This window comes from Heptranchias perlo, chromosome 10, assembly GCF_035084215.1.
Source record: "Heptranchias perlo isolate sHepPer1 chromosome 10, sHepPer1.hap1, whole genome shotgun sequence".
NCBI lineage: Eukaryota > Metazoa > Chordata > Chondrichthyes > Hexanchiformes > Hexanchidae > Heptranchias > Heptranchias perlo.
In genome coordinates, this window is record NC_090334.1 from 8,173,524 (window position 1) to 8,295,419 (window position 121,896).

At 43.1% G+C, this 121,896-nt stretch overlaps 1 protein-coding gene and 1 pseudogene across 1 annotated transcript; one reads left to right on the forward strand and one right to left on the reverse strand.

Annotated features, from left to right (window-relative positions):
* Window positions 1-24,127: 24,127 nt before the first annotated feature.
* knl1 (kinetochore scaffold 1) lies at window positions 24,128-121,211 on the reverse strand. The gene is made up of 24 exons (XM_067991190.1): window positions 121,175-121,211; window positions 119,379-119,438; window positions 117,398-117,465; window positions 105,821-105,870; window positions 105,522-105,564; window positions 103,019-103,056; window positions 86,496-86,548; window positions 81,470-86,119; window positions 80,247-80,388; window positions 76,000-76,058; window positions 74,602-74,700; window positions 73,008-73,123; window positions 69,829-69,919; window positions 69,330-69,446; window positions 59,441-59,528; window positions 55,412-55,507; window positions 51,112-51,151; window positions 49,088-49,168; window positions 40,134-40,234; window positions 34,528-34,596; window positions 32,668-32,777; window positions 31,175-31,293; window positions 30,450-30,572; window positions 24,128-24,980 (listed from the first exon to the last, which is right to left on the reverse strand). Exons 3-24 carry the CDS (start codon window positions 117,463-117,465, stop codon window positions 24,842-24,844), a joined length of 6,492 nt encoding a protein of 2,163 aa, XP_067847291.1. The 5' UTR covers window positions 119,379-119,438; window positions 121,175-121,211; the 3' UTR covers window positions 24,128-24,841.
* LOC137326308 (forkhead box protein K2-like) lies at window positions 61,023-67,434 on the forward strand (annotated as a pseudogene).
* Window positions 121,212-121,896: the final 685 nt, after the last annotated feature.

Here is a 121,896-nt window from a genome sequence, read left to right on the forward strand (position 1 = left end):
ATTTTGGCTAGCTGCAGTCCTCTAAGCCGACCATTTTGTCCTTGGACATGACCTTGGTCAGGCCTCAGTTAGAATACTGCGTCCAGTTTTGGTCTCCTCACACGGTGGGCTTTGTAAAGGCTACAGATGAGGGCCACAAGATTAATTCCCAGTTTAAAACACCTTTGTTACTCAGATAGGCTCAACGAGCTCCATACTTTAGAGGAGTGTAGACTTAGGGGCGATTTGATCGAGTTTACAAAATACTGAAGGGAGCAATTGTGTTTATGTAGACCAATTATTTTAACTGAATAGGTTCGGGAGGAGTAACGCTTACAAGAGCAGAACTAGGTTGGATATTAAGCGGCTCTTCTTCTCCCAGGGAATAGTGGATTTCTGGAACAGGCTGCCGGCTCGTGCGGTGGACGCCGATTTGCTGTATTCCTCCAAGCGAGAGCTGGACCTGTTTCTGGCTGGGACAGGGATCACCTTGTACAAGGGGTAGGTACACTGTAACATAAATCAGGGCCAATGCGATCTCCTAGGCTGGTTTCGATCACTTCAAGTGGGTCGGAGAGGAATTTCCCAGTTTTTTCCCTCCTAATTGGCCTGGGTTATTTTTTTTTGCCTTTCCCAGGAGATTACATGGCTTTGTTTGGGTGGGGAGTGTATGAATTGTGATGCATAAGGCATCACAGCTGTCTGGGACAGGCCATGTGGAACAGTAAGTCTTTTCCTGTGTTTCATTTTTATATGTTTGTATGTATTTGCAGCTCGAGCAATGGTTTCAGTGATTCCCCGGCCAAGTGTATTGCAGGCCATATTCTCTGGGCAAGCTTTCAAGCTGTCCAATCAAGCACATATTCTATTAAGTTTGTCTTGGTTACCACAGAGCGGAACAGACTGCAATCTCTATTACGTAGGTTGGAGGTTTTACTGACAACTAAATTCCCAGTTGTAAACTGGAAAAGAACATGATCATAAACCGAACATAATTTAAAGCATAACTTTTTTTATTCATGTGTCGCTAGCAAGGGCAGCATTTATTGCCCACCACTAGTTGCCCTTGAGAAGATGGTGGTAGGCCTTTATTTGAACTGCTGGTAGCAGTTTGATATAGCTGAGTGGCTTGTCCCTCCAGAGAGCCGTTAAGAGTCAACTACATTGGAATCACATATAGACCAGACCGGATAAGGACGGCAGGTTTCCTTCCCTGAAGGACATTAGTGAACCAGTTGGGTTTTTACACCAATCTGACAGCTTCATGGTCACTTTTACTGGTACCAGCTTTTTATTTCCAGATTTTTAAATTCAAATTCTCAAACTGCCATGGGGGGGATTTGAACTCACATTCTCTGGATTATTAGTCCAGTAATATAATCACTACCGTACCCAATAAGACCAAAGATCAAAATAAGAGTCCATCACTGTGCATGCTAACACATCATGGCCCATGGTGCTTGGAAGAAAAGACTGTTCCTGTCATTCTATTCAACAATGGGGGTAATTTTAACCCCCCAGGATGGGTGGGGGAGGGTCAAAAATAAAAAAAATGGGAAACCCGCTCCCAACCTACCCACTCCCAGTTTTAATGGTGTCGGGTCAGGAGTCGGGCGACCAATCCGCTCTTAAGAGGGGGGTCGGTCAGTAAAATATTTTTAAGGAGGCTGCGTGCGTCCGTTTTAACTCAAGTTTTATTTTTAACACCTGCAGACAGGGGTTTCCAGACCTTGGGATCTCAGCAGATGAAAGGAAGCAAGAAGGGCCGTATCTCGAGGTCAGTGCCTTTATTGCACTGCGTGTAGGCCAGGAGGAGCAGGAGTGTTTCCCCCCACCCCGGCCCACCAAACTTTCCTTTTAAACACCCCGCGATGGGACCCCCGCCATCAGCCGACCCCACCTCGATGTCCGACTCCTCCACTCCCCCTCGATCATCTGACTCCCCCCATCACCCCCTCGATCGTCCGACTCCCCCCATCACCCCCTCGATCGTCCGACTCCCCCCATCACCCCCTCGATCGTCCGACTCCCCCCATCACCCCCTCGATCGTCCGACTCCCCCCATCGCCCCCTCGATCGTCCAAATCCCCCCATCGCCCCCTCGATCGTCCGACTCCCCCCATCGCCCCCTCGATCGTCCAAATCCCCCCATCGCCCCCTCGATCGTCCAACTACACCCATCGCCCCCTTGATTGTCCAAATCCCCCCATCGCCCCCTTGATCGTCTGACTCCCCCCATCGCCCCCTCGATCGTCCAAATCCCCCCATCGCCCCCTCGATCGTCCGACTCCCCCCATCGCCCCCTCGATCATCCAACTACACCCATCGCCCCCTTGATTGTCCAAATCCCCCCATCGCCCCCTTGATCGTCTGACTCCCCCTATCGCCCCCTCGATCGTCTGACTCCCCCTATCGCCCCCTCGATCGTCCGACTCCCCCCATCGCCCCCTCAATCGTCTGACACCTCCCATCGACCCCTCAATCATCAGACACCTCCCATCGCCCCCTCAATCGTCTGACACCCCCCATCGCCCCCTCGATCGTCTGACACCCCCCATCGCCCCCTCGATCGTCTGACTCCCCCTATCGCCCCCTCGATCGTCCGACTCCTCCCATCACCCCCTCGATCGTCTGACTCCCCCCATCACCCCCTCAATCGTCTGACACCTCCCATCGCCCCCTCGATCGTCTGACACCCCCCATCACCCTCTCGATCGTCTGACTCCCCCCATCACCCCCTCGATCGTCTGACTCCCCCCATCACCCCCTCGATCGTCCGACTCCCCCCATCACCCCCTCGATCGTCCGACTCCCCCCATCGCCCCCTCGATCATCCGACTCCCCCCATCGCCCCCTCGATCGTCCGACTCCCCCCATCGCCCCCTCGATCATCCGACTCCCCCCATCGCCCCCTCGATCGTCTGACTCCCCCCATCGCCCCCTCGATCGTCGGACTCCCCCCATCGCCCCCTCGATCATCCGACTCCCCCTATCGCCCCCTCGATCGTCCGACTCCCCCCATCACCCCCTCGATTGTCTGACTCCCCCCATCGCCCCCACAATCGCCCCACTCCCACGCCCCCCCACCGATGTCCGACTCCCCCCCACCCCTCCCGCAAAGTCCGACCCCCCTTCCCCACCCCCAGCAATGTCTGACCCGACGATCCAAACCCTGAAGACCCCGATCTCTCCCCTGCTGCTTTCCCGGCCGACAGGAGGCCGGACCGTCAACCTGTCAGGCAGTCGGGCGAGAAATCTGTTGGAAAAATTTACAACAGGACCTACTGTAAAAATTGTCAGGACCTGTGGGAAACCTTTACTTCCGGGTTCATCCAGCAAATCCTTCCCCCCGCTCTCCTCCCGCCTTGGGTTAATATCCAGCTCAACGTCTGTCACCAAATTCATTGGTTAACTTCAGTAGTATCTGTAGCACACATTCCCAGGGATACTGGAGAACGTGAAGGAAAGCAAAAAAAATCCACTCTCTTAAGAACAAGCTAAGAGATAAATTTAATATTTGATTTATACTTGAAACTGAAAGATACACGCAAACTCTACATATAGGACTGGAGTATTTTATTGCTGTGGCAGTCATGTGACCTTAAGTTGCAGAAACTTGAGTTACCAATGCCTGCGTATTGCATTGATTTATTTCCCTTCTTCATAGTGAGGAAAGATGAGTAGTTAAAAATGGAGAGGCAATAAAATAAATCACATCGCTGCAAATGGATTCATGTTGTGAAATTCAGCACAAAGCTCTTGTGATGCCAATGATTAAAATGTACTTCTTGCCAAAACGAGGAATAAACAGTCCTACAGCACAATGGATGCTGATTGGTTTGAAGGGTTCAAAAAAGGAAATGGATGGAGTCGTGATTATGTGCAAGGTCTGGCTGAAGGACATGGCCAATTGGAATGGTCTCAAGCAGGAAGTTGTGACCCCGGGCTGGCATCCTATCTACCAGTCAAAAGGCCCATCTGGGTTCATGCCAAACAGATCATATCTGGTGTTGTAGAGCACCACATCCCATCCAAGCAACTAAACTTTGACATTGGCTGAAGTCCATGCATTAATTTAGGATATGCTGCAACATTAGCCAAAGAAGTAGAAATGCTTTGGTAGCTGAGGAAGACCAGGCATCTGTTCAAGGTCAGTTTCAAACTACATGATACATAGACAGACTCTAGTATTGGTGGAAGGGAGCCAAATCTGTTAACAATCCCTTGAGATGGACAGAGGCAGCGTTGTTGAACACTGCATTCACTGAAAATTCATCAGAAATCTAAATTCATCAGAAATTAACAAAAACTCTATTGAAAGGCAGCAACTCAATTAAGAAAGATAAACAGTTCCTTCAAAATGTTGATTCCAGCTGGTCCCGATGATAGTCATCAAAATCATATCTGAGGAACTAGCTGCTGTTCCTCTAGTTCATCTACTTCATTTATCCTGTCAACACATGTTTTCTGAGTGTTAATGGCAAACATCAAGCCTATCCAAAAGACAGGATTAAAATCAGACTCCGATCATTACTGTTCTCCCACTAACAATCATTTCAAAGCCCCTGGAAACCATGGGGAGTGCAATGGTGCTGTACCAATGGATCTGCTACTTTAAATTTTTTCCTCTCTCTATCTCACTCTGCTTCTTTGCCTTTTTGTGTTTGCTTCCTAATTGTATCTCCTTTCTCTGACTTTGACTCCTTTCTCTCTTTTTCTGTCTCTGACTCACCCTTTCTATGTCCTCTCTCTATCTTGTTTTCTCTCTGTTATCTATTTCTCTCTTTGTTTCTCTCTCCAGCTCTTTTTTCTCTCTGTCCCCTCACTCTCAAGCTGATCATTTTGTACACAAGCCATCCCTTTGATAAAATTAACAAAAATAACTTTAAGTCCTTTGTCTCATTCCAGTCATTCTCCACTCTCTCTTTATTGCTTCCATGACAAGCACTTCCAATGAAGGGAGACCCTTCCTGGCATAACTTCTCTATAGTAGAAGCTTTTATTTCTAAAAATGCTCTGTTCAAGCCCTGGCACAGAAAACAGGTTCAGCTGTGTGGCTCCTATCAATTTGTTCACTCGGGTGAAGAGAGGCTAATAGGACAAATTACGCCAGAGAATGCTTTCTCTGTCAGCTTGGCACCCTGGCTAGCACTCTATCGCCTCTGAGTCAGGAGGTTGTGGATTCAAGCTTACACCAAGACTTGAGCGTGGTGTGTCAACTGACACTTCAGTGGAGTAATGAGAGAGTGCTGTACTGTCGGGGGTGCCGCATTGTTGAAAGTGCCATCATTCAGAAATGTTCGCATAGAGATTAAATATCTCGGAGAGCAGGGAGTTCTCCAGGTATCCTGGCCAACATTCTTCCCTCAACCAATACCACCAAAAACAGATTAACTAGTCATTTGTCTCATTTGCTATTTGTGGGACTTTGCTGTGTTGACAAAAAAGGAGATCTTCTTGTGGAGACAGAGGGTATGGCTGAGGTACGAAATGAATACTTCACATCAGTCTTCACTGGAGAAGAGGATGCTGCCAATGTAGCAGTAAAGGAGGAGGTAGTAGTGATATTGGATAGGATAAAAATAGATAAAGAGGAGGTACTTAGAAGGTCCGCAGTACTCAAAGTAGAAAAGTCACCCGGTCCAGATGGGATGAATCTTAGGTTACTGACGGAAATTGAGGAGGCTTTGGTCACAATCTTCCAATCCTCCTTAGATATGGGGGTGGTGCCGGAGGACTGGAGGATTGCAATTGTTACACCCCTGTTCAAAAAAGGGGAGAGGGATAAACCCGGCAATTACAGGCCAGTCAGGCTAATGTCAGTGGTGGGAAACTTTTAGAGACAAAAATCTGGGACAAAATTAATTGGCACTTAGAAAAGTCTGGGCTAATTAATGAAAGTCAGCACGGTTTTGTTAAAGGAAAATCGTGTTTGACTAACTTGATTGAGTTCTTTGATGAAATAATAGTGAGGATTAATGAAGGTGGTGCAGTTGATGTTATGTATATGGACTTTCAAAAGGCATTTGATAAAGTGCCACATAATAGACTTGTTAGCAAAATTGAAGCCCATGGGATTAAAGGGACAGTGGCAGCGTGAATATGAAATTAGCTAAAGGACAGAAAGCAGAGAGTCGTGGTGAATGATTGTTTTTCAGACTGGAGGGAAGTATACAGTGGTGTTCCCCAGGGGTCAGTATTAGGGCCATTGCTCTTTTTGATATATATTAATGACCTGGACTTGGGTATAGAGGGTATAATTTCAAAGTTTGCAGATGACACAAAATTCGGAAATGTAGTAAACAATGAGTAGGATAGTAACAGACTTCAGGAGGATTTAGACAGACTGGTGAAATGGACAAACACATGGCTGATGAAATTTAAAACAGAGAAGTGTGAAGTGATACATTTTGGTAGGAAGAATGATGAGAGGCAATATAAATTAAATGGTACAATTTTAAAGGGGGTGCAGGAACAGAGAGACCTGGGAGTGTATGTACACAAATCTTTGAAGGTGGCAGGACAAGTTGTGAAATCCGTTAAAAAAGCAAATGAGATCCTGGGCTTTATTAATAGAGGCATAGAGTACAAAAGCAAGGAAGTTATGCTAAACCATAATGAAACACTGATTAGGCCTCAGCTGGAGTATCGTGGCCAATTCTGGACACCACAATTTAGGAAGGATGTCAAGGCCTTGGAGAGGATGCAGAAGAGATTTACTAGAATGTACCAGGGATGAGGGACTTCAGTTATGTGGAGAGACTGGAGAAGCTGGAGTTGTTCGCCTTAGAACAGAGACGATTAAGGGGAGATTTAATGGAGGAGTTTAAAAGATTAAAGGGTGATTTGATCAAGTTTTCACGATATTAAGGGGAACTGACAGGTAGATAGAGAGAAACTATTTCTGCTGATTGGGGAGTCTAGGACTAGGTGATACAGCCTAAAAATTAGAGCCAGGACTTTCAGGAGTGAAGTTAGGAAACACTTCTGCACACAAAGGGTGGTAGGAGTTTGGAACTCTCTTCTGCCAATGGCAGTCGATGCTAGCTCAATTGTTAATTTTAAATCTGAGGTTGATAGATTTTTGTTAATGGATATGGAGTTAGGTCACAGATCAGCCATGATCTCATTAAATGGCAGAACAGGTTCCAGGGGCTAAATGGCCCACTCCTGTTCCTAGATGTTCAAAATCACAAACAGTTTTTACAGAGTAAATTAAAAGAAACTGTTTCCAGTTGCAGAAGGGTCGGTAACCAGAGGACACAGAAATCAGGTGATCAGCAAAACAAAGGCGACATGAGGAAACAGTTTTTTTATGAAGCAGCAGATTCAATAATAACTTTCAAAAGGGAATTCGATAAATACTTGAAGGGAAAAATTTACAGGGGAATGGGACAAATTGGATAGCTCTTCCAAAGAGCCGGCACTGGCATGATGGGCCAAATGGCCTCCTCCTGTGCTGTACCTACTATGATACAATGATACTATATGATACTATGATATTTTATGTCAATATTTGAATAGAATGGCTTGGCTCCTGCCACATACACCAGGCACAAACAAACTGACTAAAATCTACAACAAATGTGTAAAATTAAAATGTGATTTCTTTGAGGAAGCTGGCTTTTAACCCTTTATGTACCATGACAGAAAAGTGGGCTGACTCTTGGACAAAAATACTTGTCTGTTGGGTTTGTCCTCATAACAGTGACAGCACTTCAAAGGCAATTGAATGGCTCTGAGGCGCTCTGGAACATCCTGAGGATGTGTTAAGGCGCTATATGAATGAAATTAGTTCTTTTTCCCTTTGCTTTCTGAGGAAGAAGAAACATGCTGTTACCAGATGGCGATCACGCTTACTTTTTATTTGCACAGCCTTAAACAATATATTACAAAGTAAACGAGTGAGAGTCACTCGAGCTGTCAGGGAACCCGAGTGAGGAGCAACAGAGTTACCTTGATTTAAAGAGGGAGTTTCAATGGGTTTTGAACAGCGGCTTGGTGGTAAATATGAGCCCAAATTCTCACTGGGGGTGGGGGGTCTCAGTCAGCGGCACCACTTTCTGCACAGCAAGACCCCAAACTCTCACTCACGTTCCTGCTGCTGCTCTCGTCCCCTGTTTAAATCTGCCAGCCTGGATCACCCGAAAGATAGAGAAGTAAGCTGAGGCCCTGGGAAAAAATTGGAAGCAGGTGCTGAGTATTACAAGAGGCAGAGAAGGTTGGTTGGTGTATTTGGAGCTCAGGAGCAATGAGGCAAGTTCAAAGGAGCATTGGTATTGAGGTTGGAAGCTAGTGGGGAGAAGGATCACTGTTCAGGAGCAAGCTCAGAAAATGGTTGCACTTATCCAAATGGTGAATGGGGGATGGAGAGACAAATGGGTGCACATGGAGCAACTGCTCAGTGGAGCCAGGGGTTTGGGGGTACCAATTTTCAAACAATACAGTTCGCTCTGTGGGGAGTGGGGTGTTGTGACGTTCCCCTGAACTTCGACCCTGAGTTTGGGTCTTGTGAGGAGTGCATCTTTAATACATGGGCAGCTTCACCTAATGCAGGAAAGCTGGTGCCTTTTGAGTTGTCTGCAATAGTGAAGTGAAGGATAAAGAAATATGATGATGAGGAAGTGATTCTAGTGACTGTACTCCAGTCCTGATTCTCAGACCTATATAGAGTGACAGGGCTTCTACTCGATGGCCTGGCTCTTATAACAGGCTGACTCACAGTGGGTAGAAGCTCTAGAGACTATCACGTTTCCCTTGAATTTCACCTTGAAAGCTCCCAGCACCGAGTGGGAAGAGTTTATCCACTGGTGTCATTCGGCACTACGTTCAATTTTCTGGTGTGGGAGGTATGAGCGAAGCTCTTGGAGATGTTGCTAACATGGGGAACAAGGGCAATGCAGTTGATAGTTACGTGCATTTTCAGAAATCATTTGACAAAGCGATCAGTAGCTAAGGTAAGGGGTCATATAATGGGCTTTAAGTGTTTTTTTATTATTCATTCATGGGATGTGGGCGTCGCTGGCGAGGCCAACATTTATTGTCCATCCCTAATTGCCCTTCAGAAGATGGTGGTGAGCCGCCTTCTTGAACCGCTGCAGTCCGTGTGGTGAAGGTTCTCCCACAGTGCTGTTAGGAAGGGAGTTCCAGGATTTTGACCCAGCGATGATGAAGGAACGGCGATATATTTCCAAGTCGGGATGGTTTGTGACTTGGAGGGGAACGTGCAGGTGGTGTTGTTCCCATGTGCCTGCTGCCCTTGTCCTTCTAGGTGGTAGAGGTCGCGGGTTTGGGAGGTGCTGTCGAAGAAGCCTTGGTGAGTTGCTGCAGTGCATCCTGTGGATGGTACACACTGCAGCCACGATGCGCCGGTGGTGAAGGGAGTGAATGTTTAGGGTGGTGGATGGGGTGCTAATCAAGTGGGCTGCTTTGTCCTGGATGGTGTTGAGCTTCTTGAGTGTTGTTGGAGCTGCACTCATCCAGGCAAGTGGAGAGTATTCCATCACACTCCTGACTTGTGCCTTGTAGATGGTGGAAAGGCTTTGGAAAGGCAGGAGGTGAGTCATTCGCCGCAGAATACCCAGCCTCTGACCTGCTCTTGCAGCCACAGTATTTATGTGGCTGGTCCAGTTAAGTTTCTGGTCAATGATGACCCCAAGGATGTTGATGGTGGGGGATTCAGCAATGGTAATACTGTTGAATGTCAAGGGGAGGTGGTTAGATTCTCTCTTGTTGGAGATGGTCATTGCCTGGCACTTGTCTGGCGCGAATGTTACTTGCCGCTTATCAGCCCAACCTGGATGTTGTCCAGGTCTTGCTGCATGCGGGCACGGACTGCTTCATTATCTGAGGGGTTGCGAATGGAACTGAACACTGTGCAATCATCAGCGAACATCTCCATTTCTGACCTTATGATGGAGGGAAGGTCATTGATGAAGCAGCTGAAGATTGTTGGGCCTAGGACACTGCCTTGAGGAACTCCTGCAGCAATGTCCTGGGGCTGAGATGATTGGCCTCCAACAACCACTACCATCTTTCTTTGTGCTAAGTATGACTCCAGCCACTGGAGAGTTTTCCCCCTGATTCCCATTGACTTCAATTTTACTAGGGCTCCTTGGTGCCACACTCGCTCAAATGCTGCCTTGATGTCAAGGGCAGTCACTCTCACCTCACCTCTGGAATTCAGCTCTTTTATCCATGTTTGGACCAAGGCTGTAATGAGGTCTGGAGCCGAGTGGTCCTGGCGGAACCCAAACTGAGCATTGGTGAGCAGGTTATTGGTGAGTAAGTGCTGCTTGATAACACTGTCGATGACACCTTCCATCACTTTACTGATGATTGAGAGTAGACTGATGGGGTGGTAATTGGCCGGATTGGATTTGTCCTGCTTTTTGTGGACAGGACATACCTGAGCAATTTTCCACATTGTCGGGTAGATGCCAGTGTTGTAGCTGTACTGGAACAGTTTGGCTAGAGGCACGGCTAGTTCTTGATCACTAGTCTTCAGCACTACAGCCGGTATGTTGTCAGGGCCCATAGCCTTTGCTGTATCCAGTGCACTCATTTGTTTCTTGATATCACGTGGAGTGAATCGAATTGGCTGAAGATTAGCTTCTGTGATGGTGGGGATATCGGGAGGAGGCTGAGATGGATCATCCACTCGGCACTTCCGGCTGAAGATGGTTGCAAATGCTTTGGCCTTGTCTTTTGCACTCACGTGCTGGACTCCGCCATCATTGAGGATGGGGATGTTTGCAGAGCCTCCTCCTCCCATTAGTTGTTTCATTGTCCACAGCCATTCACGACTGGATGTGGCAGGACTGCAGAGCTTTTATCTGATCCATTGGTTGTGGAATCAGCTTAGCTCTGTCTCTAGCATGTTGCTTCCACTGTTTAGCATGCATGTAGTCCTGTGTTGTAGCTTCACCAGGTTGGCACCTCATTTTTAGGTACGCCTGGTGCTGCTCCTGGCATGCTCTTCTACACTCCTCATTGAACCAGGGTTGATCCCCTGGCTTGTTGGTAATGGTAGAGTGAGGAATATGCTGGGCCATGAGGTTACAGATTGTGCTGGAATACAATTCTGCTGCTGCTGATGGCCCACAGCACCTCATGGATGCCCAGTTTTGAGCTGCTGGATCTGTTCTGAATCTATCCCATTTAGCGCACTGGTAGTTGCCCTCAGTGTGAAGATGTCTCCACCAGAACTGTGCGGTGGTCACTCCTACCAATACTGTCATGGATAGATGCATTTGCGACAGTTAGATTGGTGAGGACGAGGTCAAGTAGGTTTTTCCCTCGTGTTGGTTCGCTCACCACCTTTCCGCAGGCCCGGTCTGGCAGCTATGTCCTTCAGGACTTGGCCAGCTCGGTCAGTAGTGGTGCTACCGAGCCACTCTTGGTGATGGACATTGAAGTCCCCCACCCAGAGTACATTTTGTGCCCTTGCTACCCTCAGTGCTTCCTCCAAGTGGTGTTCAACATGGAGGAGGACTGATTCATCAGCTGAGGGAGGACTGTAGGTGGTAATCAGCAGGAGGTTTTCTTGCCCATGTTTGACCTGATGCCATGAGATTTCATGGGGTCCAGAGTCAATGTTGAGGACTCCCAGGGCCGCTCCCTCCTGACTGTATATCACTGTACCGCCACCTCTGGTGGGTCTGTCCTGCCGGTGGGTCAGGACAGACCCAGGTATGGTGATGGAAGAGTCTGGGATGTTGGCTGAAAGGTATGATTCTGTGAGTATGGCTATGTCAGGCTGTTGCTTGTCTAGTCTGTGGGACAGTCCCCAGATGTTAGTGAGGAGGACTTTGCAGGGTCGACTGGACTTGGTTTGCCTTTGTCATATCAGATACCTAGTGGTCTGATGCCGGGTGGTCCGTCCGGTTTTATTCTTATTATGACTTTTTGTAGCGAGATTGTACCATTGAGTGGCTTGCTCGGCCATTTCAGAGGGCGATTAAGAATCAATCACATTTCTGTGGGTCTGGACCAGACCGGGTAAGGACGGCAGGTTTCCTTCCCTAAAGGGCATTAGTGAACCAGATGGGTTTTCACGACATGGTCTGATACTAACTTTTTTTATTCCAGATTTTATTTAATTAATTGAATTTAAATTCCCCAGTTGCCGCGGCGGGATTTGAACTCATGACTCAGGATTATTAGGCCAGGCCTCTGGATTATTAGTCCAGTAACATAACCACTGTGCTACCGCACCCAAGTGTAGCACTGGATAGATCGGACTTTCTGTGCTGTCATTTGAAAGCATTGCAAGTACGAGAGGTTTTTTTGACCAGTATGTTCAGGAGCCAACCATGGAACAGACTATCCTAGATTGGGTAATGTGCAATGAGAAGGGGTTAATTAATAATCTTGTTGTGCGGGGTCCTTGAGGGAAGAGTGACCACAACATGATAGAATTCTTCATTAAGATTAAAACTAGGGTCCTAAATCTAAACAAAGGAAACTACGAAGGTATGAGGAGTGAGTTGGCTATGATAGATTGGGAAGCTTCATTAAAAGGCATGACGGTGGATAGGCAATGGCTAACATTTAAGGAACGAATGCACGAATTGCAACAATTATACATTCCTTTCTGGTGCTAACAAAAGAAATTAAGGATAGTATTAGATCCAAAGAGGAGTCATATAAAGTTGCCAGAAAAAGTAGCAAGCCTGAGGATTGGGATCAGTTTGGAATTCAGCAAAAAAGGACCAAGAGATTGATTAAGAGGGGAAAAATAGAGCATGAGAGTAATCTTACAAGGAACATTAAAGTGGACTGTAAAAGCTTCTATAAGTAAGTAAAAAGAAAAAGATTAGTGAAGACAAATGTAGGTCCCTTACAGTCAGAAACAGGAGAATTTATAATGGGGAACAAGGAAATGGCAGAGCAATTAAACAAATACTTTGGTTTTGTCTTCACGGAAGAGGACACAAATAACTTCCCAGAAATGCTAGGGAACCAAGAGACTAGTGAGAAGGAAGAATTAAAGTAAATTAGTATTAGTAAAAAAATAGTGCTGGAGAAATTAATGGGACTGAAAGCCAATAAATCCCCAGGGCCTGATAATCTGCATCCCAGAGTACTAAAAGAGGTAGCCATGGAAATAGTGGATGCATTAGTTGTCATCTTCCGAAATTCTATAGATTATGGAACAGTTCCTGCAGATTGGAGGGTGGCAAATGTAACCCCACGATTTAAAAAAGGAGGGAGAGAGAAAGCAAGGAACTACAGATCGGTTCGCCTAACATCAGTAGTAGGGAAAATGCTAGAGTCTATTATAAAGGATGTGATAACAGGACACTTAGAAAATATCAACGGGATTAGACAAAGTCAACATGGATTTATGAAAGGGAAATCATGTTTGACAAACCTACTGGAGTTTTTTGAGGATGTAACCGGTAGAATAGATAAGGGAGAACCAGTGGATGTGGTTTATTTGGATTTTCAGAAGGCCTTTGATAAAGTCCCACACAAGAGATTAGTTTGCAAAATTAAAGCACATGGGATTGGTGGTAATATACTGGCATGGATTTAAAATTAGTTAACAGACAGGAAACAGAGTAGGAATAAATGGGTCTTTTTCGGGGTGGCAGGCAGTGACTGGTGGGGTACCGCAGGGATCAGTGCTTGGGCCCCAGCTATTCACAATATATATCAATGATTTGGATGAGGGAACCAAATATAATATTTCCAAGTTTGCTGATGACACAAAACTCGGTGGGATCATGAGTTGTGAGGAGGATGCAAAGAGGCTTCATGGCGATTTAGACAAGTTGAGTGAGTGGGCAAATACATGGCAGATGCAGTAAAACATGGATAAATGTGAAGTTATCCACTTTGGAAGGAAAAACAGAAAGGCAGAGTATTATTTAAATGGTGATAGATTGGGAAATGTTGATGTACAAAGGGACCTGGGTGTCCGTGTACACCAGTCACTGAAAGCAAACATGAAGGTGCAGCAAGCAATTAGGAAGGCAAATGGTATGTTGGCCTTCATTGCAAGAAGATTTGAGTACAGGAGCAAGGATGTCTTACTGCAGTTATACAGGGCCTTGGTGAGACCACACCTGGAGTATTGTGTGCAGTTTTGGTCTCCTTACTTAAGAAAAGATATACTTGCTGTAGAGGGAGTGCAGCGAAGGTTCACCAGACTGATTCCTGGGATGACAGGACTGTCATATGAGGAGAGACTGGGTCGACTCAGCCTGTATTCACTCGAGTTTAGAAGAATGAGAGGGGATCTCATTGAAACATAAAATTCTGACAGGGCTAGACAGACTGGATGCAGGGAGGATGTTTCCCCTGGCTGGGGGGTCCAGAATGAGGGGTCACACTCTCAGGATTTGGGATAGGTCATTTAGGACTGAGATGAGGAGAAATTTCTTCACTCAGAGGATGGTGAACCTGTGGAATTCTCTACCACAGAAGACTGTGGAGGCCAAGTCACTTAATATATTTAAGAATGAGTTAGATAGATTTCTGGACACAAAAGGCATCAAGGGGTATGGGGAGAGACCGGAATATGGTATTGAGATAGAAGATCTGCCATGATCATATTGAATGGAGGAGCAGGCTTGAAGGGCCGAATGGCCTACTCCTGCTCCTATTTTCTATGTTTCTAAATAGGAGGGGTCAAAGGCTGCAGACAGGTCGAGAATGATGAGGAGGGATAGTTTACCACCGTCACAGTCACATAGGATGTCATTTATGACTTTGGTAGGGCCGTTTTCTCAGTACTGTGGCGGGGACTGTTTGGAGGGGTTCAAACATGAATTTGTGGGAAAGATGGGCACGGATTTGGGAGGCGACAGCACGTTCAAGGACTTTAGAGAGGAAAGGGATGCTGGAGATGGGGCGGTAGTGTGCAAGGACAGAGGGGTCAAGGGTGTGCTTTTTGAGGAGGGGTGTGATGGCGGCAGATTTGAAAGAGAGGGGACAGTACCGAAGGAGAGGGAACCGTTCACAATATCAGCTAACACGGGGGCCAGGAAGGGAAGTTGGGTGGTCAGTAGTTTAGTGGGAGGAGTAGGAGGTGGGTCTCATGGTCAAGATGAGCTTGGAGACGGTATGATGGGAGAAAGGAGAGAAACTAGAGAAAGATGCAAGTTCAGGGCTAGGGCAGGGGGGTAACTAAGGGGAAGTTTGGCTTGGTGGGCTAGGGGAAGGGAGAGAAGTGGCAGGGGCAGCTGAACAGATGGTCTCAATCTTAGTGACAAAGTCGTCCATGAGCACCTCGCATTTGTTGTTGGAGGTGAGGGTGTTGGAGACTGAGGAGAGGGGTTTAAGAAGACAGTTTGTAGTGAAGAGAAGCCGGGGTTATCTTTGCATTCCAGAATGATCCTGGAATAGTGACCAGTTTTGGCAGAGGAGAGCAGGACCCGATAGTGATTTATGTGGTCCACCCCAGCCAGATCTGGCGATGAATGGTTAAACAAGTTGTCCACCATAAACGTTCTAGTCTGTGCCCCTTGGACTTAAGGAGATGGGGGCCGTACTATGGGGACCGACCAGGGTGATAATGGGGACAAGGACATTAAAGGTGGAGGTGAGGGTGTGATTGAGCAGGTCGGTAGCTGCAGAAATGTCATGATGACTGGAGGGCCAAAGGCTAGACAGTTGGGAATTTGAAAGTGCCCTTGTAAGTGACTTGGGGGAAGAGTTTTTTCCAGGGGCGAACACAGAAGGAAGTGGGATTGGGAGGGGGACGTGGGTGGAGAGGGATACAAGGAAGTGATCAGAGATGGGCCTTATCAGTGATTGACACGATAGGAGTAGAGAGGCCACAGGAGATGGCAAGGTCGAGGGGGTAGCCGTGAATATGGGTAGGGGAGTTTATATAGAGGGAGAGATTAAGGGAGGATAGGAGGGCAGTGAACTCAGGAGAGAGAGAGTATGATGAGTTGAGATGGAGGTTGAAATCACTGAGGATGAGAAACTGCTCAGTGCAGAGGCTGAGGGAGGAAAGCAGTGAAGATATTACGGTGAGAAACTTGGCGTGGTACTTTGGTGGGTGGTAGAGAACGAGGATTTTAAAGGAGGTGAGAGGGGTGGAACAAGGTGAGATGCTCAAAGGAGAAGTTGCCAGAGGAGTAGGGGAACAGACCAAGGTGTGATTTGGTGATAAGGGCCACATCACCACGGCGGCGGTGCAAGTGGTGGAAGATATAACCAGGCGGGGAGGCTTCATTAAGAGAGAAGGTGTCATCACCCGTCAGCCAGGTTTCCATCAAAGCCATGATGTTGATGCAATCATCCACAATAAGCTCATAGATGACAAGGGTCTTGTTCACAAGTGAACGGACATTCTGGGGGGAGATGCGGAGAGGGGCGGTGATAGCTGATCTGGCAGAATCCACAGGTTCAGCGCTGGGAGCGGTGAGTAGGACGGGAAGGAGATTGGCAAGGTTAGCCCCCAGCGGGTGTGCTGGGCGGGAACGTCGATGCGGAGTAGGATGGGGCGGTTGGGGTTGTTGCTCGTAAGGAGGCAGCGACGAGTGCCTCGGTGGGCCCTTTGGAGGATGTCAAGAGAGGCACAGAGGGAAGCTGTAGGTTTATCTAAGAGGGAGTCAAGCCTGGGACGGCGACAGGAGAGTAGGAAGGTTGAGGAGTGCTGAAGGGTTGGGGTAGGGATTGGATGGGGGTGGGTGCAGAGTACCCGAGAGAGGAAAAATGAAAGGAGGCATGACGACAGGAGAGAAGGGCTGAGGAGGGGTAAAGAGAAAAGAAAAAAGGGGAAATAGAAGTTCGGGTCCGGAGCAGCAGCCAAAACACGCATGTGAATGGACACAGGGAAACTCAAGTTGCAAAGGTCTAGTTACATAGCAAGATTATGATAAAGAGGAGACAATAGGATGGAGTCCAAAGTTGAAATCAGAGGTCCCTTGATGGGATAAGATTGACATAGATAGGGTGGAATCTGCTTGGAGCATTGAATGAACTGATGTCCAGGTTCGAAGGTGCGGAGGGCAAGTGTATCCAGAAACTATTTGAACGAAATCCTCGATTGCATCCTCATTATAATTTCTCCTTTCTCTGCCTTTCAGGGACCCACATTTACTTTTGCTAATTTCTTCCTTTTTACATGCTTGTAGAAGCTTTTTATATATCTTGCTAGTTTGCTCTCATATTCAATTTTCTCCCTCTTTATCAATTTCTTGGTCACCCTTTCTGATTTCTAAAACCCTCCCAATCCTCAGGCTTACTAATCTTTTTGGCAACTTTGTAAGCCTCCTTTTAATCTAATATTATCCTTAACTTCTCTAGTTAGCCACAGTTGGATCACTTTTCCCGTGGAGTTTTTATTCCCCAAGGGCATGTATATTTGTTGAGAGTTATGAATTATTTCTTTAAATATTCATCATTGCTTATCTACTGTCATATATTTTAATCTAATTTCCCAATCTACCTTAGCCAACTTGCCCCTCATACATATGTAATTGGGCTTAGTTAAATTTAAGACCCTAGTTTCAGACTTAACTACATCACTCTCAAACTCAATATGAAATTCATCATATTCTCACTCTACCCCAGAGGATCCTTTACTATAAGATTACACAATACTAGATCTAAAATAGCCTGTTCCCTAGTTGGTTCCTTGACATATTGCTCTAGAAAACTGTCTTGAATGCATTCCATGAACTCGTCCTCCAAATTACATTTGCCAAAGAGATACGTGAAGATTAAAGACCCCATGATTATTGCATTACCCTTATTACATGCTCCTCTAATTTCCTGATTTATAATCTATCCAACGCAATAAACTACTGTTAGGGGGCCTATAAACTACTCTCTCGTGTTTTCTGCCCCTTTATTATTTCTCAGCTCCACCCATACTGATTCTATATCCTGATTTTTCTGAGCTAAGATCCTTTCTCATTACTGCCTTTTATCTCATCCTTTACTATCAGGACTACTCCCCCAACCTCCTTTTCCATTTCGCCTATCTTTCTTTTTTTCTAAAAGTCAAGTACCCTGGAATATTTGGTTCCCAACCTTGGTTGCCCTGGAAACACATCACAGAAATGGCTACTAGATCAAATGTATTTATCTCTATTTGTGCATTAATTCATCTATCTTGTTTCGAATACTTCATGCATTCAGATATAGCACCTTTAACTTTAACTTTCACTATTTTTCCCTGATGTGACCTTGGTCACTAATGCCCGATTACCTTTGTTAAACTCTCTGCCCCTTTCTGACACACTCTGCTTGTTTTTACCCAAATCGCCACTCTGCTCTGCAGCCTTGACTTTTCTCTTTAGACTTAGCCTTCTGTTCCAGCTTCAGCTTTAGTCCTGCCTTCCATCTCTGCCTTGGCCTTGGGCTTCGTCTCCCTCACCTTTGCCATCGACAGCACCACAGCCTCCGTGGTCATAGAATCATAGAATCATAGAAGTTTACAACATGGAAACAGGCCCTTCGGCCCAACGTGTCCATGTCGCCCAGTTTATACCACTAAGCTAGTCCCAATTGCCTGCACTTGGCCCATATCCCTCTATACCCATCTTACCCATGTAACTGTCCAAATGCTTTTTAAAAGACAAAATTGTACCCGCCTCTACTACTGCCTCTGGCAGCTCGTTCCAGACACTCACCACCCTTTGAGTGAAAAAATTGCCCCTCTGGACCCTTTTGTATCTCTCCCCTCTCACCTTAAATCTATGCCCCCTCGTTATAGACTCCCCTACCTTTGGGAAAAGATTTTGACTATCTACCTTATCTATGCCCCTCATTATTTTATAGACTTCTATAAGATCACCCCTAAACCTCCTACTCTCCAGGGAAAAAAGTCTCAGTCTATCCAACCTCTCCCTATAAGTCAAACCATCAAGTCCCGGTAGCATCCTAGTAAATCTTTTCTGCACTCTTTCTAGTTTAATAATATCCTTTCTATAATAGGGTGACCAGAACTGTCCACAGTATTCCAAGTGTGGCCTTACTAATGTCTTGTACAACTTCAACAAGACATCCCAACTCCTGTATTCAATGTTCTGACCAAAGAAACCAAGCATGCTGAATGCCTTCTTCACCACCCTATCCACCTGTGACTCCACTTTCAAGGAGCTATGAACCTGTATTCCTAGATCTCTTTGTTCTATAACTCTCCCCAACGCCCTACCATTAACGGAGTAGGTCCTGGCCCGATTCGATCTACCAAAATGCATCACCTCACATTTATCTAAATTAAACTCCATCTGCCATTCATCGGCCCACTGGCCCAATTTATCAAGATCCCGTTGCAATCCTAGATAACCTTCTTCACTGTCCACAATGCCACCAATCTTGGTGTCATCTGCAAACTTACTAACCATGCCTCCTAAATTCTCATCCAAATCATTAATATAAATAACAAATAACTGAGCCCGGACGTGGTCACCACACGGATTTAAATTCTCCCTCCCAGTCGGACCGTCGGTTCAAAAACAAGTGCGCATGCAGTCGTCAGAACATTTGTTTGCAAAACAGTATTTGAATTGGTTCACACACTCCTTTATCCCTGCCCCCACGCGATCTTGCAACAAGTGCAGAACCCCAGCTGGGGATCCAGTTACTTGCTGCTGTGCTAGAGAGCGAGGAATGGTGAAAGGGAGAGGGAGGAACTGGAGAAATAGTGAGAACAGGAGAGAGAGAGGAACTGGAGAAACAGTGAGAACAGGAGAGAGGGAGGAACTGGAGAAACAGTGAGAACAGGAGAGAGGGAGGAACTGGAGAAACAGTGAGAACAGGAGAGAGGGAGGAACTGGAGAAACAGTGAGAACAGGAGAGAGGGAGGAACTGGAGAAACAGTGAGAACAGGAGAGTGAGGAATGGTAGAAACAGTGAGAACAGGAGAGAGGGAGGAACTGGAGAAACAGTGAGAACAGGAGAGAGAGAGGAACTGGAGAAACAGTGAGAACAGGAGAGAGAGAGGAACTGGAGAAACAGTGAGAACAGGAGAGAGGGAGGAACTGGAGAAACAGTGAGAACAGGAGAGAGAGAGGAACTGGAGAAACAGTGAGAACAGGAGGGAGAGAGGAACTGGAGAAACAGTGAGAACAGGAGAGAGGGAGGAACTGGAGAAACAGTGAGAACAGGAGAGAGGGAGGAACTGGAGAAACAGTGAGAACAGGAGAGAGGGAGGAACTGGAGAAACAGTGAGAACAGGAGAGAGAGAGGAACTGGAGAAACAGTGAGAACAGGAGGGAGAGAGGAACTGGAGAAACAGTGAGAACAGGAGAGAGGGAGGAACTGGAGAAACAGTGAGAACAGGAGAGAGGGAGGAACTGGAGAAACAGTGAGAACAGGAGAGAGAGAGGAACTGGAGAAACAGTGAGAACAGGAGAGAGAGAGGAACTGGAGAAACAGTGAGAACAGGAGTGGGGGGGAGGGAATGGTAGAAACAGTGAGAACAGGAGAGAGGGAGGAACTGGAGAAACAGCGAGAACAGGAGAGAGAGAGGAACTGGAGAAACAGCGAGAACAGGAGAGAGAGGGGAACTGGAGAAACAGTGAGAACAGGAGAGAGGGAGGAACTGGAGAAACAGTGAGAACAGGAGAGAGAGAGGAACTGGAGAAACAGTGAGAACAGGAGAGAGGGAGGAACTGGAGAAACAGCGAGAACAGGAGAGAGAGAGGAACTGGAGAAACAGTGAGAACAGGAGAGAGGGAGGAACTGGAGAAACAGCGAGAACAGGAGAGAGGGAGGAACTGGAGAAACAGCGAGAACAGGAGAGAGGGAGGAACTGGAGAAACAGTGAGAACAGGAGAGAGAGAGGAACTGGAGAAACAGCGAGAACAGGAGAGAGGGAGGAACTGGAGAAACAGCGAGAACAGGAGAGAGAGAGGAACTGGAGAAACAGCGAGAACAGGAGAGAGAGAGGAACTGGAGAAACAGCGAGAACAGGAGAGAGAGAGGAACTGGAGAAACAGCGAGAACAGGAGAGAGAGAGGAACTGGAGAAACAGCGAGAACAGGAGAGAGAGAGGAACTGGAGAAACAGCGAGAACAGGAGAGAGAGAGGAACTGGACAAACAGTGAGAACAGGAGAGAGAGAGGAACTGGAGAAACAGTGAGAACAGGAGGGGGAGGAACTGGAGAAACAGTGAGAACAGGAGAGAGAGAGAGGAACTGGAGAAACAGTGAGAACAGGAGAGAGGGAGGAACTGGAGAAACAGTGAGAACATGAGTGGGGGGAATGGTAGAAACAATGAGAACAGGAGGGGGAGGAACAGCAGAAACAGTGAGAACAGGAGAGAGAGAGGAACAGAGAGGAAGAAACAGAGAAAACAGGAGAGGAAGGAACAGGAGAACCAATGAGAACAGGAGAGTGATGAAGAGCACAAATGGTGAGAACAGGAGAGGAAGGAACAGGAAAAATAGCGAAAACAGGAGGGGGAGGAATAGGAAAAACAGTGAGAACTGGAGGGGGAGGAAAAACAGTGAGAACAGGAAGGGAGGAACTGGAGGAACAGCAAGAACAGAAGGGGGAGGAATAGGAAAAACAGCGAGAACAGGAGGGGGAGGAACAGCGAGAACAGGAGGGAGAGGAACAGGAGCAACAGTGAGACTAGGAGGGAGGAACGGGTGAGGCGAACGTGATAACCGCTGCAGTATGGGAACTGCCGCTCAAACTTTGAATCACTGAAACTGAGCAGAACTCCAATACTTTTTAACTTGCTGAATTACAATGACACTTCTGATATATTTGGGAAAGTGCTGAGGGGGGTTGTGGTGGGGGTGCAGGGAAGCAGCGAGATTCATTGTTACATCTAGACTAGGAACAAGTCAATTCCACCAAAGAGATTTGTGGGTCAGCTGGAGTTAGGAGGTACACCTGCAAATACTGAAGATGAATCAACTGTATGCAGAAGAAAAAAGCAAAATTCTGTAGCTGCTGGAAACCTGAAACAAACACGGACAAGGCTGGAGTCACTCAGCAAGGCAGGCGGCATGTCGAGAAAAAAAACGTTTAGGTATAAACCCGCCCTCAGAACTAAAAGATAGTACAGATGAACAGCATTTAATTAACAGAAAGAAACCTTACTCAGTACCTGGGAGATTGTTGGGTAACTGTGAATAGGAGAGATCTTCAAGCAAATATCAATCTACTTTACACAGAACTGGCTCTGCTCAAGGAACTTTAGAAATGGCTTAACCCAGCCTAGAGATATAATGGGGTTAAGTGATATTTTGTTTTTCACTGTGGCATCACCTTTGCTCAGTGCGTACCCATGTCAATATAATTGAGATGGGACCTCAAGGTGCATTACATGGACAATCCTAGGTTAAACAGCTCCTAGGCATAATCAGGGAAATAAATATGCATCGGATCACTCTATCACAGCATATGGATGGAGTGATAAGGTGCTTTACATGGTCATTCTTTAGCCATAACATAGCAGCATTGTTTAAGAGTGGACACCAACAGATGCAGTGGGACATGGGCTCCCTCTATTGGTCAGGGCAAGTACTGCTCGATAATGAACATCATCCACTTTTTTTTCTGTACATCAGTACTTTTTGTTTGAGAAATCAAGATGAAGGGCAAAGGCACATTGTGCTGGTCACTACTAAAATTTTAAAGAATACACAGAATTACAACACAGAAACAGACTGTTTAGCCCAACCAGTCTGTGTTGGTGTTAATCCTCCACACAAGGACTCATCCTAATTTCATGTGCCCACCCTGTTCCCAGATACTTTTCCCTTTTCTTCAGCCACCTATCGAACCTTATCTTAAATGCTTCAATCACCAACTCTGATAGCACATTCCGCAGCCTCAAATAAAAGAGAACGCAATGCAAATCCGGAAGTCTTTATGGATTGAAGCCAAGCTTGGTTTTTAAAATGCCAAAAGATTGTAGGAGGAAACAAAGGCTGAGGGAGGTACAGAGTTTCACATTTAGAAGGCCCTGCAAAATTAGAGTAGGTGATAATACCAGTCAGTCTTGATTTCAACAGTGACAACGTAAGGAGGCTGATGGTGTACAAGACAATAGATCAGGAAGGTCCCGGGTTAGTCGGTCTGCGCCAAGTTATCTGATCTAGGCCAGGACAGGTATAAAAGCACGAGATTAGCCTCAGCGCTCCTGTGTCATGGAGATAAAAATGGGTCAGAGCTCTCACTCTTGATTACTAATTGTTGATGCCCACTGGAAGTATACGCACACATGGCAGTTGAATGAAGACTGGATTAACTTGGCTGTACTGCCCCTCACAGTTGAATAGCCTAATATTCACCATCTATGCCCACACATGAAGGATGGCTCTTCGGACGAAGTATTAGTACAACTGTCCTCCACCAAAAAGATAATTTCATCAGGAGAGGAGGAAAGTGGAGAAAATTGGCAGAAAAAGGAGAAAAAAAAATCTGATTCCACCATTGTTCTGTATGGCAGTAACTGAATCTCAGTTCTCATGCTATTTATAGACCATTGGAGGCATCAGAACTAAGAATTGTTGGGGAGGTGTTCACAGAGATTAAATATCTCATGGCACTATATGATGAAGAGCAGGGAATTCTCTAGGTATCCTGGCCAACATTCTTCCCTCAACCAATACCACCAAAAACAGATTAACTAGTCATTTGTCTCAATTGCTGTTTGTGGGACTTTGTACGTGTGGAAATTGGCTGCTGCGTTCACCTACATAACAAGTAATTCATTGGATATAAAACACTTTGGAACATCCTGAGGATGTGTTAAGGTGCTATATGAATGCAATTTAGATCTTTTCCCCTTTCTTTTGGAGGAAGAGAGAGATGCTGTTACCAGGATGGTGATTAAGCTTTCTTTTTATTCGCCAAGTCGTAAATAATATATAAAGTGAGTCTAATGAGAATCAATCAAGCTGTCAGAACCTGAGTGAGGAGCAACAGAGTTAGCTCGATGTAAAGAGGGAGTTTGAATGGGTTTTAAACAGGAGCTTGGTGGTAAATAAGAATTCAGCTGATTCATTGGGTTAAGGTTAAGTAATAGGTAGTTATGTAACGAATAATTAGGAATGCAGGAATCATAAAAGAATGAAATGCTGCCATGAATATTTATACAATGTTTGGGGATGAGTATAGAAGCACAAGTATTAGGATCAGTGGCTGATAAACTTGCTTCCAATACAGTGACTGATGGCTACAACACAAGAAAAAGGGGTCAAAACAGAGATTCAGAAACCTCTATATAAATTCTTTAATTTCAACAATAAAAAAAGATACACAAAAACACATAACACTTACACTCTTGTAAAGACAGAGAAGTACTGCAAATATTGTGCTACGAGGTGAAAGAAGCCAGTACTGGGGAGTGGAGCACTCATCACCCAGCGTAACTATCAAGCACTTGGGTCACTAGAGTAGGCCTCTTTGTGCTCTGTTCTGACAACGGGGAAGCCGCAGTCTGTGCTGTGTGTAACAAAATCATAAACTTGTTATTCATAAAAGGGTTTACGATTTTGTAACAGTGCACCAGGGAAAAATTCCCCCAACATATTTAACCCCACAACTGAAAAGCACCTATTTCACTAGCGTTACTGCAGCCATCCTTACAGACTTTCAGAACAAGATGGCCAACTTTGTGCCAACAATTGGGAGCAGATTTTGTTCTGTAGGCATGGCCACTAGGAAGTGCCCAAACTCAAATTTACACTGGGTCCTTGCAGCCAAAATGAGGGACACTTTCATCTCTTCAGTCTGAGCTGCATTCAAATGCACCCCCAACCCAGTGAAAAGATAGGGTACTAACTCACTGCAACTTCTCGTTCTCCATCCATTTTTGTCTTATTATACAAAGTTCATTGAAAAGCTCAATAGTACAGATGGGAATGACAATTAGTTGTTGTTCCTGATTTGGGAAAGATGGCTGAATGCTAATTCTTTCCTATCCTGGTTAAGGAGATGCATGCTGTAGGCAGAATCTGTTAGCTCCTGGTATGATGAGCAGCGTCAGGAAGAGACTCTTCACTATCCTGGTCAGGTACTTGTGTCCTGGTTTTACAGTCAGCAGGACTTCGTTAATATGTTCACCACTACAATTAAAAAAAAGGTTAGAACATTATTCCTTAATATTAATTTACAGCAGCATGAAATACATGAACTTTTACTGTCAGTAACTTTGCAACTATAATGAGTTCTGTTTGTGGGACCTTGCTGTGTGCATTTTGGCCGCTGCATTTCCTACATTATATTAGCTGTAAAGTGCTTTGAGTCATTCTGAGGCTGTGAAAGGTGCTATATAAATGCACGCCTTTCTTTTTTCTTTAATAGAATTATTTTATATGTAGTTTTTCATCAATAGGTTATAATATTGTCTTAATCTTTTAATAGTTACAGACCTTTCATAAGAAGTTGTGTTCCTTTTAAACATCAGAATGTTTACAAAACTGTTCACAGAAGCTGCAGAAACATGGGTAAGATGGGTATAGAGGGATATGGGCCAAGTGCAGGCAATTGGGACTAGCTTAGTGGTATAAACTGGGCGACATGGACATGTTGGGCCGAAGGGCCTGTTTCCATGTTGTAAACTTCTATGATTCTATAAACCAACACTTGTCAAATCACTGCTTTCTCATGATTTCCCTATGTCTCCTCTTCTCCTACAGGTAATAACTCTGCTGGAGTATAGTTCCACAGTTGCCAGGCACTCTGCAGCACCTCACCCAAATTGGCCATTCTTTATTTAAGAGACTTGACAGTGAATGCTGGAAGGCTACTTAACCACAGGAAGCATCACCACAAAGCCCAATTCTGTCCTCAAGTGCACTTTCCAGCAGGAGATGCTAGATAGGACTAGGTCAGAGAATCTTGATTGATCTGCAACCCTGGGTAAGATCAGCTAACTTGATACGTGGAACCTTTATGGTCTGTATGACAATGGCGATGGCCGAGAAGATAAAAGGCATAACATGTAACATTAAGCCTTACATCCCAGAAGTTCTCAGGTTTGATCCAGAGTCTGTGCTCAAATAGTACATTTCTAGTCAGAACAATAGTATAGATACTATATAGAAACCTAAACATACCTGGGCTACAAATTGGGAGTGGGGTGAAATCAGTCAGGATTCCCACTCCTGAGTAGTTTTTGACGTGACCTCCTGCTGTGAAGTGTGCAATGTATATATGCTGGGTGTGCATAGAATTGTACTCGGCACTGAAGTCCTCCATGTTTAAGTAGCCTGTCAGTCACTGAATAATGGCTAGAAAAGGAGGCTGAGAGGTAACCTGATTGAGGATTTTAAAATTATGAAGGGGTTTGATAGGGTAGATATAGAGGTGTTTCCAGTTGTGGGGAATCCAAAACTAGGGGCCACAAATATAAGATAGTCATTAATAAATCCAATAAGGAATTCAAGAGAAACTTCTTTACTCAGAGTAGTGAGAATATAGAACACGCTACCACATGGAGTGGTTGAGGGGAATAGTATAGATGTATTTAAGGGGAAGCTCAATAAACACATGCGGGAGAAGGGAACCGAAGGATATGTTGATAGGGTGAAATGCAGCAAGGTGGGAGGAGGCTAGTGTGGAGCATAAACACTAGCATGGGCCTGTTGGGCCGAATGGCCTGTAAATACTATTGTAATGTGTGCCCATGAACACCGCGCTCTACTAGACAATTCATGATGGGGGCCCATGTGTTAATCCACCAGATTCCATGGATGCTGGTACCGACTAAGTGGCCTTTACTCATACAAGAGTTTGGATTCAGCCACAGGGAGTCAACGTGGCTGAGCCCAATTCTGTCCTCACCCAAAATCAACACATTTTAGGTGCCTAATGAGCAAATACCCTGGCTGATCTCTTCCTTAACGCAGGGATACAGAGGCCAATTAGGGCCCCTACCTCTGCACTGTCTGATATCAACTGATCGTAAATAACTCAGGGCATTTCTCTGCTATTAGGCACAACACTACACTGGAAAAACTAGGCGTGTCATTGGGGAGTGCAACAGTTTTTCTCTTACAATGGATTTGTCAATCAGAACTTCAAAATGCATTGAGTAGCACGCTGATACAATGAAACTAAGCCAGGTCCACTAGTTAAAAGTGGAAAACATTTTGAGGGTTACTTTTGAGAACTACTTCAAAGCTCAGGTAACTCTCTCCAAACCTACTGGATTTGTCTCTCTTACCACTGTTCTCCATTTTACTTGTGAAAAAACAAAAACAAAAACAAAAACAATCTGCCACAGGCCCACCATGCCAACTGTTCAGAAAAGAATTACTGGGGCATATTATATCTGGTGGAGGGCAGGTGTTACTATCCAGAACTGGGGCAGATGCTGATCATCGAGTGGCTTTCATTAAAATGTCAAACAGGACATTTTCCCTCAGCTATGAGGCAATCTTCATTGTTCTTTGGATTTCACTGAAAGACTTTGTTTTGGCAACATCTATAAAATAATAAGTGACCATTTTCATTTACAAGTGCACTTTCTGTATCCTTGAAAGGGATTAAAATGTACAGGTCCTTTCAGCACTGTGTGAACCTAACCCAAGATAGCTTTCATGATTTAGGAACATAGGAACAGGAGTAGGCCATTTAGCCACTTGAGCCTATTCCGCCATTCAATTAGATCATGGCTAATCTATTCGGCCACAACTGGAGTATTGTGCCCAATTCTGGGCACTGCACTTTAGGAAGGACATGAAGGTCTTAGAGAGGGTGCAGAAAATATTTACTAGAATGGTTCCAGGGATGAGGGACTTCAGTTATGTGGATAGGCTGGAGAAGCTGGGGTTGTTCTCCTTCGAGTAAAGGTGGTTGAGAAGAGATTTGATCGAAGTGTTCAAAATCTTGACGGATTTAGATAGAGTCATTGGCAGAAGGGTCGAGAACAAGAGCATACAGATTTAAGGTGATTGGCAAAAGAACCAAAGGTGAAGTGAGGAAAAACTTTTTTTTTTGCAGCAAGTAGTTGTGATCTGGAATGCATTGCCTGAAAGGGTGGTGGATGCAGATTCAATGGTGGCTTTCAAAAAGGAATTGGATAAATATTTGAATAGAAAAAATTTGCAGGGCTGTGGGGAAAGAGCGGAGGAATGGGACTAACAGGATTGCTCTTACAAAACCGACACAGGCTCAGTGGGTCGAATGGCCTCCTTCTGTGCTGTAACAATTCTATGATCTGTATATTAACTCCATCTACCCACCTTGGTTCCTTAACCCATTTATAGAATTGATCACTACCTCAAAATTTTCAGTCAGTCTTTAGTCCCTTTGAACAGTGCCCATAGATAAGTGGTGGCAGCAAAGACTGTTCAGCATCATTAAAACGTGCCAGCTTGGGCATGTGGCTGATTCAGGCTGAACTTTCATATCAGAGTTTGACCTGGTCCCGTGAAGCAGCCAGGGTAGACTAACGAGTTCAGTCTCCTAACTGGCCCAACAATCATCTCTGCAGCTAATTTTTAAGCCAGATCCAGGAGGAGGCAAAGAGATTGGGCATGAAAAATAAGAAAAATGTCTAACCATTTCATTTATAGCTGGTAGCCCTGACATTCCTGAGGGGCCGTTGCTCTGCCGGATGGGTGTGTGGTTGGACTTCCACTCACCAGCTGGCCATGGTGGGAAATCCTGGGGTCACAACTGGGCCATATGTCCCAGCTTTGGGGGAGGGGCAGGAATTTCACTGCAGCACCTTGTCACAATGTTCTAGAGCAAGTCGAAGACCGTAGAAAAAAGGCTGAAAGGCCCAGAGTTAAAATTCACCACAAAGACACTGACATTTAAGCAGCAGCTGGACAGGCACTGTACACCTGCTTCATTGCACAAAACTAGGTGGGATTATGAGTTGTAAGGAGGATGCAAAGAGGCTTCAAGGCGATTTAGACAAGTTGAATGAGTGGGCAAGCACATGGCAGATGCAGTATAATGTGGATAAATGTGAAGTTATCCACTTCAGAAGGAAAAACAGAAAGGCAGAATATTATTTAAACAGTGATAGATTGGGAAATGTTGATGTACAAAGGGACCTGGGTGTCCTTGAACACCAGTCACTGGAAGCAAACATGCAGGTGCAGCAAGCAGTTAGGAAGGCAAATGGTATGTTGGCCTTCATTGCAAGAGGATTTGAGTACAGGAGCAAGGATGTCTTACTGCAGTTATACAGGGCCTTGGTGAGACCACACCTGGAGTATTGTGTACAATTTTGGTCTCCTTACCTAAGAAAGGATATACTTGCCATAGAGGGAGTGCAACGAAGGTTCACCAGACTGATTCTTGGGATGGCAGGACTGTCGTATGAGGAGAGATTGGGTCGACTCAGCCTGTATTCACTCGAGTTTAGAAGAATGAAAGGGGATCTCATTGAAACGTATAAAATTCTGACAGGGCTAGACAGACTGGATGGAGGGAGAATGTTTCCCCTGGCTGGGGGGTCCAGAACGAGGGGTCACAGTCTCAGGATATGGGGTAGGACCTTTAGGACTGAGATGAGGAGAAATTTCTTCACTCAAGAGGCTGGTGAGCCTGTGGAATTCTCTACCACAGAAGGCTGTGGAGACCAAGTCACTTAATATATTTAAGGAGATAGATAGATTTCTAGACACAGAAGGCATCAAGGGGTATGGGGAGAGAGCGGGAATATAGTATTGAGATGGAGGATCAGCCATGATCATATTGAATGGCAGAGCAGGCTTGAAGGGCTGAATGGCCTACACCTGCTCCTATTTTCTACATTAGGAACATCTCAGCTAGAGCTGGCAGGATTTAGACATCTGGCATTGTCCTGCCAGTCCCACATCTTCTAGGTACCACTTCTACTTCTTGCGGAATTTTGGGATTGGGCATAGGAAGGGGAGATCTGCCCCAAATTATTCCGCACAATTATTGCCCTACTGAACACGGAAAATTTCAGGGACTACTATCCTTTCGTGCATAAGATAAATATTACAGTAAAAACTACAACCAACATTGCAGTATTTTTACAACTGCAATATGTGTTTATATCAGTGTTACACTGCATGAGCTGAAATTTTAAATTCCTTGCAACAGCTAGCAGTCCAAGGGGTAAAACAAAAAAATGTAAAAAGGGGTAAACAAATGCAACTGTCACACTCTGAAAGCACTCCACACAATGAACCACTTTTTGGAATGCAGTTTTCATTGTGTAGGTAGATAAGGCAGACATTCTGTACCACCAGCAGCTCGGAGATGAATGACCAGTTAGCCTGTTTTTTGGTGGTATTGATTTAGGGAGGGAGGAAGGTTGGTCAAGGCACTGGGAGAACTTCTTGTTCTTCTTCAAACAGTACGATGGGATCTTTAACAATGGGAAAACAGGGCCTTTGTTGACTTTTATATGAACGATAGCAGCCCTGAACGCAGTTCTTCAGTACGACACTAGAAGATTGACACAGATTACGTGCTCAAATCCCGGAACGAGCAATGATCTATTCTTCACCCCCGCCTTCCCTAGCAAAATCAAACTAGTTAACAGTCAGCACTTTTTTGAAAAGCAGGTTGTTTGAAAATTTCAATGGAGTGTGTGGACCCACCTGATGTTTCCAAACCAAGAGTTAAATGTGAACTGTAGGGGGAACCATGGATAGCCTGGCTTTAGATGAAATGTAAGTTCAAACTTCGACAGTGCATCACAACTCGAGAAAAGGTACTTCACGCTGTGAAAGAAAAATAATGATCACAGAGTGAGACTGATCAGTGTACAGCAATCATAGACAACATTGAGATTCAAATCATTTCACAGGAATGTGACCGACTCCGTAACAGTGAACCCACATTTAGGGGTGATTTCTGTATTTAAGGAGGTAAATGGGAACCCAAGCTAATACACAAGGCTTTGTGTTGCCAATTGTCTATCCAGCTTTCAAATGCTTCTCCAACTCCAATTTATCTTTTGAACACTGACTGCACAGACCAAAACAAAACAAACAATCAATCAATCAATCTCTTCAGTCAAGGGTGGGGGGGTGGGGGGCGGCGGGGGGTGCAAGATTTAGGAGTATATGGTGCACAAGTCTAAACACGACCTGAGAACACATGTCGATCATCACGGACTGTCTGAGACCACACATGGACACAAAGTAATATCACATTCAATTTGCGAATGGCAGAAATAAATAGAACGCCTGATCACTTTGGAAAGGAATGGGCGGGAAGAGAAAGGTAACAAAGGCTGCAAAATCTGGACTCTTTTATTCCCATCTCCCGCAATGATTCCACTACTGGATAATTCCCAGTAGTCTGTTACTGCTACACTTACTCTGTGTGCTGAATGTCAGTCTTCAGAATGTCAAATCTTGCTCCCCAGTTCAGCAAATATTCCAGTTCATCACCTAGCAACCGACATCGGCTCACCACTAGCGAGACATCGAGTAAGAGCTGGAATGGCAAAGAGAGAAATGTAATGTTACCCAAACCAGAAAGGACTGCTCAAGCCTTTCAACCTACCAAAGTACTTCATCCCTTACATAGTTGGGAAAAGCCAGGATCCTTATACAAGGCTTTCTAAAATATAGCAGAAACCCCCCCCACCCCGATTTTGAAAAAGGCAATCTGTCCTTGATCAAACTGCATTATGAACAAGACTTTACATCTAAGTTGCAGCTTACAACACACGATTTGTGTATAACCAAGAAAACAAGTTGAAGGTTCTTGTGTTTAAATCAGCAATTAACATCTATATCAGTGTTGGGATATTTCAGAAACACAGAACGTTATAGCACTGGAGGAGCCCCTTCGGCCCATCGTGCCTGTGCCGAGCTATCCACTTAGTCCTATTCACCTGCCCTTTCTCCATACTCGTAAAATTTTTTTTAAAAACTATTTATTCGCTTCCCTTATAGATAAGCTATTATAGATACAGTTTCTATCACTGTTTTTAGGATATTCCAGGTTGTAAATACCTTCTGCACTAAAAAAAATGTGAACCACTCCCTTTGTTCTTTTGATGAATATCAAACAACCTGTGGAAATATTTGAACACCATTGGCACAATTGTCATTTCAGCAAAATACACACGTACTTTCTGCAGTCTCTCTCCCTGTGTGTGCGTTTCCCCTCCATCCCATCCCACCTGAAGAGATGGGACAATTGAGTCACAGACTTCCCTATAGCTGCCTACATGTTGCTTGGTGGTCAGCTGATAGCAGGTAGACTTCCATATCGACTGCAACAGTCTTTCTACTCCTGTGACAAATCACAAACCGACAGCAGAGTGCTCTGCCAAGAAACCTGCCCAAGAACTGGTAAAACTCATCCAACGAGGGTAGGCTAAGTATGAAAATCAGACAAGACTGAAATTTCAACTAATGACTCTTTGGGGTTACAGCTAACTGATTGCTCTGCTTTACGTTTTGTCGCAGAATTCTACCCACTTGAATCCTTCCCCCCTCAAAACAGGAAGCTGTAGAGATGGTAGTGTCAATAAGCAGCTAATAAACTCCACAACAAAAGCAGAATACTGCAGATGCTGGAAATCTGAAATAAAAACAGAAAAGACTGGAAACACTCAGCAAATGAGGCAGCATCTGTGGAAAGAGAAACAGTTAACGTTTCAGGTCAGTGACCTTTCATCAGAACCGGAAGAAGTTAGAGATTTAACAGTTTATAAGCAAATACAGATACAGGGAACGGTCGGGAGGGGTGGGGGGGGGGGCGGGAAAGCAAGATTGGTGATAGGGTGGAGGGCATGAGTGATTAAATGACAAAAGGGATGGTGGTGCAATAAACTCTAGTCAGGTCTTGTATCCGTACCATGGGGAGCCGAGATTCATTTGGGTATACGCTTTGCCAACAGCCTCGACTGTTCCAGTATGTCATAATCAGCTCGTGAACAAGCTTCGAGTGTGAAGGTGCTTCTTCCTCTGAAAAAGAAATCAAAACACCAGAAGTGTGTTTTTTTTAATGAAAATAAATGAATAGCAATCAGTATGTTATATAGAGGAACACTCTTCATGCAGATCCCACTGGAAATATTTTGTTTAGCTTTCAAACTGATTAACAGCACTAAGAACTTAAATAAAATATATTAATTGATTTATCTTATTTGTTGAATTTTTTCCCTGAACTGTACAGGCTTGAAGCAAAACCGGGTTATCATTAAACACCTGAATTCTGCTTTGTAATAATTTAAAGATTGCTTGAGTAGCTAGTATTACATGAATGTGCTGGAGGTGGTAGGTTGCCATTCATGAGCTGTTTAGTCTATGCTCTTTGAGCAATGATATTTATATTTTTTCAAAAGCAAAATACTGCGGATGCTGGAAATCTGAAATGAAAACAGAAAAGGCTGGAAATACTCAGCAAGTCAGGCAGCATATGTGGAGGAAAAAAGTTAACGTTTCAGGTTGATGACCCTTCGTCAGAGCTGGAAGAAGTTGAAGATTAAACAGTTTTTAAGCAAGTACAGAGCCAGGGAAAGTGGGGGGAGGGGGAAAGGAGGAAGGGGAGGGAAGGACAGAACAAAAGGGAAGGTCTCTGATAAGGTGGAGGGCTGGAGTGATTAAATCTTTTATTTCTTTACTTGTCCCATTACCACCCTCCTTGCCTTGCTCCATCATCCCTTTTGTCATTTAATCACTCCAGCCCTCCACCCTATCAGAGTCCTTTCCTTTTGTTCTTTCCTCCCTTCCCTTTCCTCCCCTCCCCTGTTCTCAGGCTCTGTACTTGCTTAAAAACTGTTTAATTTTCAACTTCTTCCAGTTCTGATGAAGGGTCATCAACCTGAAATGTTAACTGTTTCTTTCTCCATAGATGCTGCCTGACTATATTTTTTTCAATGTTTTAATTACATAGAATGTACAGCACAGAAACATGCCATTTGGCCCAGGCTGGTGTTTATGCTCCACACGAGCCTCCACCCACCTCGCTTTCTAACCTCATCAGCATAACCCTGTATTCCTTTTCCCTCACGTGTTTATCTAGCTTCCCGTTAAATGCATCTATGCTATTCGCCTCAACTATTCCTTGTGGTAGCGAGTTCCACATTGTTACCACCCTCTGGTTAAAGATGTTTCTCCTGAATTCCCTATTGGATTTATTAGTGACTATCTTATTTTTATGGCCCCTAGTTTTGGACTCCCCCACAAGTGGAAACATCTTCTCTACGTCTACCAAGCAAATGCTTTCATAATCTTAAAGATTTCTAACAGGTCACCCTTAAGTCTTCTCTTTCCTTAACTTCAAAATCTGCCCAATGCATCAAAAAGTACATATAATTATTCCAAATCTTCAATTATTGGTTTTAAAACAAATTGTATTAGATTCCTACAACAAATCCTGCAGCCGTATCCAATTTAAGCAGCACTTTCAACTGATTACAGAATTCCAGTGCATCACATCTCTTCCCATTCTAACCACTGACATCCCTGTGCTTTCAGTAACCAACAGTCCTTTGTCTCAAACCACACCAAGTTGATAGGACACACGAGCCATCCATGGCAAACTAATGATTTTTTTTGTATGACAGTAAAGTTTTATATAGGTCAAGATTGGGGCCAAGGTACAAATTTAATTTATTTTTAACTGGTCATTTTATAGACATTATTCAAAGCAGAAAATCTTTGGGATGCTCATCTGGATTTAAAAGTCTGACTGTATGGCCTTTTAACTCACCATCCAACTCAGAGTCAAATTTAATGTCAAGGATTCTCCTGCATTTCTCACCAGGAGAGAGACCAGCACCTGCATTTAAAACAAAAGTCAGAAAGTAGTTTGGGGCAAACAAGTCTTAAAACAAAAACATAAATAGCTTAGAATAGTAACTTCCTTAAATAACCCACTGAAAATTATAATCTAAACAATGGGGCTGCATTGTGTCTTCTCCTTGCCCTTTGAAATGTTCCTCTGGAAGTGCGACTACTCAACAGATAGTACAGCTATCACCTTGAATTGGCATTACCTTTGGAGACTGGGGGTAAAGGACTGAGCTCCCATTATATCCTATCAATAATATTTTGTCAATGTGCAGGGGTGTTGTACTCCCATTCAGAAGGCCTGAAATCGCACCCCCAATTGGTACATAGACACAGGGGTGGACCATTCAGCCTCTCGAACCTGTTACGTCATTCATTTAGATCATGGCTGATTTGAATCCTAACTCCATTTCCCCACTTGGTTCGAAAACCCCTATCTAACAAAAATTTATCAATCTGAGTTTTTAAATTTTCAACTTAGCTATCGTTCAGTTTTATACAGCTGGCTGGAGGCAACCAGGGTTTGGGGAGGGGGGAACATTTTGCATAGATTGTTCTCATCAGTAAGATCATTAATGAAGAGGAGTGCACTGCACTTGAATTCATATCACTGGAGGACCCTTCGTTAGATGGAGGATTCATTATATAATCTCTGCTCTCTGGTTGCCTCTGACTAGTTCTAATAAAACATCAAATAAAGGAAGAAATTTGATAGATTCAGAAGAATAATGCTCTTCAGCCCATTTGATGTCATCATTACCAACCCTACCATTTCTCATGACACAGATTTAACAGGCAGACAGGACCTCAGTTTAACTGAAATGGCCTAGCAAGCCACTCCATTGTACAATCTTGCTACAGAAAGTCACAATAAGAATAAAACCAGACGGACCACCCGGCATTGGACCACTAGGTACCGGACATGACGAAGGCAAACCAAGCCTAGTCGACCTTACAAAGTCCTCCTCACTAACATCTGGGAACCTGTGCCAAAATTGGGAGAGCTGTCCCACAGACTAGTCAAGCAACAGCCTCACAGAATCATACCTTTCAGCCAACATCTCAGACTCTTCCATCACCATCCCTGGGGATGTCCTGTCCCACTGGCAGGACAGACCACCAGAGGTGGCGGTACAGTGGTATACAGTCAGGAGGGAGTGGCCCTGGGAGTCCTCAACATTGACTCCGGACCCCATGAAATCTCATGGCATCAGGTCAAATGTGGGCAAGGAAACCTCCTGCTGATTACCACCTACCGCCCTCCCTCAGCTGATGAATCAGTCCTCCTCCATGTTGAGCACCACTTGGAGGAAGCACTGAGGGTAGCGAGGGCACAGAATGTACTCTGGGTGAGGGACTTCAATGTCCATTACCAAGAGTGGCTTGGTAGCACAACTACTGACCAAGGTGGCCGAGTCCTGAAGGACATAGCTGCCAGACTGGGCCTGTGGCAGGTGGTGAGCGAACCAACACGAGGGAGAAACCTACTTGACCTCGGCCTTACCAATCTACCTGTCGCAGATGCCTCTGTCCATGACAGTATTGGTAGGAGTGACCACCGCACAGTCCTTGTGGAGACGAAGTCCCGTCTTCACAACGAGGACACCATCCTTCGTGTTGAGTAGCACTATCACAGTGCTAAATGGGATAGATTCAGAACAGATCTAGCAGCTCAAAACTGGGCATCCATGAGGTGCTGTGGGCCATCAGCAGCAGCAGAATTGTATTCCAGCACAATCTGTAACCTCATGGCCCGGCATATTCCTCACTCTACCATTACCAACAAGTCAGGGGATCAACCCTGATTCAATGAGGAGTGTCGAAGAGCATGCCAGGAGCAGCACCGGGCGTACCTAAAAATGAGATGCCAACCTGGTGAAGCTACAACACAGGACTACATGCCTGCTAAACAGTGGAAGCAACATGCTATAGACAGAGCTAAGCGATTCCACAACCAACGGATCAGATCAAAGCTCTGCTGTCCTGCCACATCCAGTCGTGAATGGCTGTGGACAATTAAACAACTAACGGGAGGAGGAGGCTCCATGAACATCCCCATTCTCAATGATGGTGGAGTCCAGCACGTGAGTGCAAAAGACAAGGCTGAAGCATTTGCAACCATCTTCAGCCAGAAGTGCCGAGTGGATGATCCATCTCGGTCTCCTCCCGATATCCCCACCATCACAGAAGCCAATCTTCAGCCAATTCGATTCACTCCACGTGATATCAAGAAACGGCTGAGTGCACTGGATACAGCAAAGGCTATGGGCCCTGACAATGTCCCGGCTGTAGTGCTGAAAACTTGTGCTCCAGAACTAGCCCTGCCTCTAGCCAAGCTGTTACAGTACGGCTACAACACTGGCATTTACCCGACAATGTGGAAAATTGACCACTTGGCTCCAGACCTCATTATAGCCTTGGTCCAAACATGGACAAAAGAGCTGAATTCCAAAGGTGAGGTGAGAGTGACTGCCCTTGACAGCAAGGCAGCATTTGACCGAGTGTGGCACCAAGGAGCCCTAGTAAAATTGAAGTCAATGGGAATCAGGGGAAAAACTCTCCAGTGGCTGGAGTCATACCTAGCACAAAGGAAGATGGTAGTGATTGTTGGAGGCCAATCATCTCAGCCCCAGGACACTGCCGCAGGAGTTCCTCAGGGCAGTGTCCGAGGCCCAACCACAGTCAGCTGCTTCATGAATGACCATCCCTCCATCATAAGGTCAGAAATGGGGATGTTCGCTGATGATTGCACAGTGTTCAGTTCCATTCGCAACCCCTCAGATAATGAAGCATTCCGTGTCCGCATGCAGCAAGACCTGGACAACATTCAGGCTTGGGCTGATAAATGGCAAGTAACATTCGCGCCAGATAAGTGCCAGGCAATGACCATCTCCAACAAGAGAGAGAGTCTAACCACCTCCCTTTGACATTCAGTGGCATTACCGTCGCCGAATCCCCCACCATCAACATCCTGGGGGTCACCATTGACCAGAAACTTAACTGGACCGGCCACATAAATACTGTGGCTACAAGACCAGGTCAGAGGCTGGGTATTCTGCGGCGAGTGACTCACCTCCTGGCTCCCCAAAGCCTTTCCACCATCTACAAGGCACAAGTCAGGAGTGTGATGGAATACTCTCCACTTGCCTGGATGAGTGCAGCTCCAACAACACTCAAGAAGCTCGACACCATTCAGGACAAAGCCGCACACTTGATTGGTACCCCATCCACCACCCTAAACATTCACTCCCTTCACCACCGTCACACTGTGGCTAAAGTGTATACCATCCACAGGATGCACTGCAGCAACCTGCCAAGGCTTCTTCGACAGCAACTCCAAAACCCGCGACCTCTACCACCTAGGAGGACAAGGGCAGCAGGCACATGGGAACAACACCACCTGCACGTTCCCCACCAAGTCACACACCATTCCGACTTGGAAATATATCGCCGTTCCTTCATCGTCGGGTCAAAATCATGGAACTCCCTACCTATCAGCTTTGTGGGAGAACCTTCACCACACGGATTGCAGTGGTTCAAGAAGGCGGCTCACCACCACCTTCTCAAGGGCAATTAGGGATGGGCAATAAATGCTGGCCTTGCCAGTGACGCCCACATCCCCTGAATGATTAAAAAAAAAATTTCATCCAAATGATGGGACCTCCGACACTGCAGCAGTCCATTGCTCTTGCACTCGAATCCTGGCATGGAGCTCAAACCCACAACCTTGAGACACAAAGGTTGGATTGCTGCCAATCGAGCTAAGCTGACAACAGAACAAGGTACAGGTATGCTATTTTATGTACTTTCTTCAATAGCCGAGGATTCATCCCATCTGGACTAAGTGACTTTTCTACTTTGAGTACTGCCAATCTTTTAACTACCTCCTCTTCATCTATTTTTATCCTATTCAATACCACTACTACCCACTCCTTTAGTGCTACAATGGCAGCATCCTCTTCTCTGGTGAAGACTGATGCAAAGTATTCATTTAGTACCTCAGCCATGCCTTCTGCCTCCTCAAGAAGATCTCCTTTTTTGTCCCTATCGGTCCCACCCTTCCTTGGACTACCTTTTTACTATTTATATGTTTATAAAAGACTTCTGGGTTGCCTTTTATGTTAGCCGCTAATCTATTCTCATACTCTCTTTGCCCCTCTTATTCCCTTTTCTAGATTTCCTCTGTACTTTTTGTATTCAGCCTGGTTCTCTACTGTATTGTGAACCTGACATTCATCATACACCTCCTTTTTCTGTTTCATTTTAATCTCTATATCTTCAGTCATCCAAGGAGCTCTAGTTTTGGTTGCCCTTCCCCTTCCCCCCTCATAGGGAAGTACCTACTCTGTTCCCGAACCAACTCCTCCTTGAAGGCCTCTCATTGTTCAATTACTGTTTTGTCTCCCAATTTTTGATTCCCATCCACCTGGGCAAGATCCCTTAACTCACTGAAATTAGCCCTCCTCCAGTTAAGCATTTTCACTTTTGATTGTTTCTTGTCCTTTTCCATAACTGTTCTAAACCTAATGATATTATGATCACTGTTCCCCAAATGCTCCTCCACTGAAACATGCTCCATTTGCCCCACTTCATTCCTCAGAACTAGATCCAGCACTGCTTCTTTCCTCATGGGGTTGGAAACGCATTGTTCCAGAAAGTTCTCTTGTACACATTTCAGGTATTCCTCCCCCTCTTTGCCCTTTACACTATTACTGTCCTAGTCTATATTGGGATAATTGAAATCCCCCATTATCACTACTCTATAGTTCTTGCATCTTTCTGTAATTTGCCTCCTCTATCCCCTTCCCACTATTTAATGGCCTATAGTAAACACCCAATAGCGTAATAGCTCCTCTATTGTTCCTTAATTCTAACCAAATAGATTCTGTCTTTGACCCCTCAACTACATCATCCCTTTCCAGGGCTATAATAGCTTCTTTGATCAATACTGCCACCCCTCCTCTCTTTCCTTCCCTATCTTTCCTAAATACCTTGTAGCCAGGAATATTATGTACCTAATCCTTTCCTGGGGATCCAGGTCTCTGTTATTGCCACTATATCATAGTCCCATTTGGTGACTTGAGGTTGCAGCTCACCAACCTTATTTATGCACACGCACTCTAAACTCATCTTAGATTGTCTCACATTTGCCCCCTGTCTGATCTCTCCTATTTCTGAATTATTCTTTACTCTGGTAATATTTGTTCCTCCTAGTCCTCTGTGCACCTTGTTTCTCCTCTCTAATGTTTCATCCTGGTGCCCATCCCCCTCCCAAATTGTAGAACTTGACTTTCCAAACTTGGGTTGTGTCTTGTGTAACACAAGGGTGAGGGACTGACTTGTAGTTACAAGTCTGTAACTAGTGGTAGTAATCTAAGGCAATTAATTCAGACAATCACACAAGAGCATACTGACATTAAATCATAGTGGCTTAGGTTAAAATTGTATCTCGGTAATTACTATTGCACTGGTAAAAGACTAATGCATTTTTATTTTTCTACTTCCATGCAATTAAATAACACTTACACTCAGGCGCTCCAAACTTCAAGGTGAGCTCCAGGGACTCAAACAGGAATCTGTAAACAGCCTGCTCATCCTGATAGAGTAACAATTCCCACTCTAATAGCCTGAGAAGAGAAAATACATCAACATAGGAGTGTGAGAAGAAATATTAAACACTCCCTGACTTCAAATAAACCCCACTTAGATAAGTAGTATTGGAGCAATAAGAAAACAGTCAGTCATTCAGGTGTGCAAGACTGCAGGCAGTTTAAGATAAATTTGAAATAAACATGTTCTTCTGCAGTCTCCTCCCAGGGGACGGGGAGGACGAGATCATATTTTCTATCTGTTACTGGTTGAAATAATTCAAGACATTAGAAAATGTGATGAAATGTTTGCATGAAAACTTGGATTAATGCAAAAAGAGTATCCAGTTTATCTTTCGATTACTGCAAGACATATATTTAAGATTTTTTTCTTTCCCAGGTTAATTATCATCCCTCGATATTGAGTGGAACATTATGGCAAGAATTACAAAATTCAATTTCTGTACCAACAATTTCCCCCTGCCCGTGCCAAATTAACCTCCATCTATGCAGCTAGTGGTCTATTGCACTACTATAGATTCTTTCTGCTGCTAACTGCTGGCTCCAGAACTAGCCGCGCCTCTAGCCAAACTGTTGGCTCCGACACTGGCATCTACCCGACAATGTGGAAAATTGCCCAGGTATGTCCTGTCCACAAAAAGCAGAACAAATCCAACCCGGCCAATTACCGCCCCATCAGTCTACTCTCAATCATCAGCAAAGTGATGGAAGGTGTCGTTGACAGTGCTATCAAGCGGCACTTACTCGCCAATAACCTGCTCACCGATGCTCAGTTTGGGTTCCGCCAGGACCACTCAGCTCCAGACCTCATTACAGCCTTGGTCCAAACATGGACAAAAGAGCTGAATTCTAGAGGTGAGGTGAGAGTGACTGCCCTTGACAGCAAGGCAGCATTTGACAGAGTGTGGCACCAAGGAGCCCTAGTAAAATTGAAGTCAATGGGAATCAGGGGGAAAACTCTCCAGTGGCTGGAATCATACCTAGCACAAAGGAAGATGGGAGTGGTTGTTGGAGGCAATCATCTCAGTCCCAGGACATTGCTGCAGGAGTTCCTCAGGGCAGTGTCCTAGGCCCAACCATCTTCAGCTGCTTCATCAATGACGTTCCCTCCATTATTAAGGTCAGAAATGGGGATGTTCGCTGATGATTGCACAGTATTCAGTTCCATTCGCAACCCCTCAGATAATGAAGCAGTCCGTGCCCGCATGCAGCAAGACCTGGACAACATCCAGGCTTGGGCTGATAAGTGGCAAGTAACATTCACGCCAGACAAGTGCCAGGCAAATGACCATCTCCAACAAGAGAGAGTCTAACCACCTCCCCTTGACATTCAACGGCATTACCATCGCTGAATCTCCCACCATCAACATCTTGGGGGTCACCATTGACCAGAAACTTAACTGGACCAGCCATATAAATACTGTGGCTACAAGAGCAGGTCAGAGGCTGGGTATTCTGCGGCGAGTGACTCACCTCCTGACTCCCCAAAGCCTTTCCACCATCTACAAGGCACAAGTCAGGAGTGTGATGGAATACTCTCCACTTGCCTGGATGAGTGCAGCTCCAACAACACTCAAGAAGCTCGACACCATCCAGGACAAAGCAGTCCGCTTGATTGGCACCTCATCCACCACCCTAAACATTCACTCCCTTCACCACCGGCGACTGTGGCTGCAGTGTGTACCATCTACAGGATGGACTGCAGCAACTCGCCAAGGCTTCTTCGACAGCACCTCCCAAATCCGTGACCTCAACCACTTGGAAGGACAAGGGCAGCAGGCACATGGGAACAACACCACCTGCACATTCCCCTCCAAGTCACATACCATCCTGACTTGGAAATACATCGCCATTCCTTCATCGTCGCTGGGTCAAAATTCTGGAACTCCCTACCTAACAGCACTGTGGGAGAACCTTCACCACACGGACTGCAGCAGTTCAAGAAAGCGGCTCAACACCACCTTTTCAAGGGCAATTAGGGATGGGCAATAAATGCTGGCCTCGCCAGCGACATCCACATCCCATGAACGAAAAACAAAAAAATATAAATATAGTTCTTTGTGCGTCAGATCAATGATTTGCTTTCCCTCCATCCCTTTTGTCTGCTATTGACCTGGTTTTTGATGGAGTATGGTTCCATGGGTGCTATTGGCCTTCCAACATCTCATCCATTCTTTAAGCACAATGCTGAGCAGTGTGTCAGCAGGCTCTTTGATGGAGAGTGTCATCACAAGGGAACTCGGCCTGATCCTGATTTTGCCCAAAACCCAAATAAACATACTCTTCATCAGGGGTCACTGCCCAATGATCAGGAATGTGATTCCTGTCTGATTTTTCCCTCTTTAGCTAAGGCACCAAGAACAATTATTCTGTCTCACTGGGGCTCTGGTTGAGATCAACTAACTCATACAGATTGAGAATTGAACCTGGGAACCTTCCTAGTCGATATGGCTCAGTACGACATAGCATAGTGCATTTACTCACAGCCATGCCACCCAGGGCTACTCTCTAAAGGAAACATCCCACTACCACCTCCTGCTCTCCATCACTCCCATTATAATGCAAGATAAACCAGTGACAAAAATAATTCACTGGCTTGGACTAATTTCACTGAATCAATGGCCAAGAGAGTTGTTCCTATACAGATGTTAATAGGTTTGAAAAAGGATCATGTCAGATTCTGTGTTAAGAAAAATAACAGTTTCAGTCATATCATTATAATGAATAATAAAATTCTAGTGTGGAATAAAGTGCCATCTGGAAAGAGTGCAACTCCACAGGTAAGTACTATCACGGATAATTCTTACAAGGAGAACTCCTCTCTGCAGTTGCAATAATGACCAACAGGAAACTAGCAAAAATGTTCTTCATTTATATCTTGCTCCTGAGAGCAACTATTTTAGAGAGCTGCTATAGACTGGATATAGTGCCAGGGAAAGGGGGGTTTCCTTCAGTACTTCCACCACACAGACCAGGGATCTTCCTCTGGTGGTTTCTAAGATCGATCACAGTAGAATGGGCCTTTCTGCCAAATAACTACCAGCAAACACAAAGAATGGGAGTACAGTCCCCACTGCTTATAGCAGGCGCCTTCATGCAAATGCGATTTGCCCGCTACACGTGATGGCTGGTATAATGCCAGAAGAAAGTTTATTTCCTCTCTCGCTCTGTAATAAGTCACTCACAGCTCCCCATTTTCATTGACTGAAAACGTGTATGGACTGTATTGAAACTGCACTAAAACACCCGACGCACTTGAGATCAATTGTTTAATGGATACATACAACCCTTAGACAATGTGGACACTTTAATGAAAGTGGTTCAAGAGATTTCATTTTTAATTATGAAGCATAATCTTGCTTTTAAGGCACAACAGGTGTATCCCAGTTTGTTACCATGTCAGTACGTGAAATTAATCCAGTGATTGGGAACTGCAGCCAACTAAACGGATGTAATTGCACTAGAGAGAGTACAGAGGAGATTTACGAGGATGTTGCCAGGACTGGAGAATTTTAGCTATGAGGAAAGATTGGATAGGTTGGGGTTGTTTTCTCTTTGGAACAGAGGAGGCTGAGGGGAGATTTAATTGAGGTGTACAAAATTATGAGGGGCCTAGATAGAGCGGATAGGGAGGATCTATTTCCCTTAGCAGAGAGGTCAATAACCAGGGGGCATAGATTTAAAGTGATTGGTAGAAGGATTAGAGGGGAGCTGAGGAAAATTTTTTTCACCCAGAGGGGTGGTGGGGGTCTGAAACTCACTGCCTGAAAGGGTGGTGGAGGCAGAAACCCTCAACTCATTTAAAAAAGTACCTGGATGTGCACCTGAAGTGCCGTAACCTACAAGGCTACCGACCAAGTGCTGGAAAGTGGGATTAGGCTGGGAGGCTCATTTTCGGCCGGCGCGGACACGATGGGCCGAATGGCCTCCTTCTGTGCTGTAAATTTTCTATGATTCTATGAAATAGGGTGACAGCACAGCCATTTGTTTTAGTGCGAGGATCCAATTCCCTGTTTGTACAAAATCATTGCCTGTTGACACTAGTAACTTTCAGTACAAAACAGAAGAGGGACATCATAGAATTACGTGGAATGTACAACACAAAATCAGGCCATTCGGCCCAACAGATCCATGCCGGTGTTTATGCTCCACACAAGCCGTCTCCCTCCCTACTTCATCTAACCCTATCAGCATATCCTTCTATTCCTTTCTCCCTTGTGTGTTTATCTAGCCTCCCGTTATATGCATCTATACTAGTCGCCTCAACTAAGTTCCACATTCTAACCACTCTCTGGGTAAAGAAGTTTCTCCTGAATTCCCTATTGGATTTATTAGTGACTATCTTATATTTATGGCCCCTAGTTCTGGTCTCCCCAAGTGGAAACATCTTCTTTACCTCTAACCTATCAAACCCTTTCATAATCTTAAAGACTTCTATCAAATCACCCCTCAGTCTTCTCTTTTCTAGAGAAAAGAGCCCTAGCTTGTTCAATCTTTCCTGATAGGCATAACCACTGAGTTCTGGTATCATCCTAGAAAATCTTTTCTGCACCTTCTCCAGTGCCTCTCTATCCTTTTTATAATATGGAGACGAGTTCTGTTCACAGTACTATCTAGAGGGGCGCACCATGGAGATTAAGAGCCTGTTTTGTTTGAACTGTGCATGTCCTTTCCGAATCTTGGAGATAATTATACTGCCGTCATTAATATAATATTCATTTTCATTGGAGGAGCTCTGGTGAAAGGCTTCTTGATTTTATCTTATATATGTGTTGCAGTATTAATCTTGCACTTTCCTTTGCAAATCAATAGAAATATTTGAACTTCTTAAAACAAAATGGACGGTTGATTCACTTGGCATGTCAATGTAACACACCACCCATTCACAGCTTTCAAACAAAAAGACCACAAATATAAATGTTCGCTACCTGAATATATTTTGTTTAAATTGAACGGAAATGCCAACGTACCCAGGCCGAAATAAACATCAATTCAACAGGAATCCAAATTTTACTAACGGCGGGAAGGAAAAAAGGAAGGGGTGGGGGGGTGTGGGTGGCAGTATTGATCAAGAATAATATTACAGTTCTATAGAGGGACGATACACTAGAGGGTTCAAAGACCGATTTGGTTAGAGTTAAGGAACAGAAAATGAGTTGTTCCATTGTTGGGTTTTTTATAGGCCCCCAAATAGTGAGAAGGAGATAGAGGAGCAAATCTGTAGACAAGTTTCAAAGAAATGTAAAAATCATGGAGCAGCAATAGACTGGGGAAAAAACAGAGTAAAGGACAAGGAGGGTGAAGAATTCCTAAAATGTGTACAGGAGAACTTCCTTAATCAGTATGTTTCTAGCCCAATGAGGAAGGAAACAGTGCTGGATCTAGTTCTGGGGAATGAAGTAGGGCAAGTGGAGTGTGTTTCAGTGCGAGAACATCTAGGTAAGTGATCATCACATAATTAGTTTTAAAGTAGTTATGGAAAGGGACATAGAAAAATCAAAAGTGAAAATACCCAACTGGAGGAGAGCCAATTTCAGTGATTTGAGAAGGAATCTAGCACAGGTGGACTGGAAACACAGATTGGCCAAGAAAACAGTAAATGAGCAATGGCAAGCCTTCAAGGCTGAGATAGTTCGGGTACAAACCAAGCATATTCCCATAAGGAGGAAAGATAGGGCATCCAAAGTTAGAGCTCCCTGGATGACAAAGGAAATAGAGATTAAAATAAAACAGAAAAAGGAGGCTTATGAGAACTGTCAGGTACAGAATACAATAGAAAACCAGGCAGAATACAGAGTGTGCAAGGGGAAATTGAAAAAGAATATAACGGCAAAGAGAGTATGAGAAAGGATTAGCGGGTAACATAAAAGGGAACCCAAAAATCTTTTATAAACGTATAAAAAGTAAAAGTTTAGTTCAAGGAATGGTGGGGCCAATTAGGGACAAAGAAAGAAACCTTCCTGTGGAGGCAGAGGGCATGACTGAGGTACTGAATGAATACTTTGCATCTGTCTTCACAAAAGAAGAGAATGAAGGTAATGTTGCAGTAGAGGAGGAGGAGGAGGCAATAGAGATATTGAATAGGATAAAAATAGATAGAAAGGAGGTGCTAAATAGGTTGGCATCACTCACAGTTAACAAGTCACCCGGTCCAGATGGGATGCATTCTAGGTTGCTGAGGGAAGCAAGGGTGGAGATAGCAGAAGCTCTGACCACAATCTTTCAATCCGCCTTGGATATGGGAGTGGTGCAAGAGGGCTGGAGGATTGCAAATGTTACACCCCTATTTAAAAAAGGGAAGGGGGATAAACCTGGTAACTGTGCCAATCGGTCTGACGTCAGTGGTGTGAAAACCACTAGAGACCATTGTCAAGGACAAAATTAATTCTCACTTGGAGAAGCACGGATTAATAAGGGACAGCCAGCGCGAATTTGTTAAAGGCACCTCATATGTCTGACTAACCTGATTGAGTTCTTTGATGAAGTATCAGAGAGGGTTGATGAAGGTAATGCAGTAGATGTTGTGTATATATGGACTTTCAAAAGGCACTTGATAAAGTACCACGTAACAGATTTATTCAGAAAACAGAAGCACAAGGGATTAAAGGGGCAGTGGTAACTTGGGTATGTAATTGGCTAAGGGATAGGAGGCAGAGAATAGTAGTGAACGGATGTTTTTCTGACTGGAGAGAAGTATGTAATGGGGTCCCCCAGGGATTGGTATTAGGACCATTGCTTTTCTTGTTTTATATAAATGACCTGGACTTGGGCATAGGGAATAAAATTTCGAAGTTTGCGGATGATACAAAACTTGGCAATGTAGTTAATAGTGAGGAGAATAGTAGCAGACTTCAGGAGGGCATCGTCAGACTGGTGAAATGGACAGACACATGGCAGATGAAATTTAATGCAGATAAGTGTGAAGTGATGCACTTTGGGAGGAACAACGTGGAGAGGCAGTATAATCTAAATGGTACTATTTTGAAGGGGGCGCAAAAGCAGAGACACCTGGGGTGCATATTCACAAATCTTTGAACTTGGCATGGCAAATTGATATGGCAGTTAAGAAAGCATATGGGATACTTGGCTTTGTAAATAGAGGCATCGAATACAAAAAAACAAGGAAGGCATTCTAAACCTTTACAAATCACTGGTTAGGCCTCAGCTGGAGTATTGTGTACAATTCTGGGTACCACACTTTAGGAAGGATGTCAAGGCCTTAGAGAGGGTGCAGAGGCGGTTTACCAGGAATGAGCGACTTCAGTTCTGTGGAGAGATTGGAGAAGCTGGGATTGTTCTCCTTACAGCAGAGAGGGATAAGTGGAGTCCTGATAAAGGTATTAAAAATTATAATGGGTTTTGAAAGAGCAAGTAGGGAGAATCTGTTTCCTCTGGCAAGTGAGTTGGTAACCAGAGATCATAGATTTAAAATAATTGGCAAAAGAACTAGAGGGGAAATGAGGAGAAATGTTTTCACACAGAGGATTGTTAAGATCTGGAGCACACTACCTGAAAGGGTGGTGGAAGCAGATACCATGGGAACTTTCAAAAGGCAATTGGACATGTGCTTGAAAAAGGACTAATTTGCAGGGTTATGGGGAAAAAGCTGGGATGTGGGACTAAATTGGACAGCTCTTTCCAAAAGCCGGTACAGGCACAATTGGCCGAATGGCTTCCTTCTGTGCTGTAAGATTCCATGAAGAAAAAAAACAAAAGAGCAACCAGACTGGCTCTTTGACAGTGAAGTTTGGTGCCCGCAGAGCAAGGTGTATTTCTGCATTAACTGGGCTTATTGACAATTCGAGGTGATAAAATGTGGAACTATCAACTTTGCAAGAAGAACAAACTGTAAAAGAGGTTAACTTTGCTTCACATCATCTTTCCACATCTGTTACAGTTTGTTGTTCTTGCAAAGTTGACATTTCCCCATTTTTTATCTGGACATATCCAGTCACCCTCGCAGATGGGAAAACTTTTCGCTGACACCTTTTCCGTTTCCATTGAAGAGGCTGGAAATCGGGGAGCTGCTGGCAGCTCGTTACAGGGAGAGAGAAAAAATAAACTTTCTTCAGGTGTTATACAGCCCCTTGAACTGCATCAAGGGCCTCCATTTGTACAATACATCGCAGCAAAGCTAATGAAAGCTGGAGGAACTGAAATTGGAAAGACTTGCAGAAAAAAGCCGTGGCCTTTTCAGTGGCAATTACTGACAGTGTAAAACCTGCAGGAATGTGAATTGGGCAAGAAGATCGGAATGCAACATGTGCAACACTCCAAAGTGTGCCAAACTAGAAGGGCTGCATATGGAGGTGGAATTAGTGAAAGAGAAACCTAAATGAGGTGTGAACTAGTGAGCAAGCACAGTTGTTTTTGCCCAAAATAAAATGCTATAACCGGCAAGTTCGAAATTGACATTAATGCAAATGGATATCGCTTTCTGGCTGACATAAGCAATTGCCCATTTTAAACACAGACGTTCTAAGTCATGGGGACTGTACAAGTAATAACAGTACTTATCTATAGAGCTATTCTTTCCCTTTAAGCATGTGTTACAGAACCCAGGCATTGAATCAAAGACCTCCATACCTCCTTCAAAAACTTTTTTCTGCAAATTATTTTTCTCCCCTTCTGTACCAAGATAGTAGGGAGGAGAGCTGCTCTATGTCTCTGTCCCACTGCTCCACAGCCAGAGGAGCATGCCCCTTGGAGTTTTTCTACCACTCTGCATTTCCCTCTGGCAGCATAGCAGAGATTTACAACTCTCCGTCGAGTCCCCACACCCTTCCACTCTGCAGCGTACACAATACATTTCAAGCCTGCTGCACGAAGATCAGCTCCTGAAGTGAATGAACTGTGTGTTACAATACTCACTCCTGGAATTCTTCGTTAAGATCCCACAAGTCGGCAGCCTTTTCTTGTTCTGCTTTTTCAGCAAGAACTTTGGTGAGTTGACTGAGGAAGAAAAAAATTATATGGTTTAAATAAAAACATGAGGAAAATGGAAAGTACATTTTAGGATGAAAATTAGCCAAAATACTAGATAAACTGAGTTGGATGGCAGCCGAGCAGCTCGGGTGAAAGAGTGCTACCTTCACATGATGGGAGGCCTACGGTATGGCACAGTACTGTAGGCAGGCTTGTAGTCAGCAGCACAGATTGTTTCAACTCTAGGTCAATATGAAGTCAGAAAAATAGCAGAAATGTGCAAAAACGAGGAGAGGCATACTTTTACAATTATTGGTGCCGATTTTTGTCTTCTTAGCACCTCTATTTGTGGCGCTAATGGCTGAGAAATCCGGCAGTATTCATTCCACCAGATTCCCGCTGGTTTTAGGCCCCGCTTTAGCCATGAGGGAGGAAGGGTGCCGTGCCATTTTCTGGCTGGATGTGGAGGTCGGAAGTCCTTCAAAAAGGCCTGCAGATTTTAAAGGTGAAGCAATAGGCCTTTTAACAGCCCTTATAATTTTTTCCAGCCGGCATATAGGCCTTCAATGACCCTTTGGGCCAGTTGCTTTTTTTTTGCCTCGAGCTTCCTTTATTGGCATGAGATGGTTTGCCACTAGGGATCCTCTGAGCAGATGTGTTTGGAGAAAGGGAGGAGGGGAGCTCAGAGGGATGCCAGGCAGGTCAGGCTGCCCGAAAGGTTCTCTGCTTTCCCGTTGTGCACCTGCAACCCATGTGCAGAGACAGGTAGCGGACCTCACTTTGGTAGATGTTAATGTTGGTGGAGGCTCCCCTTCCCAGAGGAGACTGTGCCAGCAGACACCCTGTGGCATCACAATCAGGGGTGAATATCAGACTAACCCTTATGCTGGAATGTTCTTTGGAGGCACCCCAATCACAACATGCATGAAAGAAGGCCCGTCAGGATGATCAACAGTCAGCATTGCCCATTTGGCTGCACAGCCAAGATACCACCGACCATATCTGAGCTCTGCCTTCTCAGGGTCAGCAGAGAGGCAGATGCCAAGTTGTGCCTTCTGCTGCAAGGATAACTGCGACTACAATGCAGCATGGTGCTTGTACATGTGCAAGGACAGTAACAGTCAGTTGTGGCCTAAAACCTGTCCGCATTCTCTTGTGGGCATGCTGCAGTGCTGACCTATGGAATGGTGCTGTGGAGTAGCAAGAGATAAACCTTCCTCACAAGCATCTCATGCACCATCTCAACTTCAACATCTAAGCAAGAGGAAGCGAGGTGCTGGGATACGCTATCATTTGCCTATAGATGCATCTCTGCACCTAGGGGTCCCTTTTTCTTCAAGCTGGCCTGCCACTTTAGTTCCCTGCTCCTTCAGCATTGGTAAAGACTGCTGATGGGTTAAGATGTCTTATAATGCTTGCCAGAAGCTTTCTAATTTTTTGTCCCCCATGTCCTTCAATTGGTTCATCCCTCTAAATTTGACTTGCACATAAATGTCCTCTCCTACCAGTGCTATCATTCCTAGATCTACCTGAGCTTGAACCTAGAGTGGTGAATAATTATATAATGAGGTTAAACTGAAAATTTAAGTGCGATTAGCATTTGAGATTCAAGCAGGTCTTGAAGCAGTGCAAAGCAAATTAGAACAGATTTATACCTGAAGATGAAAATCAACTGTTTTATATCTATCTGAGAGAAAAGACCAAATATACACATCGGACATATACCAAAGTGTAGACATAGTTAAACATTCAACTATAGAAACATTAGGAGATATAGGGCCTCATGTCAGTTCCTGAGAAATGAATTATGGAACAATCTGCATTCCCCTTATCACTCTGCTGGAAAAAAGGGAATGAGGAAAGGGAAAGGGAGCAGCCCAAACATGAGGGCAACAGAAGCTCAACATATTGCACCAAAAAGAGAGAAAATACACATCAACAAGCATAACCACTAATGAATAAGTAAGTACCTTTGCAAGTCACAGTGTTCTGCCTGAAGCTTCTTTAACTCTGCAGAAAAGGGACAATACAAAGTTAAACACAGCAATGTTGAGAATTATAACTTGATTATAAATAATTATAAATTATACCTTGAGTTATATAAAGTTAACATGCCAGTTTTATGCACTTTTATTCTTGGGGGCTGTCAAGTCAAAATTATTATTGTGGTAATAAGAGCCAGTTACCAAAAAAGGAACAGCTAAATCTAGATAAATGTATAAGATCCATTCATTCTGATCATTTACAAATCCAGACACAAAAATAACATTTCCTGAAGACTCTGATCGCTGTTATCACAGTCAATCTTCTGACCAAATACCACACTGCATTATTACAGTGCAGTTTACACAGCACTAAAATGTACTGTCAACCATTGGCCAATCTGAACACAAAAAGCTGAAACCATCTCAGCAGATACTCAGATTACTCGTGTTTCTCTAGAAACTGCGTGAGTGCAAGACATTCACACAGGAAACAGTTAAAACAACTGAAGACATTTTTCTGTACTCAATGTGAAGGAAGCCAATGCTTGGGAATGAAACTCCTCGTCAGCAAGGAGTTTCATGCCAGCCACTGTCAGCATCAAGCACACCAAGATTAGATACAATACAACAGACACAGAGAACAGCTCCCTCTACTTTACCCCAACATCATGCCTTAATCCCAGTCTCAAAAGCATCTCCAATCGTATCAGTGTAAACTTTTCACTTCCTACCCCACACATCCTTGCAGCATCTGAGAGAGGGGCCCAATTTAGTGCGGAATTAGGAGCAGGTTTTTTTTTGCTGTGGACCAGCAATTATGTATTAAGTTGTGGAATGCTTTCAAACAATGGAGAAGAGACTTAAATCCCATCAGTCTCAACTCCATTCAAACCCAGGTTCTAGATGTGTTGAGTGTAGCTAGCCACCCAGTCCAAAGGGGAAAACTATAGGAAGAGGAGAGAGAGAGAGAGGGAGAGAAAGAGAGAGTCAAATTAAAATTACCCCTTCAATTCCACACCCAGCACAAAAACTTATATAACATATTGTGTCAGACAAGTATTAGAGCATTTCAACCAATTAAAAAAAACATTTTGGGTTGAAAAAAAGTGTGACTAAATTAAAAATACAAACTTAGCCAACAACTCATTTAAATCATGTTAGATTGGCTTCCCAAAAAAGTTCAAGTGATCACAATGGACACATATGTCTACTCTTGCTACTATAGGCTAAGTCTGCTTAAAAGGGTACGGTAGTATAGTGAATATGATACTGGACTAGTAATCTGGAGTCATGAGTTCAAATTCCACCACGGCAGCTGGGGAATTTAAATTCAATTAAATAAAACCTAGAATTAAAAAAAAATAGTATCAGTAATGGTGGCCATGAAACGAACGGATTGCTATAAAAACCCATCTGGATCACTAATGTCCTTAAGGGAAGGAAACCTGTCATCCTTACCCCATATGTGACTCCAGACCCATAGCAATGTGGTTGATTCTTAATTGCCTTCTGAAATGGCCTAGCAAGCCACTCAGTTGTACAATCTTGCCAGAGAAAGTCCTCAACATTGACTCCGTATCCCATGAAATCTCATGGCATCAGGTCAAACATGGGCGAGAAAACCTCCTGCTGATTACCACCTACCGCCCTCCCTCAGCTGATGAATCAGTCCTCCTCCATGTTGAGCACTTGGAGGAAGCACTGAGGAACAGGGCACAGAATATATTTTGGGTGGGGGACTTCAATGTCCAAGAATGGCTCGGTAGCACCACTACTGACCAAGCCGGCCGAGTCCTGAAGGACATAGCTGTCAGATTGGGCCTGCGGCAGATGGTGAGTGAACTAACTTAGGAAAAACCTGCTTGACCTTTTCCTCACCAATCTACCTATCGCAGATGCATCTGTCCATGAAAGTATTGGTAGGACTGACCATTGCACAGTCCTTGTGGAGATGAAGTCCCGTCTTCACACTGAGGATACCATCCAAAGTGTTATGTGGCACTACCACCGTGCTAAATGGGATAGATTCAGAACAGATCTAGTAGCTCAAAACTGGGCACCCATGAGGTGTTGTGGGCCATCAGCAGTAGCAGAATTGTATTCCAGCACAATCCACACCTTATGGCCAGGCATATTCCTCACTCTACCATTACGAACAAGCCAGGGGATCAACCCTGGCTCAATGAGGAGTATAGAGGAGCATGCCAGGAGCTGTACCAGGCGTACCTAAAAATGAGGTGCCAACCAGGTGAAGCTACAACACAGGATTATATGCATGATAAACAGCGGAAGCAAGATGCTATAAAGCGAAGTGATTCCACAACTAACGAATCAGATCAAAGCTCTGCTGTCCTGCCACATCCAGTTGTGAATGGTGGTGTACAATTAAACAACTAATGGGAGGAGGAGGCTCTGTGAACATTCCCATCCTCAGTGATGGTGGAGTCCAGCATGGGAGTGCAACCATCTTCAGCCAGAAGTGCTGAATGGATGAACCATCTCGGCCTCCTCCCGATATCCCCACCATCACAGAAGCCAGTCTTCAGCCAATTTGATTCACTCCATGTGATATCACGAAACTGCTGAGTGCACTGGATACAGCAAAGGCTATGGGCCCCGACAACATCCTGGCTGTAGTGCTGAAGCCTTGTGCTCCAGAACTGGCCGCGCCTCGAGCCAAGCTGTTCCAGTACAGCTACAACAGTGGTATCTACCCGACAATGTGGAAAATTACCCAAGTATGTCCTGTCCACAAAAAGCAGGACAAATCCAATCCGGCCAATTACTGCCCCATCAGTCTACTCTCAATCATCAAAGTGATGGAAGGTGTCGTCGACAGTGCTATCAAGGGGCACTTACCAATAACCTGCTCACCGATGCTCAGTTTGGGTTCCGCCAGGACCATTCGACTGCAGACCTCATTGCAGCCTTGGTCCAAATATGGGCCGAAGAGCTGAATTCCAGAGGTGAGGTGAGAGTGACTGCCCTTGACATCAAGGCAGCATTTGACAGAGTGTGGCACCAAGGAGCCCGAATAAAATTGAAGTCAGTGGCAATCAGAGGGAAAATTCCCCAGTGGCTGGAGTCATACCTAACACAAAGGAAGATGGTAGTGGTTGTTGGAGGCCAATCATTTCAGACCCAGGACATTGCTGCAGGAGTTCCTCAGGGCAGTGTCCTTGGCCCAACTATCTTCAGCTGCATCTTCAATGACCTTCCCTCCATCATAATGTCAGAAATGGGGATGTTCGCTGATAATTGCATAGTGTCCAGTTCCATTCGCAACCCCTCAGATAATGAAGCAGTCCGTGCCCACATGCAGCAAGACCTGGACAATAGCCAGGCTTGGGCTGATAAGTGCAAGTAACATTCGACCCAGACAAGTGCCAGGCAATGACCATCTCCAATAAGGGAGAGTCTAACCACCTCCCTTTGACATTCAATGGCATTACCATCGCTGAATCCCCTACCATCAACATCCTGGGGGTCACCACTGACCAGAAACTTAACTGGACCAGCCACATAAATACTGTGCCTACAAGACCAAGTCAGAGGCTGGGTATTCTGCGGTGAGTGACTCACCTCCTGACTCCCCAAAGCCTTTCCATCATCTACAAGGCACAAGTCAGGAGTGCGATGGTATACTCTCCACTTGCCTGGATGAGTGCAGCTCCAACAATAATCAAGAAGCTCGACACGATCCAGGACAAAGCATCCCGCTTGATTGAAATCCCATCCACCACCCTAAACATTCACTCCCTTCACCACCGGTGCACCGTGGGTGCAGTGTGTACCATCTACAGGATCCACTGCAGCAACTCACTAAGGCTTCTACGACAGCACCTCCCAAACCCTCGACCTCTACCACCTAGAAGGACAAGGGCAGCAGGTACATGGGAACAACACCACCTGCACGTTCCCCTCCAAGTCACACACCATCCCAACTTGGAAATATATCGCCGTTCCTTCATCGTCGCTGGGTCAAAATCCTGGAACTCCCTACCTAACAGCACTGTGGGAGAACCTTCACCACAAGGACTGCAGCGGTTCAAGGCGGCGGCTCACCACCACCTTCTCAGGGGCAATTACGGATGGGCAATAAATGCTGGCCTTGCCAGCGACGCCCACATCCCATCAACGAATTTAAAACAAAACTTGCTACACCTGAAGTATTTGTGATTTGTATCCATGCCACTCTTCACAGTTTGGACTATCTAATCGCAGTTTTCAAATATTTCTGGGAAACATTCTCCATGCCTGCCACTTTTGCTATCCAGTTTCTTACCCTTTTGTCTGTCACCCATGATCTGCTCCAGCTGCGTCAGACTCTCATCGCTGTCAATGATATCTGCACTGCACTCTCCCAGGTTATCCAAATTTGCTGCATTAAAGGTAAGACACATCATTCATTTTCACAGTTCCCAGCGGTTATATCATAAATGTCAAGTGCAGAAACATGTCAAAATACATATTCAGCCAGCAATCGCCAGCAACAGGACTTTCCGAGAATGGGCTGGAGTTTTGCTGGATTACTTGCAGGAGTCAGGGAAAAGCTGAGCTTTATCATCTCGGAAGATGTTTTAACTGTGGTTATTCATCATCCAAAGGTTAAACAATCCAGGAACAGTTCACAAATGTACACAAACTTTTCGCTTCCTAGGCCAAATGCCCTTTTCCTCAAACCATACTTTATTTCATTAAATGCAATGCTTTATATGAAGGCTTGCTAATGGCCAGGAGAATAAACAAATGAAGTCATCTCTGGACGCAGCTCCCGTTGCGTGGGTGTACCGCAGCCAAATGGACATGAAACTACCAGATTTTGTTAGACAAGCGGGTACTTTTTAAAAATTCTGCCCACTAAAATTGCTGCACTGGCAGTAACGGAATCTGCGAGCATTTTCATATCAAACCGGATAACCAGTAACAAAATCTTGGCGCTTTATGCTCATTTCGCTGCAGGGCTCCCAGGCTATGGGAGCCATGTCCAGAGATGACGTCATCCGTTTATAGTGAGCGCACCATCTAAGCTTAACAGATGGGTGATTGTTGTACGGTTTACTCTATCAACTTGTAAGGGAACATTGTGAAATGTGACCATAATATTATTGAAGTTGATATTAGGTTCCAGGGGGAGAAGGGAGAGTCACAAACCAAGGTAAAGCAAACTTTGAATGGATGAGAAATAAATTGACCACAGTAAATTGGACTGAGCTGTTAATAGGTGAACCCACAGACAAACAGTGGGAAGTATTTAAAGAAGTATTTTGTACAATTCAAAAGCAGTACATACCCACTAAAAGGCAAAATGTTCCAGTTGTGCAACCTTGGTCAACAAATGAGGCATGAGACAGTACCAAGCTAAAAGAAAAGGCTTACACAAATGTAAAGAAAAGTGGAAATTCAGCAGACTGGGAGAGCTATAAAAAACAAAGGGATACAAAGAAAGTGATGAGGTGCAAAACGGGAATATGAAAAAAGGAATATTAAAACTAAGTGAAAGTTTTTATAAATATATTGAGAAAGGGAGTGGCAATAAGAAATGTGGACCCATTAAAGACAAATGCAGGTGATACAATAATAAGTAATAAGGAAATAGCAGACTTATTAAATGAATATTTTGTAAGTGTTTTCACAATAGAGGAAGAGGACAAAATACCAGCATTACAAGGGAACCTAAAAATAAGTCAAGGGGGTGAACTTGATGGATTTAATACAAGTTTAAAAAATGGTAATGGAGAAAAAAAATGGGTCACAAGATAGAGAAATCTCTAAGACATAATGGTTTCCACCCCAGAGTATTAGCAAAAATAGGTGAGGAAATTGTAGATGTGTTAAGTCATAATTTTCCAAAGCTCTCTAGACTCGGGAATTGTGCCTTTGGATTGGAAAATTGCAAATGTGATTTGATTATTTGAGAAGGGAGAGAGGGAGAAACAAACCAGAAATCCACAGACCTTTCAGTTTAACATCAGTTTTCAGAAGTTACTGGAGTCTATCAGCAACAGAGTGGCTGAGCATTTGAACAAGTATGAGGTGAGCAAAGAGAGTCAAGCATGGATTTATGAAGGATAGGTCATGTCTGACTAATTTAGTTGACATTTTTGAGGAAGTCACTAACATGGTGGACAGGGGAGTGTCTACGGACATTATCTACATGGACTTCCAGAAGGCATTTCATAAGAGTCCGCACAAGAGATTATTTGCAAAAATGAGCGTGCACAGAATTGGAGGTAACATTGTGATATGGGTTGGTAATTTGGAGGTAGGATCAGGGAGTGGGGATAAAGGGAATGTACTCTGATTGGCAGGATGTGACAAGTGGTGTCCCACAGGGATCTGTATTGGGGCCTCAGCTTGCACCATACACATTAATGACTTACATGAAGGAATAGAGTTATATATCCAACTTTTCAGATGACACCAAGTTAGGAAGCACAAGTTATGTAGATTGGAGCAGGAAGTTGCAAGGGGATATAGACAGATTAAGTGAGAGGGCAAAACTGTGGCAGACGAAGGTTAATGCGGGGAAGTGAGAGGTCATCCATTTTGGATCCATGACCAATCAGAGTATTTTCTAAATGGCGAGAGACAAGGAACTGCAGAGGAGCAAAGGGATTAAGGTGTTCATGTACATAAATCAATTAAGCTAGTGCAGAAGTACAAAAAGTAATCAAAAAGGCTAATGGAATGTTGGTCTTTACCTCAATGGGGTTAGAATACAATGGGGAGGAAGTTATGCTTCAGTTGTACAGAGCCTTCGTCAGACCCTATCTGGAGTACTGTGTCTCGTTTTGAGCACCGGATCTCAATGAATATACTGACCTTGGTGGGGGGGTGGGTGTTGTACAGCACAGATTCATCACAATGGTACCAAGACTTAGAGTTAAATTAGGCTGAATTTTGGGGAACACTTGGGTACCTGAAAAACATCTGACACGAAATTGGGTCGGGCCAATTTTTAGGCATCCCTGGTGGCCGCCAAAAACAGGCGTTAAGTCCATTCCATATGTAAATGGGGGGCCTAATGCCTGTTTTAGGTCCCCTCACAGAAATTGGTCTGCGATGAGCAGGACATGGGTCAGACTTATCCCACTCAGGATTCTTCAGCAGCTGCGAAGTATAAGTAAGTTTTTTTTATAAAACAAAAATTTTAAGAAACTTTCCTGCGAAACACCCCTGCTCCACACCAGAGCCGACAGCCTCTGCTGGCCCCACGATCGATAACCCCCGCTGTCCTCCCCACTCTCCAGCAATTACCAGAGGTTGCTGCCGGCAAGGCAGGCAGCCTGCTGCAAAATGGGCGAGCTGCTTGTGGAGGCGCGACCGGCGCTGTAAACTCTCCCAGATTATTTAGATGAGGTTCAATATTGGGCTGGCCTCGGGCCTCTTTGTTCAGGGTTGCGTGGCGGCCGCATCACTGCCTTTGTGCCTGCAACTGGACACCGACTAAACTCCACCCCATAAATTTTGGGGTAACGTGAAGTATTTAAAACGATGAAGGGATTAGACTGTTTGCAGACAGGGGACATGCGTACATTATGTAAGCGTAGAACTAGGTTAGATGTCAGGAGGTTTTCCCAGAGGGTCCATTTGGAATAGGTTGCCAGCTCATGCAGATTCGGTGCAAACATTCAATAGGAGCAGAACAAGATCCTGGGGGAGGTGTGATGTTGGATAATGTACCTTGTGGTCATTGTCATCTCCTGGAACTCAGTTTTGATCATGTTCGGGGATTGGAGAGGAATTTCCCAGGATTCTTTGCCCTGAATTGGTAGAGGGTTATTCTTAATCTAGTTTTTGCCTCTCCCAGGAGATTACACGGCTGCTGGTTGGGGGAGCTTTGGGAGTCATGTTAACTAGTTGAAACACGGCTGAATTGGACAGAATTAGGGTTAGGGTTTGGTCTGTCTTCACTCTTATGAAGGCAAATATGGCAGCCAATTTGTGCACAGCAAGGTCCCATAAACCTCAGACAAAGCAGCATTTACTAAGTACCGCACTGAAGTGTTAGCCTAAATTGTGCACTCAAGTCCTGGAGTGGGGCTTGAACCCACAATCTTCTGACTCAGGAGAGAGTGCTGCCACTGAGCCAAGCTGACACTAACTGTCCAGGGAGATGGACATTGTTCTGGTTTGCTGCTTGACAAAGGATTGCAGGTTACCACCATATTGAAGAATTGAGATACCCTTCCATTGATTACTAGAAACCAAGCACTAAATTATCCTCTTAAATAATGTACAAGACCTAGTCCTGTATTATGTGCCAAGAGTGCGGGAGGGAAAAAAATGATTCTCAGCCACATTTACTTACCAAGGTCCAGTGATGCAAGACAGTCGTCCATTCTGTGCAGCATATCATCCAAAGAATCCTCATATTCCTTCCTCTGCTGACGTTGTGCCTAAAATCACAAGAAGCAGGACTTCAATTTGTCAGCAAAGGCGAAAGGCAGCACAAAACTCCACAGCCCTGAAATTATTTTAAATGGCTAATGTCTCTGCTTAAGATAGTGGAGAGAGGAATTTCAGTTGAACGTGTTGGTAATACCCCACGATTTATTGTCAAGGCCTTGGTGCAGTTAAGAGTACACACTACATCATAAAGATACAGAGCAAATAAATATATTTTTAAGGTTTTGTGCTCAAGTTGAGGTTGGAGCAGCAGGGAATGGAACATTTTTGGTAACCCCATGTCGGTAGGTAACCATAGGAACAAGAGGAGGCCATTCAGCCCCTGGAGCCTGTTCCACCATTCAATTAGATAATGGCTAATTACCTCAACTCCATTTATCTGCCTTCACGCTGAAGGAACAGGAGTAGGCCATTCAGCCCCTCGAACTTGTTCTGCCATTCAATTAGATCATGGCTGATCTATATCTTAACTCCATCTATCTGCCTTGGTTTTGTAACCCTTAATACCCTTGCCTAACAAAAATCTATCAATCTCAGTTTTGAGATTTTCAATTGACCCACAGCCTCAACAGCTTTCTGGGGGAAGAGAGTTCCAGATTTCCACTACCCTTTGTGTGAAGAAGTGCTTCCTGACATCATCCCTGAATGGTCTAGCTCTAATTTTAAGGTTATGCCCCCTTGTTCTGGACTCTCCCACCAGAGGAAGCAGTTTCTCTCTATCGATCTTATCAAATTCTTTAATCATCTTAAATACTTCAATTAGATCACCCCTTAATCTTCTATACTCAAGGGACTACAAACCTAGTACATGCACCTGTCCTCATAATGTAACCCTTTTAGCCTCCTGGTATCATTCTGGTGAATCTGATTCACTGCACCCCCTCGAAGGTCAATAAATCCTTCCTGAGGTGCAGTGCCCAGAACTGAATGCAGTACTCCAGATGGGGTCTAATCAGAGCATTGTGCAGTTAACATAACTTTCACCCCTTTGTATTCCAGCCCTTGAGATAAAGGCCAATATTCCATTAGCCTTTTAAATTATTTTTTGTATCTGTCCACTAGCTTTGAGTGATTTCTATACCTGGACCCCGAAATCTCTGCTCATCCTCAGTTCCTAGCTTCTCATCGTTTAGAAAATACTCTGATCTATCTTTCCTGGGTCCAAAGTGAATGACCTCACATTTTCCCACATTAAATTCCATTTGCCACAGTTTTGCCCACTCACCTAATCGACTAATGTCCCTTTGCAACTTTCCGCTCCCATCTACGCTATTTACTGTGCCAACTTAATGTCATCAGCAAACTTAGATACACAAATCCCGATACCCTTACCTATCAAAAATCTATCGACCTCAGTCTTGAAAACTCCAAATGTCCCAGCATCCACAGCCTTCTGGGACAGAGAATTTCAGGTTCTACTACCCTTTACGTGATTGCACTCTGAAATGGCCTAGCTCTAATTTTATTATGTCCCCTCATTCTTGATGCTCCCCAGCACAAACATCAAGATCTCATTTACTGCACTGTGCAGTGAAAAAAAAAGAAAAACAGGAGGCCCCAGAATCCCCAGTGAGGCCAGTGCAACCACAAATCTCCCCTCTGAAGATAAACATTCCAGACAACACAGCTGATCTGATAGTCCCCTCCCTTCTCCTACTGGAACATTCAGTGCTGCAAACTTCTGCCCTTCCAGCCCCAGGGGTGCTGGTTCGTCTGGCTACCGAATAAGTCGTGGACTTCATTGTGACCTGCAAATAATGTCTGACCATACACAGAACAATTCGGAGAATGACAAGGAAACATCAGATGGAGACAGCCCAAAGGATGATGCAAAGCCACCTTACTCCTATGCACAGTTAATAGTTCAAGCCATCACAACAGCACCAGATAAACAGCTTATATTAAGTGGAATCTACACACACATCACAAAGAATTATCCATATTACAGGACAGCAGACAAAGGCTGGCAAAATTCCATCCAACACAATCTTTCCCTGAATCGCTACTTCATTAAGGTACCACATTCCCATGAGGAGCCTGGGAAAGGCTCATTCTGGAGGATAGACCCTGCTTCTGAAAGCAAACTAACAGAGCAGGCCTTTAGGAAACGAAGGCCAAGGGGAGTGCCCTGCTTCAGAACTCCCTGAGGACCTCTTTCTTCCAGAAGCGCACCAGCTTCTCCAAGCCACCCTGCTGTGTTTTCATCCCACTCCAGTGGTGTGCAAACCCCAGAGAGTCTGTCCAGGGAAGGTTCTCCAGTCCCCACAGATCATGAATCTAGCACTGTGCAACCTAAGTTCGCAGTAATACAAGAGGCAAGATATGCTCAGAGTGCACCAGGATCACCGCTGTCTACTCAGCCAGTTTTAATCACTGTCCAATGCCAAATTTCACAGTATATGAAACCTGTCACGTATACCGTGGCCACTCCTGTTACATCAACGTTCCAGCAGTCTATGTTGCAAACTGTTCATGTGGTTCATCACAATACAAATAGTACAAACAGTTGTTCAAGAACAAGTGAAAGGGAAAAGTGTAGAGCAGCGGCAAGAAAGTGTACTTTAGGCACGACGGATAAAATAAAAACTAGAAGGCGTAAGGCGATTAACCCAGCATCAAAGCTGTGGCAGGGGGTTGGGAACCTGAGCAGGGAGACAGAGCAAAGCGTGTCAGGAAGAGACAGAAGGTATGGAGTAAAAGGTAAAGTGTTAAAAAAGGAAAAAGCAGGAACTAAGTGTCACAAAACATATTTGAAAGTTCTTTATCTGAATGCACGTAGCATTCGTAACAAAATGGACGAGTTAACAGCACACATAACTACGTATGGGTATGATCTTGTGGCCATTACAGAAACATGGCTGCAGGGTGACAACGACTGGGAATTAAATATGGCAGGGTATTTAACAATCAGGAAGGACAGGCAGGAAGGAAGGGGAGGTGGGGTGGCTATGTTAATAAAGGAAGGAATCACTGTAATACAGAGAAATGATATTGGGACAAAGGATCAGGATAATGAAACAATTTGGGTAGAGATAAGGAATAATAAGGGGAAAAAACACTAGTGGGTGTAGTATATAGGCCTCCTAATAGTTGCAACTCTGCTGGAAGAAGTATTAATCAGGAAATAGTCGGGGCATGTAATAAGGGAACAGCTATAATTATGGGGGATTTTAACTATCATATTAACTGGACAAATCAAATTGGGCAGGGCAGCCTTGAGGAAGAGTTTATTGAGTGTATTAGGGATGGATTTCTTGAGCAGTATGTAACTGATCCTACAAGGGGGCAAGCAACCTTGGACCTGGTCCTGTGTAATGAGCCTGGATTAATTCATAATGTCCTAGTTAAGGATCCCCTTGGAATGAGTGACCATAACATGGTTACATTCCATATCCAATTAGAGGGTGAGAAGGTTGGTTCTCAAACAAGTGTACTGAGCTTGAATAAAGGAGACTATGATGGTATGAGAGTGGAATTGATTAAAGTGGACTGGGAAAATAGATTAAAGGGTAAGACGGTACATGAGCAGTGGTGTTCATTTAAGGAGTTATTTTACAACTTTCAAAAAAAAAATATTCCACTGAGGAAAAAAGGGTGTAAAAGAAATGACAGCCATCCGTGGCTAAGTAAAGAAATTAAGGATAGTATCCGACTAAAAACAAGGACATATAAGGTAGCCAAACTTAGTGGGAGGATAGAAGATTGGGAAGTCTTCAAAAGACAGCAAAAAGTAACGAAAGGATTGATTAAGAAAGGGAAGATAGATTATGAAAATAAATTAGCAAAAAATATAAAAACAGATAGCAAGAGTTTCTACAGTTATATAAAAAGAAAAAGGGTGGCTAAGGCAAACGTTGGTCCCTTAGAGGATGAGACCGGGAAATTAATGGTGGGAAACATGGAGATGGCAAAAATGCTGAACAAATATTTTGTTTCAGTCTTTACGGTAGAGGACACTAAGAATATCCCAACACTGGACAAACAGGGGGCTCTGGGGGGGAGGAGCTAAATACGATTAAAATCACTAAGGAATTGGTACTCAGTAAATTAATGGGACTCAAGGCGGATAAATCCCCTGGACCTGATGGCTTACATCCCAGGGTCTTGAGGGAAGTGGCAGTAGGGATTGTGGATGCTTTGGTAATAATTTTCCAAAATTCTCTGGACTCGGCAAAGGTCCCGGCAGATTGGAAAACTGCTAATGTAACACCCTTATTTAAAAAGGGCAGTAGGCAGAAGGCTGGAAATTATAGACCAGTTAGCCTAACATCTGTGGTGGGTAAAATTTTGGAGTCTATTATTAGGGAGACAGTAGCGGAACATTTGGATAAACATAATTTAATAGGACAAAGTCAGCATGGCTTTACGAAGGGGAAGTTATGTCTGACAAATTTGCTTGAGTTCTTTGAGGACATAACGTACAGGGTGGATAAAGGGAAACCAGTGGACGTAGTGTATTTAGACTTCCAGAAGGCATTCGACAATGTGCCACATAAAAGATTATTGCTCAAGATAAAGAATCACTGGATTGGGGGTAATATTCTGGCATGGGTGGAGGATTGGTTATCTAACAGGAAGCAGAGAGTTGGGATAAATGGTTCATTCTCGGACTGGCAACCAGTAGCCAGTGGTGTTCCGCAGGGGTCGGTGCTGGGTCCCCAACTCTTTACAATCTATATTAACGATTTGGAGGAGGGGATCAAGCGTAACATATCAAAGTTTGCAGATGATACAAAGATGGGAGAGAAAGTAGAGAGTGAGGAGGAGATAAAAAACCTACAAGGGGATATAGACAGGCTGGGTAAGTGGGCGGAAATTTGGCAGATGCAATACAATATTGGAAAATGTGAGGTTATGCACTTTGGCAGGAAAAATCAGAGAGCAAGTTATTATCTTAATGGCGAGAAACTGGAAAGTACTGCAGTACAAAGGGATCTGAGGGTCCTCGTGCAAGAAAATCAAAAAGTTAGTATGCAGGTGCAGCAGGTGATCAAGAAGGCCAATGGAATGTTGGCTTTTATTGCTAGGGGGATAGAATTTAAAAACAGGGAGGTATTGCTGCAGTTATATAAGGTATTGGTGAGACCGCACCTGGAATACTGCATACAGTTTTGGTCTCCATACTTAAGAAAAGACATACTTGCTCTCGAGGCAGTACAAAGAAGGTTCACTCGGTTAATCCCGGGGATGAGGGAGTGGACATATGAGGAGAGGTTGAGTAGATTGGGACTCTACTCATTGGAGTTCAGAAGAATGAGAGGCGATCTTATTGAAACGTATAAGATTGTGAAGGGGCTTGATCGGGTGGATGCGGTAAGGATGTTCCCAAGGATGGGTGAAACTAGAACTAGGGGGCATAATCTTAGAATAAGGGGCTGCTCTTTCAAAACTGAGATGAGGAGAAACTTCTTCACTCGGAGGGTAGTAGGTCTGTGGAATTTGCTGCCCCAGGAAGCTGTGGAAGCTACATCATTGAATAAATTTAAAACAAAAATAGACAGTTTCCTAGAAGTAAAGGGAATTAGGGGTTACGGGGAGCGGGCAGGAAATTGGACATGAATTTAGATTTGAGGATAGGATCAGATCAGCCATGATCTTATTGAATGGCGGAGCAGGCGCGAGGGGCCGATTGGCCTACTCCTGCTCCTATTTCTTATGTTCTCTCACCAGAGGAAATAGTTTCTCAGTATCTACCATGTTGAATCTTTTTAACATTTTAAACACTTTAATCAGATCACCCCTCAATCTTCTAAACTCAAGGGAACCAGAGAGCATGTGGAAAGGGCAGGGAAGCTCACTTTGCCAAAGCAAACTACCTGCTGAGAACAGAATGGATCTGCCAAACTGTAGCTCTTCCTTACCTACCAGTCTGGACAATGTTTGATCAAGTATGAAGTTTACCCTTAGACACAATCTAGTTTGTTTCCAAATTGTTTTATTGATAATTTTATTTTGCAAGGTAAGTTGTCTCTGCTTTCACTCTACAGTCTGCTTGGACTCATGGCTTTGCTAAGCTGGTCAGCCTGCTCCCACAGACGTCTTCTTATACCCTTTTGGCCTGCTGCTTTGAGTGAGAAGTACCGTGCAGGAAGCTCTACCCTGGCCAAGAGATGCACCAGTCTTCTCACATTAGGCACAGCTCAGATCAAGACCCAAATGGAGTGGGGAATTGCTTAGTGCCACTGCACTACTAAAGTAACCCGTTTCAGATTAGCCCAAGATGTACAAAGACATTTACCTTATCCAGTGGCTTTCTGCCTAATAGGAAGGGTGTAAGAAACCAGTTCACTAATCTCTGTCTGGAGAGAGCCAATCAAATAGTTTATATGCACTATGGCTAAATATTACAGGGACTTAGTTCTATCCACAAATAGAATCTGCGTTCCAGTTCAGACAAGTAGAGAAAGAGAAAAGTAACTTCCCACTGCAAATTAAGTTGAGATACTGAGCAGTACAAATACTAGGAGTTTATTACCTCACTCAACTGTGATTAGAGCAATCTAAAACATTCTTTTCCATGTAAGGAACCTCAAATTACAGGAAAGTTCAAAATGTGGATAGCCAGTTTAAGAACTGTTCAAAGAAGAAGCAGACTGAAATCAAGGTGGGTGTTATTACTCATCACAAAGCAGGAAATAAGGGTACGCCCCAAGAGAATCTGCTCAAGATTTAGTACTAACAAACTAAGAACAAGAAAAACTTGTACTCAGTCCAAATTTAACAGGTGCTGAAGAACTCCAACACTTCCATTTCTAACAGGGTTACCTCTCATTGGCAAGAGTGTTGTCAGAAGCAACTCTGTATTGTACTGTCACCGAGGAATAAAAACCAAACACAGAGGTATTTTTCCTTGGGTGACTCTAGTTAAATGGCTAGCAGCACATGCATTCGATCTACCATATTGATTCTGGCCACAAGCAGGCAGGTCGTACAATCCACAGATGTACTTACCCCACGTAACCTTAACACTGGGGAAGGAACTGGGCAGAATAACGAAGCCGTGAATTTGATTTTGTACCAACTGCACCATACAAGATTTACTGCATTAGGTCTTCAATCCAGAGTGCATCTTCAAGTGCCTTTTCCTCAATCTGTTTAAATGGATTTTTTTCCCCATTGTTTGGATGGGTACTTTAAGCTGGAGTTCATTGCTGGGAAAAATTCTACTTACCTTCATTACGGCCTCCTCCATCATTTGAATGTAATTTACCCTGCATATCTTTTAAAAGGCCTATTGTCCACAGGGTGCTAAATAACTGGGGAGCGTTAAGACTGTCTTATTCTCAAGTCAAGCATGCGTTTCTCCAAATTGAACACTCCAAAAACACCCACCCAGAAATTAGTTGTGTCCTTTTGACCGAGGCAGTGTTACAGGAAGGATATTCTTACTTTAAATTACTCCTCAAAATAAAAGTGTTCACAGCATTACAGATAGATAGTCACAGATTTATTAAGCATACGATAATAATTATTATCGACAATAATTAAACATACACTTCACAACAGCACTTACGGCAAAACTATGCGAATTTACTGGAGAATCCATACTCGTTCCAAGCAAAATAGTAGGCTGATCAGGCCTCAATGAATTTTGCACTCTCCTCCAACAACCGCCTTTTTATATATTTTTATGCTTTAGCATTAGGTAATCTTCCTTCATGTCCACTGTCAATGATTTCAGTTTTACACATCCTAATTGATCTGTCAATCAAATGATTAGGCTGAAGACAGTTACAGAAATTCGTGAACTATCAAAGGCCTTCTAACACTCCTGTGTGGTTCTTAGTTTTCTACACATTACTGTATTCCTTTCAACAGATGTCGCCTTCCAAGGTGGCCTTCACATACAGCCGTTTGTGTATCAATACAACCACATTCAACTTTATAGACACCTAACCATCATAAAATTGTCATATTTCTCCTGTGTTCCTGTGAAGTTAAAAGACAAATAATCTACAAGATGCGTTCCATCTACCTACTCGCACCTACAAGTCTCCCAAGTATCCCTTGTTACAGGATCTGTCCATAGGGATAATTAAACTGCTAGTGAGATCAGTTCCAATTGAAAAGTTGGACACAGTTAAACTAATATAAAGAGAAATCAAATGCAGTCCCATTTGATTAACCCTTTGCTAACAACAGCCTGTAGTGGAAGGTTATGATCATATAGCAAAGGAATAAATTTGTTAAAAACAAATTGGAAAACACTTCAAATCGAAGTGAAAAATAATAGCAAAGCTCTGTCAATGGCTCCAAAAGGTTATTTAACAAATAGCCAAGCAGTACAGACTTAGAAAGTCTCGGGATCAATTTCTCGTGCTGATTTTTCTGATCTCAGCCAGGGTAGTGGAAGTGGTGCTACAATTGGTCTCAACACCCCCAGATTAGAAAGAGAATATAGGTTAGAGAACAAATGGCCAGGGGTTTCCACTCCTGATATACTATTGGCAGGGGTCATTGGTTACGTGTGGGGTGAGTACAGTGAATTCCCCCTCCCATGCTCTGGCTGCTGACAGTCAAGGCTCACACATGAGAATGGCCAGGTGGGCAAAGTACTAGGAGAGGGTAGGGGAAATATTGGTGGAGGAAACTGATGAGAAACACAGTAGCAATAATTCAAATGGATAAATCATTTTTTTTTAAGAGCAAGAAAAATGACTTGAAATTATCAGAGTAGACTCTACAGTTAAAGAACAAGACAAACCATAAGGCAGGTAATCTTACTCTCATTATTCATTCTTCACCTAGGAACAGCAGGTGGTATTTAACCCCTCAAACCTGTTTCGCCATTCAATATCATGGCTGATCTGTGACCTAACTCCATCTACCCGCCTTAACCAAAGATATTAAGGGATATGGGGCTAACAAAAATCTATCAAGCTCAGATTTAAAATTAACAATTGAGCTAGCATCAACTGCCGTTTGCGGAAGAGAGTTCCAAACTTCTACCACCCTTTGCGTGTAGAAGTATTTCCTAACTTCACTCTTGAATTCTCAAGGTGTTCAGTCTCTCTATCCTTAATTCTAGACTATAGACTCAAGTAATTTCCCGACAACAGATGTTCGGCTAACTGGTCTATAATTTCCTGGTTTCCCTCTCTCACCTACCTTAAATAGGTGAGTGACATGTGCAATTTTCCAAGCTAAAGGAACGGTTCCTGAATCAAGGTAGTTTGGTGCAAAATAAAATACATTAGATCTATGCCAATAGCCTGAAACTCATGGACTCAATACGCTAAGATCAAAAGTATCTCTCTAAAGTACAGAAAATTAAGTACGCAAGTCGACAGGCTTGAAACAAATAAATTAATGAAAAAAAGAGATCATATCATGGTTTTGAGGGTCAGACAAAAGGCATAATCTTGCTCGAACTTAAATTATGCACCCACAAATGAAAGGAAAGCTGTTATGACCATTACATGAAGTCTAATGCAGCCAAGTTTGAGACTTTAACCAATCTGCTGCAAAGCAACACTATCAGAATACACCAATTAATGGCCACAAAGTGATTGGCCCAACCAGGAATTATATTCCTTCAGAGAACACAATTTCTGGAAGCTTAAACCTTCACTGAACGATCTAATCCTTGAAAACCAAGTTACCAGTGAAAGTACCAAGTTAGCCATGCCAGATTTAAAAGGTCATTGTTGGACAGAAAACAGTTTATGAGATTGAGTTTGAGATGCAGAGTCATTCTGCTCCAGTGGATCGGAGGATCAAACCTTACTCTGCGTACCCAGATCCTTGTACCATCAATCTGGCTAAAACAGAGTTCCATAAAGCACGTTTACCTTCAACATATTCAACTGTGCCGAATACAGTTGGACCTTTTGTTCGTGGCAGATCAGTTTGGTCCTTTTCATAAAAGTGGTTTTCTTGGCATTCAAGCAAGAACGAAGCTGTTGCAACTGAAAAGAAACATTTAAAAAAATCACTATAAGCCAACTTAAAAGCTTTCAAGCTATTTTCCATTTTTGCAAATTATTTCGAGGTTCATCTACGTGAGCCTCATTTTGTAGAGATTACTAATTTAACAAATCCAAAGCAACAGGCTCACCTTAAAATGCAACAAAAATGTGGTGGATACAATGAACCTAATTTAGGCCAGTTACTGACCATCAATGATGGGGGACTGAGAGCAGCCATGGAACTGAACTTCAACATGAGTTACCTTCTTCAGAGGGAAGAAAAATCAGCAAGGAACAACAATTACAAATTTTAAATAGGAAAGAATAAATAACTGAACATAGGGCAGCTTAGGCAATTTTAACACTTCGATTCATTTCTTACCTCCTCTTGCGTCATTTGCACCACTTCTTTCCACAGAGGAAGGTTCACCTCTGACAGGCGTTTATCAAGGTCTAACAACTGGTCCTTCAGCCTATAAAGATAAAGGAAAACCAGAACATTACAGGGTCAGAGGATTCAGCATTAGCATTATCCATCTTCCTCATTTCCCCCCACCCCCTCAAACAAGTCTTTATTTCTAAGTTTGATCATTTTTAAATGTGAACGTTTGTTTTCTGAAAATGAACATTAGCTCTTCTTGCTGAATGATAACCTTAGGCACAACTGCAACTTAAAAATCAATTCTGAAAATGCTTTCACACGAAGTGCTGGCTTCTCCATAATATATCAGTGTGAGGAACTTGTTAGGGCCAGTGAGGTTAAGCTTTGATGAGGTGAATTAGCCTTTTCTTGCCTCAGAGGTTTCTTAGTTTTTCTCCCAATCAGGGGAATGGGATTTGAAGAGTCAGCACGTTGGTGAGGTGGGCCAAATGACCTCCTCTGTGCTTTAACAGTCTATGTCTTATATTGTTGTTACCTCAACAGAGTTAAGAATACTCACTAAATAAAAACTGAACAAAAACATTTTTTAAAAGAATCCTGAGGAGCTGTGTAGCACAATGGACTAACAAACAGTCCTTTTACTACTGGGTCATGGATTTGAAGCCAGCCCAGACTAGTGGGATGAAGGTCTACTCTTCCTGCAGGCTGTAAGGGCCCAATGTGATATAAGTTTACATAGCTTCAATCCAGTTCCTTTTAGGTATGGGCCCACATAGCACAAAGTAGACATGTAGTCACAAAGTAGTCACATGTGAGATCTAAATAGCAATCACAATCAGAGGCCAAAAGCACAGGAGGTATAGGAAATGGAAAATATCAGTGCAGTAGGGTGTCCTACAGGACTAAGTTTGAGCAGTCTCAATCCAGTTCCAAATAGACACAGCAATAAATGCCCCTCAACTCAGTACCAACTGGCAACCTTTCAGGCAGATCACAGGATGGCTGCTGTCAAATGGGAATTCCATATTAGGGTACTGGGGAAGTGCTATTCTGGAGTCAGCATTAAGGCAAAGCATTGTGGCAGAGGGATCTTAACTCCATATTCTAATCAGCATGACAGCCAAAATAGGAGCGCTTGATGCGGATACTCGGTGCCCAAAAATGGCACAGACATCCTCACTCACAGATGTACAGGACAATTCATCAAAAAGAATTTTTAAAGTGTTAAAAAAAGGTCCTATTAGCAAAACTCCCCTTTAAATCTATGCATACTGGATGGTCTGAAATGAATGTTCTTTGTACAATAGATAGTGACAAGATTATTCAACTCTTATTAATCCCTTAAATCTAATGATAGGAAGCAAATGTAATAAAATATTCTTTATCTTGAAGGGTAATCCTTTAAAACAAAATGTTATTAGTTAGTAGGACACAAAACACTGAAACTAGTCTAATACAGTCCCATTATACCACCACTTATAGCGAGTGCGTTCGTGCGAACACGACTTGCCCATTATATGCAATGGCCAGTATAACATGGTAGCACTATTACAGTATTCTACTATATAACAAAAATGTTCCTTCCACGTAGTGACCTTTTGCCCAGTTTCCAGCTCCACTCTGACCTGCAGCTTTATCTAAACTGCAGTCAGTGCTTAGTACAAACTGTAACCCCACACCACTTAGAGGAGATTACAAAGGCTTAAATACACAAAAGGTGTAAATAACAGATGTTATTTATTTACTTAGGTTTGTTATTGCATCTTAATGAGGTGCGAACTTGATGAGTAAGCACAGCTGTTTCTGGCCGAAATAAACAGAGCACTCAAGACGCTATAACTGGCAACTTTGAAATTGGCGTTAATGCAAATGTATAATGGCTATCGCTGTTTGACCGATATAATGAATTTCAATGGAGATAATTGTGATGTGATGCATTTTGGTAGAAGGAATAAGGAGGCCACAGACTCCTTGGAAAATAAGTCTAAATAGGATAGAGGAGCAAAGGGATTTAGGAGTACAGATACACAAATTATTAAAAGTAGCAACGCAGGTTAACTCGGCCATAAAAAAATGCAAACAAAGCACTGGGGTTAATTTTAGAGGAATAGAATTGAAAAGCAGAGAAGTTATGTTAAACTTATATAGAACCTTGTAATATGGAGATCACACTGTGCACAGTTTTGGTCTCCATATTACAAAAAGGAGAAGGTGCAAAAAAGATTTTCTAGGATACCAGAACGGAGAGGTTATAACTATCAGGAAAGACTGAACAGATGGAGGCTCTTTTCTCTAGAAAAGAGAAGGCTGAGGGGTGACCTAATAGAGGTCTTTAAATTTACAAAGGGGTGTGATAGGGTAGACATAGAGAAGATGTTTTCACTTGTGGGAAAGTCCAAAACTAGGGGTCATAAATACAAGATACTCACTAATAAATCCAATTAGGAATTCAGAAGAAACTTCTTTACTCAGAGAGTGGTTAGTATGTGGAACTTGCTATCACAAGGTGTAGCTGAGGCAAATAGCATAGATGCATTTAAGGGGAAGCTAGATAAGAACAAGGGAGAAAGGAATATAAGGATATGCTAATAGAGTTTTAAGAAATAGGTGGGAGGAGTCTCAAGTGGAGCATAAACAAATTGAGCCTGCTACAATGCTGTAAATTCTTTGTAATGAGTGACTGCCCGTTTTAAACATGGACATTTTAAGTGGTGGGGACTGTACCAGAAAATTCTTACAATTGCATAAGTCATAATTACTGGTCTGTTAGATTAACCCAATTCTGACCTCTAACTTCAATACTATTTCAGTTCTGGTAGAGCAGTCAGAGTTATCAGCAACATTAGCTTTTAATGCTAAATAGGACAGAATGATCAGGATCAATCCACTTTTGTTACCAGACTAACATAGCTATATGAATAATGCGCTTCAAGTAGGATAAAGAAATATTCAACTATATACAGTCAGCAATGCCACTTCTTGAAATGTGTGAATTTCAATTTTTTAATAATTAGATGTTTTGGTGATATCTGGAAGGTTTGTTAAATTAAATTCATATTCTCCCAGAGTATACTGACTTTATTTTTCTGGGTTACACTTCTGTACAAAGTAGAAAAAATTATAATCATAGCCTGCAGTTTTAAAACCATCGTTTGATCTGAACATTACAAGGGCCTTACTCAGCTATGGCTGCAGTGAGAGCATTGCTGTCCTCTTCATAGACTTTCCGTTTCGGTCGGTGAACAAATGTCACTGCCAGCCAATTTTCGAGTGCTGAGGACTTGTCCAATTCAAGCTGACCAAGAATAAACAAAATACATCAATAACCAGTCAAAGAAGTGTCCTGAATCACAATTTCAATTGTTTCACAGAACTTATGGGATTGTAAATAGGGGCACTGAGCACTAAAACAAGACATTTATGCTAAACCGTTACAAATCACTGGCTGTGACTCAGGTTAAGTAAGGTGTGCACTTCTGGGCACCACACTTTAGGAAGGATGTGAAGGCCTTCAAGAAGGTACAGAGGTGGTTTACCAGAATGATACCAGGGATGAGGGACTTCAGTTATGTGCAGAGATTGGAGAAGCTGGGATTGTTCTCCTTACAGCAGAGAAGGTTAAGGGGAGACCTGATATAAGTATTCAAAATAATGAAGGGGTTTTGATCGAACAAATAGGGAGAAACTGTTTCCTCTGGCAAGTGGGTCGGTAACCAGAGGTTATAGATTAAAATAATTGGCAAAAGAACGAGAGGGGAAGAGGGGAAACGAGGAGAAATGTTTTCAGAGAGTTGTTAAGATCTGGAACGCACTACCTGAAAGGGTGGTGGAAGCAGATTTCATAGGAACTTTCAAAAGGCAATTGGACATGTACTTGAAGAGGACTAATTTGCAGGGCTATGGGGTAAAAGCTGGGGTGTGGGACTAAATTGGACAGCTTTTACAAAGAGCAGCACAGATATGATGGGCCAAATGGCCTCCTTCTGTGCTATGATTCTATGCTTTTATTGTGCAAGTACTAGTAAACAGTTGAAAAGTACTACTGAGGTAATGGTCCATTCTGATGATTTAATGTAAGGACACTTCCCCCTCCTAAAAAGCACATCAACTCAAAGAAGCAGTGCAGCATTGATCAAAGGATCCTTATTTTGTCATTTTCTCCATGTCTCAGACATTCTTTTTCTGGTAAGTCTGATATAATGGTCTGCATTTCACCTAGAAGGTGAAGGTGTAACTTCACAAGCCTTTGTAACTGCTGAGTTTACTGGAAGTAGTATTCCCCTAACGCAGTACTGTCACCAGTGTAATGGTGGGTATAGGAACTAATTGTATCACGTCTATTGTGTCAGCTGCGGCTCAGTGGGTAGCGCTCGATTCAGAAGGTTGTGGGTTCAACTCCAGAGACATGAGCATATAATCTAGGCTGATAGTCTCACTGGCTGCTGGGAAACCACATGACTGGTACGGTTTATGTTTGAATTATGCGGCTTGGTTCCTCTTCCAATAACAACAAAACCTTAAAATCTTGCAACCTTTGTATCAATTTAGGCTGCGGACCTCAACTGCAGCTGTATTTCAAACTCGTGTATTGTGATTGATTTAAAAGGGACAGCCACCAAGCCAAAATGAACTAAAAATACATTTAAAGATTTCAAACATACAAAAAAAATGCATCTCATTGGTCGACATTTTAATTGTGAAACACAGCTTTAGGAGGACTTTCATTATGTTAGTGTATGGAACGAGGAAAGTGTTCAAAAGTCTGATTCTTACATTAACTTGTAGCTCACTCTGGCGAGATTTCTGTGCACGGGTTTGAATTTTCAAGAGTTTGAAAAATTCTCGGACTGTGATTTGACCATTCATCAATTTCTACAAAAAAAGTTGTTCTTAAGTCAGCTTGTACAGAACTGTACTTACTACAAGAGATTCCACATAATTCCAGATCCAGCCATTATATGAAATTCTACCACCCCATAGCACATATTCATTACATTCCTTTCAAATGTAAGTTTTTCACATTTGCAACCAAATTACATGTGGCTGCATTATAGAACAACCCAAGTGTTAGAGTCTGTTAAAGTACAGCAAGTTATAAAGTATGAAACAATTCACATGTCAGAAATGTGCAAGACGTTATACAACAGCAACATTAGATTATCTACCTTTAGATCTTCCTGATTCTATAAGAGTACTTTAACACCTATATATTAATGCTAAGTTGTGTGTAGGTGTTAAAATGCTTTTTGAAAGCTTGATGGACAACGAAGCGATATATCTCTCTCACAGTGTCTGGTGCCACAAATTAGCCAGGTAGGCTTACGATCTTCCTCCAGCCATCGCCACACACAAGATCTTGTTCTAGTATTGTAGCTCAGGTGCTTTTTTTGAAGAAAGCACCGAAGAGACCAAGTTGATAAAATAAGGCAAGCAACACATACTCAAGGTCAGACCAAGAACTGAGGGGTAGGTCATTATTCTTTAAATGCACTGCATGCAAATATTGAAAGACCACACCAAAAGAAAGGTAAACTTACATCCCTCATTCTTTCACCTGCCCCATGTAAATGAACATGCCAAAGTGGTACAGAGAAAGAAAAAGTGGAAAACTCTACCATTAATTTGGAGGTTGGCTTAAAGCTGGTCATCTTGAGGTTTTGGTGACTAACAAGTTCTCATGATAGCTGCCATGGAGTCAAGTCCTTTAGTTTAACAGCCTTTTGTTGTTCTGTAACCTGTCCTGACACTTTTGATAGTGACTTTGGTCAATGCAGTAACTTGAAAAAGACTTAAAATTTAAAACCCTACCAGTACAAACACACCTGTGTGAGACAGTAGATCGGTTGAATCTGTGACAGGACAGATGTGACACCCTAAACGTTGAAAACTCCTATCACAGCAACATTTACAGGCTTAACAGATATGACATGCTTTTCCCCACAGCAGCAAGCTTCACATGAAAGTTTTTGATGAAATGCAATATAATATATATAAATAGCATATTATTGTTAAATAAGTATATAGTTTGAAGCTTTCTGCATAAGCAAAGTTTTAAAGCATATCTGAATATAGGAGTCGGCACATTTGGACCGACAGCCCATATATCCAATCGTCTCCTCAAATCATTAAATTTTAAGTCATGGATCAAACAGGAGAATAAAATGACCATACCTCATGCAACTCGGACTCTTCTAAAATCACTAGGGATGTATTCAGGTTACATTTCTGAGCTGAAAAAAATATAAATGTTGCACAGTGAAGCTCCAGAATGGTCAGCTATTTGAATTTTCCAGCAGAATCTCAATGTTCCTTTCATCACAGCTATCCAACATCATTAGTTTACAAGACCCTCTAAAGCCCTCAGTTGGCTGCCATTATCTCAACTGATGCTTCCATTTATCTTTCCCCTTCCCCCCACTTCATCTGCCCATTACTGAACTAACCGTGTGCAATGATGACATGAGCAGTATTTTTAGTACTATTTAGTGATACAATCAATCCAACCAATCTGATCCAGAAGAAAATACTCTGAGAACCCTGCTAGTCTGAAGTCAAATCTACATAATCACAGATGTGCTGTGTCACGGTTATAGACGAAAATTACTTTACGTGCAATAAAATATTAAAATGTGGCATTTTAAAAGAATTGTTCCAACAAAACAAGTGATAGGCTATTAAAATAGGATTGGAAAATAGCCCTCATTTTCATGCACATCGTAGATTCTCATATGCCACATGTACATCATTAAGTACCATAAACACTCAATTCCACTAGAACTACAGTAATATAGCTAGTTAAAATAAATGAAGTTGGATATTAAAGTAGTGGAAGTCCTAGTTTAGGCTGCCTGCGTTAGACCAGTAGGGTCCAAGATTCGATCCCCATCCTGTGCGGAGTTCACTGATCTCAGCCACTGCAATGTTTGTGGTGCTACAACTGGCTTCAACACCTTGGGATTAGAGAATGACCCCTGCTGGAAGTGCAATCATGAGGGAATTGGACAAGAACAGTTTTTGGTTTCAGCTGTAATATCCTACATATCTTACCATTTGAATGAGGTACTAGAGAATATAGGGACAACCAAATTGGAGTAAGAGTTAGTGCCTTCAGAAGAGATGGGGAAGAGAAAACTTAAAAAAAATAGAACTGCTATTTCATTGCTCCTGCTCTGTCCTCAACTGCTAAAATGAAATAACTTGGTCAAATATCCTTCCCTACCATTTAATTTTTTTTTAAAAATCAGCTCGCATTCTGTCCCATTTTAAACTGCATTGACTAGCTGAAGAATATGGATGGTTGTTCTGGCGAATACTCGTTAGTTGTTTAATGAATATTCTAGTTAATTTAGCCACGGTAAAACCACAAGAAAAATAGCCCTGCGATAGAATGCAACACCATGCTTGTGACAGATTAATAGGCAATTAAGCTAGGGGGTACAATGTTTTTCCTCTGATGGTCTAGAGCACTCTGGTATTCCTGAGCTCAAATGTGTGATGGTGAGGGGAAACTCATTGCCAGCCTATTTATGTGAGATTTGCTTAATTTATCTGCCTTGACCTTCATTTTGATCAAACTTCTGCCAGCAACTGCAAGGTAATGATCTTTTAGAAAGATCCATTCTTCCTACAACAAATGTAATTGTTCTTTCTCAACCTCTGGAAATGCTAAGAAATATGTGTACACCTTCAGATGAGCTAGAAGACGTATTTGGTTTTGAGAATCACTCAGCATGAGCACTGCACTTACTTCTTCCTGGCATAATAATGTACAACATCCACTATGATGGGTCACAAGCTGCATAAGAACAGGAGTAGGCTATTCAACCCCTCGAGCCTGTTCCACCATTCTATTAGATCATGGCTGATCTGTATCTCAGCTCTATTTACCCACCTTTGCTCCATATCCCTTACCCAACAAAAATCTATCAATCTCATTTTTGAAATTTTCAATTGGCCCAGCACTCACAGCCTTTTGAGAAGAGAATTCCAGATTTCTACTACCTTTTGTGTGAAGTGCTTCCTGATTTCACTCCTGAATGGCCTGGGTCTAATTTGAAGATTATGCCGCCTGGTTCTGGATTCCCTCACCAGAGGTAACAGTTTCTCTGTATCTACCCTATTGAATCCTTTTATCATTTTAAACACCTCAATTAGATCACACCTCAATCTTCTATACACAAAGCAAAGTTTATGCTTCCGCTCATAATTTAATCTTTTAAATTATGTGGCATCCGAATAAGTCAAATTCTGTTTTTATACATGGGATTCAGAGACTTTTACTGGCGCTTTGGGGATTCCTTTCCAAGGTTAGATCTTTTTTTGCATGGAAATGTTAGACCAGTGGCCTTTTTCATGCACTCAGACAGTAAAAATATTGACTACTGGTGCCCAATTTGCAAACTGCTCTTTTGTAACCCAAGAAAATTTTGAATTGCTTATTCAGCAAATAGGAAGCTTGCCACTTCTTGGAACCATAGTTGATGACTCTTGGAAGACTTCACTAAAATACAAATCATAATTGCTTCAAAACATTCCCAAACTCTTCTTGCGTAGAGAACATTGGAACAAATTGGTATTGAGAGTGATACAGAAATAAGTAGGTGTAGCAATATCAAGAACAGTGCAAAAGGCCACTGCAAAGCATTTTTTTAAAAAAAAAGGCAGCTTCTGTATAGAGCACTGACTTCACATTAAACTCTTGGTACATAACAGACTTGACAGATGAGAGTAAAATTATATAATAACACAAAGTTTAATAACTTGATTTCCAGCCCTGACTGATCAGTCAAAGGTTCCCCCCCACCCCCTTTCCAGAAGGTACTAGCCCATACTGGGGTACTGTTCTGCAAGTGCCAAGCAGCTATTCATGTGTGATCACCAGGACTATTTAACCACAGGGATATGATCAACAGATACTGATGATCCCGGTCATCCGATATCTACAGTTGCATGCTTTTATTTTGTATGTTCTTGGGAAGTGGGCATTATTTGCGTGGCAGTATTTATTGCCTATTCCTGGTTGTCCTGAGGCCATTAAATGTCAACCACATAATGTGGGACTGGGGTCACAGGTAGGCCAGACCAGATAAGGATGAACCAGTTGGGTTTTTATGATAATCTGGCGGCTTTTATGATAATCTGGCAGCTTTTATGGTCATTTTCTGGTGCAAGTCAATAAAATGAATGCAATTTCCCAATTTGCCATGATGGGATTTAAACTCAACTTCTGGGTTGCTTGTCCAGTGCCATAATCTCTAGGCTACTGTATTTTTCTGTAAGGGTTACTAGATAGCAATTAGCAGTTGGAACCCTGGTTCTATTTCCTCTCCCAACCCAGAGGCAAATTGTAAACAGTCATCAGGAGAACTTCTATCAAGTTTTATTTTTTTTTTAAAAAGTGCTCCAACATTGCAAGATTGCTATTTTGGAACAGCTAATCTGCCCCATATATTTTCTACATTAGGTTTTATAAGAGTTGTTGGGAATTTTTTTTTGAAGTAAAATGCAATTTTAAAGACCTATTAGTGATGATCAAGGACACTGGTTTGCAGAATCGCAAATCCAATAACCAAACCATCAGTAAAAAAACCTAGCATCTCATGCAATAAAACTACCAGTGGGCCTAATTAAACATACTGAATTCTGAAATGTGACCCCCAAAACATTGGTAAAAATCCTGGAATCCAAAGTCATAAAATGGGACGGTAACTTATTCAGTCGCCATGAACAAAAGGGCATGTAGACGATAGGTCTGAATTTTTTCAGAATAATTATTTGTTTCACGAACATGACTAGAAATTCAGCTCATATTTTGCATATTTAACCAATTATAGAACACCTGTACCCATAGGAAAGAAATTTGGGCCAGACACACAGCACTGTGAATTCACAGGTACTACAAGGCTGAGGGGGGACATGATTGAGGTGTACAAAATTATGAGGGGCACAGATAGGATGGATACTAAGGAGCTTTTTCCCTTCGTTGAGGGTTCTATAACAAGGGGACATAGATTCAAGGTAAAAGGCGGGAGGTTTAGAGGGGATTTGAGAAAGAACTTTTTCACCCAGAGGGTGGTTGGAGTCTGGAACTCACTGCCTGAAAGGGTTGTGGAGGCAGGAACCCTCACAACATTCAAGAAGCATTTGGATGAGCACTTGAAATGCCATAGCATACAAGGCTACGGACCAAATGCTGGAATATGGGATTAGAGTAGACAGGGCTGATGGCCAGCGCGGACACGATGGGCCGAAGGGCCTCTATCCGTGCTGTATAACTCTATGACTATGACTCTAAATAAGGGGAGGACAAAGATGAGTCATGTAGGTGTATGAAAGTTGTCTAAAATGGCTTCTTTTTTCCCTTTCTTGAACTCAACGTTTTTTATGCAAATAGGACAGATTGATAGGCCACAACTTACTGACAGCATGAGCAGAGGTTCCATCGCCTTTGGTTGAATCTAAGGAGTTGTTGCTATCCAGGCTCTTTGTTGTCATACTGAGTAGGTTCTCTTCCATGATTCCATGTCCCAAGCCTTCCCACTGCATGGCAGCATTGCTGACCTATGTTAAAAATACTTTCAAAATTACAGCATGTGCTGTTTAAGCCTGAATTACAGCCCTGAACATGAGTCACAAATATTTAGAAATATTCATTTCACAAAGAACTAACGAAATTCCTCTTTTATTGTATTGAAAGCGTACAGTTGGATGAGCTCGACTAAGTGGGTAGATTGCTCGTGAACAACAGCAATCCTAATCTTTCTTTCAAAGGAATTTGTTCTTCATTTGGAACTTAAGGAAAGCATTTGGGAGCCTGAGTTCACAAAACAAAGTAAAAAGTTTTTGTGTACATGGGAAAATAAACAATTTAAGACAGATCAAAAGTTGCTATGTAAAAAACTTCATTCAAATTAGGAGGACTCCATTAAGTACAATAGCACATAATCTCTCATTCTACTTTATTGGGGGAGGGGGAAGGGGACAGGAGGGGAGGGTGAGCTATCATTCAAGCTGCAGTCAGCTAGCATCATGTTGGAACTTACACCTGTATCTCTTGTTTTCAGAGACGTCCAGGCATTCATGGTGTTCAGTGATCCATGACAATTCCAGGTAGTTGTATTGCCGATACAATCCAAATGCCAACTCAATAAACCTAGTCCTCACGGTCTATTGCTGTTTTAGATTAAAAATAATTCATATTCGGTACAAAGGGAAAAGAAAAAATATACAACAACCCCTTTTCCAAAAAGGCTAAGCCAAAATTTTGTCACCACAGGAGAGGGAGTTGCCTGGATTTCCGAATAACCCTGTTTACAAACAATTATTGTGGAGTCTATATTCCATCTCAGACTTGTATGGAGCAGACGAAGTGAACAAAATGATAACTACCTAGTTCAAGTTGATCTCAGCCAAAGCCAGAAAGTCCAGTTTTCAGTACAGTGACTCAGTCACAGGAGGATATAGGCTTAAGATCAATTTCCAGTCCGGAGTTTAAACATTTTGTCCTCTCGCCCAATTTATTGGCTGATAAAATTAATGTCTAGAACACATACTGTACTATTAATGCAATCATTTTTATGCTACATTACGAACACATTCACAACTACCTATGATGTTCGTGTGCACACTTTCTTTCACTTACCTTTTGTCTTGAAGAATCAGTGCCTTCGTGCCCCAAATTCCTTATTTTTCTTTCACTGCATGGATTTCCATTTTCCTCCTCTTCATTCCATGCCCGTTTTTGGTAAAGCCTTTGTTCCACTGATTTAATCATTTTCAAATCTCCAAGAGCTTGATCTTGATAACCTGTAACATTATCATCTTGCCCAGAAGCAGATGAAGCTGCTTCTTTTCCAGGCTGTTCAAGTATGGTGAGAGAATGCATTTCACTGCACTTCAAATGGTGAGACAGCTCTACTTGATCAAACACTTTGCTTTCTATTTGGTCACCATCAGTCGCTTGGCTCATGATCTGTATGTCTGGTTGTTTTTGAGGGTCAACATTAGGCTGAAATACATTTGATTCTTCCTCAAGTTCTTTTGATTTGTTCATGGTACTCAGAAGTGAACCAGTACTGAGATGTTCTATTGATGTTTTTATTACATCCTGAGGATTTGAATTTACAGCTTTGTATAGATTTTCTCTACTAGGCAGTTTAGGAGGAAAGATGCCTAGAGAGATTTTGGGTTTAAATGTGTCCTTAACAATTGAATTTTGTTTTGAGAACCATGTCTTTGCATTCCATGTTTGACAATCAGCAGGATCATTGTCACCAATCTGAGGCCTTTCTAATGCAGTGTCATAAGTTACATTGACCAGGGAATTCAATTTCTGAAGTGGTGACATATAAACCGGGGTCTTATCGTTAAGAAAGGATGACAAAACAGATCCATGGGCATTCAATCTAGAAGTCATTTTAGCTGAAACCAATGCTTCATTTGCAACTGGCCCAAGGCTTCCACTGTCAACGGCAACTGTCATGCTTTTAGACACGTCCCTATCATTTGCTTCTGAAAACAGCATGGTTTTATCATTGGGAAAGGATGTATTTGAACCCACTGTCCAATTTACAACTGGCTCAAGGCTTCCACTCTCGATAGCAACTGTGTGGCTTTTGGTTATGTTCATATCATTTGTTTCTGAAAACATCATGGTTTTATCACTGAGAAAGGATGGCAGATTAGATGCTGCAGTGCTCTGTCTGGAGGCCATTTTATTTGAACCAATTGTATGATTTGCAACTGGCCCAAGGCTTCCACTGTCAATCGCAACTGAATGACTTTTAGTGATATCCATATCATTTGCTTCTGAAAACACAGTGGTTTTATCGTTGGGAAAGGATGACAGAATAGACATAGCAGTGCTCTGACTGGAGGCCATTCTAGTTGAACCCAATGCTTCATTTGTAACTTGTCCAAGGCTTCCACTGTCAATAGCAACTGTATGGCTTTTGGTGATATCCATATCATTTGCTTCTGAAAATACCATGGATTTATCACTGGGAAAGGATGACAGAATAGACACAGCAGTGCTCTCTCTGGGGGCCATTTTTTTTGAACTCAATGCTTCATTTGTAACTTGTCCAAGGCTTCCACTGTCAATAGCAACTATATGGCTTTTGGTGATATCCATGTCATTTGCTTCTGAAAACACAGTGGTTTTATCATTGGGAAAGGATGTACTTGAACCCACTGTCCGATTTACAACTTGCCCAAAGCTTCCATTCTCAATAGCAATTGTATGGCTTCTGGTGATATCCATATCATTTGCTTCTGAAAATACCATGGATTTATCACTGGGAAAGGATTGCAGAATAGACACAACAGTGCTCTCTCTGGGGGCCATTTTTTTTGAACCCACTGTCCGATTTACAACTTGCTCAAGGCTTCCATTCTCAATAGCAATTGTATGGCTTTTGGTGATATCCATGTCATTTGCTTCTGAAAATAGCATGGTTTTATTGTTGGGAAAGGATGTACTTGAAACCACTGTCCGATTTACAACTTGCCCAAGGCTTCCATTCTCAATAGCAATTGTATGGCTTTTGGTGATATCCATGTCATTTGCTTCTGAAAATACCATGGATTTATCACTGGGAAAGGATTGCAGAATAGACACAGCAGTGCTCTTTCGGGGGGCCATTTTTTTTGAACTCAATGCTTCATTTGTAACTTGTCCAAGGCTTCCACTGTCAATAGCAACTGTATGGCTTTTAGTGATATCCATATCATTTGCTTCTGAAAACATCATGGTTTTATTGTTGGGAAAGGATGTACTTGAACCCACTGTCCGATTTAGAACTGGCCCAAGGCTTCCATTCTCAATAGCAATTGTATGGCTTTTGGTGATATCCATGTCATTTGCTTCTGAAAATACCATGGATTTATCACTGGGAAAGGATTGCAGAATAGACACAGCAGTGCTCTTTCGGGGGGCCATTTTTTTTGAACTCAATGCTTCATTTGTAACTTGTCCAAGGCTTCCACTGTCAATAGCAACTGTATGGTTTTTAGTGATATCCATATCATTTGCTTCTGAAAACAGCATGGTTTTATCGTTGGGAAAGGAAGTACTTGAACCCACTGTCCGATTTAGAACTGGCCCAAGGCTTCCATTCTCAATAGCAATTGTATGGCTTTTGGTGATATCCATGTCATTTGCTTCTGAAAATACCATGGATTTATCACTGGGAAAGGATTGCAGAATAGACACAGCAGTGCTCTTTCGAGGGGCCATTTTTTTTGAACTCAATGCTTCATTTGTAACTTGTCCAAGGCTTCCACTGTCAATAGCAACTGTATGGCTTTTAGTGATATCCATATCATTTGCTTCTGAAAACAGCATGGATTTATTGTTGGGAAAGGATGTACTTGAACCCACTGTCCGATTTAGAACTGGCCCAAGGCTTCCATTCTCAATAGCAATTGTATGGCTTTTGGTGATATCCATGTCATTTGCTTCTGAAAATACCATGGATTTATCACTGGGAAAGGATTGCAGAATAGACACAGCAGTGCTCTTTCGGGGGGCCATTTTTTTTGAACTCAATGCTTCATTTGTAACTTGTCCAAGGCTTCCACTGTCAATAGCAACTGTATGGCTTTTAGTGATATCCATATCATTTGCTTCTGAAAACAGCATGGTTTTATCGTTGGGAAAGGAAGTACTTGAACCCACTGTCCGATTTAGAACTGGCCCAAGGCTTCCATTCTCAATAGCAATTGTATGGCTTTTGGTGATATCCATGTCATTTGCTTCTGAAAATACCATGGATTTATCACTGGGAAAGGATTGCAGAATAGACACAGCAGTGCTCTTTCGAGGGGCCATTTTTTTTGAACTCAATGCTTCATTTGTAACTTGTCCAAGGCTTCCACTCTCAATGGCAACTGTGTGACTTTTTGTTATGTCCATATCATTTGTTTCTGAAAACACCATGGTCTTATCACTGGGAAAGGATGAGAGAATAGACACAACAGTGTTCTCTCTGGGGGCCATTTTATTTGAACCCATTGTATGATTCACAACTGGTCCAAGGCTTCCACTTTCAATAGCAACTGTATGACTTTTAGTGATATCCATATCATTTGCTTCTGAAAATACAGTGGTTTTATTGTTGGGAAAGGATGTACTAAAGCCCATTTCAACTAGCCCAAGGCTTCCACGGTCAATCGCAACAGTGTGGCTTTTGGTTATGTCCATATCATTTGCTTCTGAGAACACCATGGTCTTATCACTGGGAAACCATGACAGATTAGATCCTGCAGTACTCTGTCTGGAGGCCATTTTATTTGAACGCATTGTATGATGTGCAACTGGCCCAAGGCTTCCACACTCAATAGCAACTGTGTGGCTTTTGGAGCTATCCATATCATTTGTTTCTGAAAATACCATGGCTTTATCACTAGGAAAGCATGACAGAATAGACACAGATCTGGAGGTCAGTTTAGTTGCACCCAAAGCCTCATTGTGGTTAACTTTATTACAATACCCATCATCTGAGAGCATTTTGTGTTTATCAGGGGTAAAGGAGGGCAGCATTGAGTGATCATTTTTGTGAATTGTCACAGTTGATAGTTGATTTTGATTTGTTATGTGATCTATCTTCCTGACATCAATAGGTAGAGTATGACTTTTGGTCATGTCCATACATTCTTCTCCAGAAAACACAACAGTCTTATCTTGAAGAAAGGAACAATGAATGGACCCTTCAGAACCTAGTCTCTCTACCTTTTTAGGCTCTGTTAATGAATGACGAGTGATCACTGTGCCTTGGGAAAAACTGTTAATAGTAATAGCGTGACTTCTGGGGAACTCCACATCGTTGTCCTGGTCCAGGAACATCACAGTTCTGTTTGAATCCAGATTGTTGATAGAGTTTCTTTGTAGCTCCAAGTTATTTGTCATCTCAATGTCTTTACCTGCTCCACAACCTGAAGCAACACCAAAGCCTGTCTGTTTAAATACCTGGTCATCTGTCTCATTCTGCTTTATGCTATTTAAGAACAATTTAAAGTCAATTATCTTTTGCTGTTTAGGAACCTTGTTTTGTCCGATAGAGCTGAAGGATTGATCAGCACCCTCCTCCCCAGCATCAAGGCAGGTGTTCGTATATGCTGGCTGTGTAGAATCAAGTCCAGCCAGGAAAGACTTGAAGTCAATTTTTTTTTGAAGCCTAGATGATTTTGATTCAGAAGAATTGACCATCTCTTCAAGGCCTCCTCTTTGCACTTCAAGCCCAGAGATGGGGAAGACTTGATGTTCACTGACAGTCTCAATATGTTCACAGGACTGTTTAAAAATGGTAAGATACATACATTAAAACTTAGCAAAGATCAGGTAATTTGCTTTAATGCTTTCCTTTACTTTTCTTATATTTGAACTACTACAATGGAAATGGAAACATTATTTGCCTTAAAAAAAAATTCACTTTCTGGAAAATTGGTGCCTGTAATTTCAGCACGCCAGAAACAGGCCAAATGAATACAAACATACTTCCATTGAGTCTGTTTGGAAATTCAGTCGCAGACATAAAACATATGATCAATGCGCTTCCTGTTAAAGTGAATGGAAGACAAAGCCTTACTTTTCACAATGTAGATACAAGCCTAATTATTTGTAAGAACCGGGCATCAGTACTTGCACCAACAGACATACTCTGATTTACCTCAAATTGTTGCAAAGGGGTTCGGAGAGGTGCATGAAGCAGTGCATCCATTCCTTTGGGTAGAAAGAATACTACAAGTTAGTATTGCATCACCCCTTAACATGGGTATATGTAATTTGTCAGACTAAAACAAACAGAAGTATAGTATATATAAACAAGCCATAGTCCTTTCTCTAATCCTTTACTTAAAAAGTTGCTAGTCATGGAGAACTCAAATCCAGACTTGAGCTCACAGCAGGACAAGAAAGTTTACTCTAGGGGGGTTGCTGAATTTTCAATAGAAACAGAGAAGTAGAAGGCAGAACAAACAATGAGGCATAGGGAAAGGAACTGTCTGGGGCAGTTGCAAAATTACTTTGAAGTACTTAAAAGGAGGGTGGGCTGAAGTGGTGTGATAATGCTTCATCAAAATAGTCTAGAGAATGGAACAAGTTTGGAAACTGGCAGCAATAGTATGCTGATACTGGAAAGGAAATGGGTTGGAGTACAAGAATTTCAGAAGCATTAATTTGCTTAGTGTGCTAGGAAGAACATGTTTGCTGGAGTGATGGACACCCCTAAACAGAAGGCTGCAGAAAACTATGTAGTTTCAGAGAGGACATGGATATACTGATCAGATATTCATGCTAACATGTGATTCAGAAGTGCTGTGGCATGGAAACAATCTGTGGATATGTTTCATAGACCTTAAGCAAGTGTACAACTCAGGGTGGAACGAATGTCAGAGTTGCTGGGAAAACGACTAGACTGCTAGAAGAGCGAGGAACATGGGCTTGTATGAAAAGAGAGAAAAAAAAAACTTGTATTTATATAGCCTCATTCATGACATCAGGACGTCGCAAAGCACTTTACTTTTGAAGTGGCCTCACTGTTGTATTGTAAGAAATGTGGTAGCCAATTTGTGCTCAGCAAGGGCCCACAAACAGCGTTGAAATAAATGATCAGATTATCTGTTCTTTTTAAAAAAAGGTTTTAGTTGAGGGGTAAATGTTGGCCAGAACACCGGGAGAACTCCCCTGCTCTTCTTCCAGTAGTGCTATTGAATCTTTTACGTCCACCTGAGGGGCAGGCGGGGCCTCGGTTTAACATCTCATCCGAAAGACGGCACCTCCGACAATGCAGCACTCTCTCAAGTACTGCACTGAAATACCAGCCTAGATTATGTGCCCAAGTCTCTGGAGAGGGATTTGAACCCACAACCTTCTGACTCAGGAGAGAATGCTACCACTAAGCCAAGACAGATACTTGACGGGAAAATGCCAGAATGGCTTGAAGTGAAGATAGGAGTCTTGTCAGGGTTCCATCACATCGCCCACCATGTTCGTTATTGTAATAAGACATTTAGCTAGGCAGTTAGAAGAACAGACACAGAAGGCTGTGACCATGAAGATGTGAAACGTAGACCATTAACAGTTAAAGGACTTGCAATACACAATGTTGTTGTCCTCACTGGATCCTTAGTTGCTACCACCATGACAAGTTGCAGTGGAGCACAATCTACCCAAAGACCACAATTATATTTGTAGAATGAGGAAGAGTACAGGAGGAAGACTAAAGAAAATGGGTATCCATGATGAGAAGGCACACATGGTGAAGAGTTTAAATACCTATGAAGATGCTAATTAAACATTTCATTTCATGGATGGTGAGGCAGAAGAACTACCTGTTACAGCGGTGATGCTGCGGAGATGTCAGGAGTAGCTTCATTACTATGTTGTACTCATTCTTTTAAAAAAAGAGCTTAAATATATTACTGCTGCTCTGTCTGTTTCTTCCTTATTCTTGAACTTTAAATTTTATTCTCAAATAGAAAATGTCCAGTAGCGTTGCTGAAAGATTTTTTTTTAAATTGGAAGGGAGAACACGCCAACAGCTGCCAGCTTCCAGGGGTCACTTTTGAAATTTACTGGCAGGCTTCCGTCAGGGTAGATTCATAAGTTGAGTTCTTTGATGAAGTAACAAAAAGGGTTGATGAGCGTAGTGCTGTTGATGTTGTGTATATGAACTTTCAAAAGGCGTTTGATAAAGTACCACATTATAGACTGGAAGCCCATGGGATTAAAGAGGCAGTGGCAGCGTGGATACGAAATTGGCTCAGGGGCAGAAAGCAGAGAGTAGTGGCGAATGGTTATTTTTCAGAGTGGAGGGAAATATACAGTGGTGCGCCACAGGGGTTGGTAATAGGACGACTGCTCTTTTTGATCTATATTAATGACCTGGACTTGGGTAAAAAGGGCAAAATTTCAAAGTTTGCAGATTACACAAAACTCAGAAAAGTAGTAAACAGCGAGGAGGATGGTAACAGACTTCAGGAGGACAGACAGACTGGTGAAATGGGCAGACGCATGGCCAATATAATTTTATGCAGAGAAGTGTGAAGTGGTACATTTTGCTAGGAAGAATGAGGAGAGGCAATATAAACTAAATGGTACAATTTTAAAGGGGGTGCAGGAACAGAGAGACCTGTGGGTTCACATACACAAATCTTTGAAGGTGGCAGGACAAGTTGATAGGGTTTTATAAATAGAGGCATAGAGTACAAAAGCAAGGAAATTATGCTAAACCTTTATGAAGCACTGGTTATGTCTCAGCTGGAGTATTGTGTCTAATTCTGGGCACCAACTTTAGGAAGGATGTCAAGGCCTGAGAGAGTGTGCAGAGGAGATTTACTGGAATGGTACCAGGGATGAAGGACTTCAGTTATGTGGAGAGACTGGAGAAGCTGGGGTTGTTCATAGAGCAGAGAAGGTTAAGAAGAGATTTAATAGAAGTGTTCAAAAGTGACAGATTTTGAGAGAGTAAATAAGGAGAAACTGTTTCCAATGGCAGGGGTGTCAGTAACCAGAGGACACAGATGTAAGGTACTTAGTTTAATTAATCTAATAAATTAAATGAGGTAAATAATTTGATTAACGCTAAATTAATTAATTAAATAAATAAAATAATGGGAGAACAGGAGATGTGTTGCTGCTGCAATATGTGGGAGCTTGTGGACATTTTTGTCCAGGGTGACTAATCTGCAGTAAGTGTCTGCGGCTCGAGGAACTTCGGCTCCGAGTTGAGGAGCTGGTGTCCGAGCTGCGGACATTGAGAGACATCAGGGAGGGAGAAAGCTACCTGGACATTTTGCTCAAGGAGGCAGCCACACCCCTAAGATTAAATACTTTAGAACTGACACATGGTCAGGGACAGGAGGGTGTGACTGCGAGTGAGGCAGGTACGGGAGTCCAGGAGGCAGTATTGCAGGAGCCTCAGTCCCTGGGCTTGTCCAATAGAATTGAGGTTCTTGCAACCCTTGTCGACAAGTGGGGGGACTGCGGAGAGAATGAGCAAACTGACCGCGGCACCGTGGTACAGGAAGCCGTTCAAGTGGGGGGAGTAAAAAGGAAAGTGGTTGTAGTAGGAGACAGTATAGTTAGGGGGATAGACACTGTTCTCTGCAGCCAGGAGCATGAGTCCCAAAGGCTATGTTGCCTACCTGGCGCCAGGGTTAAGGACATCTCCTCCAGGCTGGAGATGAACTTGGAGTGGAAAGGGGAGGATCCAGTTGTCGTGGTCCATGTAGGTACCAATGACATAGGTAGGACTAAGAAAAAGGTTCTGCTGAGAGAGTTTGAGCAGCTAGGTACCAAATTAAAAAGCAGAACCACAAAGGTAATAGTCTCTGGATTATTACTTGAGCCATGAGCAAATTAGCGTTGGGTAAATCAGATCAGAGATGAATGCGTGGCTCCAAAATTGGTGTGGGAGAAGTAGGTTTTGATTTGTGGGGCACTGGCACCAGTACTGGCGAAAGAGAGAGCTGTTCCGTTGGGACGGACTACACCTGAACCATGCTGGGACCAGAGTTCTAGTGAATCGAATAACTAGGGAGGTAGATAGGGATTTAAATTAAATAGGAGGCGGGGGGGTGGAAAAAGAGGGTCCCGGTGGAGAGAAATCTAGAATGCTAAAGAGGAAAGACAAAGAAGCAGTGCAGGAAAGTGATTGGGGTAAGGATAACCCAGATTGTGTCAGGAAGGGACAGAGCATACAAACAAGAGTGCACGAACAAATAGGGTCCGGGTAAGAAAAAAATGCTAGTAAGACAAATAGGGCCACAGTGCAAAAAAAAGTTAAGATGTCTAAAAATGTTAAAAAGACAAATCTAAAGGCACTGAATCTGAAAGCACGAAGCATTTGTAATAAGGTAGACGAATTAACAGCGCAAATAGATGTAAACGGATACAATATAATTGCGATTACAGAGACATGGCTGCAGGGTGACCAAGGCTGGGAGCTGAATATCCAAGGGTATTCGATATTTAGGAAGAACAGGCAAAAAGGAAAAGGAGGTGGGTTGGCGTTGTTAGTAAAGGATGAAATCAGAGCAATCGTGAGAAAGGATATTGGCTCAGAAAATCAAGATGTAGAATCAGGGTGGAGTTAAGAAGCATCAAGGAGCAGAAAACACTGGTGGGAATTGTCTATAGGCCTCCAAACAGTAGTGGTAATGTAGGGGACGGCAACAAACAGGAAATTAGAGATGCATGTAACAAGGGTACTACAGTAATCATGGGTGACTTTAATCTACACATAGGCTGGCCAAACCAAATTAGCAATAATACTGTGGAGGATGAATTCCTGGAGTGTGTAACGAGATTTTTTTTTTAGACCAGTACATTGAGGAGCCAACCAGGGAACAGGCTAACCTAGATTGGGTATTGTCCAATGAGAAGGGGTTAATTAATAATCTTGTTGTGCGGGGTCCTTTCGGGAAGAGTGACCAAAACATGATAGAATTCTTCATTAAGATGGAAAGTGAAGTAGTCCAATCCGAAACTAGGGTCCTAAATCTAAACAAGGGAAACTATGAAGGTATGAGGAGTGAGTTGGCTACGATAGATTGGGAAGCTTCATTAAAAGGCATGACGGTGGATAGGCAATGGCTAACATTTAAGGAATGAATGCATAAATTGTAACAGTTATTCATTCCTTTCTGGCGCAAAAACACAAAAGCAAAAGCGGCCCAACCATGGCTAACAAAAGAAATTAAGGATAGTACTAGATCCAAACAGGAGTCATATAAAGTTGCCAGAAAAAGTAGCAAGCCTGAGGATTGGGAGCAGTTTGGAATTCAGCAAAAAAGGACCAAGAAATTGATTAAGAGGGGAAAAATAGAGCATGAGAGTAAACTTGCAAGGAACATAAAAGCAGACTGTAAAAGCTTCTATAAGTATGTAAAAAGAAAAAGATTAGTGAAGACAAATGTAGGTCCCTTACAGTCAGAAACAGGAGAATTTATAATGGGGAACAAGGAAATGGCAGCGCAATTCAACAAATACTTCGGTTCTGTCTTCACGGAAGAGGACACAAATAACTTCCCAGAAATGCTTGGGAACCAAGAGACTAGTGAGAAGGAAGAATTAAAGGAAATTAGTATTAGTAAAAAAAGTGCTGGAGAAATTAATGGAACTGAAAGCCAATAAATCCCCAGGACCTGATAATCTGCATCCCAGAGTACTAAAAGAGGTAGCCATGGAAATAGTGGATGCATTAATTGTCATCTTCCAAAATTCTATGGATTATGGAACAGTTCCTGCAGATTGGAAAGTGGCAAATGTAACCCCACTATTTAAAAAAGGAGGGAGAGAAAACAGGGAACGACAGACCAGTTAGCCTAATATCAGTAGTAGGGAAAATGCTAGAGTCTGTTATAAAAGATGTGATAACAGGGCACTTAGAAAATATCAATGGTATTAGAAAAAGTCAACATGGATTTATGAAAGGGAAATCATGTTTGACAAACCTACTGGAGTTTTTTTTTTTTGAGGATGCAACTGGTAGAATAGATAAACCACATCCACTTGTTCTCCCTTATTTGGATTTTCAGAAGGCCTTTGATAAGTCCCACATAAGAGGTTAGTGTGCAAAATTAAAGCACATGGGATTGGGGGGAATATACGGGCATGGATTGAAAATTGGTTAACAGACAGGAAACAGAAAGTAGGAATAAATGGGTCATTTTCGGGGTGGCAGGCAGTGACTAGTGGGGTACCGCAGGGATCAGTGCTTGGGCCCCAGCTATTCACAATATATATTAATGATTTGGATGGGGGAACCAAATGTAATATTTCCAAGTTTGCTGATGACACAAAATTAGGTGGAATCGTGAGTTGTGAGGAGGATGCAAAGAGGCTTCAAGGCGATTTAGACAAGTTGAGTGAGTGGGCAAGTACATGGCAACTGCAGTATAATGTGGATAAATGTGAAGTCATCCACTTTGGAAGGAAAAACAGAAAGGCAGAGTATTATTTAAATGGTGACATATTGGGAAATGTTGATGTACAAAAGGGACCTGGGTGTCCTTGTACACCAGTCACTGAAAGCAAACATGCAGGTGCAGCATGCAGTTAGGAAGGCAAATGGTATGTTGGCCTTCATTGCAAGAGGATGAGAGTACAGGAGCAAGGATGTCTTACTGCAGTTATGCAGGGCCTTGGTGAGACCACATTTGGAGTATTGTGTGCAGTTTTGGTCTCCTTACCTAAGAAAGGATATACTTGCCATAGAGGGAGTGCAGCGAAGGTTCACCAGACTGATCCCTGGGATGGCAGGACTGTCATAGGAGGAGGAGAGATTGGGTCAACTAGGCCTGTATTCACTCGAGTTTAGAAGAATGAGAAGGGATCTCATAGAAACATAGAAAAAAGGAGCCTGCTCCGCCATTCAAAATAATCGGGCCTGCTCCGCCATTCAAAATAATCATGACTGATCGTGTAACTCAGTACCCTGTTCCTGCTTTTTCCCCCATATCCCTTGATCCCTTTAGCATTAAGAAATATATCTATCTCCTTCTTGAATACATCTAATGACTTGGCCTCCACTGCCTTCTGTGGTAGAGAATTCCACAGGTTCACCACCCTGAGTGAAGAAATTTCTCCTCATCTCGGTTCTAAATGGCATACCCAGTATCCTGAGACTGTGACCCCTGGTTCTGGACACTCCAGCCATCGGGAATATCCTCCCTGCATCTAGTCTGTCTAGTCCTGTTAAAATTTTATATGTTTCGATGGGATCACCTCTCATTCTTCTAAACTCGAGTGAATATAGGCCTAGTCGACCCAATCTCTCCTCGTACGTCAGTCCTGCCATCCCAGGAATCAGTCTGGTAAACCTTTGTTGCACTCCCTCCATGGCAAAGACATCCTTCCTCAGATAAGGAGACCAAAACTGCACACAATACTCCAGATGTGGTCTCTCCAAGGCCCTGTATAACTGCAGTAAGACATCCCTGCTCCTGTACTCAAATCATCTTGCAATGAAGGCCAACATACCATTCGCCTTCCTAACTGCTTGCTGCACCTGAATGCTTGCTTTCATAGACACCCAGGTCTCGTTGCACCTCCCCTTTTCCCAATCTATCACCATTCAGATAATAATCTGCCTTTCTGTTTTTCCTTCTGAAGTGGATAACCTCACATTTATCCACATTATACTGCATCTGCCGTGTATTTGCCCACTCACTCAACTTGTCCAAATCACAATAGAGACTCTTTGCATCCTTCTCACAGCTCACATTCCACCCCAGCTTCGTGTCATCTGCAAACTTGGAAATGTTACATTTAGTTCCCTCATCCAAATCATTGATATATATTGTGAATAGTTGGGGCCCAAGCACTGATCCCTGTTGTACCCCACTAGACACTGCCTGCCACCCGGAAAAAGACCCGTTTATTCCTACTCTCTGTTTCATGTCTGTTAACCAATTCTCAATCCATGCCAGTATATTCCCCCCAATCCCATGAGCTTTAATTTTGCACACTAAACTCTTGTGTGGGACCTTATCAAAAGTTTCTGAAAGTCCAAATACACCACATTCACTGGTTCTCCCCTATCTATTCTACTAGTTACAACTTCAAAAAATTCCAGTAGATTTGTTAAGCATGATTTCCCTTTCAAAAAACCATGCTGACTTTATCTAATCCAGTTAATGCCCTCCAAATGTTCTGTTATCACATCTTTTATAATAGATTCTAGCATTTTCCCCACTACTGATGTTAGGCTAACTGGTCTATAATTCCCTGGATTTTCTCTCCCTCCTTTTTTTAAAAAAAATAGTGGGGTTACATTTGCCACCCTCCAATCTGTAGGAACTGTTCCAGAGTCTATAGAATTTTGGAAGATGATCACCAATGCATCCACTATTTCCAGGGCCACTTCCTTTAGTACTCTGGGATGTAGATTATCAGGCCCTGGGGATTTGTCAGCCTTTAGCCCTATTAATTTCCCTAACACTATTTTTTTTACTAATACTGGTTTCCTTCAGTTCCTCCCTCTCACTAGACCCTTGGTTCCCTAACATTTCTGGCAGGTTATTTGTGTCCTCCTTTGTGAAGACAGAACAAAAGTATGTGTTTAATTGTTCTGCCATTTCTTTGTTCCCCATTATAATTTCCCCCATTTATGACTGTAAAGGGACCTACATTTGTCTTCACTAATCTTTTTCTCTTGACATATTTATAGAAGCTTTTACAGTCAGTTTTTATGTTCCCTGCTAGTTTACTCTCATACTCTACTTTTCCCCTCTTAATCAATCTCTTTGTCCTCGTTTGCTGAATTCTGAACTGCTCCCAATCCTCAGGCTTGCCGCTTTTTCTGGCAATTTTATATGCCTCCTCTTTGGATCTAATACTATCCTTAATTTCTTTTGTAAGCCATGGTTCAGCCACCTTTTCTGTTTTATTTTTGCGCCAGACAGGAATGAATAATTGTTGTAATTCCTGCACACGTTCTTTAAATATTAGCCATTGCCTATCCACTGTCATCCCTTTTAGTAAAGTTCCCCAATCTATCATAGCCAACTCGCACCTCATACTTTCGTTATTTCCTTTATTTAGATTCAGGACCCTAGTTTCAGATTCAACTACTTCACTCTCCATCTTAATGAGGAATTCTATCATGTTATGGTCGCTCTTCCCGAAGGGACCCCGCACAACAAGATTGTTAATTAACCCTTTCTCATTGCACAATACCCAGTCTAGGATCGCTTGTTTTCTAGTTTGTTCCTCAACAGTATTGGTCCAGAAAACCATCACGTACACACTCCAGGAATTCCTCCCCCACAATATTATTGATAATTTGGTTTGACCAATTTATGTGTAGATTAAAGTCATCCATGATTATAGTTGTACCCTTCTTGCATGCGTCTCGAATTTCCTGATTAATGCCCTCCCCGACATCTCCACCAACCCCACCAACATTTTCTACCCCTTGGTGTTTCTTAGCTCCACCCATACAGAATACACATCGTGATTTTCCGAGCCAATATCTTTCCTCACTATTGCATTGATTTGCTCCTTTACTAATAATGCTACCCCACCACCTTTCCCTTTTTGCCTGTCTTTCCTAAATATTGAATACCCCTGGATGTTCAATTCCCATCCTTGGTCACCCTGCAGCCATGTCTCTGTTATCACAAGTATATCATAACCGTTAATATCTATCTGCGCTGTTAATTCATCTACCTTAGTGCGAATGCTCCGTGCATTTAGACACAATGCTTTTAGACTTGTCTTCTTAAGATGGCCCTATTTGTTTTTCGCCCTTGTTTTCTCTGCCTTCCACAATTGCTTCTTCCCTTTCTGTCTTTTGTTTCTATCCTTGTTTCTCCCTCCTCTGTCCCTGCTCAGGTTCCCAGCCCCCTGCCATTCTAGTTTAAACCTTCCCCAACAGCACTAGCAAACACCCCCGCGAGGACATCGGTCCCGGTCCTGCTCGGGTGTAACCCGTCCCGCTTGTACAGGTCCCACCTTCCCCAGAACCGGTCCCAAAGTCCCAGGAATCGAAATCCCTCCCTCCTACACCATCCCTGCAGCCACGCATTCATCTGGTCTATTCTCCTGTTCCTATACTCACTAGCACGTGGCACTGGTAGTAATCCTGAGATCACTACCTTTGAGGTCCTGCTTTTTAATTTACCTCCTAACTCCTTAAATTCAACTTGCAGAACCTCATCCCTTTCTTTAAGCCTATGTCATTGGTGCCGATATGGACCACGACTACTGGCTGTTCACCCTCCCCCTCCAGAATGCCCTGCAGCCGCTCTGTGACATCCTTGACCCGAGCACCAGGGAGGCAACATACCATCCTGGAGTCACATTTGCGGCCACAGAAATGCCTCTCTGTTCCCGTTACAATTGAATCTCCTATCAATATAGCCCTGCCACTCTTCTTCCTCCCCTCCTGTGCAGCAGAGCCACCCGTGGTGCCACGAACTTGGCTCTTGCTGCTTTCCCCTGATAAGCAATCTCCCCCAACAGTATCCAAAGCGGTATATCTGTTTGAGAGGGAGATGGCCCCAGGGGACTCCTGCTCTACCTGCCTAGTCCTTTTACTCTGCCTGGCGGTCACCCATTTCCTTTCCGCCTGCGTAATCTTTAACTGTGGTGTGACCACCTCACTGAACGTGCTATCCACGATAATCTCAGCATCACGGATGCTCCACAGTGAATCCACCCGCAGCTTCAGCTCTGAAATGCGGTTAGTTAGTAGCTGCAGCTGGACACACTTCCTGCACACATGGTCGCCAGGGACACTGGTAGTGTCCATGACTTCCCACATAGTGCAGGAGGAGCATATCACGGGTGCGAGCTCTGCTGCCACGACTTGTCCTAGACTTAAACTGCGTTCACCTCTCGGACTCTCTTCCCGCTCTCGGGACTCTACTTTTACACTGCGCTCACCTCTCGGGCCTCTCCCTTTACTCCGTGCTCACCTCTTGGACACTTCTCTCGCTCTCGAATTCATTGAAACATATAAAATTCTGACAGGGCTAGACAGACTGGATGCAGGGAGGATGTTTCCGCTGGCTGGGGGGTCCAGAACGAGGGTCACAGTCTCAGGATACGGGGTAGGACATTTAGGACTAAGGTGAGGAGAAATTTCTTCACTCAGAGGATGGTGAACCTGTGGAATTCTCCACCACAGAAGGCCAAGTCACTGAATATATTTAAGAATGAGCTAGATAGATTTCTCGACACAAAAGACATCAAGGGGTATGGGGAGAGAGTGGGAATATGGTATTGAGATAGAGGATCAGCCATGACCATATTCAATAGGAACATCGGAACAGGAGTAGGCCATTCAGCCCGTCGAGCCTGCTCCGCCATTTGATAAGATCATGGCTGATCTGTGATCTAACTCCATATACCTGCCTTTGGCCCATATCCCTCAATACCTTTGGTTGCCAAAAAGCTATCTCTCTCACATTTAAATTTAGCAACTGAGCTAGCATCAATTGCTGTTTGCGGAAGAGAGTTCCAAACTCCTACCACCCTTTGTGTGTAGAAATGTTTTCTAACCTCACTCCTGAAAGGTCTGGCTCTAATTTTTAGACTGTGCTCCCTGCTCCTAGAATCCCCAACTAGCGGAAATAATTTCTCTCTATCCACCCTATCCGTTCCCCTTAATATCTTATAAGCTTAGATCAGATCACCCTATAACCTTCGAAACTCTAGAGAATACAACCCCAATTTGTGTAATCTCTCCTCGTAACTTAATCCTTGAAGTCCGGGTATCATTCTAGTAAACCTACGCTGCACTCCCTCCAAGGCCAATAGGTCCTTCCGAAGGTGCGGTGCCCAGAACTGCTCACGGTACTCCTCACAGTACTCCAGGTGCGGCCTAACCAGGGTTTTGTCTAGCTGCAGCATAACCTCTGCCCCCTTGTACTCTCGTCCTCTGGATATAAAGGCCAGCATTCCATTAGCCTTTTTGATTATTTTCTGCACCTGTTCATGACACTTCAATGATCTATGTACCTGAACCCCTAAGTCCCTTTGGACATCCACTGGTTTTAAACTTTTTACCATTTAGAAAGTACCCTGTTCTATCCTTTTTTGATCCAAACTGGATGACCTCACATTTGCCTATATTGAATTCCATTTGCCACAGTTTTGCCCATTCACCTAATCCATCAATATCCCTTGGTAATTTTATGTTTTCATCTACACTACTTACAATGCCACCAATCTTTCTGTCATCGGCAAACTTAGATGAAGGCATAGAAAGTCTCAAATCTAAGTCGTTAATAAATATTGTGAATAATTGAGGCCCCAAGACAGATCCCTGCGGGACTCCACTAGTCACATCCTGCCAATGTGAGTACCTACCCATTATCCCTACTCTCTGTCGCCTTTCGCTCAGCCAACTTCCTAACCAAGTCCGTACTTTTCCCTCGATTCCATGGGCTTCTATCTTAGCTAACAGTCTCTTATGTGGGACCTGATCAAATGCCTTCTGGAAGTCCATATAAATAACATCCATTGACATTCCCCTGTCCACTACTTTAGTCACCGCTTCAAAAAATTCAATCAGGTTTGTCAGGCACGACCTCCCTTTCACAAATCCATGCTGGCTCTTTCTGATTAACTGAAAATTCTCGAGGTGTTCAATCACCCTATTCTTAATTATAGACTCCAGCATTTTCCCCACAACTGATGTTAGGCTAACTGGTCTATAATTCCCTGATTTCCATCTCTCTCCTTTCTTAAAAAATGGAGCAGGCTCAAAGGGCCGAATGGCCTACTTCTGCTCCGATTTTCCATGTTTTATGCAAGTGATGCACTTTGGGGGGGAACAACATGGAGAGGCAGTGTAATCTAAATGGTACTATTTTGAAAGGAGTGCAAGAGGGACCAGGGGGTGCATATTCACAAATCATTGAAGGTGGCTGGGCAAGTTGATAAGACAGTTAAGAAAGCGTATGGGATACTTGGCTTTGTAAATAAAGGCATTGAATACAAAAACAAGGAAGTCATGCTAAACCTTTACAAATCACTGGTTAGGCCTCAGCTGGAGTATTGTGTACAATTCTGGTAACCACACTTTAGGATGGACGTCAAGGCCTTGGAGAGGGTACAGAGATGGTTTACTAGGAATAAGGGACTTCAGTTATGTGGAGAGATTGGAGAAGCTGGGATTGTTCTCCTTAGAGCAGAGAAGGTTAAGGGGAGATCTGTTTCTTCTGGCAAGTGGGTCGGTAACCAGAAATCATAGATTTAAAATAATTGGCAAAAGAACTAGAGGGAAAATGAGGAGAAATGTTTTTACACAGAGGGTTGTTAAGATCTGGAGCACACTACCTGAAAGGGTGGTGGAAGCAGATACCATAGGAACTTTCTAAAGGCAACTGGACATATATTTGAAGAAGCCAGTTTGCAGGGTTATGGGGAAAAACATGGGACTAAATTGGACAGCTCTTTCCAAGAGCCGGCACAGACACGACAGGCCAAATGGCCGCCTCCTGTGCTACAAGATTCCATGATTCCAGCTAAAATACAAAAATACAATGGAAAGCTTTCCTAGGATTAAGCCTCTCAAATGGACAGCTTAGATAATGACCCTACAATTTGAGTAGCATTGTTTTAAAAGGTCATTGACTATAAGCAATTTTAGTTTAAAACATCACTTACTTCAATAATAGACATTCGAATACATAACTGCTTCTTCAAATGTAATAAAAGGATTGGAATGGCACCTGTTTTTTTTTTTGGGGGGGGGGGGGGGGGGTGTCGTAAATGGGAGGGGCAGAAACTTGCCCTACCACCATCCCCATTGGTTGGGGGCTGGTGTCTTTCACCTCATTGATTCACAGCAATGTCAATGAAACACAATGGGGTAAATTTTAACGGAGAGCAGAGAAGGGAGCGGGAGGGAATGGAAGATTTCCGGCTGCGAAACCTGGAAGGCAAGTGGGCGGGTCACGATTGTGACCTTAATGAGACCAATTAATGGCACTCCCTGGTTATGCGCCCAGCAGCCAGCCTAATTGTTAGGCTGCCTGCCTGGCGGCAGTGAAAGGAGTTGCATATGAGAGAGAGAGAGAGAGAGAGAGAGAGAAAGAGAAAAATAAAGAAAGAAAGAAATCGGGCTTGGCAGGGCGGTCAGCCAGCAATGGAGATCAGGGGGATGGCGCAATTGTGGGGTTCCTGTCGGCCAAGTGAGCTTGTTGGGCCGGGGGAAACATTCCTGCTTCTCCGGGCCCCACCAGCAGTGCAATAAAGGCACTCACCTCATCGATCCGGCCCTTGCCGCCTGCTTTCACCTGACGTGAATTAGAAGCGATGGGAAACCTGAACAGGTATGGTTAAATTTGTTTTAATTGTCCAATACACAAAATATTAAATACCACAAGTATCTCAATGAGGTACATTGCCCTTTTAAGTATCGGCCCATTGGCTTTGAGTGGGGGCAGGTCGTCTTGGTTTCTGCTCTCCACAGGCATACAAATCTGCTTGGGTTAAACCCAGAGGTAGATGTGTTGGAGCCGGAGTGCGGTCCCACTCGGAAAACTTAGCATTGTCACTGTTTGTTCTTGGGGCTTAAAATTTACCCCAATGAATCAGTCCGCAAGCACAAAAATCGAGGGATTTTGACCCAGAGCCAGGAAGGGGGCGGGTTGAATTGCGGACAGGAAACCCGGAAGAACGGGTTTCCCACACGTCCTTACAATTTTGACATAAGGACTTCTTTCATTTTTTCTTGTTGGTTTGCCATCCGACAGGCTGACCTGATTGACAGGCTGGCCTCAGACGGGAGCAGAGCAAGGAAGAGGACGTGAAAAGCTAAACCTTCAGGCAAGTCTTAGATTGTATGGATTGGCAGGGTGGAGGGTGTTGTTCAGGCAGGCATGTCAGGGCCTGGGGTGGGGGGGGGGGAAGGGGAGAAGAACTCCTGTTCCACCGGGCCCACAAGCTTTGCTAAAAAGGCGCTTACCTGCAGATTGGGTCCTTCTCGCCTTCTCACATGGTGTGAAGGAGAAAGCCCTGGAATCCCGGCCCCCCAGAGTTAAAATCACGAAACCTTTCAAAATAGAGGCCCGCAGCCTCCTTGAAAAGTTTTAGTGACCAACCCGCCTCCTGGTTGCCCGCCCCTCGTCCTGCCCCAATGAAAACTGGAAATGGGCGGGTTGGAGGCGGGTCTAACATTGATGCAATTTTCCCAATTCACCCATTTTACCAGTTAAAATCCTGCCCCTGGTCACAACTGACATTATGTTCAGGACAATCACTGCAGATAGTTATAGCTGGAAATCACATCCCTAAAAACTAATCTCCAGTTGATTGAATTCAGACTCCAAAGACTTTTTTTTGCCAACAGAGACAAAACATTGACGTCTGATCTGGTTGTTTATCTTATCTGTGGCAGACCAAGGGTTGCACATCCACTACTACTGCTACTACTACGGTTTAAGCAAAGTGTAACAATCTTGCTTTTTCATTTGATTCAAATGCAGTCCATATTGCTTTAATAAAGGAATCTGCTTTCCAATACTTACCAAGTGGCTAGACAGATTCCTATTTCAACTGCATAGGAACATAGGAACAGGAGTAGGCCATTCAGCCCCTCATGCCTGCTCCGCCATTTGATAAGATCATGGCTGATCTGTGATCTAGCTCCAGAGACCTGCCTTTGGCCCATATCCCTTAAATCCTTTGGTTGCCAAAAAGCTATCTATCTCACATTTAAATTTAGCAATTGTGCTAGTATCAATTGCCGTTTGCGGAAGACAGTTCCAAACTTCTACCACCCTTTGTGTGTAGAAATGTTTTCTAATCAAACTCCTGAAAGGTCTGGCTCTAATTTTTAGACTGTGCCCCCTACTCCTAGAATCCTCAACCAGTGGAAATAGGGTGGATAGAGAGAAACTATCTGTTCCCCTTAATATCTTATAAACTTCGATCAGATCACCCCTTAACCTTCTAAACTCCAGAGAATACAACCCCAATTTGTGTAATCTCTCCTCGTAACTTAACCCTTGAAGTCCAGGTATCATTCTAGTAAACCTACGCTGCACTCCCTCCAAGGCCAATATGTCCTTCCGAAGGTGCGGTGCCCAGAACTGCTCACAGTACTCCAGGTGCGGTCTAACCAGGGTTTTGTATAGCTGCAGCATAACGTCTGCCCCCTTGTACTTTAGATATAAAGGCCAGCATTCCATTAGACTTATTGATTATTTTCTGCACCTGTTCATGACACTTCAATGATCTATGTACCTGAACCCCGAAGTCCCTTTGGACATCCACTGCTGTTAACTTTTTACCTGCAGAAAGGTGTATTTCAACTAACCGGTCAAATATGTTCTGAGGGGCCAAATGGACAAATTAAATCCACAAGTCATAATGGTGCAGTAGTATTAGCATAGAGATTTGGGCTTAAACACTCGCTAAGGATATGTGCAGCACCATCAAAAGCTTTCCAGCACAAAAGTAAAGGAAAATGGACTTGAAATAAGGAAAAGGAGAGAAATAGAAATAAAGTCAATGGGAATCCTGAAAGTAGAATACAAAAAGTACACAAAAGATGATGAATAGTTTTTTCTGGTTATATTTTTTTTGTTCTGGGAGAGCTCTCCTTTGTATCAGAACAATATAACATGTTACCTCAAAATGGAGACAGATACAACAACCCTTCCAAAAGAAAGGATAGCCTATTGCAAGTATACAACACAAAGGAATGATTGAAAGGTATTTCTTACTCACCAGCAATGCTGAAATTTGCCTTTAGTGGCATCATGTTCCTGTGGAATAAAAACATGCTCCTGTTACGTTAATTTACACTCTCAGTGCCAGCCTGACAATCTTTAGCATCATTTTTAAGCAATCAAATTTAAGTTTAGCTTCAATTATTCTCACTTGAAAAAGAACATCTCTAATATTCTGCTTTTTAAACTGTAAAGCTCCACAGCACCAAGCTACAAGTAAACCCAGAATTGAGCTGCCTTTGAAGCACGTTGTCCCATCTACTACTCTCACTACTGTGCATCAACTGGGACTGACACAGGAGGTTGTCACACTCTGGAACCAAGAAAACAGCGAAGAAAGCCTTAGAGATGTCCAAAATCAGCAGCGTATAAATATCAAGTCCTGCTTTGGTCACAACCCAGAATTCTTAGAACAGATGAGAAGCGTTAACGCCTTAATGTATGAAGAGAATTGTTGAACTGCAGTCTTTGCAGTTTCTCAAGAAGATATGCTAATCGTCTGAATAGCGATATACATGTCCAATTGTGGCTGTAAATATTTCAATGATTAATATGAGGCCAAAGGGTATGAGTAGCTTTTTCCTCCAGAACATGAAATCTCACCAATTTATGATGTGCAGAAAACATCTGGCGATGGAAGTAAACCATCTTGAATTCATTAACATCCAATCAGTATGCCTGAATAGTCCGAGACAGAATGACCAATCACCAGTTGGCCTATACCCATGCAATGCCCTCTTCTTGCAGTTTAGAGATGATAGGAGGAGAAATTTCCAAGAAGTTAAGGAAGACGACTTTTGAGATCCTTGGAGGCTCAGGTGCCAGACCAGACCTATCAGCATCTCCAAATCTTTCTCATACGGTCCCTCTCTAACACGGCTTTCAGGAGCAAAGTTCTTCAGATTCAGTCAGGGTGGCGACAGCAGAGACGAACAGGGACAAAATCTTGGCAGGAGTATGCGTAGCTTGCAAAGCATGAAAACTTCCTTACCCCACATGTGATTAAAGCTTATGACTGCACAAAGAAAATAAATTATTGAAATCGATTTAAATTACTCCTCCCAAATTAATTCTTTATTCAGAGTGGTGAGAACATGGAACTTGCCACCACAGTGGTTGAGGCAAATAGCATTTAAGGGGAAGCTGAATAAGTACATGAGGGAGAAAGGAATAGAAGATGTTTATAGGGTGAGATGAAGCAAGATGGGAGGAGGCTCGCGTGGAGCATAAACTTGTTGGGCCAAATGGCCTGTTTCTGTGCTGTAAAATTCTACTTAAAACAAATAAAATTCCTAAAAGGGACCACGTGATGCATCGACACACAAGTGATATTTCATCTCTGCGAGCTGGGTTTCAATCCAGTCATTTTAGATGGGATAAAAGGCTCCCCACCATCAGCTACATCGCTTCTTGATGGAAACCAGGCACTCAATCCACTGCCTAGTAGACACAAACACATACCGCAGAAAGGGTCAGTTCACTCGGAGAAGCCACAAGTTTAGATGGTGCAGGGAATGGAAATATATTACACTGGTCTAGTAGCGTCTGGGGAGTGAGCCTTGGCTCAGTGGTAGCATTCCCACCTCGGAGTTGGAAGGTTATGGGCTCGATCCCCACTCCAGACAACCCCGGCAAGCGGAGACAAGAATTCCGGTCTTGGAATACTGGGTTAAAATCCACCGGGGTGTCATGTCCAATGGGATTGGAGTGGCGACCTCCATTGGATCTAGCTGGTCCTCCTGGGAAGGAGTTGACAGTCAGGCTAACGACATGTCCACATTTTTAAAAAAGGGCCATCGTTACAGAAAAACCCAGAGCACAACTGACTGGATGTAAAAGCAGCGGAAGCAATGAGTTGTCTCGTGCCACTAGGCACGGCACAAAGAAGAAGCATTGTCCAGATTATGTAACAGCATTAGGGTAGAATAAGCAGGAGCTTTATCCTATATCTAATGTACTAATACTTGACCCCAAGGGGTTGAAGGTAGTACTGGATAGCCAAAGTGGAAATTCATTGCATTCCACAGTGCTGAAACTAGTCACCTTAAAAAGGTAAAAGAAAACAACAAAATAAAAAATATAACTTAAGAAGATGCATCTTGGAATGAACATTTACTGTCTGAAGTTTGATAATGCAGCCTTCCAGAAGGCCACAATGGCAGGAGTCTTAGCTGGAAACTCGGATGAGATATCAGACAGATCAATCTCTGGAACTTAGACTCATCCTTCCCACTCCTGGGGTCCCAATTTTCAACACTGATATGTTCAGTATCAGATGGAACTCGAATACAAGAATGGCACAATAACAGTGGCATAATTAACTGATCGTTTTCTTAGTTGACTAGTATAAAGGTTAAGTCCTATAGTAGTCAACCATATAGCTACACTGCAAACAACTTGAGATGTTAGTATTCTGGACTACATGTTGCTTCAGCCTTGCTTATGTGAACTCTAATATTGTCTCATTGCATAGACACATTGAAATAAAAGTAACACTTTACCTTTCTAACTCCAGCTGCTGGTTCTCTTTTTGGCTGTCTTTCACTAAAAATTAAAATATTTTGATCATTACAAATCAAAATGAATGGTCTAGGGAATTTTAAAAAAAATATATAAATTCCCTCAATTTCAAACATTTAACAGAAAATATTGCTTAAGTTTTCATGCAGTGAGTGATAGATCCTTGACCCTAGTCATTTTTTCTGAATTCTCTTCTGTAAGAGAAAAAGTCAACCAGCTCACACACTTGAATTATGAATCTGCATGTTACATCTGTATTCTGATGTCAGATTATATTTACCATTTTCCACATCTTGCATTGTCATCATCATTTTATCAGTCACAAACTCCCTGAAAAGAAAAAGAGAAAATGAGACCCCCCAAAACATATAGGTTTGCAGCCTTCGCATTTCAGTCAGCTGCTAATCTAATTGGACAAACCAATCTTTGTATCCAATATAATATCTGTCCCTCCCAATCCTTTAAAATGTGTCTCTTTTACGACTAGCAAGCATCTTCACTATTATAAAGCAATGAAGATTCATTACAAAGGCACTATATAAATGCAAGTTCTAATGGGCATAAATGACTTCAGGCCTGCTACAGCTTCAGGTCATTTTGAAAACCTACCACTTTCTGTCCTGACCAAAACAACAGGGAGCCTGCTAGTACCCTGCGGGCCTCTGAGCTAACTAACAAATCTGCATAGCCATGAAACTCAAACACCGGAGATTCCACGGGCAGAAGATTGACTTCAAGTAGAACACAGAAATCAGGTACAAGGGAGTTTCTCAGGTAGAATGACTCCCAATCTGAAGCTATCAGACACCACGTGATACTTCAATCAGAAAGCCAAAAGCTAGGATTTAGCAAACATTTGTGCACATGTGGCTACATGGCAATGGTGCAAGATTAGGATTTTAATAACTTATTTGTTAATACTACTGGTAAAAGTAAAATTAATTATATGGGCACACTGGCTTTAGCTAAATTTCGATCTTCCATGCACAGGAACATGGGAACAGGAGTAGGCCATTCAGCCGGTCGAGCCTGCTCCGCCATTTGATAAGATCATGGCTGATCTGTGATCTAACTCCATATCCCTAACTTCAGCCCATATCCCTTAATACCTTTGGTTGCCAAAAAGCTATCTATCTCAGATTTAAATTTAACAATTGAGCTAGCATCAATTGCCGTTTGCGGAAAACAGTTCCAAACTTGTACCACCCTTTGTGTGCAGAAGTGTTTTCTAATCTCACTCTTGAAAGGTCTGGCTCTAATTTTTAGACCGTGCCCCCTAGTCCTAGAATCCCCAACCAGTGGAAATAGTTTCTCTCTTTCCACCTTATCTATTCCCCTTAATATCTTATAAACTTCGATCAGATCACCCCTTAACCTTCGAAACTCTGGAGAATACAACCCCAATTTGTGTAATCTCTCCACATAACTGAACCCTTGAAGTCCGGGTATGATTCCAGTAAACCTATGCTGCACTCCCTCCAAGGCCAATAGGTCCTTCCGAAGGTGCAGTGCCCAGAACTGCTCACAGTACTCCAGATGCGGTCTTTTTTAAAAATTCATTCATGGGATGTGGGCGTCGCTGGCGAGGCCAGCATTTATTGCCTATCCCTAATTGCCCTCGAGAAGGTGGTGGTGAGCCGCCGCCTTGAACCGCTGCAGTCCGTGTAGTGAAGGTTCTCCCACAGTGCTGTTAGGTAGGGAGTTCCAGGAATTTGACCCAGCGACGATGAAGGAACGGTGATATATTTCCAAGTCGGGATGGTGTGTGACTTGGAGGGGAACGTGCAGGTGGTGTTGTTCCCATGTGCCTGCTGCTCTTTTCCTTCTAGGTGGTAAAGGTCGCGGGTTTCGGAGGTGCCGTCGAAAAAGCCTTGGCGAGTTGCTGCAATGTATCCTGTGAATGATACACACTGCAGCCGGTGGTAAAGGGAGTGAATGTTTAGGGTGGTGGATGGGGTGCCAATCAAGCGGGCTGCTTTATCTTGGATGGTGTCGAGCTTCTTGAGTGTTGTTGGAGCTGCGCTCATCCAAGCAAGTGGAGAGTATTCCATCACACTCCTCACTTGTGCCTTGAAGATGGTGGAAAGGCTTTGGGGAGTCAGGAGGTGAGTCACTTGCCACAAAATACCCAGCCTCTGACCTGCTCTTGTAGCCACAGTATTTATGTGGCTGATCTAGTTAAGTTTCTGGTCAATGGTGACCCCCAGGATGTTGATGGTGGGGGATTCGGCGATGGTAATGCCGTTGAATGTCAAGGGGAGGTGGTTAGACACTCTTGTTGGAGATAGTCATTGCCTGGCACTTCTCTGGCGCGAATGTTACTTGCCACTTATCAGACCAGGCCTGGATGTTGTCCAGGGCTTGCTGCATGTGGGCTCGGACTGCTTCATTATTTGAGGGGTTGCAAATGGAACTGAACACTGTGCAATCATCAGCGAACATCCCCAATTCTGACCTTATGATGGAGAGAAGGTTATTGATGATGCAGCTGAAGATGGTTGGGCCTAGGACACTGCCCTGAGGAACTCCTGCAGCAATGTCCTGGGGCTGAGATGATTGGCCTCCAACAACCACTACCATCTTCCTTTGTGCTAGGTATGACTCCAGCCACTGGAGAGTTTTCACCCTGATTCCCATTGACTTCAATTTTACTAGGGCTCCTTGGTGCCACACTCGCTCAAATGCTGCCTTGATATCAAGGGCAGTCACTCTCACCTCACCTCTGGAATTCAGCTCTTTTGTCCATGTTTGGACCAAGGCTGTAATGAGGTCTGGAGCCGAGTGGTCCTGGCGGAACCCAAACTGAGCATCGGTGAGCAGGTTATTGGTGAGTAAGTGCCGCTTGACACCTTCCATCACTTTGCTGATGATTGAGAGTAGACTGATGGGGCAGTAATTGGCTGGATTGGATTTGTCCTGCTTTTTGTCTCACCAGGGTTTTGTATAGCTGCAGTGCAACTTCTGCCCACTTGTACTCTAGTCCTCTCGACATGAAGGCCAGCATTCCATTAGCCTTTTTGATTATTTTCTGCACCTGTTCATGACAATTCAATGATCTATGTACCTGAACCCCGAGATCCCTTTGGATATCCACTGTTTTTAAACTTTTTACCCTGTTCTTTCCTTTTTTGGTCCAAAGTGGATGACCTCACATTTGCCTACATTGAATTCCATTTGCCACAGTTTTGAACATTCACCTAATCCATCAATATTCCTTTGTAATTTTATGTTTTCATCTACACTGCTTACAATGCCACAAATCTTTCTGTCATCAGCAAACTTAGATGAAGGCATAGAAAGTCTCATATCTAAGTCGTTAATAAATATTGTGAATAATTGAGTCCCCAGGACAGATCCCTGCTGGACTCCACTAGTCACATCCTGCCAATGTGAGTACCTACCCATTATCCCTACTCTCTGTCGCCTTTCGCTCAGCCAACTTCCTAACCAAGTCTGTACTTTTCCCTCAATTCCATGGGCTTCTAACTTAACTAACAGTCTCCTATGTGGGACTTTATCAAATGTCTTCTGGAAGTCCATACAAATAACATCCATTGACATTCCCCTGTCCACTACTTTAGTCACCGCTTCAAAAAATTCAATCAGGTTTGTCAGGCACGACCTACCTTTCACAAATCCATGCTGTCTCTCTCTGATTAACTGAAAATTTGAGGTGTTCAGTCACCCTATCCTTAATTATAGTCTCCAGCATTTTCCCCAAAACAAATGTTAGGCTATCTGGTCTATAATTCCCTGGTTTCCCCCTCTCTCCTTTCTTAAAAAGTGGAATGATGTGCAATTTTCCAATCTAGAGGGACGGTTCCTGAATCTAGAGAACTTTAAGAGATTATAGTCAGGGCATCTGCAATGTGCTCACCTACTTCCTTTAAAACCCTGGGATGGAAACCATCTGGTCCTGGGGATTTGTCAATCTTTCGTGCTATTATTTTCTTCATTACTGTTGTTTTACTTATGTTAATTTTATTGAGTCCCTGTCCCCGATTCAATATTAGTTTTCTTGGGATTTCCGGCATGCTATCGTCTTTTTCTACTGTAAATACTGACGCAAAGTAATTATTCAACACGTTCGCCATTTCCCCATTGTCAATGGCAATATCTCCACTTTCAGTTTTTATGGGGCCAACACTGCTCCTGACCACCCTCTTTTTCCTAATATATCTATAAAAGTTCTTCGTATTGGTTTTGATATCCCTTGCAAGTTTCTTTTCATACTCTCTTTTTGTCGCTCTTACTATCTGTTTTGTGACCTTTTGTTGATCTTTGTATCTTTCCCATTCGCCAGGATCTGTGCCATTTTTTGCCTTTTTGTATGCCCTTTCCTTATGTCTTATACTGTCCCTTACCTCTTTCGTTGTCAATGCTGTTTTTTTTGGCAAGTCGAGTTCTTGCACCTCAGGGGTATAAACCGGTTCTGTATCTCGTTAAATGTTTCTTTAAACATTTCCCACTGATCATCAGTCGTTTTACCCATTAACAGATTTGCCCAGTTTACTGTGGACAGTCTCTGTCTCATCCCATTGAAGTTGGCCGTACCCAAGTCTAGATTCTTAGCAGCTGGTTCACTTTTTCCCTTTCAAACACTACATTCAACTCGATCATGTTATGATCGCTATTGGAGAGATGTTCGCATACAGTTAAGCTGTTAACTAAATCTGGTTCATTACTCATTACTAAATCTAGTATGGCTTTCCCCTTTGATGCCTCTCAGATATACTGCTGTAGAAAACTATCCTGGACACACTCAAGAAATTCACTACCTTTCTGACAGTTGCTAGTCTGCTTTTCCCAATCTATGTGAAGGTTAAAGTCCCCCATTAAGACCACTATGCCTTTCTTACACGCTTGTCTAATCTCTGCATTTATACAATCTAGCACTTCAGAGCTGCTGCCAGGGATCCTATACACAACTCCCACTATAGTCTTAGATCCTTTCCTATTTCTCAATTCAACCCATAAGGTCTCTGTTGGCTGCTTACCTCTCGTTATATCCTCCTTTATCATTGAATTGATTTCATCTCTAATCATTAAGGCTACTCCTCCCCCTCTTCCATTTTCCCTATCTCTCCTGTGGACCTTATAACCTGGTATATTTAGTTCCCAATCCTGACCATCCTGCAGCCGTGTCTCAGTAATAGCTATCATGTCATACCCTCCAATTTGAATTTGTGCCTGTAGTTCATTTAATTTATTTCTTATACTCCGTGCGTTTGTATATAGAACTCTTAGTTGGGCCACACACCCTAGCCTGTCCTTCAGCTTTGATGCTGGGTTAATCGCTTTACACCTTCTAGTTTTCACTTTATCTGTAGTACCTAAAGTACACTTTCTTTCTGCTACTCTACCCTTTTCCCTTTCACTTGTTCTTGGACAACTGTTTGTACTGTAAATTTCCCCTGGGGCCTCCCCTCTTTTGCTGCTTTCAACTTTACTCTCTTCTGACTCCCCGCTCAGGTTCCCATCTCCCTGCCACTCTAGTTTAAACCCTCCCCAACAGCAGTAGCAAACCCCCTTGCGAGGATATTAGTCCCGGATCTGTTGAGGTGCAACCCGTCCGGCTTGTACAGGTCCCACTGTCCCCAGAATCAGTCCCAATTCCTCAGGAATCTCAATCCCTCCCTCCTGCGCCAACCCTCCAGTCACGCATTCATCTGGTCTATTCTCCTATTCCTATACTCACTAGCACGTGGCACTGGGAGTAATCCTCAGATTACTACCCTTGAGGTCCTGCTTTTTAAACTTATTTCCTAACTCCTTATATTCTGCTTGCAGGACCTTATCCCTCTTTTCACCTATGTCGTTGGCACCGATATGTACCACGACCTCTGGCTGTTCACCCTCCCCCTTCAGAATGACTTGCAGCCGCTCAGTGACATCCATGACCGTGGAACCAGGGAGGCAACATACCATCCTGGAATCACGTTTGTGGCCGCAGAAACGCCTGTCTGCTCCTCTAGCTATAGAATCCCCTATCATAATTGCTCTCCCGACCTTTCTCCTCCCCCCACCGTACAGCTGAGCTACCCATGGTGCTCTGGTCTTGGCTCTGGCTGCACTCCCCAGAGGAACCCTCTCCCCCACCAGTACCCAGAACTGAATACTGGTTGGAGAGTGAGATGCCCTCAGGGGACTCCTGCACTACCTGCCTGGTCCTCCTTGCCTGTCTTGCGGTCACCCAGTCCCTCTCTGCCTGCACACTCTTAATCTGCGGGGTGACCACCTCCAAAAAAGTGCTATCCATGAAACATGCACACACCAAATGTGGTATTAAGCTACATTCGTTGAATCCATGGGGTTACTCAGTAGCCCAAGCTTAATAATATGCAATCACTGTCAAAACGAATAACCCAGAACATTATCCCCAGTTAAAAATCAGCCTTGGCTCAATGGCAGCACTTTCGCCTTGGAGTCAGAAGGTTGTTGGTTCAAGCCCCACTCCAGACTTGAGCACATAATCTAGGTTGACACTGCACTGTCAGAGGTGCCATCTTTCGTTAAACCGATAAAAATATCCCACGGCACTATTCAATCCTGGTCAATATTTATCCCTCAACAAACACCACTAAAACAGATTATCTGGTCTTTCTTAATTCTACAGAACATTACATAGAAGTTTACGTTCCTAGAATGATACAGTCATTCTCCCAATTGTTTCTGGCTGCCTTCTCTTGAACTGACAGCTAAATTATATGCACCATCAATCCTTCATATTTCTTTATGCCTTTTGCATTCCCAAGGGAGCCATTTACCATCATCATTTAAGGAGTTTCATGGCACTTGAAGTATGATAAATAGGTTAGTTCCAGACAGACTTTCTGGACATTACATCATCATCTAACCTTTCGTCAATTATCTCTTTTCTGCTCAGTTTCAAGTTCTCCAAAAAAATATTTAGCTGTTTCGTGTTGCAAGGCTAAAAAATCTTGTATTTCAAACTTGATTTGTGACTATCCTCTGTGCCTTCAGGTTGTGTTATAATCTGTAACTCAGCATCATACGTTAGTTGTTCATTTGAGAATCTTTTAAATATAGGTGGCGGTCAATTAAATTCTGGGACAGACTGGAAGGATACAAAAAGAAATATATGTGATATGGTTGGAAGAGACAGAGATAATGAAAATTTTTGAGATGTACTGGAAAACTAAATGCCTTCACACTATAAAGTGTCAATGTTATGGCTTCTGTACTTGTTCAATTTTAAAGCTGCCTGCTAACCAGGTGAATGTAGCAGTAAGTAGTCTGAAAATAACGTTTGGCCCCGGTCAAGTGAGTCCTTTGAACAGAAAGGAAATACAGAAACATTGGGGTTGATTTGGGGTGGGAACACAACAAAGCGAGTGCCATGGCCATCTGGGAGCCGCAGCAGGCAGCCTTGGCCTATTCTTACGGCCGGGCCTCATTAGCATACCGTTTGCCAACTTCACGACCAAAAGGGCTGGGAACCGGCTGCCCAGCCGTTAAAATTGGGTAGCACCACTGCTCCCCCAGTCAGACATCAGGCTAAAATAGCAGTTCGGGCCCCGATAACGTCATCGGCGCCCGATCTGCATATTTAAAGAGCACCCCGCTGGCTTGGGGCGGGTGTGCTTGCCACCTGCAATTAAAATTTGTGGTCTGTCAGATCGGGGTGGGGAAGTCCCCCCCTACCCCACTCCCCCAGGTTTTGCTAGCCTAAAATCATTCCCATTGCCTCATTATACTTATATAATTTGGATGCTTCATGGAGTTTTGGGGTTGTCTTCTGCCCATCCCCACCCCTCAAATTTTCTCACCTGCCTCTCCTGAAGGTGCTAATTGTTGCTTGGCTACAGATCCCAGGATGCCAACAGCACTCCAGTATCTGGTTCAAGTCCATTCTTCACATGTGAGCTTAGGAAAGTCAGCAAAGGCTATTCAGCAATCAAGGGCCTCACAACTGAACTCAATTCTATCCTTACCTGACATACACACGCTGGTAGATTTTCCGCTTTGGGTGCAATCAGGAAATTGGTTAGGCTTCAAGTTTCCGCTAAAATACATTTGCATAATCACAAACGTAGAAAATGGATTTAGCACCAAAAATAAGCATTTTTAATAAGGGAGTCCAGTTCTCTGTGAGTAACCGGACTTAAAATCACTGAAAATTATTTTTAAAAATATACTGAACCATTTACAATTAAATTTTTTTGATAGGAAGAAACTTTAAAAATGTGTCTACTAGTGCCTGTGCACCCCAGAAAATTAGCGCAATTTGAAGAGCCTTCCCCAACCAGCGCACTTGGTGGAATCTCGCAATTTCAACCTGGAGGTGCGGCCAGTATTGAGGGTGGGTTCTGATCCGGGCAAATTGAATCTTGAACCAACGTAAAAGATCGTGGAAAACATAAGCACAAATGGTTTTGGGCGTAACTCACTTACATTTAAAATTCCCCAATCTTTTGCACTGGTTTAGCCAATTCTGTCCAGATTGCGCTGATATAACTAGCGGAAACTCAACCCTACAAACTTTTGCAAGTAGAGTCGCTCACTAGCGATCGGGCCGCAGTAACCCTGGCTGATACTTCCCCTCATAGGCCACGAGTGCTGAGGAAAACATGGCATCCCAAAAGCTGCCCCAGCTGAGATCAACTGAGCATGGACCAAAAACATTGAACCTCACACCTCCTGGGTCTCTATGCCTTTATGCAACATTGGGCTCTGCCGCCTGGGGGAAAAGTGAGGAAAATCCATACGGTCCAGTGGATGGTCACCACCTGATTTAGTTGTGATGGAAATCAAGGGCAACACAGTTTCAAATTAAAAAAATCCTAGATCTTTTTCATTTAATTGTAGGGCAGGACTCTGGGTTTTTAAAAAATTGAAATCTATAATTGCTGCTTCTGTTCAGCCAAAGAGACAATGTCTGAAGACATTATTTGTCTATTGCACAAAAATTCTCTGCTGGCTCAAACTCCTGGTCCCATTAGCTTTTTAACCAAATCATTGATATTTTGAAGGACAATTATTTTTTTTTCTTTTTATGACTAATATAGATAGATACATACATACATATATACACACAATACACTAACTAATGTTAAGATGGTAACAGTCTCAACCTGCTGGTTACAATATGGTGCGCCAAAGGGAGGGGTCGGAGGAACACAAATCAGATGCTTTGATCTGAAAATGAACCAGAGTGAACTGGTTTATGTCTTGGCAAATAATAATTGGGTATGTAAAACACAGATGAAGCATGAAACATTTGTTAGTCAAGAGATTCCATGCTCCAGATACTCTATCGTATCTTTGGTCTGGTATGATCCAAAAGTTCTGTATCCAGGGGCCCCTCAGGCAGAGATAAATATAATGAACAGTTACCATTTTCATGTTTTCCAAACACTTAGCAATGAGACGGAATGGCTTGGAGCTAAAGACAACCATTTTACGATTCAATTAAAAGACTGAAAAAGACAAAGAATTTCAAAATACTTTGCTATATTGCTCTCAGACAACGGTTTTAAAGTGTCGCTGAAAATATTGCATTACTTTTATTCCACTGAATTATCTTACTTCTGTATAGATGTACATCTTATAATAATTACTAATTTGTAATTTAACCTAAAATATATGTCAGCATGCTGCTATTGGAGGGATCAGGAGTTTAAAGTGGGCATATTACACATTTATGGTGTAAACCCCAGTGGTACAAGAGTAGAAGGTTAACCCTGTTGTATGCTATCCTAGCCACTTCACAAAGATAAGTTTCAGTTCTAGGAGATGCAGGCCTGCCTATCAAAACTGCCTTTTATGGTGTGTACAAATCCATAATGTTTGGAGCCTAAATTATAATTGTACTACACAGAAACAGGACATTTGACCCAACCAGTCCTTGTTGGCTTTTATCCTTCACACGAGCAGCAGTCCTAAACCCACATAACGCCCTGTTCCCATACCTCTTTACTCCCTTTCCCTTTGATCTTCCAGCTAACCTATTCTTAAATCTCTACTACAATCACTAATTCCAGTAGTGTATTCCACAGCCTCATAATACTCTAAAAAGTTTCTCCTGCTCACGGTCCTAAATCTTTTCACATTTCATTTTATATCCATGTTCCCTTGTTCTAGACTGCTCATCACTAGAAACGGTCTGTTTCTAGCTACTCTATCCCATCAAATATAAACATCTCTGTCAAATCACCCTTTATCTCTTCTGCTCCAATGCATAAAGGCCAGATTCCAAGTTTGATTCCAAGCCAGTGCTGAATCAGCTGATTTCAGCTAGGGTAAAATTTGGGGCATTCCCAGGCTAATGATTTTTTAAAAATACAAATCAGCCAGAATTCCCACTCCCAATGGCTAGCCAATGACTCCTGTTGAAAAGATGTGTGCATGAGCTTCAGGTAAGCACAGGATGGGGCATGGCTGTGACATCCTCCACAGCCAAAAACCCTACCAGAACTTAACAGCTCGACTCATGCATGAAGAATGGGCACTTGCGCATGGTACAGATGCCTGTGAAACAGTATCCCAGCATGAGTAAACACCTTCAGGAGAGGAGAGGGGTTAAGAAAATTGGGGGAAACCCCAATCCTCTTTCTTCACCCCAATTACTTATATTCTATAAGAGAAAGTTTCTGTGTTTATGTTTAGCAACACAGTCACCAGGTTACTGCGAGCAGGATCATGCGGTGTTTTCAGACAGTAGCATATGACCTTAGTTATGCTCACGTGATTAGCTAGCAACTCTAAAACCAAGTACTTATAAAGAATGTACAGCACAGAAACAGGCCATTCAGCCCAATAGGTCTATGCCGGCGTTTATACTCCACGTGATCCTCCTCCCACCCTTCTTCATCTAACCCAATCAACATATCCTTCTATTCCCTTCTTCCTCATGTGTTTATCTAGCTTCCCCTTAAATGCATCTATGCTAGTTGCCTGAACTACTCCTTGTGGTAGCAAGTTCCACATTCTTGCTACTTTATATTAGTAAGTAACTTAATTTTCCAGTACTGTACAACCAAAGATGTTCCTTTATTAGAGATCATCTAACCATACTATACATCTGCTTTAAGATTCTTCCATTCTGCCACAGGACTCAACCATTACATCTTCATAGTTGCTCATCATTATAATAACCAGTAACATGCATTGTACAACAGTTATAGGCTGTAGCACAACCTCAGGATTCAGAGGAGTTACAAATCAAGCTTCAATCCCTGTATGAGGTCTGATACCCTCAACAGTACCCCAGCTTTGGAACAGTTGAATCCAATTGTTATATCATGGAATTAAAGGGACTCAGAGTGATGCAATAAATTTTAGGAATATATCTTTAATTTTAAAATGACCCTGATTTACAAAAGGTCTGAAAAAAACAAACTGACAGCAGAAAGGCAACACTCGTGAAAATCTGTCTCATCTGATTTTCTTTTGTCGAGTACATCATCTCTGAACCAAAAGCAAAATCCTGCGGATTCTGGAAATCTGAAATAAAGACAGAAAATGCTGGAAAACACTCAGCAGGTCTGGCAACATCTCAAGAGTTAAAACATTAACTCTTTCTCTCTTCACAGATGCTGCCTGACCTGCTGAGTGTTTTCCAGCATTATCTGTTTTTATTTCAGCATCTCTGAACACTGTTAACAAGATTCAAAATAAAAACAATTTACCTGCTTCTCCAATAAAAAACAGACGAACAATCCCAACAACATTTCTCCACCCACCCCACCCCCAAACCCAAAACCTAACCACTGCCAGGTGGTTTCAACGGATACAGCTTTAGGACTCAATTTGTTAAGACCCAAGAAGCACGTTCCTACACTCTGCTCCAGTTAAGTGAAATTCTAACACATATAGCTATATTCCATTCACTTACTTGACTTCTTTGGTCTCTGCAAAGCTGACTCTTCGAGAGCTCCTGCGAGGTTTTCCCACTGGCTCCATCTCCAAGCAGAACAAAAACCAAAAAATGATCAGAATCCAGGATTGCAACACCTCTCTATTTTGCGTTTCTGATCAATACATTGGCATACCTGAAGCATTGAACACTTCTCCCCCATTCTTATTTTCAAAAAAAAAAATCTCCAAAGATACTGCATCAGCATATATACCCAGTCAATTTTTCTACCCATCATTTGGTCCAGCTTACACTATGCGTCTCTCCCAACAATAAATGAAATCAAGCTTACATTTGTATTCCACCACCGGTTATAGTCAGTATGGTTCCCAACATCTACTGTCATAGAATCATAGAAGGTTACAGCTCGGAAGGAGGCCATTCAGCCCATCGAGTCCGTGCCCGAACAATTTACCTGCTTCTCCAATAAAAAACAGACTAACAATCCCAACAACATTTCTCCACCCACCCCACCCCCAAACCCAAAACCTAACCACTGCCAGGTGGTTTCAACGGATACAGCTTTAGGATGCATGAACAATCCAGCTAGTCCCACTGCCCTGCCCTATCCCGGTAGCCCTGCACATTTTTTCGTTTCAAGTACTTATCCAGTTCCCTTTTGAAGGCCATGATTGAATCTGCCTCCACCACCCCCTCAGGCAGTGCATTCCAGATCCTAACCACTCGCTGTGTAAAAAAGTTTTTCCTCATGTCACCTTTGGTTCTTTTGACAATCACCTTAAATCTATGCCCTCTGGTTTTTGACCTTTCCACCAATGGGGACAGTTTCCCTCTATCTACTCTGACTAGACCCTTCATGATTTTGAATATCTCTATCAAACCTCCTCGCAACCTTCTCTGTTCCAAGGAGAACAATCCCAGCTTCTCCAGTCTATCCACGTAATTTAAGTCCCTCATCTCTGGAATCATTCAAATAAATCTCCTCTGCACCCTCTCTAAGGCTTCACATCCTTCCTAAAGTGTGTTGCCCGAGCTGGACACAATACTCCAGTTGTGCTGAACCAGTGTTTTATAAAAGTTCATCACGACTTCCTTGCTTTTGAACTCCATGCCTCTATTTATAAAGCCCAGATCCCCATATGCTTTTTTAACTGCTTTCTCAACCTGCCCTGCCACCTTCAACGATTTATGCACATATACCCCCAGATCTCTCTGTTCGACCACTCCTTTTGGAATTGTGCCCTCTAGTTTATATTGCCTCTCCTCATTTTTCCTACCGAAATGCATCACCTCGTTTTTTTCCACGTTAAACTTCACCTGCCACGTGTCCGCCCATGCCACCAGAGTGTCTATAACCTCTTGAAGTCTATCACTATTCTCCTCACTGTTCACTACCCTTCCAAGTTTTGTGTCATCTGCAAATTTTGAAATTGTGCCCTGTACACCCAAGTCCAAGTCATTAATATATAATAAGAAAACCAGTGGTCCGAGCAGAGACTCCTGGGGAACACCACTGCACACCTCCCTCCTGTCCGAAAAACAACCGTTCACCATTGCTCTCTGTTTCCTGTCATTTAGCCAATTCTGTATCCATGTTGCTATTGCCCCCTTTATTCCATGGGCCAAAATCTTAATAGCAAGCCTACCATGTGGCACTTTATCAAATGCTTTTTTGAAAATCCACATACACCACATCAACTGCATTGCCTTCATCTACCCTCTCTGTTACCTCATCAAAATACTCATTAAACACGATTTGCCTTTAACAAATCCATGCTGGCTTTCCCTAATCAATCCACGCTTTTACACTCAGTTCATCGGTACATGTAGGGCTCACACGTCTCTCCTTTTCCAACTTACCCATTAAGTCACCCTTCGCAAAAAAATAGAATCTGCCTACAGTCCACATCCAAGACACATAGCACATATTACAGGTTTGTGTATTATTTGTAGTCTAAACCATTCTAAAATGTTGCTTTTTTCAGTAATTCTTTATTACCTTTTGGCTGATATCAGCTTCTTTCAGAGTTCTAAGTGGGCTCCTGGAAGCTTTCAAAATCTTGGGGGGGAAAAATGGTAATTACTTAAGTATAAACATTGTAAGACACATGGGTCAACATTTGTCAGGGAGTAACAATGCATTGTCAGTAAAGTTTTAGCAATTTTAAACAATATTGCTTTTTAAGCCTTCAATAAAGGAGCAGTTTTCAGTAATTATATATGACAGGTTGGAGTTTGGGAGCATTTTTGTACAGCCTGCACATTCAATTTAACCTAGTACAATCGGGGATTTACAATTGACTCAAAGTCAGGAACGTCCTGATTAAATGAGAATTGATACTACTTGGTGTCAGCTTAAAATCCATCGTGCTCTTTTATCCATTGTTTTTTGATGAGTGCATATAGCTACTTGGAAGACAACTCAAAGCACTGAGTATGCATTGTACTATCAAAGGTGGAGCAAGAAGCTTTGACACACTGAAACATGCAATTTTTACGCAACTCCGAGAAAATCGGAATAAAAATTTATTTCAATACATGAATACTGAGAGAAAAAAATATAAAATGGCATGCAATATACCAGCATTGCACTGCTGCTATGGAACAATTCCATATCATAGCCCAGTGCACACAATACTAAACAAACTGTGTCTGTGCATACCATGGAATTCTGCAGACCACATATATAGTTGTAATGCATGCTCCTATTAATTTGCATATATATCAAGCTAACAATACCAACACATCTTGGTGCTCAGTTATGGGTTTATCCATCAATGAGGGAGCAGTCTTGAATATAGACATTTCCAAACCTTCAGGTCTGCGATATTCAAACAGGAGAAACCAACACCAGTACAAATCGAAACAGAGTTGCTAGACCTTAGTGGTCACAATTTCGACATCCCAGGACTAAACTGTCGATTATCGACTTTTGATTGCAAACTTTTACACTGTTCCTCAAAATCAGGGCTATTGAGATTTCTAATTGCATTGATCCCAATACTTCATTGAATTTCATCGGGATGTGGAAAAGATGATATCATAGATAAAAGTAAAACCATAAACCTGGAAATGCACAGGTCAGTCAGCATCTGAACAGAAAACGCTAATGTTTCAGGTGGGAGTCTTGTTTCAGATGCTGACTGTTATCTGTTATCAGTTGTAGATGCACAATTCACAGACAGGTAGACAGGGCAGTTTGCAATTAGTCCTTATGCCAAGATTACATTTGAAATATAACATTAACATTTTTTTCATCTTTTAAAATGCACTTTTTTTCTCATCAAACTGAGTGGATCAATTGTGACTTGGGTGATGTTTCTAATGAGTTTTAGATGCCCTTTTAATCTATGCATCATCATCTCAGATGCTCCCCGCAATTAAATCCAGTCAAGGCCCATGTGTGAACAATGGACACTTGTCAAGGTCCTAGAGGGTGCCTGTGGAACCTTACCTCATCTCACCCCGAGAATTGAACACCTTCAGGTGAGTAGAACTGGCAAAGAAAATTGGTGAGAAAAATAAAAACATTTTGAAAAAGTTAAGTTTAGACAGGGTAGCATGGTTCATAAGTCAATGGATACATGTTTGAAAGACCACAAAATGGATTTTAAACAGACATCAATTCTCATTTAATTGGTACGATCCTAACTTTGAACCAATTGCCGAATCCCAATTGGACCAGGTTATGCAATGATGCCCCAGGTTTTTTCCTGCATTACAGCAAAATTAAAAGGGAGAGTGAAAATCTCTCTTAGGTCACGCAAAGAGAACTAATAATTAATAAAAACTTACCCCCAACTGCCTCCTCTTGCATTTCCCTTCAATGATTTCAGCACTGAAATAAAGAGAAAAGGGTAGCTTTAGACTGACTAATAATTCAGTACTACTCTATTGCTGGTGATCTTTGCAAGTCTGTTCATTTGACAAAAGCTTGATTTTTGTAGTGGTGGAAATTGGAATTCTGCTTTTGAGAACCCACTGAGAAACTGACCATAAGACTATAAGAGATAGGAGCAGGAGTAGGCCATTCGGCCTCTTGAACCTGCTCTGCCATTTATTGAGATCACAGCTGACCTGATTTTTACCTCAACTCCACTTTTCCGCCCTTTCCCCATATCTGCATTCATCATTGTCCTTTCCATATCACCAATGCAGGTTGTCAGGCTGATGTGAAGAGTGCGGAAGATTAAAGAGGATATAAAATAAGATGGGAGGATTGTGGAGGTACTGGGATATAACAGAGGGCAATGGCCAGTCATTGGGACTGCATTGAAGGATAGTAAGGTGTGATGAAGAGAAAAAGAGGTTTAAGTTTGGTTGGCGAGTATAGAATGGGCTATGGTGCACCTCCTACGGTTGAACAGCTTGCCAGCATTCATTGCTTAAGTTCACAGATGAAGAATGGCCTCAGATGAAGTACCCGAGGGCATCCAGCAGCCTGAGATTTGTGTTCTACCAGCATGTGCTCATCCCAGCCCAGGAGTGTACAGTAGAGGATCACAGCTGTTTGAAGC

Coding starts and splice junctions, on each gene's coding strand:
- knl1 (XM_067991190.1), bottom strand. CDS start 117,465: ATGGAGCCAGTGGGAAAACCTCGCAGGAGCTCTCGAAGAGTCAGCTTT. Junction 105,565..105,820: donor AATGCAAGATGTGGAAAATG/GTAAATATAATC, acceptor TTTAATTTTTAG/TGAAAGACAGCCAAAAAGAG. Junction 51,152..55,411: donor CATGGGTGACAGACAAAAGG/GTAAGAAACTGG, acceptor CCTTTTCTGCAG/AGTTAAAGAAGCTTCAGGCA.